This window comes from Nyctereutes procyonoides, unplaced genomic scaffold (genome assembly GCF_905146905.1).
Source record: "Nyctereutes procyonoides isolate TBG_1078 unplaced genomic scaffold, NYPRO_anot_genome, whole genome shotgun sequence".
Taxonomy (NCBI): Eukaryota; Metazoa; Chordata; class Mammalia; order Carnivora; family Canidae; genus Nyctereutes; species Nyctereutes procyonoides.
The window spans coordinates 55,017,602-55,161,780 of record NW_026575051.1 but is presented as its reverse complement, the minus strand read 5'-3'; the positions used below and the strand labels follow the sequence as shown (position 1 = coordinate 55,161,780).

At 36.9% G+C, this 144,179-nt stretch overlaps 2 protein-coding genes across 2 annotated transcripts; both read right to left on the bottom strand.

Annotated features, from left to right (window-relative positions):
* Positions 1-49,722: 49,722 nt before the first annotated feature.
* On the bottom strand, positions 49,723-94,683 carry FHL5 (four and a half LIM domains 5). The gene is made up of 6 exons (XM_055330411.1): positions 94,526-94,683; positions 63,319-63,489; positions 62,306-62,480; positions 61,184-61,353; positions 56,506-56,692; positions 49,723-51,986 (listed from the first exon to the last, which is right to left on the bottom strand). Exons 2-6 carry the CDS (start codon positions 63,475-63,477, stop codon positions 51,823-51,825), a joined length of 855 nt encoding a protein of 284 aa, XP_055186386.1. The 5' UTR covers positions 63,478-63,489; positions 94,526-94,683; the 3' UTR covers positions 49,723-51,822.
* A 5,034-nt stretch (positions 94,684-99,717) lies between these two features.
* UFL1 (UFM1 specific ligase 1) lies at positions 99,718-132,377 on the bottom strand. Its single transcript, XM_055330621.1, has 19 exons — positions 132,224-132,377; positions 130,527-130,672; positions 129,442-129,470; positions 128,674-128,771; positions 128,042-128,156; positions 125,948-126,078; positions 119,572-119,630; positions 117,373-117,519; positions 115,606-115,781; positions 114,334-114,513; positions 112,477-112,597; positions 109,912-110,028; positions 106,754-106,871; positions 105,234-105,397; positions 105,023-105,153; positions 103,351-103,431; positions 102,979-103,064; positions 102,258-102,438; positions 99,718-101,658 (listed from the first exon to the last, which is right to left on the bottom strand). The coding sequence occupies exons 1-19, from the start codon at positions 132,298-132,300 to the stop codon at positions 101,440-101,442; spliced, it is 2,376 nt and encodes a 791-aa protein (XP_055186596.1). The 5' UTR covers positions 132,301-132,377; the 3' UTR covers positions 99,718-101,439.
* Between the last annotated feature and the right edge of the window lie 11,802 nt (positions 132,378-144,179).

Sequence of the window (144,179 nt, the reverse complement as noted above, 5' to 3'; positions counted from 1 at the left end):
GATAAATGACTACAAAACCTATTTTTGTGTAGCTGAAGGCAGAGAGGAGTGTACCTTCATAGTCATGTCAGCGCCCCTCCATTTCATTAGGGCCAGAGAGGTGAGCATCTGTTGGCCCTGGCAGCTTAAAACTCCACAATCATTTTTAGTGGGAGAAAGCTGGGAAAGGCAGGCTTGGTAAAATGCCAGCCACTCTTGCTTGCTCAATTGATATTAATTAATCCTCCTGGCAGCATTTTGACAACAGACCTTGACTTGTGTGACCTTTCATGCTGGATCGAATTATTCTCTGGTTTTCCCTTTCCTCAGCCAAGCCCTTCAGAACCTTCTTGGGCTTTTGGCAGAGTTCCATCAGCACTACCGTTTCCTGAGAAGTCTGAAGCTGGCACCTTAAATGTGTTATTGCTAAATAAGTAGAATGTGAGACATTACATATCCAATTTTGGTGATGGAAGATACCCAAATGATCGTTGTAAATATACAAAAATTCCCCCTCTGAGCTCTGTGGAGACTCGGGAGGATGGTTTCAGGAAATAGTCTCCTGCCTCCCACCTCCAATCATTCACAAGGCCTGTTATTATTCAGCCCATCCACCTGCCATGACAAGGGGGGGTATTGCTGGCCAAACAACTGCATCTCTCAGAGGATCAACACCATCAATTTAGTGCCTTGAGTTGCATGGACTTTACCTTGGTTTTTAGTCTCCTCTCATTTCTTCTCCTGCTGCTTATGAAGTTTCTTATTATGTGATTTTATTTTGTATTTGAAAGGAAGGCAGCAGGAGTCACAAAGCTGACACTTCTAGTCCTACATGGACTTCTTTCCTCCCTGCCAATGATCATGCCCAGGCCGTAATGGTGGCAGAGGAGGAGCATGTAGAGTTCTAATTATCTTTTGCATGTATTAATGTATTTAATACAACTTAAAAAAAAATCTACTGTCGGGGCACCTGAGTGGCTCAGTGGCTGAGCATCTGCCTTTGGCTCAAGGTGTGATCCTGGGGTCCTGGGATCGAGAGCCACATCGGGTTCCCCGCAGGGAGCCTGCTTCTCCCTTTCCCTATGTCTCTGCCTTTCTCTGTATCTCTCATGAATAAATAAATAAAATCTTAAAAAATATATATACTGTGAAGATAACTCTCTCTTTTTTTTGTATATTTTTTATTGGAGTTTGATTTCCCAACATACAGTATAACACCCAGTGCTCATCCTGTCAAGTGCCCCTCTCAGTGACCGTCACCCAGTCACCCCAACCCCCCACCTCCCCTTCCACTACCACTTGTTCGTTTCCCAGAGTTAGGAGTGTCTCATGTGCTGTCACCCTCTCTAATTTTTCCCACTTGTTTTCTCTCCTTTCCCCTTTATTCCCTTTCATTATTTTTTATATTCTCCTGAATGAATGAAACTATTTAATGTTTGTCCTCCGATTGACTTACTTCACTCAGCATAATACCCTCCAGTTCCATCCACGTCGAAGCACATGCTGGGTATTTGTCATTTCTAATGGCTAATATCCCATTGTATACATAGACCACATCTTCTTTATCCATTCATCTTTCAATGGACACTGAGGCTCCTTCCACAGTTTGGCTATTGTGGACATTGCTGCTATAAACGCCGGGGTGCAGGTGTCCCGGCGTTTCACTGCATCTGTATCTTTGGGGTAAATCCCCAGCAGTGCAATTGCTGGGTCGTAGGGCAGGTCTATTTTTACTCTTTGAGGAACCTCCACGCAGTTTTCCAGAGTGGCTGCACCAGTTCACATTCCCACCAACAGGGCAAGAGGGTTCCCTTTTCTCCACATCCTCTCCAACATTTGTTGTTTCCTGTCTTGTTAATTTTCCCCATTCTCACTGGTGTGAGGTGGTATCTCGTTGTGGTTTTGATTTGTATTTCCCTGATGGCCAGTGATGCGGAGCATTTTCTCATGTGCTTGTTGGCCATGTCTATGTCTTCCTCTGTGAAATTTCTGTTCATGTCTTTTGCCCATTTCATAATTGGATTGTTTGTTTCTTTGGTGTTGAGTTTAATAAGTTCTTTATAGATCTTGGATACTAGCCCTTCATCTGATAGGTCATTTGCAAATATCTTCTCCCATTCTGTAGGTTGTCTTTTAATTTTGTTGACTGTTTCTTTTGCTGTGCAGAAGGTTTTTTTATCTTGATTAAGTCCCAATAGTTCATTTTTGCTTTGTTTCCCTTGCCTTCATGGATGTATCTTGCAAGAAGTTGCTGTGACCAAGATCAAAAAGGGTGTTGCCTGTGTGAAGATAACTCTCAAGAACTTGGTGATAATAGTTATTATTTTGTAGTTCCAGATACTGTTACTATTATTGATGTTAATTCTCTCCTGAAACCACACAGCCCTTGTCTGGTGTGTTGTAATTGTCAGTTTATGTTTCTCTCTCCTCTAACTTCTTTTAGGATTTTTTCCATTGCATCCCAAGCATCTGGACCTATGGCAAGTACAAAGTAAAGTACTCAATAAATATATGCTGAATGAGTGAATGATGTGGTCCTAATGTGAGCTGTGAGACACCAATGATAGAAATGTAGCCAAAAATTTAGACTTCATCTGCTGAAAATTAGTATTTTTTGTAAATGGTTTCACTACCTAAAACCTGATCTTGGTTAGCTCCAACTTATCCTTTAGAGAAACTGAGTTTCTCAGGGAAGACTTCTTTCAGGCTCCTTATCTTTTAAGCTTTGTAAGGGCAGAGACATTGTTGTTTCGTTGTTCTTGTCCAATGTTCTATTCATAGCACTGAGTGGAGAGCCTGACATTTATAAGACAGCAAATATTCAGTGAAAAACTACTCTGTGCTCTGACTGCTCCTTTTTTCTCTACATATAATCTGGTTGTCTAGGCACTTATCATGATTCATTTAGACCACATTGGTGATCTTCCCACTGGGCTTCCCATATCTCTCCCTCTTCACTAGTTTTGGCATTGGGCATAGCTGCCAAAATAATTTTCACCAAGAAATGCTCAGGTTATAAACTTTCTGTCTTTAATTGCTTTCAAATTACTTCTATTTATTAACTTGTAAATAGAGACTTTTGAGTTTCTTTTGAGTGTGATGGAGTTGCTCTCCATCATCTTTTGAAAGCTCATTTCTCCACACAAGTATTTGTACTACTGAGCCATTTTCTGCATTGGCTTTATTTTTATTTATTTTTAAAAAGATTTCATTTATTTATATGAGATAGAACACACAGGTGCAGGGGGAGGGGAGAGGCCGAGGGAGAGGGACAAGCAGGCTCCCTGTTCAGCGAGGTAGCCTGATGTGAGGCTTGATCCCAGGACTCCTGAGATCATGACCTGAGTTGAAGGCAGATGCTTAACCAACTGAGTCACCCAGGTGCCCAGGGTGTATTTAAATTTACATATACTTCTGTCCAGGTATGCCCAGGTTCTTGTCTTTCCTTTAGTCATGAAGGTCCAAGTCTTCAGAGTCATTTTTATATTGCATATCCCACATGCTTTACATGTATGAAAATGACCCAGAAAATGTTTCAGTTCCATAGAAAATGGGCTCAGGATAAAAACAAGTAACATGAGGAAATGAACTACAGGCAGAGACTTGAAATTATTGAATCATCTGAAAGAAATGATAAACTAAGCATATTTAAGCTGATCGTAGAAATAAGTCTTTCCCTGTGAGCAGGGAAAGGGAGAGGAGGAGGAAGCAGAGAGTGGAAGTCCCCACTGTGTCACTGCTGCCTCACTGATTCACTGAGCTAGAGTGGGATGGGGTGAAGGTATGAGTCTTGGAAGTGAGTAGAAGCATCTGGAGGTGGTGGTGGTAGCAGGTAGGAAATAGTGGATAAGGATAAACTCAATAATGTCAGCAGCAGCAGCAGCAGCAGCATTGATTGACGTTTGGAAGTGAGAGAGTCAGAGTCTGGGGAAAATATCCAACTCTATTGGATAGAAATCAGAGGTCTATAGGCCATCTTATTAGAACTTGAATGCCACTCAAAATATGTGCTGATATCTATGGTCCATCTATAATATTTTTTTGCCTTTTTTGAGGCAAATTATAGTTTGTCCCCAAAACAACAACTATTTCTTGAGAATATAAATTGAGGGATTGGGGGGTGACGGAGGTGCCTGAGTGGCTCAGTCAGTCAAGCAAACAACTCTTGATCTCAGCTCAAATCTCAATATCATGGTTGTGAGTTCCAGCCCCATGTTGGCCTCCACACCCAGTATGGAGCCTATTTAAAAAAAAAAAAAAGGATGGGGGAAGTATACCTTGCATTCACTAGGGACTATCAGTGTACTGTTGGCCTATAAATTCAACTACCTATGTTTTTTTTCTTCTCAAAGGAAATTATAAATATTAATTGAATTTATTCATTTTATAATGAATGTAAAATATGGTACAATATTGAATCATGAATAGTTGTGAAAGATTCCATTAAGTAAGATTTGGAACTTATATAGAAAGCCTTTCAGTTGGTAAAAAAATTAATATGAATTTCTGCAAAGACAACAGATTATTGTGGGGAATTTGATAATGCAGTTGCCATGATGAATGTAGAAGAAGTGCTTACATGGATTCTTCCTGTATTTTTGAAGTTTCAGGGAAAATGAAGCCAAATTTCAGTAGATTCATAATACCATCAGAGTATGATCAAAGAGGAAGCAGATAAGCAAAAAAGTCAATTTAATACTGCTTACCTGAAACTTTTAATACAATATACTTTCATTTTTAAAACTATAATGTGTACTAAAAAAACTATAATGTGTACTAGTTTTTTCCCAAATAAATAATGAATTTATGTGTTCCTCACCAATTTATCATTTAGTAAGTGGCAATTACCTAAGAAATAAAAGCTTTTCTCCATTTCTAAGTATGTTTCTTATCAAACTAAATTACCTATTCCATTTTCAAACAACTTTTATTCTAAAAGGTTATAGCTATACATTCCAAAGTATAAACATAGAATTGATCTTTTCTCTTTAAATTTATTATGACTGAAAATACTAATTATTTTTATCCATGATTTCTTTATATTTATTTACCTTTTTATTTAAAAAAAATTAATTCCAGTGCAGTTAACATACAGTGTTATATTAGTTTCAGGGATACAATGTAATGATTCAATAATTTTATACATTACTCAGTGCTCATCTACCATAAATGTACTCTTAATCCCCATGGTCTATTTCACTAACCACCCCCACCACCTCTCCTCTGGTAACCAATCAACCAGTTAGATTTCTATATAGTTAAGGGTCTGTTTTTTGGTTTCTCCCTTTTTCTCCTGTTGCTGTGTTTTGTTTCTCAAATTCCACGAATGAGTGAAATTATACGGTATTTGTCCTTCTCTGACTGACCTATTTCACTTAGCATTATACTCTCTAGCTCTATCCATGTCATTGCAAATGGCAAGATTTCGTTCATTTTTTTTTTTTTGGAGAGAGAGAGAGAAAGAGAGAGAGAGATGGGGGGGGTGGAAAGGGAGAGGAAGAGAGAATCTTTTTTAAAGATTTATTTATTTATTTATTCATGAGAGACACATACACAGAGACACACACACACACACACACACAGAGAGCAGCTGAGACACAGGCAGAGGGAGAAACAGGCTCCATACAGGGAGCTTGATGTGGGACTCAATCCTGGGACTCCAGGATCATGCCCTGGACTGAAGGCAACACTAAATCGCTGAGCCACTGGGGCTGCCCAAGAGAGAGAATCTTAAGCAGGCTCCAGGTCCATCATGAGCCTGGTATGGGGCTTGAACTCATGACCCTGAGATCATGACCTGAGCTGAAATGAAGAGTCAGTTGCTTAACTGACTGAGCCACCCAAGAGTCCCAAGATTTCCTTCTTTTTTATGGCTGAATAATTGTCAGGATCCATTTGTCAATTGATGGACACAGGCCATTTTCATAATTTCCCTATTGCAAATAAAGCTACAATAAACATTGTATGTATCCATTTGAATTAGTGTTTCCATATTCTTTGGGTAAGTACCTGGTATTGGAGTTAAAAAATATATTGTAGTTCTATTTTTAATTTTTGAAGAACCTTCATATTAACTTCCACAGTGGCCATACCAGTTTGCATTTCCACCAATAAGGCACAAAGGCTCCTTTCTCTCCATATCCTTGCCAACACTTGTTTCTTGTGTTTTTGATTTTATCCATTTTGAAAAGTGTGAGGTGCTATTTCATTGTGGTTGTGACTTGCGTTTCCCTGATGATGAGTGATGTTGAGTATCTTTTCATGTGCCCATTGGCCATCTGTATGTCTTCTTTAGGGAAATGTCTTTTCATGTCTTCTACCCATTTTTAATCAAATTATTTTTTTTTTCTGGTATGTGTTGCATTGTTTAAATTCTTTATATATTTGGGATACTAACCATTTATTGGATATGTCATTTGCAAATATCTTCTTCTATCAGTAGGTTGTCTTTTAGTTCTGTTTCCTTTGCTGTGCAGAAGCTTTATATTTTGCTGTAGTCCCAATAGTTTATTTCTGCTTTTGTTTCCTTTGTTTCAGGAGGCATATCTAAAAAAAAAAATGTTGCTATGGATGGTGTCAGAGAAATTATTTCCTGTGCTTTCTACTATTATTTTTATGGTTTCAGGTCTCACATTTAGGTTTTTAATCTAGTTTGAGCCTATATTCGTGTATGGTATAAGAAAGTGGCCTAGTTTTATTCTTTTCTGTGTAGCTGTCCAGTTTTCCCAATACCATTTGTTGAAGAGACTTTTTCCCATTGCACATTTCTTGCTTCTTTTGTTGAGGATTAATTGACCATGTAATCATGGATTTATCTCTGGGTTTTCAATTCTGTTCTATTGATCTGTGCCAGTACCATACTGTTTTGATTACTACAGCTTTGTAGTATATCTTGAAATCTGGGATTATGACACCTCCAATTTTGTTCTTTTTCAAGATTTTTTGGCTATTCAGGGTCTTTTGTGGTTCCATATAAATTTTAGAATTATTTGTTCTAGTTCTGTGAAAAGCACTGTTGGTATTTTGATAGGGATTGCATTAAATCTGTGGATTGCTTTGGGCACTATGAATATTTTAACAATATTTGTTCTTCTAATCCATTAGCAAGGAATATCTTTCCATTTTTTGTGTCATTTTCAATTTCTTTCAGCAATATTTTAAAGTTTTCAGAGTATAGGTCTTTCACTTCTTTGGTTACATATATTTTATTATTGTTGGTGAAATTGTAAATAGGATTGTTTTTCTTAAATTCTCTTTCTGCTACTTCATTCTAGTTTATAGTTGGCTGTAAGTTTTTCATAGGTGGCTAATATAATATAATATAATATAATATAATTTTGTCGAGGATTTTTGCATCTGGTATTTTGTTTGTAGTGTCTTCATCAGAGTAATGCTGGCCTCATATAATCAATTATATATTTGGAATAGTTTAAGAAGAATAGGTATTAACTCTTCTTTAAATGTTTGGCAGAATTCACCTGTGAAGCCATCTGTCTTGGACTTTTGTTTGTTGAGAATGTTTTAATAACTGATTCAATTTCATAGCTGGATATTGGTCTGTTCAAATTTTCTATTTCCTCCTGCTTCAGTTTTGGGAGGTTATATATTTCTAGGAATGTATCCATTTCTTCTAGGTTGTTCAATTTTTTGGAATATAATTTTTCATAACATTCTCTTGCAGCCTTTGTATTTCTGTGGTGTCAACTGTTATTTATCCTCTTTCATTTCTTATTTTGTTTCTTTGAGTCTTCTCTCCCTCTCTTTTTTGATGAGTCTGGCTAATGGTTTATCAATATTGTTGATCTTTTCATAGAATCAGCTCTTAGTTTCATTGATGTGTTCTATTGTTTTTTTTCCAATTTCTATATTTTGTTTATTTTTGTTCTAATCTTTATCATTTCTTTCTTTCTACCGTTTTGAGTTTTGTTTGTTCTTTTTCTAGCTCCTTTAGTTGTAAGGTTAGATTATTTGAGATTTTTCTTGCTTCTTGAGGTAGGCCTATATTGCAATAAATTTCCCTCTTAGAGCAGCTTTTGCTACATTCCAAAGATGTTGGACTGTTGTGTTTTCATTTTGATGTCTCCATGTGTTTTTTAATTTCTTCTTTGACGTTTTGGTTGACCCATTCATTGTTTACTATCATATTATTTAACCTCCATGTATTTGTATTCTTTATATATATGGTTGATTTCTAGTTTCATAGCATTGTGGTAGAAAAAGATGCATGGTATGACTTTGATCTTTTTTGATTTGTTGAGATGTGTTTTGTGGACTATTGTGTGATCTATTCTAGAGAATGTTACATGTGCACTGGAAAAGAATATGCATTCTTCTGTTTTAGGAAGGAATGTTCTGAATATATCTGTTAGGTCTGTCTGGTTCAATATGTTATTCAAAGCCACCACAAGTTTCCTTATTGATTTTTTTAAAAGTTTTTATTCAAATTCCAATTAGTTAACATACATTGTAATATTAGTTTTAGATGTACAACATAGTGATTCATCATTTTCATACAATACCTGGTGCTCATCACAAGTACTCTCCTTAATCCCCATCACCAATTTCACCCGTTTTCTCATTCATCTCCACCCTGGTACCATCAGTTTGCTCTATATAGTTAAGAATCTGTTTCTTTTGCCTCTCCCATAGTTTTCTCCTTTGTTCATTTGTTTTGTTTCTTAAATTCCACATACAAGTGAAACTATATAGTATTTGTCCTTTTCTGATTGACTTATTTTGCTTAGCACAGTACTCTCTATCTCCATCCATGTTGCAAATAGCAAGATTTCATTTTTTATTGCTAATAGTCCTTTGTATATACATACCACATCTTCATTATCCATTCATCAGTTGATTGACACATGGGATGTTTTCATAATTTGGCTATTGTAGATAATGCTATTATAAAAATGGGGGTGCATATATTCCTTTGAATTAGTATTTTGGTGATTTTCTGTTTGAACAATCTATTTATTGATGTAAGTGGCATGTTGAAGTTCCCTACTTTCATGTATTACTATTGATTACTTCCTTTCTGTTTGTTATTAGCTCCTAAATGTAGTTGGGTACTCCCACGTTGGGTACATAAATATTTATAATAGTTGTATCTTCTTGTTGGATTATTCCATTTATTATTATATGGTGTTTTTCTTTGTCTATTGTTGAAGTCCTTGTTTTAAAGTCTATTTTGTCTGATATGAGTATTGCTACCCTGGCTTTCTTTTCACTTCCATTTGCATGAAAAATGCTTTTCTGGCCTTCACTATCAGTCTTCATGTGTCTTTGGGTTTGAAATGAATCTTTTATAGACAGCATACAGATGGGTCTTGCTTTTTTATCCATTCCATTACCCTCTGTTTTTTGATTGGAGTGTTTAGTGCATTGACATTCAAAGTAATCGGTATACACTTATTGCCATTTTGTTGGCTGTTTTGGTAGTTATTTTTTGTTCCTTTCTTTTCTTGCTCTTTCCTTTCGTGATTTGCTGGCTTTCTTTAGTGACATGCTTAGATTCCTTTCTCTTTATTTTTTTGCATTTCTCTTACAGTTTTTTGATTTGTGTTTACTATTCAGGTTGTATACGACATCTTATGCATATAACAGTCTATATTAAATTGATAGTTGCTTACATTTGAACCCATTCTTTATTCCTCTCCCCTCTGTGTTTCAGATATATATATAGTCATATTTTATATCCTATTATTTTGTGAATCCCTTGACTGATTTTTATAGATAGACTTATTTTTACTGCTTTTGTGCTTCCTACTTTTCTTACTTATGGTCTTTTCTTTCCACTCAAAGAGTCCTCATTAATATGTCTTGTAGGACTGGGTTAGTGGTGATGAATTTCTTTAACTTCTGTTTGGCTAGAAAACTCTTTATCTCTCCTTCTATTGTGAACAATAGCCTTACTGGACAGAATATTGTTGGTTGGCAGTTTTTTCTTTTCAAGCATTTTGAATATATCATGCCACTTTCTTCTGGCCTGCAAAATTTCTGCTGAAAAATCAGCTGATAGCCTTGTGGGGTTTCCCATGCGTATAACTGTTTTCTTTTCTCTTGCTGCTTTTAAAATTCTCAATTTATCACTACTTTTTGTCATTTTACTTACTGTAGTGTCTTGGTGTGGACCTCTTTGAGTTGATCTTGGTGAAGGCTCTCTGTGCCTTCTGGATCTGGATCTGTTTCATTCTGCAGATTTGGGAAGGTTTTAGTTATTATTTCTTCAAGTAAATATTCTGCCCCCTTTTCTCTATCTTCTCCTTTTGGGATCCATTTATGTTAATGTTATTATGCTTGATGAAGTCACTGAGTTCCTTATGTCTATTTTCATTTTTTACTATTATTTTTCACTCCTCTTTTCACCTTGATTGCTTTCATTACTTTGTCCTCCACGTCACTGATCAGTTCTTCTGCTTCCTCTAGTCTACCATTTACTTCCTCTAGTGTATTTTTAAATTCAGTTATTGAGCTCTCATCTCTGATTGGTTCTTTTTTACATTTTTTTTCTTTTTGTAGAGGATCTCCATTTTGTAGAGAAGTCCTCCATTCTTTTCTCAAGTTCAATGAGTATGTTTATGACCATACTTTAGATTCTCTAACAGGAATATTACTTGTCTCTATTTCACTTAGGTCTCTTATTGCGATTTTATTTCATTCTTTCATTTGAGACATATTCCTCTGTCTCCTCTTTGTTCTAACTCTCTGTGTATGTTTCTATGTGTTAGGAAAGTCAGCTATGTTTCTTGCTCTTGAGACTAGTGGCCTTATGAAGAAGGCCTTGTTCACTATAACCTACCATTTTGGGGATATCTCCTGTGTGTTTTTGGCACCCTCATGTTGTACCTAAGCTGTGTTTACCTCTAGTCCAGTCATCTACAATGGCTCTCTTTGTCTGTTGTGGGCAGTGTTTAGTCCCTGTGTTGTTAGTGGGCCAGCATGGGGCTGCCTTGGTCTTAAGTTGAATAAGAGTAGGCACTCATCTGAGATGCAGTAGCACTGAACTGCAGTGTTCCTCCTCTGTGTTTCCCTGAGAAGCTTTTGTGGGGAGCGGGGCCTGTAGTCACACCAGATGTCTTCCCCTAGCCCACTGCTGCAGCTGAAGTCAGACTGGTGTATATGGTTATCTTTACTTCTCCCTGGGGGCAGGAATCACTTTGGATGGTGCTGGACCATGTTAGGGCTGCTTGCACCAAAAGTGGCTCCAACCTTATGGCAATACTTTTGATGGGTTCTGGCCAGGGTTATGTCTGAAGGAGAAGGTGGGGGTGAGGAGCATGATGCCCACAAGGTCCATGATGGTCTTCTGCAAGAGGGGACCTGCAGCTGCAAAGCATTGAGGCTGGCATGGTTCTAGGGGTGGATCTGCAGAAGTACTTTGGGGCAAGGCTCATGGTATAAGCAAGGTTTGCATGGGTCCACTCTGGGAGAATAGCTGGAGCTCAGGCTTGACTGAAGGGTGCATATCTTCATGAGAATATGGGAATGGGATGCACTACTAGCAAGTTAGGTAGTGAGTGTTGGCACCTACTGGTTCTTACAGGTAAGTGACTATTCTTGGGGATAGGGAAAGGAATGGTGCCTTCCAGCTCCTTTGTTTTTGGAGAAGTCTCCCTGAGAAACACTGGAATCTCAACTGCATTAAACATAGGCCACCACTGATTCCCAGGTTTAGTTAACCAATGAAACTGTTAGAGCACATTCTGTCTGTACAAGCTAATTAAACCAAATATCTCTAGTAAGGGCACCAATATAAAAGAATTCAGCCTGATAATGTATTATAATTTATCCTTGGTATACAACCTTAAAATCTATTCATATACATATTTCTCAGGATTCTTCAAAATACATTAGCAAAATATTACAATTCTTTGGTATGTAATACTTATTCTTTGGTCATACTTGTATTTGACTCCCTGGAGCAAGTGCAGATTTGACCTTAGTTATGGCTCTAGTCACAAAGGGTGTTGGAGTACATTTTGAGCAGAACGGGCATTGCCTATTAAGGCATCTGTCTCAGGTGTCGTTATTATGGGGTTTACAAGCAAAAGAAGGGTATTCTTACAAGGAACAGCAAGTTCATTCTCCTGGTAAGAAAGGTTGATGACTCAGGTTTAAAGATTCTCAGTGTTGTCTCAGATATTTCCATTCAGTTTCAAGGTCCTATTCCTTACCAAACAGTGCACTAAATTTTGCATAAGAATTTGACAAGGCTTCAGATTAAACTGTTTTTGTAATTTTGCAATCCACGTTTAAAATTTTATATTTAATTTAGTTAATTTTTAATATTAAAATTTTCCAGTTCAAATTACTGGTGTAATCTCTGTCTACTGACCAGATTCTTATTTATACAGAACATGAATTACAGAAATGTTTACTAAAACATTGACTTCAAAATATCAGCATCCAGTTAGAAGATTAAAATTATGGTAGCAATGACAAGAAACAGCATTGACTGTGATGTGAAATAGATTCTCTTAAGCCCATTTAAGTCCTTATATAAATAGAATGACAAGCTCAAGTCACAGTCTGAGGGCCAGAGAGTTACATAGATTCCTAAAAGAATCTTTAGCTTCTCAAAATTATGGGGCAGATATTTCTGGGGGAAAAAAAGTCTCTTTCTCCTGTATTCTCATCTTCTCCCTCTAACACTTGCTATTGGCAGAGCTCATACCAGGTCAGCTGGCAAAGAAGAAAAGTAGCTTGCAGAGTTCAGGTCCAGCATCATAAAGTAGGGAAAAGACAGGTAGGCTTGGCTCCAAGGGGCAATGAGTTATAGGCTTGAGGCAGACCTAAATGTGGCACAAATAAGCAGCTTGAAAATGAAATAAGTAGATCTATTTCTAACTAAAAAAAAAAGTATAAGTTGTTCCGTGATTTATAGGAAAAAAGATAGAAAAGAAATTCATGATTTAACCACTCATTTATAATCATTTTTCTTACATATAAGAATTGTGCCCTTAAAATAGTGATACATATAGATAGCCAGCTTACGGAAGTTAGGAGATGGAAAGAGGTTTTAGCTTTCTAGTCTATCTTCTTGTCTTTGGCATGCCTGTATTACAGAATATTAATATTAGCCCATTGTATTCAAGCCAGGTTTCTTTGTTCTGAAATAACATCCTCACACAAGAGTGGAAAAAGGACCTAATGAGAAGTTAATTCAGTCATCAGTTTTTGCTAATTTTTAGTCACCAGCTTGCTATTTTTTAATGGGAAAATATATTGACTCCTTTGGTTCTTGGTTTCTTTACCTGTGAAATAAAATCTTTGAGATCTGATATTTTTATGACTGCACATGTATGAGAGAATCTCTCAGGATGCCCTCACATTCCACTGGGATTATGGAAGGTATCTGTTAGAACCACATTTCCAGTTACATGTTTTACCACTCAAATGGTATGGAGGTGGAAAAAATTAATTTTCAAATGACCCTGTCACAAGATTTTATTTCTGAGAATATGCTGATACTTAGTATTTGTGAGTTTTATGGTAATAAGCCAAGTTATCATATGTTGGGATTTTTCAGCTGTCGTTTTTAAATGTATGAGAAATGTTACTATAAAGAACCAGAGAGTATTCAAGCTCATTAAAAGACAGAGGCAGCACAATACTAAGTTTCTTTTTTTAGGTTCAAGATTTAACTGTAGCACTTGTGAATTTCTAAGGTTTCAAACTTGACTATTTTCACATCCATATTCATGATGCTGTATCTTATCTGTAAGTGCTACCCACTAGGTTTATTTTAGATGATCTTGTTAACACCCTGACAAGCAGTGAACTTCTCATCCCATGTTTCTGTAGCAGACTCAGAAGTATAGCACAAAAGATTTGGTGTGGTGGGGGAGGGTGAGAAAAAGAAAGAAAAAAAGGGGGAAAAGTTCTATTAATACTCAAATACCAACATGAAAAAAATTTGATGTGGAAAGTGGTCAGAAATGAATGTGAAATATGGGGAGACAAAAATGTATAAAATATTCTAGTGATTGGGGCATAGAATATTCTATTCACTATCTTAAATTAGTTATTTCAGAGCAGAGGAATATTTTCAACTATATCAGAGATGTATTTTTCAAGGATTAAGTACCTTAATTATGGTGCATTTGACTATTTTAAAAGAAAGAAATCTGAGGGGTGCCTGGGTGGCTCAGTTGGTTAAGCTCCAACTCTTGATTTTGGCTCAGTTCATGATCTCAGGGTCCTAAGATCGGGCCCCGTGTAGGCTCTATACTCAGCAGAGAGTCTGCTCTAGATTTTCTCTCTTCCTTTCCCTCTGCCCCTCTCCTGCTCCTTGTGCACGTGTGCTCTCTTTCTCTAAAAAAAGAAAGAAAGAAAGAAAGAAAGAAAGAAAGAAAGAAAGAAAGGGAGATCTGAGATCACTGAAGGATTATTAATCATAGCTTTAGACTCATACTTTAGTTTTGATTAAGTTATTTTCTACTATTTTTGTGAAGAGTAACATTTTAATATAATCATAAATATATAAAATATAAAAATTAGATTTCCATGACCTTTAGGGTAATCTTTTCAGCCACAATAACTCAACAAGAGGGTTTGAGGCAAACCTGCTTCACTTATTAATTTAATTTTTATTTCTGATGCCTAGTCATCTTTTATTTTTTTCTTTCAAAATGTGCAGTCTGGGGTAGATATATGTGTTGGTGTAAGAAGGAGGAAAAAGAAAATCCATTTAAAAAATTGATTATAATCTGTAAAATAATTAGTTTTTTTGCAATTTAATAACTTCAGTAATGTACTTTTTAAGAAGTACACTCAAATGTATCTAATAAAAATGTCAGTTAGGGATTATATCATCAAATTACTCATTACATTGAGGAAATGAGGAGTTTGACTCAGTCTTCCACTTCATATTATGTTTGACAGAATGGATGACATGTGTAAATTGTCTTTCTATGCTCTGTGTGAAGAATACTTAGGCCCTGTTTGGCTGGACAACCTGTAGAGGCATACCCCTGGGCACTTTTGGTTCCATTTTGAGACTTAAATTGTAGAGCTCTTGAAAAGATAAATGAAAACTTGGTGTAGAGACTTCTCTCATCCAAGTACAAACCAGGTGCAACCCTGCTTAGCTTCCCAGATCAGACAAGATTGGGTATGTTCAGGGTGGTATGGCTGTAGACTGTAGAGACTTCTGATTTTAATATTGGTCATTTAAAGCATCCCTTAGTCTTACCAATGTAAAATAAAAATGCCATAAGCACATTACATTCTCCTATTTTCTCTAGGAAGTCAAAAGAATCCCACAGAAATGGAATTTTTATATGGTAGCCTCCAGAGTTCCTTAAGTGACAGTGATATCTGTATCTTAAAACATATCTGTCACTGGCAAAATGAATTAGCATGACTAAAACTCAAATGAATCTTATTTCTATTCCGTCACCACCTTCCGGGTACTTTATTTCCTTTTATTGTTATTGTTTGTTTCATTTTCTGCCTATGACAGTATAAACTTAGTAAGGACAGAATTTATGTATTCTATGTTGTAAAACAATCTGTATTAGATCTAATTAGATTGTTTTACTCTGTTGTCACAGTACTTAGTGCAATGTCTGGTTTATGGTAAATTGTTTAGTAAGTATTTTTTGAATGTGTGTCTGAAGAATAAATAGATGAATAATGCTATGATCTCATTGCTAAAACAATTCACTACTAGAGAGAGAGCAAAGATTTTTATATAAGTGAACTAAAGCCCACAGTAGGAATAATAAAATGATTCATCCTTGACCAAGGGTCAAGGTCTGAGCCAATAATATTCAATGTACTGGGAAATTATAAAGTTTAGCCATTCATTAATCATCCTTTGAAAAGTACTTAAGAAACACGGTTATAAACTGGCTCCTGGAGAAAGCATTAGGGTGGCAGTTTCCATCAGGAGCAGTACCTAACTCCCACCTCCCTCCCTGGTGGTGTTTTGCAATTCACGGGATATATTTTGTTACCGCATTCATGATACTTAGCAGTCAGGAAAACAATAATTCTAGACCTCTTGGAATTTGTAGGACAGTCCTTCACAGAGAAGAATTGTTCCAGGTTCCACAGGATTTCAAAGTATTTTGTAAGACTTTTTTTTGTTTGTTTAAAAATTTTATTTATTCATGAGAGACACAAAGAGAGAGGCAGAGGCATAGGGAGACAGAGAAGCAGGCTCCCATGGGAAGCCTGAGGCGGGACTCCATCCCGAGACCCTGGGACCATGACCTTAGCCAAAGGCAGACACTCAACCACTGAGCCACCCAGGTGCCCTGCAAGACATTTGTGTATCATATTTCATTTGATATAGATACTATTAATTTCAAGATGTACCACTATTTTATGTAATTGAGAAGGAAGAAATGCTTCAGGTGAAACTATGACACAGTGCCTTTACTACAGTTCTGCGTAACACTCACACCAGTCTCAACAGCTCTTGTTCCTTTGAAATTTCCTCTACCTACTCTGAGGGAGCTACAAATTCTCCTGCCATCTGTTGCATTGAATTACATGTGATAAGCAATCCTTGCACAGGTTTCATTAAGAAAAAAATATAAGCCACCAGGTATTCATGGTGCCTTCCTTTCTTAAAGGATTATGCTCTTCCTTCTTAAAGAAGGAAGCAATTAGGTGTTCTTTTGGAAGACAAATATTGAATGGTGGTCATTCTTCCAAAGATGAATATTTTAAAATTTCAAAATAATGCCCCACTGCTCTGTTTCCATGCTTGTGAATAGCTATTTATTTCAATGCTGAATCACAGCATAATCCTTGAAAATGACATTTTCTATAGTAATTAAACTCAAAACAGATAACACAATTCAAGTGACACTAAGCAACTGACATAGTTTGCTGATTTGACTGCCACCTAGTAAAGAGACTGTAAGAAGCCATCGACTGTAAGATGAATTCCCTAATTTCAGAGGTTAAAGTGTAAAGAAACAGTGTACTTAGTGACAACAGGTGAAAGTTTTGTTTTTGTAATTATCTGAGTCCAGAGCCGAACTCTATTTCATTAATTTATTAATGCATGTGTGACCTTCCCAAGAAGGCAAATATTGTGTGAAGCACAAGATTGTACTTTGATTCCTTTGTAATGCCGTGTTGTTCGTCATTTTGCAAATTTGAGTCACTGATGGAAAAGATATTTGTGGTATATGAGTCTCTTACATATTCCCCATAACTGTCTGCATCAGGAACTACTACAATGTAATGCTTCACATAGTTACAAATATCTGACTAATTAGAATTTTGTTCTGTTTAAGGATTTACGTATTGACATAGAGCCTCCTTAACTATGGATGATTTCCTTTTGTTATTCCCTTATACTATAGTTGAAGGCATTTTTAAAAAAGCTTTTAATTTATTTATTTGACAGAGAAAGAGACAGGACAAGAGTGGGGGGTAGGAGAGGTAAGTAGAAAGGGAGAAGCAGACTCCCCACTGAGCAGGGAGCCTCCTCTACTCAGGGCTCTGTCCCAGGGACCTCAAGATCATGACCTGAGCTGAAGGCAGCTGCTTACCTGACTGATTTCTTTTGAACATGGAATGCTGCTTTATTGTATTTAAAGTAATATATAAAAATATAATTTCAAATGATTGGAATGACATTGTGTATTGTGGTCAATAGCATTTATATATTGATAGTGTGATAGAGGTTATATGATATTTGAAATTCACTGACCTTCATACAGACGTAGATTTGGGATGCATGCACATGTTTTTCTAAGGTCTGCAAACTTTTAATCTGCTCTTATTCATATTCTTAGAATTTTCACACATCCTTAATGTGTTAACAAAGCTCAAGGATGTTTTTTTTCTGAAAGAACTCGCCATTTTTACTAAAACAATTATTCCCCAAAGAAGCTGTTCTTAATAGTACATAATAACTGATAGGATACTGATGGTTTTTACCTAGTTCTTCCCGTTTAGAACAAAAACAAAAACTTCCACCAAGCATTCAGACTGTCTCCTAAAGACTGGCTATATTCTTGAAACAGAATTCACTCAAGACATTTCAGACAGCCATTTCCATTTTATTAGACGAAAATTGTAGCCTTCAATCTGAAAATCTTCAGCTTTGAAGTTACTAATTATCTCAACTTTTTGAAGATTGTGAGCTGGAGGAAAGGTTTAATTATCAATGGTCTGATGTGATTTAAATAATCACGAAGATCTCTCAAAATTTGTTCACAATCACATGGCTTCAGGTCTGTGATGTGTGGGATGGCGTAGGCGATGCTGAGAGGCCCCTGCAGGACCCATGTCTCCAGTTCCCTTGTAAGTAAAGTTCACTGTAGAATGATAACTGGACAGCACCAGCACTGTCAAAGGGAGATTTTTGTGGTTTTAAGCACATGCAATGACTCTTTTGTCATTGGTTTGGTTTTGATTGTGTCAGTAACTGCTGGCAGTTGGTTACTTCCTTGGTTTGAATAATCTGAATTCATCACTTTGCATTCTGTCCCTGAGTCTCCACTGAAAAGCTGGTTCTCAGTCTTCTCCTGGTGAAAATCTTAGACTCTCCAGAAAGGTCTCTGGATCCACGGGCATCTGATCTTTACTTTCTTGTAAGACAATTCCTAAGTGTGTGTGTATGCCTTGATAAAGCACAGTAATATCCTCTCAGGATAGGGATATGGCACCTGCACACCGGACACGGATGGTGCTGGCATGTCCTCCCTGAAGCCACAGTGAGAATGTGTTAGGTCTTCCTAGACTGAACCCAGCTGCCTGCAGGGCTCTGGCTCTGTGTCCCAGTAGGAGTGCTCCCAAAGTCAATAGTTCACTCCTGTGCAGCAGGCAACTCCTTAGGCTGCTGGTAAGGCATGGGGCTTATTGATATTTTATGTGTGTGTTTATGTAGGGTGCATTAACTATGGATTTCATTTCAGGGTAGTGAAAGGACTGAATATACTTCTACATGGAGGATTTGGTGTGATAGGATGGAGAGCCACTGAATAGAAATACACTATTTCTGTCCTCAGGTAGCTAGTAGTGTCATGAAGAGGCAGAAATAAACAATTGCAGCAAAGGGGTTGGGGGGGAGAAGTGTTGTGATCCTGACAAGCACACGGTGGTGCTATAAAAGCAAGCAGGAGGACACCTAGCACTGTCAGAGGAAGGGACAGGCATGGCTTCCTAGAGGAGGGGATTGCTGAGTTGCCTTGAAGGAAGAATGGAGTCAGCCAGATGAATGGACGTCTTTCCAGGCAGATGAACAAGCTCTGGAGATGCGAGCCAGCCTAGCACGCATGAAGAAGATCTTTTTTTAAAAAAATTTTTATTTATGATAGGCACACAGTGAGAGAGAGAGAGGCAGAGACACAGGCAGAGGGAGAAGCAGGCTCCATGCACCAGGAGCCCGACGTGGGATTCGATCCCGGGTCTCCAGGATCGCGCCCTGGGCCAAAGGCAGGCGCTAAACCGCTGCGCCACCCAGGGATCCCCATGAAGAAGATCTTCAGAAAGATTGGAAAGTTGAATCCAAAGATTTAGTCATTAGAGTCAACTCTCAACTTCCTTTCACATGCCCCTCCCCATCCCAAACAAAATGTATAAAACCACAGGGTAAAAAAAAGAATGAAGGAGGGGATATTAGTGGATGAAAGTTTGTTACATTTTGTGAAGTAACAGAGTTAGTAAGAGTCAGGATAATGTTTAAAATATTTGAAAATAATGATGGCACAGGGTGCAAGCAACAAAAGAACTGTCAGGTGTAGTGTGGGAGTAGTTTTCTGGGGACCCTCTGCTGAGACTGTTGTGTGCTGCATGATCTCTCTCATGGGCTGCTCTCTTTCTGACCCTTCAGGCTGAGAGGGCTCCCCTGTGCCTTGGCTTGGGTTCCTGTTCTTAAGCAAACAGAGACACAGGGATGGGTTGGTGGTGGTGGCTGGCTGCTTCCCTCCCTGGCCAACGTTTGGTGGTTCCCACTGTGCTCTGCCTGTGACCACCACTTCTGCAGGGTGATCACTCACTCTGGAGCTATGACTGTGCTTAGTTGTGACAATTGTTCCCTTTCCTTGTCTCTTTAGGCCCAGAGGAGTTGAGAGCTTTCTAATCTTGATGATTCAGGGAGCCCGTCCTGTCATTTGCTGATTTCTCTTAACCCTGTCCACATCTATGTCAATGGTGTCTTCATTAAATCCTTCAACCAGTCCATTTCAGGGTACTGTCTGTTTCCTGGGAGAAGGTGTGTGTGTTTGAAGTGGGGGGTTTCCAGGAGAGCTCTGTAGCAACAGGGTACATAGGGGTTTTGAGGTGATGGCTGATGACCAGCAGGTACAAGAGCATTTCTCTTTCAAAAGCTGGCATGACTAAACTCCTGAATTCCAATCGACTATCAGCACTGGACAGAATAAAAATTACATACTCAGTAGAGCAGAAGTTTATTAAGGAGAGGGGAGGGCTCCTTTGACCCCTCAAATGCAGAAATAGTCAAAACTTAGGGATAGTGTGAATGTCAAAATACAGGAAGGAAAGCCCAAAACTGAAAGTGGTGCAAACAAAAGCATTGGTTATATCTCTATATGGAACTGAAACCTCAGCTACTATGTCCCTCCCTGTCTACATTGAATAAGTATTTGGATGTGTAGCTGTTAGACATGAGATTGTGGGTTATTTCTCTGTAGAAGTTGAGCAAGAAATACTTACTATTTAGGGCAAATGCAGGGGTGTTAATTGAAAGTCTTCATCAAAGGCTGACTGATCTCTATTTCCTTGTCCCCATCCAGCCTACATCATGTGTACCTCCAGACAGGATATCGGAAAATTCTTCTCTGGAGAACAGAATGGCTCCAGAGAAAAGTTCTTCACCCATGGAGCTGATCCAACAGGAAGTCAGAGAACTCCTCAGTGAAAATATGGCTCCTACTCAGTCACCCCAAAGTGAAACATGCCAGTTGACGTAGATCTTCCATACACAGAGAGCGGCAATTAGCTTTTTAAACCTTTATCCTTAATGTGTATTAACAACCAAAAGTCTCTAGGCATGAGAATAAAAGCCCCCAAATGAAAGAGAGGCAAAAATAAACATTCAGAAAAAATATCCAGAGGAAACAGAAACAGTGCAGTCGGAATTAACCTGTCCCACATAAAATTTCATGACTCTAATATTTTAAGATGAGCAAAAATATATTACAGCTATTAAAAAGAAATTCAGATTGTCTTTTGGTTTGCTGACTGTTTCCTTTGCTGTGCAGAAGCTTTTTATCTTGATGACATCCCAGTAGTTCATTTTTGCTTTTGTTTCCCCTGCCTTTGGAGATGTGGCTGGCAGGAAGTTGCTGTGGCCAAGGTCAAAAAGGTTGCTGCCTGTGTTGTCCTCCAGGATTTTGATGGATTCCTGTCTCATATTTAGGTCCTTCATCCACTTGGAGTTTATTTTTGTGTGTGGTGTAAGACAATGGTCCAGTTTCATTCTTCTGCATGTGGCTGTCTAATTTTCCCAACATCATTTGTGTTGGGAAAAAACAAGGGACTTGTCTTTTTTCCATTGAATATTCTTTCCATCTTTGTCAAAGATGAGTTGACCATAGAATTGAGGGCCCATTTCTGGGTCCTCTATTTTGTTCCATTGATCTGTGAGTCTGTTTTTTGTGCTAGTACCATACTGTCTTCATGATGACAGCTTTGTAATGGAGCTTGAAATCCAGAATTACGAAGCCACCGGCTTTCGTTTTCTTTTTCAACATTCCTCTGGCTATTTGGGATCTTTTCTGGTTCCATACATATTTTAGGATTATTTGTTCCAGCTATGGAAAAATGTCAGTGGTATTTTAATAGGGATTAAATTGGATGTATAAATTGCTCTGGGTAGCATACATATTTTCACAATACTTGTTCTTCCAATTCATGAGCATGGACTGTCTTTCCATTTCTTAGTGTCTTCCTCAGTTTCTTTTATGAGTGTTCTATAGTTTTAAAATTAAAAAGTAAATAAGTAAAAAGAAATCCAGAATACTACTTTAAAAATCAGTTCAATCCAATAGATTTTTTTAAAAACCGGGTGCCTGTACTGGTATAATAAAAACATTTGTCAGCATGGAAACAGAAAGATGAGTCTGGAAAAGTAGACAGGAGTCTAATCTTGTTTATCATGGTTAGCAGTTTGCAGTTTAATGTGAACAGATTGGTGTTTTGGAGATGACTCCTACGGTAATACGGAGGATAGAGCCAAAGGGGCAAGAATCGGTAGTTATACTAAACAACAAAGAAAGAGGCTTTTGTATGATTAGGTGACATAATGAAGATTAAATCAAGGCTACTGCAGAGAGGCTCAGGTCAAGCAGTTTCAGACAGAGCTAGAACTGACAGCTGTGTTATCAACACCGAGAAGAGAGTGGGGGCAGGGAAGAGGTGGTGCAACAAGTGGTGAGGTCCCTGTTTCTGGATTCCTTCTGTCCCATTCCATCACCCATGTTTGTTTGGGCAAGCTTCTGTGATGGTGCTATGCTCTCTGTTCCTCCTCTGTCAAACGGGTCTAATGATAGTATCTTTCTCACAGGTGTGGTGAACATGACTTGCGAGAGCACTTATGAAAAACGTAGCAAGACACTTAGTGCAGTTTGAAATAGTGGAGTTGGAATAGAACTCTTAATATAATTAATAGAGAAATATTTTTAAAGTTTTCAATGAGAACAGCGACAAAGAGAATGAAATGTTTATGATCTTAGGGTGCGACAAAAGGCATCAATGTCAATTGCTGTTATTACTGTAGTTGATAGAACCATGGAGAGAAGCACAGGAGAAGGCTCAGAGCATGGACTGGGAAGACCTTAAAGTCTCTTCTGGAATGTGAGGTTTGAGGTACTGGCTATTTAAGTGACTTGTCCAGGAAAAGAGGAGGTACAGGAGAGAAGTTGGGCTCATGCAGGAGTCACTGGGATCTAGGTAGAATTTGAAACTATGAGAAAAATTAGTTCTTCATCTAAGAGCAAGGAATGGGGAAGATGGCAAGAATGCCAATATGTAAGGGAAAGGGAGGCTTCAAAGAAATGAAGAATGAGAAAGCAGAGATTTGGTCATAGGATCAGCGGGGAAGAATGGGAAATAATTTCACAGAGTGCTTCGGCATGCTTCAGCATGATGAGGCCATTAGACATGTCCATTGGCTTAGCACCTAAGGTACTGATGCCAACCTTGGTAGCCTGAGGAGCGCAGGAGCCAGAGGGCAGAGAGCAAAGGTGCTGCAAACATGAGAAAAGCAAATGGAGCCCCCAGTTGAGGACTGTCCTTTCTAGAAGCCTGTCTGGGAATGAGAAAACTGGGAGAGATTTGAGAGTGTTTACACATGAAAGTAAGATTTCAAAAAGAGAGATAGAGAAAAGAGGTGAAAGACTGTACATGAGTGAACGGGGTCCCCGAGGATCTGTTCTCTTCTGATTTTTCTATTTTGCCTTCTTAGATAAGCAAGATCTGTAAATCCCAAAAAGATGAAGTATTGTTTCTGGCACTTACTTACATAAGAGCTGCTTTAAAGCCCTCACGGGAGAGTGTGTTTTTCTTGTAATATATCCTTTCTCTGCATGTTCTCTTAAAATAAATAACAACATATGCAAAGGAACAGTGAGAGGGGAATCAATCTGAAATGACATCACATGTCTGGGGATTATTCTCTGTGCCCAAACAGAAATAGCTCTTTTTGACAGCTTTTCCTATTAACATGCCACCTGTAGGAAGAATAGGCAAGTGCTGTGCCCCACAGTCAGAAAACTATTTTCTATTTCAACTTCTCCAAAAAGGTAATTGAGTGATTTCATCTGGCTATAAAGGTGTGTGTGTGTGTGTGTGTGTGTGTGTGTGTGTGTGTGTGTGTGTTTAAGAGAGATTGGGAGTTGAAATAGAACTCTTAATATAATTAATAAAGAAATATTTTTAAAAATTTCAATGAGAACAGCGACAAAGAGAATGAAATGTATATGATCTCAGGGTGTGACAAAAGGCATTTCTGGTAACAGGCAGTAATGCATACAGCCTCTGACAGGCGGCTTCTGCCCTGAGCTCTCTGCTCCTGCAGCTCTGTTTCAGAGCCGCCCTGAACAGGAATAGTGCACCTAGGAGAACAGATTAGCTTTCCTGCATCAGCATCGGATCGACCCAGGAAATGAACTGCTGTCAGAGTAGAGGATGAGCACTGGATGGTTATTTTAAAACTAGTTTGAAGGTTTTCAATGCACATGCTGCTTGACTTGTAAGGAAGAGGTGATTTACATTTATCATTTGGAGAGAGCTGATGAAAGCTTGATGAAAAATTGCCTTCATGATTACCAAACACATGTCCTTGTAATGCAGAAATGCTGTGATTTGTGTTCCTCATGTGAGTTCTGATTTCTTTTTTGCCGGGCAACTGTGCTACATATTTTAAAAGCATTTACAAATTTTAGTGATTACTATTCTATGTCATAAATACTAGTTGCCCCCAATCAGACGATGAATTTGAGACTCAAAGGACTTTCCTACATTTCGAGATTTGGTATGTGAGATTAAAAGCTGTGAGGAGGGAAGGCCAGTCTTCCTAGCAGTGATATTCTGAGGCAAAACAACCAAGAAGCAAAGAAAATTTCCTTATGTAGGGGCACTAGCCATTTGTCTAAAGAGAGTCCTTATGTCTAAGAAAGTTTGGTCTTACCTGAAAAACTCAGCAAAGTTCTGCTATTCTGATTGGTTATTTTCAATCATTTGTTCATATATGTTATATGAATAAGATCTATTATTACTTTTCAGAGCTCCTCATTTTATGGAATTGATATACTCCTCAAAAATTGTGCCTAGTATTTTTTCCTTCATTTTTCCCTTCCTTCCTTCCTTCCTTCCTTCCTTCCTTCCTTCCTTCCTTCCTTCCCTCCCTCCTTCCTTCCTTCCTTCCCTCTCACCCTCTCTCTCTCTCATTCCCCCTGTCCTCCTCCTCCTCTTTCTTCTCAATTTCTAAATGTCTACAGCTCAGTTTGAAGGGGCTCCTGCTGTGAACACTGGGTAAAGAATAGTTTTATGTTATTAAAAAGTATAAATGATTATTTTCCAAATAAGCACACTTGTCTCTAACTAGCTACACAAATGAGGATCTGAATGTTTCAAAACATGGGGTTAAGATATGAACTCCTTATAAATTGAGTACCATGGCACATGGTGGCTGCCTAGAGATGGAGCCTCTCTCCTCCAAGGTGACTGGGCCAACTTGGGCCTAGGATTACTTATAGTCCAGTGGCACACAATCTCATGTCCCCTTTTTGCTGGGGTTATCTATTCCATCAGTGTTTCCATGGTTCCAAATCTTTTATGGAATATTTTTGTAGGTTTCCTCTAGTCTACTAAGAAAGTGTTACTGTGTGCTCCTTTATTTCTTGCTTGTTATTTTTATGTTATTTTAGACTTCTAGCAATGTGAGACAAATAATACAAAGAACCAAGCACACACCCTTACCCAACCACACCACTTGCTTACACTGTGCCCCACTTACTTGCTCTATCATTTTCTGTCACTCTTTCTAGATGTTTATTTGGATTATTTTCTGAAACACTTGAGACTAACTTGTAGACATCATGCCCCATTGTCCAATGACTTTAGTGTGTATTTACTGGAAGCAAAAGATATTCTCTTATGTAACTTACATAACTGCAATTATAAAATCAAAAAAACCAGACACTGATATATATATATCTATTTTATTTTTTTAAGATTTTATTTATTTATTCATGAAAGACATAGAGACAGAGAGAGAGAGGCAGAGACACAGGCAGAGGGAGAAGCAGGCTCCACGCAGGGATCCTGATGTGGGACTTGATCCGGGACTCCAGGATCATGCCCTGGGCTGAATGAAGGCAGCACTAAACCACTGAGCCACCCTGGCTGCCCCTAACTCTGATTTATTATTATTATTATTATTATTATTATTATTATTATTATGCAATCCATGCTCCATATTCAAATTTTATCAACTGTCCTAATGATGCTCTTTATAGTTATTTTTACCCCTAGTCCAAGGTCCAACCCAGGATTTAGTGGTCATGTTTCTTTATTCTGGAACTTTTTCTGTGTCATTCATGATCTTGACATTTTAAAATGGTATAGGCTAGTGATTTTCTAGAATGTCCCTCAGTTTGGGTGTGTTTGATATTAACTCAGGATTAGACATTAGATCATGTATCATTAGTGAGAATACAAAGGAATGATGTTGTATCCTTCTTGGTGCTTCACAGCAGGTAGCACAAGATTCACTTATTCCCGTTGCTAGGGATCCTAACTTTCATCACAGTTTAAGTGCCATCTACCAAGTTTCTTCTCTGCAATTTTTTCTCTTGGTAATTAACAAGCAATTTGAGGGGCATTCATTGATGATTCTTTGAATCAGTTATTACTGTGATGTTGCAAAATGGTGATTTTGTAACTCTTTCTATAGCAAGGAACTTCTTCTCCACCATAATGTATTTATTCACATATTTATTTGCATCGATTTGGATTTGTGGATTTTTATTTTATTCAAAGGGCACAATATTTTATTATCATTATGAGAGGTGATGGATGTGTTAACTAACTTGATGGGGAAACCCCTTCACAATTTACACGTATGTCAAATCATCACATACACTTTAGATATCTTACATTTTATTTGTCAATGATACATCAATAAAGCCAGAAAAATACATTCTCAGAGCATGGATTTTGATACTACTTAATATATACAAAATCAGTTATGAATAATTAATGATTTTAAAGACTGTTAGTTTTGTTTTAATTAGTATGCAACTTCTTAAACAATCTACTAATACTACTGATATTTCCTTAAAAAAAAAACTAGTATATTATGAAGTCCACCACCATCAGTAGCATGGTTTTCTTTTTCAGATTTTGGGTGTTGGTACATTCACATGAGCCAAACCTTCTGTAAGATTTTCCTGCTTTCTCTGCTTGAGCACCCTCTCTTATCCTCAAAGAACAGAGGTTAGGACTGGATCAAAATATATGTTTATAATAAAGAGTTGCTCCTAATTATTATTGATTCATTTCTTCTGTGTAGTTTAATTGAGTAAGCATTATTCGTTTGGGCTGTTAGTAGGTCGGTTTTATTTGGGATATCTTTGGGTCAGTCCCTCTTTTAAAACCCTACATTGTAGTATTTTCAAAATTGGACCTTATTTGCTTGTGTGGAAATCTGTAGACTTAACACCCCAAAGTAGATCTGTGGGCATAAACTTAAGTGTGAACCTATTGATTATCATTGCTTCTTATATTGTCATTGAACAAGGGAGGCATGGAAAGATTTCATTGATTTTGTACCCACAAAACTCTGCACACTGTTTGAAAGCTAAAGAATAAGGAATCTATTAATTGTGAAACTTCCTGGAGGAACATTTCTTGGAGGAAATTAGTTTGGAAGACTTGCAATCTAGATCTGAAGTATGGAAGACATAGCTACAGTGCCTTTTTGACTAGGCCTCTTCTTGGACTTAGGAAAACAGGTGGGGCTATTAGTAGTGAAGGAAGGGCTTTCCTGGGCAGAGACATTGAAATAAGACCAAGGCATCAGTTCAGCAGGTTATTTAGGGCTTGAACTAGTTTTGTATGTAACCCAAATAAGGCATTCTGTTGGTGGGGAAGTATTTTACTTAAGATACTCTAAGTCCTTATTGTGTTCTGTGGTATTTTTGGAAAATAGCCTTGACTCTCCATTAGAGAGAGGTTTCCTTGAGTATGCAAGTATTTTACAAGGTGAAAGCCATACTGATGCAACACTTCACTGGAGGTATGGTCCTAAGTACCAGCTACTTTTAATCATATTTAGATACTTCTCTTGGAAAAGGAGTTTCTGTTTGTGTGCATTTAATTTTAGGGAAATGCTATTTGGTTAACAATGGCCTCAATTTAACCTATCTGAAATGTTGTTGGTGCAGGAAAGAGCAATCTATACTAGGTTCACATTTATTTGCCAGAATCACTGATAAAAAAGTTAAATATCTCTATGCTGCCTAGAGTAGTATATAGAAAATGAGTTCGGATGACCTCTATCTATGTCCAGATGTTACGGCTTCCATTCTTCTCACACCGATTCAAACAGCTTAAAAAGTAAGTCCAATTGCAGAAACGGAGCGGTGCCACTTTCTGTGGGTGCATAATGGCTTTGCCGTTCAGCCTTGCAGAGCTGTCTATGGCTCAGTGATTGCTCATCAGCTCTGCAGCAGAGAGCTTCAGTATGAGGATGATGAATCCTCCCAAATTCAACCATGTACTGCTCACACTCATTTTAATGAGAGGACCTTTGCCTCTTTACTATTGCTGTTACCCTTTTTTCTTACAAGAATGTAAGTATTTACAATCATTTAGTCAGTTAATTCGGGGACTGTTTTTATATTTTAGACTCATTCTTATGACCATTTGATGACTAGTTTCAAGTTAGAAGCAAATGTTGATTGATGATAATATTTATTAAATGTTTGCAAGTACTAACTGCAGCAAAAAAAACGTTTGCAAGCCATGTTTCCTATCATCTAACAGCTCATTATCTAAGATGATAAGATAGTCATATATACACCCTTCTGCCTTACTTATCCATTTATCCAAAGGAGAGTGGCAATTAGTCTGTGAGTGAAACAATACCTTCTTTAGACATTCTTTTTCTTTTTTTTTAAGATTTTATTTATTTATTCATGAGACACAGAGAGAGAGAGAGGCAGAGACACAGGCAGAGGGAGAAACAGGCTCCATGCAGGGAGCCCGAAGTGGGACTCGATCCTGAGTCTCTAGGATCAGGCCCTGGGCTGAAGGTGGTGCTAAACCGCTGAGCCACCTGGGCTGCCCTTTTCTAGACATTCTTAATTAAGTCAGCTCTTTGTTATGTAGAAGGTGTGTGAGAATGTTTTGGGGAGGGGTAATTGATTACAAGTGGGCCCAAGGGAACTTTTTGGATGATCGATATGTCCCCCATTGATTGTGCTCAAGGCTACATGAGTGAAGTTTGTCAAAACATGTCAAACTGCATATTCAAAGTGGATGAATTTTAATGTATTTAAACCATACCTTTCTTCTAGTTTATAAAGCAATCCTACAGGTTAATATAAAGCCTACCTGATAGAATGTTCTTCAAAGTATATGAGCAATCAATTTAGAGAAAAGGAAATACATATACTGATGCTACACTCTGCTCAAAATAAAGGAAAAACACATTAAAATAACATGAAATACTCTTTTGCACCTGTAAGTTTGGAGATGATAATTGATAACAAACACATTGTGTAGAAAAATAGATACTCTCATGCTTACTTGCTTGAAATGTAAACTGGTACATTTCTTTGGAGGGTAGTTTGTGTGCCCAAACTTTAATCTATGCTGGGGATAAGTTAGACTTAAGAAATAAATTTGTAATTTGTTTTTGAATGACACTGTAAGAGGATGAAAAGGAAAGGCTAGACTGGGAGAAAATATTTGCAAACTGCATATCAACAAAAGACTGGTAAGTAAAATATATGAAGAACTCTTAAAACTCAACAGTAAAGAAAATCCAAATATAAAACAAGGCAAAACATGAAACATTTTACTGAAGAGGATATAAAGATGACAAATAAACACATCAAAAATATGTTCAGCATCATTAGCCACCAGGAAAATTCAGATTAAAGCATGATGTTACTGCACACCTTTCAAAATGGCCAAAACAGGGGCACCTGGGTGGCTCAGTGGTTGAGTGTCTGCTTTGGGCTCAGGTTGTGATCCTGGGGTCCTGGGATCAAGTCCCACATCAGACTCCCCACCGGGAGGCTGTTTTTCCCTCTGCCTATGTCTCTGCCTCTCTCTGTGTGTCTCTCATGGGAAAATAAAGCCTTAAAAAAAATATCCCATAAGGTTTAAAAAAAAAAACCAAAAAACCCAAAATGGCCAAAAAAAAAAAAAAAGCTAGTGACAACACTAAATGCTGGTGAGGCTGTGGAGAAACTGGATCACTTATATAGTACTGGAGGGGATGTTACATGGTAGAGCCACTCTGGAAAATAGGTTGATAGTCTCTCATTAAACTTAATATACAATTACCTTGTGATCCCTGAGTTTTACTCCTGGGAATTTATTTCATATGAATACAAACTTAGATACACAGAAAAACCTGTACATGAATTCTTATATTGGTTTTATGTATAATAGGCATACATTAGACATTTCACAGTGAGAATGAAGATACAACCACTCAAAATCTTTGGGATACAGCAAAAGCAGTCCTGAGGAGGAAATACATTGCAATACAAGCATCCATCCAAGAACTGGAAAGAACTCAAATACAAAAGCTAACCTTGCACCTAAAGGAGCTGGAGAAAAAACAGCAAATAGATCCTACACCCAGCAGAAGAGAGTTAATAAAGATTCGAGCAGAACTCAATGAAATAGAGACCAGAAGAACTGTGGAACAGATTAACAAAACCAGGAGTTGGTTCTTTGAAAGAATTAATAAGATAGATAAACCATTAGCCAGCCGTATTAAAAAGAAGAGAGAAAAGACTCAAATTAATAAAATCATGAATGAGAAAGGAGAGATCACCACCAATACCAAGGAAATACAAATGATCTTAAAAACTTATTATGAGCAGCTTTATGCCAATAAATTAGGCAATCTAGAAGAAATGGGCACATTTCTGGAAAACCACAAACTACCAAAACTGGAACAGGAAGAAATAGAAAACCTGAACAGGCCAATAAGCAGGGAGGAAATTGAAGCAATCATCAAAAACCTCCCAAGACACAAGAGTCCAGGGCCAGATGGCTTCTCAGGGGAATTCTATCAAACGTTTAAAGAAGAAGCCATACCTATTCTACTAAAGCTGTTTGGAAAGATAGAAAGAGATGGAGTACTTCCAAACTATGAGGCCAGCATCACCTTAATTCCAAAACCAGACAAAGACCCCACCAAAAAGGAGAATTACAGACCAATATCCCTGATGAACATGGATGCAAAAATTCTCAACAAGATACTAGCCAATAGGATCCAACAACACATTAAGAAGATTATTCACCATGACCAAGTGGGATTTATCCCCAGGATGCAAGGCTGGTTCAACAATCGTAAAGCAATCAATGTGATTGATCATATCAGCAAGAGAAAAACCAAGAACCATATGATCCTCTCAATAGATGCAGAGAAAGCATTTGACAAAATACAGCATCCATTCCTGATCAAAACTCTTCAGAGTGTAGGGATAGAGGGAACATTCTTCAGCATCTTAAAAGCCATCTACGAAAAGTCCACAGCAAATATCTGGGAGCCTTTCCCCTAAGATCAGGAACCAGACAGGGATGTCCACTCTCACCACTGCTATTCAACATAGTACTGGAAGTCCTAGCCTCAGCATTCGGCAACAAAAAGAAATAAAAGGCATTCAAATTGGCAAAGAAGTAGTCAAACTCTCCCTCTTCGCAGATGACATGATACTGTACATTGAAAACCCAAAAGACTCCACCCCAAGATTGCTAGAACTCGTACAGCAATTTGGTAGTGCGGCAGGATACAAAATCAATGCCCAGAAGTCAATGGCATTTCTATACACTAACAATGAGACTGAGGAAAGAGAAATTAAGGAGTCAATCCCATTTACAATTGCACCCAAAAGCATAAGATACCTAGGAATAAACCTAACCAAAGAGGTAAAGGATCTATATCCTAAAAACTATAGAACACTTCTGAAAGAAATGGAGCAAGACACAAAGAGATAGAAAAATATTCCATGCTCATGGATTGGCAGAATAAATATTGTGAAAATGTCAATGTTACCCAGGGCAATTTACACATTTAATGCAATCCCTATCAAAATACCATGGACTTTCTTCAGAGAGTTGGAAAAAATCATCTTAACATTTGTGTGGAATCAGAAAAGACCCCGAATAGCCAGGGGAATATTCAAAAAGAAAACCATATCTGGGGGCATCACAATGCCAGATTTCAGGTTGTACTACAAAGCTGTGGTCATCAGGACAGTGTGGTACTGGCACAAAAACAGACACATAGATCAATGGAACAGAATAGAGAATCCAGAAGTGGACCTTCAACTTTATGGTCAACTAACATTCGACAAAGCAGGAAAGACTATCCACTGGAAGAAAGCCAGTCTCTTCAATAAATGGTGCTGGGAAAACTGGACATCCACATGCAGAAGAATGAAACTGGACCATTCTCTTGCACCATACACAAAGATAAACTCAAAATGGATGAAAGATCTAAATGTGAGACAAGATTCCATCAAAATCCTAGCGGAGAACACAGGCAACACCCTTTTTGAACTTGGCCACAGTAACTTCTTGCAAGATACATCCACGAAGGCAAGAGAAACAAAAGCAAAAATGAACTATTGGGACTTCATCAAGATAAGAAGCTTTTGCACAGCAAAGGATACAGTCAACAAAACTAAAAGACAACCTACAGAATGGGAGAAGATATTTGCAAATAACATATCAGATAAAGGGCTAGTATCCAAGATCTATAAAGAACTTATTTTATTTTAATGACAGTCGCAGAGAGAGAGAGAGAGAGAGAGAGAGAGAGAGAGAGAGAGGCAGAGACACAGGCAGAGGGAGAAGCAGGCTCCATGCACCGGGAGCCCGACGTGGGATTCGATCCCGGGTCTCCAGGATCGCGCCCTGGGCCAAAGGCAGGCACTAAACCGCTGCGCCACCCAGGGATCCCTATAAAAAACTTATTAAACTCAACAGCAAAGAAACAAACAATCCAATCATGAAATGGGCAAAAGACATGAAGAGAAATCTCACAGAGGAAGACATAGACATGGCCAACAAGCACATGAGAAAATGCTCTGCATCACTTGCCATCAGGGAAATACAAATCAAAACCACAATGAGATACCACCTCACACCAGTGAGAATGGGGAAAATTAACAAGGCAGGAAACCACAAATGGTGGAGAGGATGCGGAGAAAAGGGAACCCTCTTACACTGTTGGTGGGAATGTGAACTGGTGCAGCCACTCTGGAAAACTGTGTGGAGGTTCCTCAAAGAGTTAAAAATAGACCTGCCCTACGACCCAGCAATTGCACTGCTGGGGATTTACCCCAAAGATACAGATGCAGTGAAATGCCGGGACACCTGCACCCCGATGTTTCTAGCAGCCATGTCCACAATAGCCAAACTGTGGAAGGAGCCTCGGTGTCCATCGAAAGATGAATGGATAAAGAAGATGTGGTTTAGGGGATCCCTGGGTGGCGCAGCGGTTTGGTGCCTGCCTTTGGCCCAGGGCGCGATCCTGGAGACCCGGGATCGAAACCCACGTCGGGCTCCCGGTGCATGGAGCCTGCTTCTCCCTCTGCCTATGTCTCTGCCTCTCTCTCTCTCTCCCTCTCTCTCTCTCTCTGACTATCATAAATAAATAAAAATTTAAAAAAAATAAGAAGCTGTGGTTTATGTATACAATGGACTATTCCTCAGCCATTAGAAACGACAAATACCCACCATTTGCCTCGACGTGGATGGAACTGGAGGGTATTATGCTGAGTGAAGTAAGTCAATCGGAGAAGGACAAACATTATATGGTCTCATTCATTTGGGGAATATAAAAAATAGTGAAAGGGAATAAAGGGGAAAGGAGAGAAAATGAGTGGGAAATATCAGAGAGGGAGACAGAACATGAAGACTCCTAACTCTGGGAAACGAACTAGGGGTGGGGGAAGGGAGGTGGGCGGGAGGGGGGTGACTGAGCACTGAGGTGGGCACTGGATGGGATGAGCACTGGGTTTTATGCTATATGTTGGCAAATTGAACTCCAATTAAAAAAAAAGAAAGAAAAGAAATTTCTCAGTGAGTGAAAACATGAAGAAACAGGTATGTCTCTACTGTGAAATGGTACTTAGCAAAAAAAAAAAAAAAAGGAAAGAACTAAATATATGCGACAGCCTGAACAATGTCCATCCATTTCATCTACCATTTCACTGACTCAGTTTTTTTACCCTTAAGATTTAATTAAATTAATTAATTAACTTATTTATTTATTTTAGAGAGATAATATGTACACGTAAGCAGAAGCAGGAACCACGGTGAGGGGAGAGGGACAAGCAGACTCTGTGCTGATCATGGAGCCTGACATGGAGCTCCATCTCATGACCCTGAGATCACAACCTGAGTCAAATCAAGAGTCAGTTGCTCAAAAGACTGAGCCACCCAGGCACCCCTCATTGACTCAATTTCATCTCCTGTTATTGCGTGTATGTGTGTATGTGTGTGTTTGGTGGAGGGGGAGTAAGGAAGGAGAAATGGCATATCTTATGCCATTTAGGCATAAGGCATTTAAAGACCCAATTTAGTCTTTGGGTTTCTAGTCATTTCTCAATTTACTTTCTATCCCAAAAGCCCACACATATTAAATAATTATATGTACTATGTAAATACTTTATATGTTAGTTAACTTAATCCTTGTTATAGTGCTATGAAGAAACTGTTATTATTGTCATATCCATTTTAGAGATGAAGAAAATAAAGCTAAGTGAGGTAAACAACTTTCCCAATGTCATCTAGCTAGTAAGGGGCAGAACAAAGATTTAAATGCAGGTGTATGCTCTTTGCTGCTTAGCTTATCCAGCTGAGGAGTTATTACATGAGCTTTGGGAGAACAGAGGTGATGCTTCAATGAACTACATGTAACACATCTCCAGAAGATTTCATGGGGAGAGAGGTGAGAAATGGGTAATATATTGATCAGGTTACAGTAGTCTGTATATGAAGTGCCTGAGTTACCATCAGTGCTTGGGTCATCTTGAAGGAAATGCATCCTTTATAGAACGAATGAAAACCATTTTGTAGAACAATTGAATGTGGGAGAAAGGAACAAAAGGTTTGAGGTTCTGTATTGGGGAGAAAGACATGGTTGTGCCTCTTACCAGGGATAAGTGGTAGTAGAGTTAGCTTGGTTATGAGAGAGAGAGAGAGAGAGAGAGAGAGAGAGAGAGAGAGAGAGAAATGCTTTTATTGCCTGATTCTGCTAGATGTGTCAGAATGCTGTCCAGACAGGTAATGAGGAAGAGGACTGGCTACTTGACAGAAGGGAAAGTAGGTGATGTGAAATTTATCCAGAAATTGTGACTCAGGACAATTAGAATGGCTAAACTTGTTTACATAGTGTACTTGGAAAGAAAGTGACAGTGCCAGAACAAAGATTAAGAAAACAGCTAAAAAAAAATAAAAAAAAGAGAGAGAGAGAGAGAGAGAGAGAAAAGAGAAAACAGACAGCTAGAGAAAAAGAGGAGGGAAGAGAGTTGACCTTGAATCAGTTCAATGATAGATTGATAAATTTGAAATAGGTCTTTGAAAGAAACTATCAGATACATTTTGTGTAACTGTTTAAGATAGGATGGTTCCCTGTGCTGATTTATGTCACTGCATAATTTTCAGTTAATTTTGGGCTGATAGAAACATCACTTTTATGTAGCCTGCTATATCTCACTTCTCCTCATGTTTGGATTTCTGCCACTGAAAGTGTACTCAGGGACCAGAGCCATAACAAAGTGCCAAGTCCCATTTCAACTCTAACATTGGCCATTATGGCCCTTTGGGAACCCCAAAGATAAAGAGTCTTCAATTGTAAACTGTTGCCTTTCCTTTCTGCACTTCTTCACTCTGTAAGGCCAGAATTTGTGCCTGGCTCCCTCAGATAAATGTTGGGTGGTGGCCAGTCCTGACTGAGACAATGGTTTAGAAAAAGCCTCTCATTGATTTCAGGGAATTTTCACACAGCATGGGAGAAATACTCCTTCCTGTGGCCCACACCTCAGAGACTTCATGGACCAAGTAACTGCACACAAGAAAGCTCTGCCTGGGGAGACAGCCTCCGTGTTAATCCTGTGTCTTCAAGAGAGAAAGTCTAAGCCCAAAGAGCTGTTGTCAAGGTCATTTCCTTCTTGAGAGTCCTTCCTCTAAAGTCAGCCTCCCTCCCTTGCACTGTCCAGTTGTAATGAAAGACTCTCTACAGCTTAAAGATTATCACCCAATCCACAGTTTGGGAGATGTACAGTAGGCTTCTGTAGGTTTGTTAAATCACTGTGTTCCAGTATCCAATGCTCCATTTGCTATTGACGCTTAACCCAGAAGAAACTTTTTTTTTTTCCTCAAAGGAAATGGTTCCTGAGGAGCTTACAACTATTTAACAAGAATCAAACATAGCCTAAAGTTTAAACAAAATGGTAGGGGAAAATAAGGTAAACTTTGCAGAACTGAGGACTTTTCTATTCTCCCTGGTTAGAATTTATCTGATAAGATGCTTTCTGAAAATAAAAATTTGGTTCCTCAATGTTGACCTATACCCCTTAGGGCCAGGACATCTAGTAATGAATGAGATCTAGATAAAATGGGTTCTAAAAATGTAATTATTAATTAAATACCACGTAATGATTATGTTCTCTTACAAAGAGCCCTTTTCTTTTAGAGGGTCATCCTAAAATTCTTATAGATAGGGATTTGCTTCAAAATAATCTGTATGTGACATGAAGGGAATAGGTAGAGGTACAGATAAGAGATTGGCAGGGAGTTTGATTTGGGTGACAGGTACATGAATGTTCATTACCTCACTCATTCTACTTTTGCATATTTTTTCCATCATAAAAAGAAAAAAATAATATCATGTAATGGTTCTTGTGAACATAATTATTCTCCTCAAAGATAGATCATCCAAAAGTTCATAGCAACTGTACATTATACTTACTACTTACCTACTTGTCCCCTAGGTCTTCATTTAGCAAGCAATGTTGACAAAAAGTATTAATGACTTTTTGAAGAGAAGCTCCAGGGAATTCAGCTTGATAAGCCAAGTGGAGAAGAATCTATTCCATACCTACCTGTCTTCTAAGAAAGATCTGTCTCCCTCTTGGATCAAGAGACTTACATGTTCAAAGCTAGAAAAAAAAAAAAAAGGAGGTTTTAAAAAAAGAGGATAGAATGTGAACAGAACTCAGTTTTTATTACTCTTTCTGAGCTCTGGAGTCAAAGCCCTGTCAACAGATGTTTATAGGATTTACTTAATTAGAATTTTCTTGAAAATTCCAGTAAGTGCATTTCAAATGCTCTTATTTTGCAAAATACCAGATTACTGAGTTCAATTACAATCTCATCCAGGAAAACAGCACTCCCAAATGTACTGATTTTTTTTTTTTTTTTTTTGAGTTGGCCTTTGCCATAGCACAGTTCCCAGATATATTATGCTTATTTTCCAAACAGGTCAGCAGTTATGGCTTAAATAATGTAGGAGTCATAACTGTTAGAGCATTAACTGTTAGAGAGTACAATTTTAGAAATTGGTAGAAAAATAGAGAGGATATAGTTTATTCATTAATCAACTATTTATGAGGAATTATGATCTGTTATATGCTCAGACTCTAGAACCAGACTGTGTGGTTGCATGTCATTTTTTTTTTCTGCTGGTGTGGCCTTGGGCAAGTTGTGAAACTTTTCTGTCTCACTTTTCCCCAGCTCTGTCATAGTGGACTGATTAAGTTAATATTCATGAAGACTCTAGAACAGTATTAGCTTTTGCACTCATGGAATATGTTGTTAGACATCAATTCTAGAATTTGATGCTGGAAAAAAGATGATAAAGTCTTGTCCTATCCTCTTACTTTATAGGAGGAGGTTTTAAAAAGTACTGATGTCCAGTCTCTATCGTCAGGGATTTGGAGTCTGGGGTAGAGCCCTCAGGTGACTGACTCTACCATGCCACGGGAATGAGAACTGTGGCCTGAAAGTTACAGAAAACCAGCCTTCTGGAGGCTTTTCTTGCTAACTTTAATATCTGACATCCGGATGGAACATTCTATGTGGGATCCCAGTCCTTCTCCCACATGTCTGTGCATCTGTTCGTACTATGTTAAAGCAGAGCAACACAAACATATAATTAGCATGCTCAGACCTAATATTTATTACTGTGAAAACGTCTGATTTTTCCCAGCTTAAAAATAGTTGTTTGCTTTAAAATGCCATATGTGAAAAGGCCAGCATTGCTAGGGGTAGAGGTGAAAGCATTTGCTTAGATCTGAAGCTAAGGAGCTGGGACTAATCCAGTTAAATTGCTTTGGACAGTAACAATTTTCTGCCATCTAGTGGATAATTCAAAGAATAAACCATGTCTTTATTTTAAGACCACATTATCACAAAACTATGATTTCCAGGCCTCCTGCTGCTAGAAGAGAATGTTTTTGTGTTAAGAAAGCAAATAGTTTTCCACAAATTGTGCATCAAGTCTATTTTTACATTTTTATTGATTTGATAATTTTTTTAATGTAAAAAAATTCGTTACATCTCATTACTTCTCTTGATGTTTCTAAAAACAACTGTGGATGCTCATTGGAAGAGAAACTCCAATACAGTTGTTCCCCATAGACACAGTTTTGCTTGCTGTGGTTTCCGTGACCCGGGGGTCAACTGCAATCTGGAGGCAGCTGATCCTCCTTCTGACCTATCCGAAGCTCCATAGTAGCCTAATGCTATGTCATTCACTTCACTTCATCTCAACATGTAGGTATTTTATCACGTCACATCATCACAAGGAGAAGGATGCATGCAGTACAGTAAGATATTTTAAGAGAGGGACCCCATCCACATAACTTTTATTATACACATTGTCACAGTTGTTCTATTATATTATTAGTGTTAACCTCTTCCTTAACCAAATTTATAAATTAAACTTTATTATAGCTATGTGTGTATAGGGAGAAACATAGTATATAGAGAGTTCGGTATTATCTGTGGTTTCAGGCATCCCCTGGAAGTCTTGGATGTATCCTTCCCAGATAAGTGGGGGGAAGGGGGAGAGGCTACTATCTGTTCAATTTGTGAATGTTCAAAGGCAGAAACAAATGTGTTTTGTATTTTGCTCTTTTAAAAAATTCTTTTTTCTCCAATGTTGGAGGAGACAGTAGTTTCCGAGGTTAAAAGTATGGGCTCTAAAGTGAAACCTCCTGATTTAGAGTTGAGGATTTTCCTTGTGCTAACTACGGGAATCTGGAGAACTGAATCTGTTTGTTCCCCAGTTTCCCCATCTGGTAATGATAGCACCTGCCTCATAGGGTTGCTGGAGGGATTAAATCCATGCCGAGCACTTGGTGTTCAATATCATTACTGTTTTTAGCATTGTTATTTGTTTGCATGTGTACCAGTATTTCCTAATTATGAGGAAGAAGTTCAGAATTGGCTTGTGCTTAGACTCAGTTCAATTTAAATAATCAACAAACCTTTATTTAGACTTATTTGATATTCAACATTATGGGTGATACAAAGCTGAATAAGACACTGCCTCATTCTTGAGTCAATGTTCTCATAAACTAAGGGGGGATAATTAACTATAATCCAGAACAAATATAATGAGTACGAGCCCCAAATTATCATAAACAAAGTTTGGAAGAGGAGAAGGATGTTTCCAGTGGGAGAAGTTGACTAATGAACTATCATTTTAAGTAATAGATAAAATTTAATGGAAATTAAATCATGTAAGTGGAGATGGTAGGAAAGACTCCCTAGGTAGGAGAACTATTTTAAGGAAAGGAATCAAGTTGGAAAAAAATCTAGGATTTATTTATTTTGGGAGCAATAGGTAAAAGGATCTGGCTAAACCACAAGACTTCTTCATTCTTATTTGAGCACCACCTCTGCCAGGCTCTGTTATTGATGGTACATATATGCTAGTGAACAGAATATACGAAGACTGCATCCTCAAGGATGTGTATTCCCGTGTGGAAGCAATACTGGGAGAGAAACCTAGGAAGAGTATGGGGCTAGATTTTGGGGGGGATCTAATGGAGAGCCAACCAAGGCTGCTAAGCAAGATGGAGCCATGATCAGCCATGATGTAAGAAATATTTATCTGCTGGAGGAAGTATGTAGGATGGACAAAAGAATGAGGCCATGAAGCCATGGAAACATATTTCAACAGGAGGCATTTTAAAGAGTCTATGCAAGATGTAATGCAGCCTTTGCACCATGGATGTGAAAAGGACAAAAGAGGAAGATATCCAACAGGTGGAAGATTGGCACCTGCAGGGAGTGGGCATGTGGGGAATGCTGTGAAATGATGATTCTAGGTTTGCTGCAGAGAGAGGAAGCATAGTGTGTCCAATGTATTGTTTGCATAGCTGACAGCATAGATTCTGGAGTCAGGCCCGCCTGTATTGGAATGAGTCCAGGCAATCATTTTATCTCTTTAAACCTCAGTGTCCTCATCTGTACAATGGGAGTAACTAAAAATACCACTTTATCAGACTGTTGTGGAAAACAAAGACAGCTACCCGCACATGACTGCAGATATGGTGACACTCCACCCTGGCGTCTGTAATGAGGCGAGCAAAGACGTAACACAGAGTCACCTACACCTGCCTGCCTTTGGCATCAGATGCATTTGAAGGGGAATTTGCTCTCACCTTAAGACTACAATTATTCACAAAGAAAGATAATTAGCTGATAATTTTTCCACAATGATTCCACATGAGAAAACGAACCACAAATCAAAAGATCTTATTTTGCATTTGGGAATCAAAATAGTTGTGAATTTTGATATTACTCTGCTCACCCACTGGGAAAGACCTCATACTAGAATGAGGAAACATACCTTTTACGAGAAAGGTATGGAACATACTGGAAAGGTATGGAATATACTGGAAACATACCTTTTATGAGAGATAAAGAGATATTTCATGAGAAACCCAAGAAAGAGAATTAGACTACAGTTTCAATCTGGGTGGGGTTTTATTTCCCCACATCTCAGGACCCATCTCTGAACATTTGCTGGCTGCAGACCTCTATTATCCCCGTCCTTAGAAGCTAGACACAAAGCTTAATATAGAAGCATCAGGCAGCAGAAATGTGGGCGCTGGTAAAGGACCAGGCAATACGGTTTCAAAAGGGCCTTGATGTTTATTTTCTGGAATTCCACCCAAAGTAATTCTGTGACTAGTTAGAAATCTAAGTCTGGAGAGAATGAATGCACATTAAGAGAGAGAGAGAATACAGGAGAGGTGAAACTGTCAAGAAAAGGAGAAGCTTAATAAGGAGGAACAAGAGCAGTGCTGTATGCCCTGGGAGGACTGGGGCAGCCCATGCATGCTGCTCCGGCATGATAAGAGAATTTAAGATGCCCAAAGCTACACATACTCAGCAAGTCAAAATAAAATCCTCTGCACTTTGGAGAGACACAGAGAATGCATTTTGCCGTTTAAGCAAAGTAAGTGCCATTACATTTCCAACTGTCTGTAAGTACCTGATACAAAGCTTGTTGGACAGATTGACTCCAAAGTTGACAGGCGTGGGGACGCCTGGCTTAACACAAAGCTACACAGTGTATGCAAGATCTACTTTAGAGGTCCTCGAGGAAAACTTAAGATGCAGGCAGTTCTTCTCCGGAACACCTGAAAAGTAAGTGTCTCAAGACACCCGTGTGCGTGCTGGTTGAGGGGCACCCTCTACAGATCAGCAGTCTGTAGACAGAGGAAACAGTGATACCAGCTTGAAAAATCGAAGCAGACCCCTGAAATTGCAATTGCTGATTTTCAATCGAGCTACTTCTTACATGGGCAACTCCATATAACATGATCAAGGAGAGGGGCAGCCCCGGGTGGCTCAGTGGTTTAGTGCTGCCTTCAACCCAGGGCCTGGTCCTGGGGACCCAGGATCGAGTCCCACGTCGGGCTCCCTGCATGGAGCCTGCTTCTCCCTCTGCCTGTGTCTCTGCCTCTCTCTCTCTGTGTGTCTCTCATGAATAAATAAATAAAATCTTAAAAAAAAAAAAAACAGATCAAGGTGAGTAGCAAAAGGGATTTACATATTCAATCATGGTAATTGACAGTCAACACAAGGAGAAATGATAATATTTTCACAACTAGAATTTCATTCAGTAAGTATCTTTTGGTTGTCTATCGAGTGCCAGACCTTTGGCTGAGCACTGGGTATATGAAAGATGATAAATACATGACCTACGGGTGGGCTGGGGGTTGGAAGGAAGGTGAAGGTAACTGATATTTAATAAATTACTAGGTTAAATATGTGCCGGCTAGATTTCAAGCAGTTTGCATGTATTTCATTTAATATTAACAGCAACTTTTTGAAGTTCGTATTATAGATCCCCAATTAAAAATAGGAAAATCCAGGCCCATTGAGTTTAGTAACTTTACTGAATGTCACACACCAAGGAAGAGGCAGAGCTGAGATCTGAATACAGTTTTTCTGGCTCCAAAGACCATCTTCTTTTAGATTGCCTCCCATTCCTAACTTGTAATTTAAATCAAGTTGTTCAAAGTTCTCACAGAATTGTAAAGGTTAAAGAATGATGATTACATTTTTCTAAGGGATATTAAGTTAAGATTTTACATAAGGGGTAACTTTGATTTGGGCTTTAGAAGTTGATTAAAATTTTGACGGGCAGGTGAGAGGAAGGAGACTCCTAGGCACAGAAAAACTAAAAGGAATGGTATTTTTGGGGAAAAAAAGCTTGCAAGGAAGAATTAAAAGGTTGTAGCTTTTCTTGCAGGATTCAGAAGTAAGGCACTGGGGAAAGGAAGAGTCAGGACAGATTAAAAAAAAACAGCTTTGTTGAGATATTTTACATATCATACAATTCACTAATTCCAAATATAGAATTAACTGATTTTTAGTAATTTTATCGAGTGATACAATCACCACCATAGATGCGTTTTAGAATATTTTCATTCTCCTCAATAAAAGTTCCTCATTCCCACATAGAATTAATCCCCATTCTCACTCCCAGTCCCAAAAACCATGAATCTACTCTCTGTCTATAAACGTGCCTTTTCTGGATATTATATGTAGATGGAATCATACAATCTGTGGCCTTTTTTGCCTGGCTTCTTTTCCTTAGCATAATGTTTTCAAGGTTCATCCATGTAGGGGCACTTGTACTCCATTCCTTTTGATAATTGAATGATACTCCAGTCTATGTTTTGCTAATCTGTTCATCATTTGAGTACTTGAGTTGTTCTACTTTTTGGCTATTATAAATAATGATGCTGTGAACATTTGTGTGAACATATGTTTTCATTTCTCTTGGGTAGACACCTAGAAGTAGAATTGCTGGGTTTTATGGTAGCTTTATATTTAACTTTTTGAGAAGCTGCCAAAATATTTTCCAAAGTGGCTGCACCATTTCCCATACTTGCCAGCAATATATGAGGCTTCCTGTTTCTTTACATCTCAACAGCACTTGGTACTGTCTGTCTTATATATCATAGTTGCTCTAATATGGGTGAAGTGGTACCTCGTTGTGGTTTTAATTTGTATTTTTCCTAATGACATACGGTGTTGAGCATCTTTTCATATGATCAAATCAAAACTTATGAAGGCTCTGCTTGGATAATGCATTAATTAAGATGCAGGATGTAAGAAGATAAGTGGAATCTGCAGGAAGGATAATAGAGTCGTGGTGAACTGTCTGCACAGCACTGGGTTGCATTTGTCCAGAAGCCAGCAAAAAATTTGAGACAGTACCTCAGAATTCAAGGCAGGGGATGTAGGTTTGGGATGCAGCTACACAGAAAAGGCAGTTGAAATCAGGAAACTAGGGACACCTGGGTGGCTCAGTGGTTGAGCATCTGCCTTCGGCTCAGGTCATGATCCCAGGGAGGGATCCCACAGGGAGCCTGCTTCTCCCTCTGCCTATGTCTCTGCCTCTCTCTGTGCCTCTCATGAATAAATAAATAAAATGTATTTTTAAAGAACCCTAAAATCAAACAAAATAAATCATAAAAAAAGAAATAGATGAATGGTATACAAAGTTTTAGGAGACATAGGAGAAACTGGTGTCATGGATGCCATGGGAAGAAAAAATATTTTTTGCTAATGTTAACATTTTATTGCACTTTAACAAAAATTATTTATTTATGAGAGACACAGAGAGAGAGGCAGAGGGAGAAGCAGGCTCCATGCAGGGAGCCCGACCTGGGACTCAATCCCGGTCTCCAGGATCACACCCTGGGCTGAAGGTGGCGCTAAACCGCTGAGCCACAGGCTGCCCTTTTATGGCATTTCTTTGCAGACTTTTCTTTCATATATAAATAAATAGCAACATCGGATATCATATCATACATGTTATTTTATAACATTCCATTTCCACTTAACCTTACATCATGAACATTTTTCCATGTCATTAGTCATAAAGTTATATCTTTCTAAAAAGGATTTTATGTATGTATGTATGTATGTATGTATGTATGTATGTATGTATTTAGAGAGTGAGTACGAGGAGGGGAGGGGCTGAGGGAGAAGGACAAGCCGACTCCACACTCAGTGCAGAGCCTAATGTAGGGCTCAATCCTAGGATCCTGAGATCATGACCTGAGCTGAAATCAAGAGTCAGAAGCTTAATAGATTGAGCCACCCAGGCACCCTAAATGTTATGTTTTAATGACTATTTTTAAAGTATTTCATTGCAGTTAGATACCATAATTAATTTTTCCCTTTTATTATATATATATTTGATATATATGTGTACGTCTGTGTGAATATATATATACATATATATATATTTTTTTTTTTCCCTTTTTTGGACCTTTTATTTGGTCCAAATAAATTCCTTTTTATTTGGATTTTTAGGTTGGTTTCTTCTGGGGGGACTGTTTTATTTTATTTTTTATTTTATTATTTTTTGTAAATTTTTTTATTGGTGTTCAATTTGCCAACATATAGAATAATACCCAGTGCTCATCCCATCAAGTGCCCCCCTCAGTGCCTGTCACCCAGTCACCCCCAACCCCCTGCCCACCTCCCCTTCCACCACCCCTAGTTCGTTTCCCAGAGTTAGGAGTCTCATGTTCTATCTCCTTTTCTGATATTTCCCACTCATTTTCTCTCCTTTTCCCCTTTATTCCTTCACTATTTTTTTATATTCCCCAAATGAATGAGACCATATAATGTCTGTCCTTCTCTGATTGACTTATTTCACTCAGCATAATACCCTCCAGTTCCATCCACGTTGAAGCAAATGGTGGGTATTTGTCATTTCTAATGGCTGAGTAATATTCCATCGTATACAGAGACCACATCTCCTTTATCCATTCATCTTTCGATGGATGTTTTAACGTAAATAATAAACATTCTAGCCTAACAATATTTGTGTGGCTCTTCAATGACTTGGTCAAAACTTATGAAAACGACTTAAAGGTTCTCTTTACATGCATTGCCAAATTCTCTTCCAGAAGTATTTTTCTCTCCCCATCAATGTATGGAAGTAATGAGCATCTGCTGACTGCTTTTGAACATTTGTGTGTTTTTTTAAGGTTTTGAAATTATTGTATTTTTAAAGATAAAATTTGTATATTTTTAAGATTCACACCATGATCATTTGTCATACATCTACATAGTATGACAAATCATTACAATCAGATTTTGAAAAAAACAGGGGGACACCAACAATAGCAGATACCTCACAACAGCAGAGAATGCTGAAGAAGAAATGAATATTGGCTTCAGCAACTACATATCCATTGGTGGCACCTGAGAGAGTACTTCTTGCTTGGAGACAGATACTGTTTTGTAGTTCCCAAGTACAAATGGTTTTTGCAATTTTTTTGGTTACAATAAATAAAAATAAATAAAATAAATTTTATTGCAATTTATTTTGATTCCTGTGAATGCCTTGTAGTTTTGGAAATTTTTTTTATATCAGGAAAATTTCTAAAAAATTTAATTTTCCATTTTTTCAGGGATGTCAGTTTTTATTGCCACTCTTTTTTCTTCATTTCTCCTTTATCCATACTCCCTCTACAACATCTCATACTTCATTTCCTATTTGAGGGCTTGAATTGAAGTTCTCAGGTAAACAGCTTCATAAGTGATGCTGTAGAGACAAACCAGGGATAGGCTGTCATCTGTATAAAGAATAAGCCTTTGGGATTCAGTGTGTGGGCTTCCATAAATATCAAAGTTGATTTTTGTTTTTGCGTGATGAGAATAGCATTTAATGTCACCGTTTGAGTCATTGAATGGATGTCTGTTGAGCTCATTACTGTTTCTCGTTCAGAGAACCCTTTATGGACATCCACTCCATAAATTTATTACCATTCGTGGGAAAATATTTGACCCAAATACTCTCTGCTCCTCTGTGACATGGATCATAATTCTATCACAGTGAGCTGTTTCCTTTTCAACCGCAGAGATATACAATCCAGTCATTCCAGATACACATAAATGCTGTTATTTCTTTTATATAGACTCAAACTTGAGCATGGATCTCTTGTTTCTTTTCCCTCCTTTCTGGTTCCCAGTTTGAGAAATATCTCTCCCACCTTCATGTTCAACAAGGTAGCTGGTCCTAAAGCTAGTCATTCAGGAAAATCCAGAATGGTCAGAATTCTGAAAAAGAACTTCTCTAATTCTCTTTGGATGGTGCATATTTAGTATGATGTAGGAAGCCAAGTCTCAGTGGATTTCTATTTTCTCTGGGTGGTTTAAGTGAAGATCCTTGCTCCTTGGTGTCCCTTTGTTATGTTGGCATAAAAAATCCAGACATAGTAATTTCTGAGAAGTTGTAAGGTCAAATCTATTTTATGACATCTTTTCCCAAGTTTTGATAGATCTTCTTTATCTCTCCCTCAAAAGGGTTCCTTAAAATTTCCCAATCGTTTCTTTATAGTTACTCCCAGGTAACTCTTAAAATGTTTCTGGTTGAATAATAAAGATCTAAATGTCTGATGCTTCTCGGGGAAGAGGTTCAGGATAAAAGTAATATCCTAGCAATTATTTCTAGTCATATTCTGACTCTTGTTGAAGAAACCCAAGAAATTCCAAGGCATAGGGTTTTTTTGAGTGCCTGTTTAAATTCATTATATTTTAAGGCCATGTGATTTTACCAAGTGTTTGGTAAGAGATGTTTTTCCAAATATTTCTTTGTAGGACACATCTGGATATTAAATGAACTCATAATCTTTAACATAACTCTGAAGAGAACCTAACTAATGCATATAGTGTGAATTAGCTAGTTTCTTAAGACTTGTGTTACAGACACACAGTTTGCTTAAGATAAAATAAGAGCTTAAAACCACTTTGTTCTTTTTTTGAGGTATAATTGACATATAACCTCATATTAGTTTCAGGTTTATAGCATAATGATTCAGTATTTATATATATTGCAAAATGATCACCCACAAGTCACCATACTAGTTACAGTATTTTTCTTGTGATAACACTTTTAAGATCTACTCTTGGCAACTTTCAAATATGCAATGCAGTTTTATTAACGGTAGTCACCATACTACACATGACATCCCCACGACTTATTTATTTTATAACTGGAAGTTTGTACCTTGTAGCCCCATTCACCAATTTTACCCTCTCCCACTCCCCACCTCTGGCAACCACCAATCTCTTTTCTGTACCTAAGAGCTTTATTATTTTTTCTTCTCCAAATTTTTATTTAAATTCCAGTTGCTTAACATACAATGTAATTTAGTTTCATGTATAGGATTTAGTGATTCATCACTTACATACAACAGCCAGTGCTCATCACAAATGGCCTCCTTAATCCCTATCACCTATTTAACCCAACCCCCTGCCTACCTCCCCTGCAGTAAACCTCAGTTTGTTCTCTGTAGTTGAGTGTTTCTTGGTTTGCTTCCCCCCACCCGCCATGTTCATTTGTTTTGTTTCTTAAATTCTACATAAGTGAAATCATATGGTGTTTGTCTTCCTCTGACTTATTTCACTTAGCATTAGCATTATTCTCTCTAGCTCCATCCATGTCTTTTTGCAAATGGCAAGATTTCATTCTTTTTATGGCCAAGTCGTATTCCATCATGTATATAAACTATATCTTTTTTATCCACTCATCAGTTTATAGTTTGGCTTTGTAGATGATACTGCTATAAACATTGGGGTGCATGTATCTCTTTGAATCAGTATTCTTGTGTCCTTTGTGTATCCATGAAATTTAAAACCACTAAGAATCCCAGCAATTCCTCCAATATGGAAATAATAAGAAATTAGCTAAAGACTATCTCAGTGAAAATAGGATAGTCAAATTAAAGTGGGCCTTTTCTAATAGAATATTTTTAGAATCACAGGAATGATAATTAGAAATAAAATAATTCCCAGTTTAGAATATTTAAAAATTTGGTCACTGTAAGAAAGATCACAGATGTGTTTTTCCTAGTTTAACAGGAGAGGCACTAGTATCTGAGTCAGACAGAATTCAGTTATGCTATTTTTCTAAAGACTTTATTTATTTATTCATGAGAGGCAGAGAGAGAGGAGAGACATAGGCAGAGGGAGAAGCGGGCTCCTCGAGAGGAGTCCAAAGTGGGACTTGATCCCCCATAAATCTCTAAAAAAATTTTGAGGAATTTGTAATATGCAAATCAATTCAGCATAAGAAATTTCTGAAAGTGACAATTAGTAAAATAAGTAAAAACTGCATTAATATTATCTATAAATGTATTTGAGAATAATTTATGTGCTCGGTTAAATATATCTAAGACATACTATAACAATCATTTTCTTATTTAAAATATAAATTATCAGTACCCCAAGTAGATTACAAAATACCTTTCTCCTTAAATTTAAAAGTGGTATGACTAAAATCAGACATATGTTTTTCGGTTGATTTTTAATTTGTGGTTCTGTATTTCACAACAATTTTTAACCAACACCATTTGTGACAATGTTATACATTTTCACAATGGTTGGCCAATCTTTCATTCCGATGAACAACTTAATGTTTCTTGTTTTTTTCTCAATTTTTTAAATAGTTATAGTGACTGTGTAAGTTTTGAATCCATGATGGGACCCTGTCATACTTGGCTTAACCAATGAACCTGGATTGTTCTAATATAACATGTTTGTGATCTTGTTAAGGGAAAATTGAAGCCTTGGGCACTCTACCTGTTATTATGGAAACAGAAATTCTTTTCTACATTTTTCTTTGTCATATTTAATACTAACATGATAACATAAAATACATTGATTTGTTACGTGTATTCTCATCTCTTGGCTTGCATTACCCATTGCTTCTTCTCTCTTTTCTGTAGCCACTCACCAAATGTGCTACTGCGTTAAGAGATGTAGCCTTTGAAATCTTGCCCTTTTCAGTTCTAGGCCATACAGAATCATTAGCATAATGCTCCTCAAGCACTGTCACCATGCTTTTCCCCTTTACTTAAGAGCAGTTAGTAACTTTCTAGTGCCTGTTGTATCAAATATAAAGCTTTTATCCTAAGAGTTAATATTCTGTCTTCATCTGACCTTTTTCTCTTTTAGCTATCTCATTTCTTCTTGCTCTTTGGCACAGTCTCTCTGATACTTCCAAGCCATCTGGTTGTTATTTGCACACAGGATTGGCTTCTAACTGCTTCTCTGCCTGTGCAGATGTCACTCCCTGAATCACTGGGTGCCCACTGCTTCCTGAGGCAGTCTAGTCCATCTTTGGATAGGTCAGAGAGCTTTTCTCTTTACTGACCCAAAACCAATTATAGTACACAGTGTAAGATTTTTACTTTCATCTTTGTATGTATGGCAGTCTAATGAGATCTTCTTTCTTAACTGTTTTGTGTATGCATCTTACGTCCACAGTGACACTGTTGATCAGCTATACGGAAGAGCTTTCTATCTGGCAATGTCGCATTTCCATACCCTGATCTACCCTCCCACCACCCCAGAACCACAACAGTCTGAATTCTAATTCTATGAACAGTACATGTTTAATACATATCTGATAACTAAACTATTTTCTAAATATGGAATTATTTACATGTGAAAATATATATACTTAAGTATACATATCAAAGCATAACAGAATCTCTATCCCAGAAATGATTCTATGAATTTTAACAAAACAGATAGAATGCAAGCCTGATCATGTGCCTACTCACTCCCCACATGAGGGAAAATGCTTACACAGTACTAATTGTTTCAGAAAACATTATATTTTGCATGTTTTTCTATAATTGGTTAACTGAGACAATGTTACATTTTGTATATTTATCCAGACCTAGAAGGGCTTGGTTTTCTAAATATATGTTCTAGATCATGGAACAGTTGGTGTATTTAGTTCTATATGTGCAGTTTCAAACAATGCAGCAAAAATATTGATAGCTTTACCTACTTTTTATACTGTGAATGCGAGAAGTTATCTTGGTATTGTTACTGAAAAAAAAAAAAGACAATTATCTTTCAAAGAGCCTTTGTAGCCTGACCTCTTATTAGCAGCTCTAAATTGTTAACATTCTCAAACGTCCTTGCATTTTGAACTATTTCAAAAATTGTTTCCGTAACAATTTTAATTGCATCTTCTGTGATACTATTTTAGTTATTGTAATCAGCTACATCATATAATTAAATTTCAATCAGAACCTTTAATGCTATGTGGTGATCTGAGAGTAGTCACTTATGAAAATGTTATGTTTGTGTGGGTTTCTTCTCCTGACCTTCCTCTACCCCAGCTAAGTGACACTATATAACAAGGACGACAATTGACCATGGAGAAAAGAGACTGCTTTCCATTTGTCCTTCATTATGTGGAAAATATTGCCCAGGAACAGCTTGGTATAGCCATCATCAGTTGACGTCTGGTAGAAAGCTATGCATATATGGTGATAGAATTTTCACTAAGGCTGTTACTTCTCTTGTGACCAATAAACACTGAATTATTTATAGAATGGCTGCTTAAGGTTGGGAATGTACCTCTGGGCCATGGAGGCAATTGGAACTCTTGGGACATGGTTGGCATGGGGTGCAGTGGATGGCACAGGTATGAACACACAGTGGGGAGGGCTCATCTATAGCCCACATTGCTCTATTGTACTGCTTTGCAGGTCCTGAATTATCAGCAGTGAATTATTCTTTTTTAGTTCTTATTATTACTAGTTTGTGAAAGCCCACTTTTATGTCTTCCCATTAATCATCTATGTAATTTTAGAAGGCAAATTCATGAAGCTCAGAGCTAATTATGCATTCTATTATGCTTTTAGATATCTGGATGAAAGTCATGTTCCAACGCTCAATCCCTTCCCTAAAACTCATTTCCACAAGTGATGACTTAATGATCTATTTACTTTAAAGGTTTGCCTTTGGGGACAATGATTATCCTGGTTAGCTCATTTGAAAGAATAGACTTCTCTTTCATGGAATCTGTAAGTATTTAGAAAAATCATTGAGCGCTTTGAAAATGCACTTGATACAACATGTGTTGAAACCTGTGCTTTGACTATCTCTAGATAGAGAGGACCCCTTTATACCCATGCAGAGTATGAGAGCCATGATGTCCAAATTCTCATTTCCATTTGTTAAACATGGAACCAACCAGCTGTGGAAGCAGTGCGGATGAGGGCAAATTGCAGGTTTCTTTTGCAACTCCAAAGGCAGTATGTGTGAATAAAAGAATGATAAAATGATAGAATTCTCAAATAGGGTGATTACTAATCAGTTTTCCCTGACCAGTTTTGTTCTTCTACCACAAATAGCTAGTCTATCTCATTATATATAACTACCTAGCTAGGAATGCAAACTAGCTTCACATGTGACTGTCATTTAGTCGCTTACTTTCCTTTTCTTCTGTGCAGTTTTGAAAAACATCAGTCTTTGGTAATAACATCCATGACTTCTAGGTATAGGTTATATGTTTGATTAGACTAAAGCGATATTTTCCTATGTTTTTAACAGCAGAGTGCAGTATTTTGCAAGGAGAGATGCCTTGTGAGTTAGGATACACTCAATTCTTTTACACTGTGCTTTTTCTGAGCTCTTATGATACAGTTGAATCAGAATGTGTGCAAAAATCCTTCTGCTATAAACTCTACATTAGTATTTGCTAAAACTTATTTCAGAAACACTACTTCAAGCAAGTTCTGGATTTAGTGAGAACAAAACCAGAGTGGATTTCAGGTGAGGAAAGATCGTCTTCCTCTAGATGTCGGTGTCCAATCCAGAACCACACTTGCGGCAGAAGATTTCCTTGTTCTGGGTCAGGAAGCCTTCCCCCACCAAGGAGACTGAGCACTTCCCACAGTTAAAGCATTCGCTGTGCCACTGGCGGTCTTGAAAGCAGATAAACTTGGCACCTCTGAGACCTGTAAAGGAATTGGGGGCAAAGAATATTCTTCCAAATGAATAGATTAAGCATTCTATCAGGTACTCTTCTAGGAACTGTTGATAACAGCAGTGAGCAAGACTACACAGAGGCAAGGAACCTAAGAAGGAATGTGGCCTCCCATGTTCCTGTGTCCAACTGGGAATGTCACCAGAGGAAGTTCCTCCGATGAGATCCAGCCTGATTCCCAAATTTTTCCATAACCTACAAAAGTAGGTAAGAATCTAAATATACAAACAGATAAAAATTGCCTAAGGCAGATGAAGAAGTACAGTATAATGCTGTGGGCAGAGGGCATAGATTTCAGTCAGGGATATCTAAGTATGAATATCTTCTTTCTCTTTTTGTAACCGTTTTCCTACAAGCAAAATTAAGATACAATAAAATAAATGTATACTTCTTAGCCTGCTGTCTGATGTTTTAATGACTTTGAGTTCTCTTTCCTCTATTTCTGTTTAGTTTTACTTAAGATAAAGTTCTCTGGTCATACTATGGTTTGGGACACAATTTCCAAACACTCCAATAGAAAATTTCATTCTGACCATTATGTAGCTAGCCTAACATGATGACCTTATTACCTTGCCCAAAGACAACCTCAGCCTAGACTTGCAACAAAGACCTGTGAATCTGATCATTCTGGCCACTGAGGCCATGCTATCCAGTAACTAGTCTCTGCCAAGTGCCTTGTCAGCCTCTACCACTTCCTCTTGGGCTTCACTTGAGCCATAACATTTTGAAGAAAGGTAGTAGAATTTGAGTCTTCAGTGAGAGTCTCTTTCTCTATTCCTAATATGCATCCAGGCTATGGTTTAAGAAATTGATTTTGAGGACTTGAACTATGTTAGCCCTACTCTGTGAGTAATGAGCAAACCATGGGAAATTCGTGGCATGATGATCACTTAGAAAGAGCTTGGCAAATAAAGACCCAAGGCATCCCATCCCTACACCTTTTCTCCTTTTCAACTCCTCAAAACCACATATAATTCTCAAATACTCCATTTGAGGAAGCAAAAAAGGTGAATAAGTATTATTTTCGATAAATTCTCCATAAATATGATAATGAACATTTATTTCCATTCTAGAAATGTTATTTGTCTTTACATATAAATGTTATTTGTCTTTACATATAATTTACTGGTTTATAGATAAATGTACGTCAAATTTCTTTACTTCCTTTGATTAAATGTATAGCTTGCTTATTTGTGATGCTATCATCATTACTTGCTAATAAATCAATAATGAACCAGTTAATTCCCTGAATGTTATTCAAAACATTAATAAGCCAACTGCAAGAATCATGTTCTATATATGCATGAATTACCTCTGTTCATAAAACTAATTATTACACCTCTTGCATTTTGATGCTCATGAGTTTTTCTTAATTTTATTAGTATGCCTGTAAAAGTGGTAAATATAAAAATATTTTCTAGAATTTTACAAAGAAGAGAGAAAAAGAAGCACCTGGTAGTAGGAATTTTAAAAAGACAGAGTCAACATGTGAGATGTTTATAAATCATTTCAATTTTGGATACATTTATTCCCTCAGGTCATGAGGGTCATTTGCATTAAGAAAGTCCCCTGGGAAACCCATCTTGGGCACCTGTTTTGTTTGGCTTCATTTATCACTGAGAATTTAGTAGAATAAGAGCTAGCATTTGTTGCGCATTTGAAAGGGAGTCAGTCACTATTCTAAGCCACGTACTGCTTTACATAGTTCTCACCTCACCTTCATGAGTAGATATTATCATCAACTCTACTTTGCAGACAAAAATTGATGAATAGAGAGATTCAATCACTTGCCCAAATCAGCCAGCTGGCTGATCTGGGATTCAATCCTAGGCCATCTGGCTTCAAAACCTATGCTCTTAACTTTCCCAAGTTCAGTCTGAATTTATCTTTTGTAAAGACCATGACCAGAAAAATTAGCATTCCTTTCTGAAGAAAGAACATTTGAAATTTCTTTTACGCAAAATAAACAAATGGCAGGAGCTAAGTAAGATGTTAGCTGTTCAACTCCTCATTTGCAAGTAAGGCAAAGGAGGACCTCAGTGGTAAGTTTTTCACCCATGGTCACACAGTAATCTGGGACAGAGGCGAGACCAAGGTCTTTACTCCTGAGTCTAGAGCACTTCCCACTACGTCAAGCTGCTTCATCTATCCCAGAAAGTTTGAAAGGCTAATCCTATCTTAGAGGAGAAAAAAATTGTTATACCTTGAGTTTGTTCAAATGAATCAAATTTATTCTGATGGGATTTAAAAAATTCAAACCTGAGACTCATGGGTAGATTTAGTTAATATAAAAAAGTATTTTGAAAACACCCTAACATAGTTTTTAAAGTGACACATTGTTTGCATGAATGTGCAACTTTCGAAAGATAAACATATAGCAGCATAAGAATTCCCTATGGTACATTAATTCAAAGAGCTTGATTTTAAAGAAATACTATTGCAAAGCATATATATAAAGAATCAAATGAAAAAAACCCATCAAAGTGAGTTGGAAGTTTTTGCAGCCATTTTAATCTTAGGTGTCTCTCCTCAGAGCCAAGAGGTTATGATAATTATTTAAAAAACTGATTTTTCTAAATTAAATACATAATCCTGTATTTGGATTATTTTTGGGTCAAGTCAGTGGTTCTTGATCATATTTATGTTACATGCAGGACAATGAGTTTTTTTCTGTCTGAACCTGAAAGGAGCTGGGCTCAGTGATTGACATGAAACAACCCAACAGAAAAGTGTCCCTTAGATACATGAATCTGTGATGGATCAGAATTGAAACTCCTCAAATCCAGGGCTCACATGGGCTCTTTGCAGGTCAGTATTAGTCCCCTGAGTACCCAGGAAGTTTTTAAACCCATTTTGAGTTGTTGAATTTTCTCATTTCTTCATGAAAGCACTTTTTTTTTTCTTTTCTGGCTAGTTCAAGAAAAATGTTCTAGAATAAACCAACTGCATGCCTTGGGCTGTAATTGCAGATTTACCAAGGAGATTTTTTGAGCTCCCAGTACTGATACATTTCTAGAAGTCCCATTTTCTAAGTAAAACTGGTAGACAGCAGTTTATTCTCTTGATCGTAGGAGCTGTCAGATGTGTAGAAGCAGGGGAGTAGAGTGGTTAAGAGCCCAAGCTTTTGAGCCCGATAGTATGGGACTGCCAACGGAATCCAGTGCAAGGGCTGGGAAGGTAACAGAGATGAGGGATGGAGACAAGCTGTGGGGTACAGAGAACTGGGGCAGCCGCTGAGCCAATGACAGAAATCCAGCTGGGGAACGTGGGGACAGTCTGATCACCCCGGCAGGCTCTTCATTTGCTTTTGGCTGCAGAGATGGGTTATAACACTAGTTTATTCCAAACATATGCAGGCCAAACAAAACACACCTGCCCACCAGCTGTAGCCCTGGACCAGGTCAGATGCTGAAAAACATGGTGTCCTGTGCAGACAAATGGGACCTTGTCTGTTTGGGTAACAATCTCCCTCCCCTTGCAGATCAGTGGAAAACTGCTAAGCTGGCTTTGCAGTGAAACTCTTTTCTTTCTTTGAAGATGTAAGAAGATTCAACTTTTATTTTGTGATATATTTGAAGATGGAGGAGGAGGAAAAGGATAAAATAATCTTTAATTCTGTGTTACATAAACTGAACTATAAGAAATGAAATATGGTTCAAGAATCCTAGGAATAGGGAATAGAAGTACAGTTCTGCTGCATTATTAAGTAGGTGACTATAAATTGCCTAAAAGAATAGCTGCTGGGTTTTTCAGGTCATGCCAACTTCACTTTTTTTTTTAACTATAGGATTAGCACTTTGGAAGTATCTCTGAGGAAAATTTAATGCATCATTTTACCTTGAAAATCTTTTTAACATGAATCAATTTACCCATTTGTGATATTTTCAAATCACGTCACATGTATTTTGTTCCTTCAGCAGAATGCTATCTTGTTTTATTTCATCTATTCATAATTAAAATGTATTGCAAGTGGATAGAGAGAAAAGAGAATGACACACTTGTTGGAAGCATCTTAAAATTAAGTCTAATTAATTCCTGACCTCGGCTAGCCTAATTATTATAGCTTCAGATTTTTGTACAATATTTGCATTTAACTGAAACCTTTTCTATTTTAGGGCCCTTTGCCCTTGTTTGGAATTAAGCAGGATTTTTATTTATAGGTACTTTTCTCTCACTTAAATCTTTAAATGTCGGGCCTCTTCGTGAAGTTCTTCTCTGATCTCTCAGCTCATCCTATTCTCTTTCTCTGAAATACTACTTTACTTAAGTCATTACTGTTAGATTTAGTATTATTTACCCTCTACAGAACATGGCTCTCCTAATTATGCTCTCCTTGAGGGGTCTAATATTTATATTCATGTGTGGGTCCTCTTGTGCGAGGATCTCAAAATATTATCTTTTTTTTTTTACTTTCCTTCCCAAATTAACTATATAGCATCTACATGCCATAACTGTCCCGTCATAGGACCATATTAAACTAAAGAACTCACCAGTGATGGGTTTGGTGCAGGCTGCACACTTTTTGGCATAAAGGTGGTTGTAGCAGTCCAAACAGAATGGATAATCATCTCTGGACATAAACTCCTCTTCACACAGCTCTTTCCTACAGCCACTGCACAGAAAACACTCTTTATGCCATGGCTGGTCACGAAACGTTATCCCACCTGAAGTTATCACCTGCCAAAAGATCACAAAAAGGCAGTGACCATGACTATTGCGATTCAAACCTGTCGTGATCCTCTTCTGTGTCCACAAGTGGTACTTTGGACATCCTTGTGTCAGGATCTCCTTTCCCTGTGAGTTTTTGGAATCAATATGAGAAGCAAAAGGCTATAGGGATTAAAGGGAACTAGCAAGAAATATCCTAATTTTTTTCCTACAGTGAAATAGAAAAGATCAGGGCCATAATGGACTCAGGAAAATGAAAAAGAAGCTGACCCTTGATTCCTTTTCTCCTCTTTCTCTAACTTTCTTCTTGGGCTTCAAAGATCTGCCATGAGCACTAAGATCTTTTCTATATCAGGTTCTTATTTCCATGTCTAACGTTCAGACATGCTGAAAAAAACCACTTTCCCCTGAAAGCTGTATTCCAGCCATAGCAGGCCTGAATGGAATTGGTAAGCACCAACATCCACCAATAATGACTAATATTTCTGAAGTGAGCTTTCAGTCCTCAGCGCTGTGCTAAAAGGGATGACCTCTTGTTTTGTTCTTAACATCTGACACAGCCAGGACGATTATCTTTTCCCCTTAAAGAGATGCAGAACCAAGTGTTAGAGTGGTCAGGTCACTTGCCAGGTGACACAGAACGAGCATGCAAACCTACACAGTCTGACTCCGTAGCCTGTGTGCTTAGCCAGGAAAACTATAATACTGAGGCGCAGTTACTTTTCACTAACAAACAGCTGCTAAGTCCTTGTTGAATGAACAAACATCAAGAAGAGAAACGTCGGTAGAGCAATTCCAGTATTGTGTCTAGCACAAATGGGGTGCCCTGGCAACTGTGTGAGTTTTCAGCTTTAGAACTAAGCAATAAGCACAGCTTGCATGTTGAACCTTAATGGTTAATGTGTGATATGCTGGGGTTTTGTCAGAGATGCTTATTATTCCTCCATTACATATTTTTTTTTTCTAAACCAGTTTAATCCATGGGTTGTACTTTTTAAAAAAGCTGATGCATCTTTATTTAGAATCAGAGGGTAAAGGATGCCTGGGTGGCTCAGTGGTTGAGCATCTGCCTTTGGCTCAGGTCGTGATCCTGGGATTGAGTCCTGCATCAGGATCCTCATGGAGAGCCCTGCTTCTCCCTCTGCCTATGTCTCTGCCTCTCTCTCTATGTGTCTCTCATGAATAAATTAATTAAAAATCTTAAAAAATAATCAGAGGAATAAATATTGGACACCTATTCTTGGGTAGCCATTCTTAAATCATAGTATCTTTCGAACCCATGGCTGTTGAGCTCCTGGAGTAGCTGTGTCATCTGGAATGTGTTGATATACTACCTGAGGTGATTCCTGTAATCTCTGTATTAACTGGATATAGAAAATGTAGAGCCTTTTCTAAGCCATCTTATTGCTGAAGAGTTAAAAAAAATGTTGTCTATGATACATGCTTTTGAAGAGATTATTCTAAAGATATTTTTGAATCTTACAACAAATATCTTAAAAATTAAAGATATTTGATAGAAAAGTTATTTTTCCTAAAGGAAAAAAATGTATACTATTCTAAATAAGTAAATGGGAACCATAATGGTGTATGTGAACTAAAGCAATTTAAAATACCCCCTACTGATTTCAAATGCCTCACTGCAGGCACAGCAGAATTCCAGATTCCTTTGATTTGTTTGGTCAAATTATTAGCAGGCAATGCTTAAAAGATTCCAAACTTGAAAAATGTATTCACAGCAAAATAAAACTTGATATATATACCAAAGACTGTTTAATTAGGGAGAAAAAAAACTCTGGAACATTAAAAATAGTTTGCTTATGATTATGTTCCTTCTGAAGAGGCACGCAGGCTAGGATGAAGTCAAATATCTAGACATGGTTTTTGCCATTGGTTGATTCCAGGATTTGGATCAAGTTTCTTCTATGGCAAAGTGGAGGCAGTATTGGTTTTGTGCTTAGTAGACCATAGCTGATGAATCAGAGAACACTCTATTTGAACTTCGAGGAGGTGGACTTCAGAGCACTTGTAGTTTGGGAATACTTGTTTTTGGTAGAAAGTAGGTTTTATTTATTGGTTGATATTTATTTATTTATTTATTTATTTATTTATTTATTTATTTATTTGGGAGGGTGGCAAGAGGGAGGGGGAGAGAATCCCAAGCAGGCTCCATGCCCTGGAGCACAATGTGGGGTTTGATCTCAGGGCCCTGAGATCATGACCTGAGTCAGAATCAAGAGTTGGACCTTTAACTAGCTGAGCCACCCAGGCATCCTAGAAAAGAAGTTATAGTTTCACAAAATAAAAATGTTTGAAAAAAGTTCTAAGGGTCTGGTTGTCCAATTTTTTTTTTTTTTTGCCTATTTTGTTTGTTTTATTTGGTCTTTGGTTTGAGTCGAAACATTGTTTTTCTTCGTCTTGGATCATTTGGATCAGAACATTTATATCCAGCTTTCCTTAAATGACTTGTGGTTTTAAAAATTAAATAGAAAATAATCTGGCATGTTGTGATCTGTCTACTACCCAATATAAATATTTCACAAAGTTTTGATGACTACAAATCATCCTAAATATAGGACAGGGTCCTATAACTTGGGAAATGCCAGTGCTTTGGCTTCAAATAGTGCTTAGCATGGATGTACTAGAGAAATTCCCCTTCTCAAATCTTTATAGCATTGACAGAAACTTTATATTGTATGCCCAATAAATGATTGTAAAATAATTCCAATGTCTTGTTAATATTTTACCTTATCTTTAAGAGACACAATCTGAACATGGCCAACTTGGTTGTCCCACAAAACAGTGAGATAAATCTACCACTTTATTTCCAGCATCTGTTTCTAAAATGTATGTCATCATGCATGGGTGGCTCAGTCAGTTGAGCATCTGACTCTTGATTTCAGCTCAGGTCATGTTCTCAGGATTGTGGGATTGAACCCCCTGTGATATAGCTCCATGTTGGGTGTGGAGCCTGCTTAAGATTGTCTCTTTCCCTCTACCTCTCCCCACCACCATCCCCCCACCCCCCACCCCCGTGTGTGCTTTCTCTCTCTTTCTCAAAAAAATCAATCACATGTCATTAATGCTGGCAATTCTTCTGAGTTTCTTTTTAAAAGATATTTTATTTATTTATTCATGAGAGACACACAGAGAAAGGGAGAGACATAGGCGAAGGGAGAAGCAGGCTACCTGCAGGGAGCCTAATGTGGAACTCGATCCCAGGATCTCAGGATCATGCCCTGAGTGGAAGGCAGACACTCAATCACTGAGACACCCAGGTGTCCCTTTTTTTGAGTTTCATATATTGCAGGGTCATAGGATCTGAGGGTTGCTTGAATTCATTTCCTAAGTCAGTGTTTCTGGTTGAATAATGGAAGTCTCTGGGTATAAGATGGTTTTATATCAATAAAATAAAATAAAACCATCAATTGATGGTTACTATCAATTGTAATTTCAGCCATCATTATAGTATGATCTAATCATTATGACTGGAGTTTTATTGATGCCTCTGCAAATGCAGTCCTAGTATTTTCAATACAAGTAGAAAATTGCTGTGCACATGCACTCCCATAGAAAGTGGGAGCGAGATGTCTAGCTGTCCAGATGCAATTATACAAATGGTCTTGAGATCTGCCAAGGCAGCCCATAGATCAAAAATGTTTAGACACGACTGCTTTCCCATCACAATTTATAGTGTTATTTTAAACTGTATGATGCCTCATGGGTCAAGGATTTTTTTCAAGCACATCAATATATATTTTATGAAATACAGACAGGTTTTTATCAAGGTTATAGAGATGAGGGACTTTTTCACATAAAAGCTTAAAGGCTAAAAAAGAATTGGACAAAGTTTACTTGAAAGCATGATGTTTTTCTTATTGGAAGATATGTTTTGAATGGGTATCCAAGTCAAAAGGTCCTAAATGATGCTTTGGAACTGGAACCAAACCACCTGCTGCCCTTAGTTCTCTTTCTAATGAATTTCCCTAATGATCTTGCCACTCTCTTGATCTACCTATTTACTCTTTAGAAATGTAAAAGCTTCAAGCCAAGAAGACATTTGTGCTGCTGGGATATAATGTGAGAAGTTAAATATCCTGTTAGAATTGGCTCCCTTAGTGACTCTGTGAGACAAATTAATATTTCTCTGAAACTAAATGGATCAAAAACTCTTTTCTAAGAAATATCTTGTATTCACCAAGAGATATGTACCCTTTGCCAGAATACATGAAATCTTATGTAATAGCAGTGACCACAACTGGAATATCTTGAGCTTTTGGAATATTACATTCATGTTCCGGGTGGAGTTTTATGATGATAACAATAGGTGACCATCTTCATTGTGACATGTAGTGTGCTTCTAGACATGTTGGAACTCAAAACTAACATGAATGTCTAAAGACAGACATGACATGATGGTATTAGTTCATTCTGAGTATATAGTGAAGTTAAAAAGCAATGGTCTGGAAGGTTCCACAAGCTTTATCCTTTTTAGATAATTACCTTCTTACAAAAGCTGCAGTAGTGCGCAAACTCCTTCTCAAAACATGGCACACAATAATTGCCACTCTCTTTCGAAATCAAAGGTTTAGTTCCTATTGGCTGTCGGCAATGCTCACACACAAAGCAGGTTTCATGCCAGTAGTTTCCCTTAAATTCCATTTTGCGGGAACCTGTCCCCCCCCAGATAAGAACCTGTTAGTACAAATGAAGTATCATTTTACTTATTTTAAGTAAAGATGTGTCAAATTACTTAAAAAATATATTTTTAACATTAAGATGATAAACTTAATTGCCTTTACAGAAAAATAGTGTTTTGTTGGCTTCTAAGACATTTATCTGAAAAAAAGAAAGCCATGATGATGGTGAATCGCTCTTTTACTGAAAACTGTGCTGTGTAAGCTACAATTTGAGATTTGAAAGTACAACTAGTGGAGACTCTGAAGGGCTGTGTGTGGTTTAGATAGATTGGGCCATAATTATCAGTACTGGGATATTAGGACTGCCTGAGGCATAAACTCTTGAGATTGATGTTGTGTAGTTATGGCCTTCTAGAAACCCTTTGAATTCTTAATAAGAAAATGAGAGAGAATCGTGTTTTATGCTGCTGTCCATAGGGATTTAGAAGAGAATCAAAATAGAGAAAGTGCTTGCCTGGAAGTATAATGATATACATGAATCCTTGTCTTGCCTAAAAGGAATAAAGATGAGGGGCCCTCAAATCATTTTTTGTGCTGTTACAAAATGATGGTTGGCCCCATTCTCCTATGATGGATTATGCTTCCTGATGCCATTGTTTATGCCTAGGACAGGGTGTTTAATGCAGTGTTAGTATTATTGGTTTAGATTTTATATTTATTCTATGGCTCAGATTGTGGTTGAAAATGTCTCTATAAATTGACTTCATGAAAATACATAGAACACTGTAATTTACCTATACAGAATAATTACCCAGAAAGAATAATCCTTTTATTTCTAAAATACACAAAATGAAATAAAGAGATAGCAAGACAGATGTCTTTCTCGGAAGTAGGGTTTTCCTAGCTACTATACTCTTCCTGTGCTTTGGTGTAATTCAAAGTGTTGCAGTTTCAGTTAGAGACTGGAACTCCCTTGGGATCTTACCAGGCATGATGGTCTTCTTGCAGTGGAAGCACTTGGAGGAGCACTCATTAGAATAGCACTCCGAGCACAGCAGGCGCTCATCCTTGGCAGCAAAAGGCTTTTCCACCAAAGAGTGATTGCATTTGGCGCAGTTGAAGCATCCTTCATGCCAGTGTCGGCCTTTGTAACAAAGATCCTTTGAGACAGAAAATATGAGTTAATTAAATGTGCTAGTGACAAAATAGGCCATTTTATCAAACAAAACTGAACACTCCTTGGACTCTGGTGTCAGTAGTGTGTGTGTGTGTGTGTGTGTGTTAGTAGCTTGAGGGAAAGTTGTCATTGATACTATTACCCATGGAGAGGATACTCTCTGGGGCAGTTAAGAGCTAGAGCCTTGGGGCCTCCTTAGTTGGCCACTAAAGACAGATGAAAAATAAACTCTTTCCTGTTTCTTCAAATTACTTCTTGCTTCCTCTTATAAACTATAAGAGGGGTTTTTTTTCCCATGGGAGTGATTTTTATTTTTAGGTTGTAATATCCTATCCTTGTTTAAGATTACACAAAATCTCAACACAACAAGACAAAGACAAAAAAGAAAAAGAAAAAAGTACAGTTATGTGCATTGTGGGAGGAATGGGCTGGATGAAGGCACAGTGCACTTAGTGGAGATGAGCCTAATCTGAAGCCAGAAAATATAGGCTTTTGAATCTCTACCCTTCCAATTATTTATACATTTACATTTATACATATACATGCTCATGTCATTCCAGAGATAAGCCAACATTTTAGCTGTGTGACTTTGGGCAAATAATGTAACCTCTTTAATCTTTAGCATCTTAAAAAATCATTGTGAGGATTAAAGTATTTGTTATATTTTGGAGTGCTAAACACAGTACCTGGATACAAATGGTAACTGAAAGATGCTTATATCTAGTAGGAGAGCAATTCAGTATTAACAGTCAATATTGAAGAAAATGAGGCATTCCAAAGCATTTGTCTGTTTGCATGCAGTAAATTGAAGAAAGACCTACCTTGGAATCTGACTCGATTGGTTCTTTGCACTCCTCACAATAGTTAGAAAAGATACGATCGTAACATGAAACACAATATAGATTGTCATTCTTTAGTACATACTTCTTCCCAAGAAGTGATGCTGTGCAGTACTGACAATCAAATCGAGCAGTTGTCATTGTGGTTCAGTCCTGTGAATAAGAAAATGATTCATGTACATGAAAGCAAATTTTTTTTGTAAGATAAATTATGAAGGAGTCAAGCACTTGAATGAATTTATATCTTAAGCAAAAAAAAAAAAAAAAAAAACCACCAAATTAGGAAAATATGCTGTAGTCATGGTGACATTCAGGGTGATTTAGGAAAGGCTATTCTCCCATTTTGGCAGTTCCTGTGTGTTTTGCTAACAAAATACATTAAGCCAGCAGCCAGATTGTGAAAAACATCTTGTATTCATCATTCACTGATGTGAACTTCAATGAAGATGTGGTATGTGTTGAAAGAGGATGGTTTCACCTCAAGGATATAAATATGAACTGTTGATAGGTCTTTCACTAACTGTCATCACTTACTAACTTGCTGGAGAGTTCTGGAGGCAGAGTTCCTTGGAAATCACAGCAGTCTGAGGTGGAAGTTAATAATCAAGTACATTGTAATCTTTTAGGCTATTCTTTTATTTCTCAGATCTTTACTGGGCATCTAATGAGGGTTTGGCCCATTAGTCCCAAGATCTTCCTGTAGTATATACTCTCTTTTGGGACATTGTCTTTACTTGTGGCTTCAATCTCCCCAAATATGCTGTGGACTCCCAAATCTGTGGCTAAAGCTATCCTTGCCTCCTGGGCATCTCCATTTAGATGGCCCACACTAAACTGGCCAAATAAAACTCCTTAGCAGGTAGGATTTAGTCCACGTTGCTGTTGAGCAATTGCCCAGATATGGAAGTGCGTGGAAACCATCAGTGGTAGAAAAGAGCTCTGTGCTGCTTTGGGCTTTGGGATTAAACTAAAATGTATATAGTATGGTTAATAGCAGGAGTATCCTGCTGAATGAAAAGCTGATAAGAAACAGAAAGCCAAGGCAAAGATAAGAAAACCATTAAAAAACAGAACATATGGATTTTAAAAGGTTTAATTAGGCATTGAACGTTGAGTTTTTCATTGTCATCAAAAGCACTGTCACTTATTTTCTTGGAAAATGAGATTTGTTATCTCTGGGTTTACTGGGATATATCAGGAACTATGAATATTTTCTAATTCTTTACCTCAGGATTTTTTTTTAATTTTATCAAAATCAAAAAATCAAGTAGTTATTGTAATGCTTTTTACAGCATTTTTAATGCTAGTTTTTATTTAGTACATTCAAATTGTATTCCCATACATTTTTGTCTTCCTTTATTTTTTTAAAGATTTATTTATTTATTTATTCATGAGAGACACAGAGAGAAAGAGGCAGAGACATAGGCAGAGGGAGAAGCAGGCTCCACGCAGGGAGCCCAATGTGGGACTCCATCTCGGGACTCCAGTATCACACCCTGGGCTGAAGGCGGTGCTGAACCACTGAACCACCCAGGGATCCCTATTTTAATGATGTTTCCAGCAGACTGTCTTGCTGACTATATATTGTCATTAATTCTGTATGTAGCAGTTTTGCTATATTGTTCTTCACTAACAGAGAAAAGCCTGGAGATTTGGAACATGTGGGGTTTTTTCCCAGGAAAGATGAAAATTCATAGTAGAAAGTTCCCAATGGAACATGCCAAAATTATCTGCAAGGAACATTGAATTCCCTATTTGATTAATTCCACAGAAATGTCCCTTTCAAGTGAATACAAGCACAATCAAAGAGTTATTGAGGGCTTGGAAACAGGAGGAAAATAGATCTGTTTCCCTTGGAAGATTTTAAAATGTGAGTTTTGTTTACATTTACAGTGATCATGCATTTGTCTCTTAATAGTGAAATAAGGTACATACACCTTTAACTTTCATCACTTAGTATAGAAAATGCCATTTTCATTATTAGAACTTCTTTGGTGTTAGATGTATATAATAGCATCCTACTTCCATTTTGTGAGGCTTTTAGTAACCTATAAAATGAAGATGCAATTGAAGAGATTACAAAACTGGTAGTATTTCAGCACTTTAAATACAACATTACAATACCTATATCTCCTTTGGTGGTCAGGTCAGGAATCTAAATATCTAAAATCTGAATATCTGAATAAATATTTATCTTATAAATATATAACTATTGATACCAAAATATATATCAATAAATAGAAATACTTGTCTAAATATTTATTTATTTATTTATTTATTTATTTATTTATTTATTTATTTATTATTTGGACTTTTAACACAAGCAGTTCTAATTAAGGTAGGGGCAGGCAGGAGAAACAAAAGAATTTCTCTAATCAGATCATTTTTTACCTAACCTTATTCTTTTTTTTAATAAATTTATTTTTTATTGGTGTTCAATTTACCAACATACAGAATAACACCCAGTGCTCATCCTGTCAGGTGCCCCCCTCAGTGCCCATCACCCATTCACCCCCACCCCCGTCCTCCTCCCCTTCCACCACCCCTAGTTCGTTTCCCAGAGTTAGGAGTCTCTCATGTTCTGTGTCCCTTTCTGATATTTCCCACACATTTCTTCTCCCTTCCCCTATATTCCCTTTCACTATTATTTATATTCCCCAAATGAATGAGAACATATAATGTTTGTCCTTCTCTGATTGACTTACTTCACTCAGCATAATACCCTCCAGTTCCATCCACGTTGAAGCAAATGGTGGGTATTTGTCATTTCTAATGGCTGAGTAATATTCCATTGTATACATAAACCACATCTTCTTTATCCATTCATCTTTTGATGGACACCGAGGCTCCTTCCACAGTTTGGCTATTGTGGACATGGCTGCTAGAAACATCGGGGTGCAGGTGTCCCGGCGTTTCATTGCATTTGTATATTTGGGGTAAATCCCCAGCAGTGCAATTGCTGGGTCGTAGGGCAGGTCTATTTTTAACTCTTTGAGGAACCTCCACACAGTTTTCCAGAGTGGCTGCCCCAGTTCACATTCCCACCAACAGTGTAAGAGGGTTCCCTTTTTTCTGCATCCTCTCCAACATTTGTTGTTTCCTGCCTTGTTAATTTTCCCCATTCTCACTGGTGTGAGGTGGTATCTCATTGTGGTTATTTGTATTTCCCTGATGGCAAGTGATGCAGAGCATTTTCTCATGTGCATGTTGGCCATGTCTATGTCTTCCTCTGTGAGATTTTTGTTCATGTCTTTTGCCCATTTCATGATTGGATTGTTTGTTTCTTTGGTGTTGAGTTTAATAAGTTCTTTATAGATCTTGGAAACTAGCCCTTTATCTGATAGGTCATTTGCAAATATCTTCTCCCATTCTGTAGGTTGTCTTTTAGTTTTGTTGACTGTATCCTTTGCTGTGCAAAAGCTTCTTATCTTGATGAAGTCCCAATAGTTCATTTTTGCTTTTGTTTCTTTTGCCTTCGTGGATGTATCTTGCAAGAAGTTACTGTGGCTGAGTTCAAAAAGGGTATTGCCTGTGTTCTCCTCTAGGATTTTGATGGAAACTTGTCTCACATTAAGATCTTTCATCCATTTTGAGTTTATCTTTGTGTACGGTGCAAGAGAATGGTCCAGTTTCATTCTTCTGCATGTGGATGTCCAGTTTTCCCAGCACCATTTATTGAAGAGACTGTCTTTCTTCCAGTGGATCGTCTTTCCTGCTTTGTCGAATATTAGTTGACCATAAAGTTGAAGGTCCACTTCTGGATTCTCTATTCTGTTCCATTGATCTATGTGTCTGTTTTTGTGCCAGTACCACACTGTCTTGATGACCACAGCTTTGTAGTACAACCTGAAATCTGGCATTGTGATGCCCCCAGCTATGGTTTTATTTTTGAAAATTCCCCTGGCTATTCGGGGTCTTTTCTGATTCCACACAAATCCTTATTCTTTTCTAAACATCATTCTGTCCTTTTTCCTTTTATTTATCCCTGACATTAATATTTTTAAATACACTGGGAATAGCTTGTGTCCTAGAGCAGACCAAATGGCTTGCTTTTAGTCATTCCCTAACAGGTAAAGCTGTAAGAAAGAGGATGAGGACCATGTGATTCTTGTCTCAGGAGCCTGCCTCTCAGGGTTAATTTGGCAAAGATACTGGGAAAATTTTTCTTTCAAAGATTTAAAATCCTTGAGCAAAGCTGATCTATCATTATGAACCATAAGAAATCTTAATATTGGGCAGCCCCGGTGGCGCAGCGGTTTGGCGCCGCCTGCAGCCTGGGGTGTGATCCTGGAGACTCGAGATCGAGTCCCACATCGGGCTCCCTGCGTGGAGCCTGCTTCTCTCTCTGCCTGTGTCTCTGTGTCTCTGCCTCTCTCTGTGTGTGTCTATGAATAAATAAATAAAATCTAAAAAAAAAAGAAATCTTAATATTAACAATGTAACCCAGTTGGAGAGCATTTAACTTTTTTAGGTATGAACTCAGAAATGCTAATAATATCAATATCAAGTAGACATTTTTGTCAAACTTATTTCAAAGGGATTATAGATATCAATTAACTAGATTCTAGTCAAACTTCTTGTAAAATCGTTCTGTAATTATACAACAGGTTAAGTACAGAATTTTGATCATTGCATTTTAGAAGACTGCTTTAGAGATATATATATCAAAGAGCTGACATATTTAAAACTAACTAAATACCTCAGAAATCCAATGTCATGACTGGACTTGGCTTTCACTTTCCAGTTCCCTACTTTATTTTAGATTTCTACCTAAAAGGATATAGTTCGTTGGCAATAGTTTTTCCATAGCTGAGAATGCTGTTTCTTAGATGTTATTTTTTAAACCAGGAATAATTTTGCATCATTATATTTTATGGTGAATTATTGATTAGAAGGCTAATGCTATGAGGAATATATCCACTTATATTTTTACTATGCTGAGCAGAATTAATAGATTCACAAGACATGTACTTGAGAGAATGTCAAACAGGAGAGGCACAGAGACTTGATGCCCGGTATCTTTAATATGCTTTTGTTTGCAAGGTATCATACATCATTCATTTATTCATGCAGTCAATAAACATATAAGTATTTTTTTTTATTTGCAAAGTAATCTGCCAGAAGTTGTGAAGGACATAAAATAGAGTTGATTCCAATCCTATCCTCAGAGAACTTATAATCTATAACTAAGCAAAAATTAGGAAGTGATGAGGGGAAATGAAAGATTGTAAGAATTTAGAGCAGTGGTTCTAAACACAGAGTGCACATTAGAGTTTAAAAATTTCCAAAGTGCAGGCAGTCTGGGTGGCTCAGCGGTTTAGTGCTGCCTTCAGCCCAGGGCGTGATCCTGGAGACCCGGGATCGAGTCCCATGTCAGGCTCCCTGCATGGAGCCTGCTTCTCCCTCTGCCTGAGTCTCTGCCCCCCTCTCTCTCTGTGTCTCTCATGAATAAATAAATAAAATCTTTTTTAAAAATGTCCAATGTGCACCCCTACCCCAAACCGATCAAATGAGGATTTCGGGAGGTGAAGAATGAGAAAAGTATTTTTCAGTTCCCAGGTGGTTCTAATGCCCAGTAAGATTTGTCCAATGGTGGTGAAAACCACCAATTTAGAGGAGGCAGAAGAATTATTACTTTTATCTAGGAAAAATCCAAGAACAACTTGGAGAAGGTGGAGTTGAATGAATCATGCAATAGATATTATGGGTTGGCTCTTTCAACCTTGGCTTTACCCTCCTCACTGGAGAGACTGGGAAGCTAAAAATATTTCCTGGCTCTTCTTCAGCTAGTGTTCAGGAGGCAAATTTGGCTCTGCTAACTCAAACCATGTGTGTAAACTGGAAGATGGGAGGGAAATGGAGGATATGTGCCTGTTGCTGTTGATGCTGGCAGACTGTGTCAGATATGTGAGTGGCTTCTACTATTTTGAAATGCCTGGACTCAGGTTGTCCAGGGTTCAGTGACTAGAATTTTGGCTGTGAGAGACAGTTGTAATGGTATCAGCAGCAGCTGCAGCTGACCTCTGGATTACAGAGCAGAATGGAGGTAGAGGTGGGCAACGAGCAGCCTCTCCCACCCTTGGTATTTCATAATAAAAATACTACCATATTTTGTATCTAGTGTTCCTGTTTCCTGAGTGCCAAGTATTGTATTAACCACTTTATGTGGATCATCTCCTTTAGTTCTCACTTGACTCTCTAGGAAGGGGTCTATTTTTATTATCCCCATGAATAACATTATCCCCTTAATGAAGAAACCAAAGGTTAGTGAGGCCAAGAGCACCTAGCTGGTAAAAATGGGAGACCTAGAATTCAAATCTACGCTTGTCAGGAACTAAAGTGTAGAATCTTAGCCTGTGCAAACCTGTCTTTCCCTGGAGATGTGGGGAAGGACATTTAAGATAGAGCAACAGAATTAGGGTAGACATTCCTACTCTATCCTCTAATAGGTGAGGCAGGCTCGGGAAGTGGCAAGTAATTTATTCAAAATGGCTTGCAGGGCACAAGAGCCAGATATTGAAGGACAAATTGTAAAGGTAGAGTGGGCAAAAATCATCAATGGTTTAAGTTTAAAGCTAGAGTTGAACTTTTTTTTTTCTATAGAAAAGAAAATAACCACTGATGAGGGTGGGGGGAGGGGAAGAGGGGGAGAGAATCCCAAGCAAGGTCCTTGACCAGAGCAGAGTCTGACATGGGGCTCAATCCCAGGACCCTGAGATCATGACCTGAGCTAAATCAGGAATTGGACACTTAACTAACTGAACCACCCAGGTGCCCCAGGAGAATTCTTATTGAAGAAATAATGGCCAGTCTTCCAAAACTGACAGATTACATCATGTTACAAATATTTTTTAAAGAGATTTTATTTATTTATTCATGAGACACACACACACACACACACACACACACTCAGAGGCAGAGACACAGGCAGAGGGAGAAGCAGGCTCCATGCTGGGAGCCCAATGTGGGACTCGATCCTGGGACTCTAGGATCAGGCCCTGAGCCGAAGGCGGCACTAAACCATTGAGCCACCTGGGCTGCCCTCATGTTACAAATTTAAAAAACAAAACAGAGCAAAAACTACAAACCTCAACTAGACTAAAAACACACACACTGAGGCATCTCAGAGTAAAACTACAAACCAAAGGCAAATAATATCTAAAATATAGGATTAAAAATATTACTTTCATTGTAACAACACATTAAGAAGCTACCTACTTCTCAATAGAAAAAATGGAAGCTAGGCAATGGGAAGATAGGTAAAATTACTGAAAGCAATTAGAAGCCCACTTATAGACTCTAGACTTATCTGCCTATACTCAGATAAAATGGTTTTGGATAATGAAGGTGAAAAAAAAAAGACATTTTTCAGACAATCAGAAACTGAATATATCCACAGTGAACCCATATTAAAATAAATGCCAAAGACCATTTTTCAGGCAAAAAAGCATTGATCTCAGATTGAAGCTCAGAGATGAAGAAAGCAGTGAAAAGCAACAAAAGTTATAAATATGTAGGTATATTTAAATAAATATTGACTATATGGAACAACTTTAAAGAATTAGAAAATTTGGATAAAGTGGAAAACTTCTAAGATAAATAAAACATTAAAAGTAATATAAGAATATAAAATTTCAACTAGTTGGTAACTATCAGAGAAACTGAATTTGTTATTAAAAGCCTATGCACACAGTAAAATGCAAGCCCAAATGGCTTCACCATTGAATTTTACCAAGCCTTAAGAAATGGCACCACTCCTAATAAAACTATGCCAAATATTATAAACAAGAAATATGTTAATTTTGAACCCATTAAAACTCTGATACCAAAATCTGAAAACATTAATGAAAAGAATTTATAGGTCAATTACACTTATAATAAATAATAAATTTTGCAGACATACAATATTTCCTCAAATGACTAATTGGTCCTAGTGATATTGAAAATATTAATCATATGATAAATTGCTTTTATCCCAAGAATGCAATTTTGGTTTAAAATTAAAAAGAGGGCAGCCCGGGACGGGGGGTGTGGGTGGGGGGTTGCTCAGTGGTTTAGCGCTGCCTTCAGCCCAGGACATGATCCTGGAGACCCAGGATTGGGTCCCCTATTGGGCTCCCTGCATGGAGCCTGCTTCTCCCTCTGCCTGTGTCTCTGCCTCTCTCTCTCTCTCTCTCTGTGTCATGAATAAATAAATACAATCTTTAAAAAAATTAAAGTGAAAAGAGAATCACTCTATTTCACCACATTTACCGAGAGAGAGAGAGAGAGAGAGAGAGAGAGAGAGAAAGTCTTAGAATTATCTTAGCAGATTTAGAAAAGGCCTTTTCAATTCATTTAAAAAAGTTTTTTTGAAGGGTTTTATTTATTCATTTGAGAGAGAGATAGAGAATGAGCAAGAGGGGAGAGGGAGAGGGAGAGGCAGACTCGAGCCCAACTCGGGGGCTTGATCCTACGATTCTGGGATCATGACCTGAACCAAAGGCAGACGCTTAAAACAACTGAGCTACCCAGGTGCTCCGACTTCAATTCATAATAAAAAACTTAGTAAATTAAGAACAAAAGGAATTTCCTCAATGTAATTTAAAAAATATAGCAAACATATTTATCTAATGGTGAATGCTGATAGCTTTTACTCTGAGATCAGAAACAGGAAAAGAATGCTTGTGATCACCACTTTTATTTAGCTTTATGTGAGAGGTATTGGTCTGTGCACTAAGATGAGAAAATGAAAAATATCAGAATTGAAAGGGAACAAATAGACTGTCATTATTTACCAATGACTGATTTTGTGTGAGGAAAATCCAAATGATTCTATAATAGACAAACAAAAAAAAAAAACAAAATTTGTAAGTGAGTTAACAGAGTTGCTGGATAAAGCATCTATATACGAAAATCAAATTCTTATAACAACAAACAGAAAATGAAGTTTTAAAAATATGTCATTTATGGTACCATTAAAAACTCCTCAAATACCTTGTAATAAATCTAATAAGCATATATTAGACTGCTACATAGAACATTTTGAAGGACTATAAAGAAAACCCAATAAATCAGTGGAAAGAAAAGATAGGCCATCTTCATAGACTTGGAAATGCACTATTGTGAAGGTGCTATTGCTTTTCTATCCCTTTTGGAATACCAGAAAATGTCTTCATTTGCTTGTAATAGGGAAAATTTTCTTTTTTAAAAAATATTTTATTTATTTATTCATGAGAGACACAGAGTGAAAGGCAGAGACATAGGCAGAGGGAGGAGGACCCTGGGATCACAGCCGGAGCCAAAGGCAGATGCTCAACTACTGAGCCACCCAGGGACCCTAGAAAAAATTTCTTAGACAAAGTAGCCACATAGGGAAAATTTAATAAATTGGATTATATTAAAATTAAGACCACTATTTAAGAAATATTCAAGATAAGAGAGTGAAAATAAGAACCACAGAATCAGAGAAGGTATTGCAACTCATGAATCAACAAAGGAGTCATATCCAGAACACAAAGAAATTCTACAAATCAATAAGGAAAAAATGGACAATCCAATAAAGGAGCAAAAGACTTGAATAGATACACAAAAGAGGATGTCTAAACACTAACAAAAATGAGATTGTGCTCAATCTTATTATCACTGAAAGAGGGTTTAGCAAGTTTCTTGATACAAAACCAATATGCAAAAATCAACACAATCCCTATGTGCCAGAAATACAATGTTAAAAAAAACCATGTTTGGGGCACCTGGCTGCCTCAGTGATTGAGCCTCTGCCTTTGACTCAGGTTGTGATCCTAGGGTCTTGGGATCGAACCCCACATGGGCCTCCCTGCAGGCCTGCTTCTCCCTCTGCCTATGTCTCTGCCTTTCTCTCCATGTCTCTCGTGAATAAATAAATGAAATTTAAAATAATATATCATGTTTGAAAGCAATAAAAATAATACTTGTATTAAATGTAGCACCATATATCTAAATTTTATGATTGTGAGAAGACTTGTCATATGAAATCTAAAAGCTTAAAGTTGTTAAGGAAATGTAGTTTAGGGGATCCTTGGGTGGCTCAGTGGTTTAGCGCCTGCCTTCTGCCCAGGACGTAATCCTGGAGTCCCGGGATCGAGTCCTGCACTGGGCTTCCTGCGTGGAACCTAATTCTCCCTCTGCCTGTGTCTGCCTCTCTCTCTTTCTGTGTCTCTCACGAATAAATAAATAAAATCTAAAAAAAAAAAAAAAAAGGAAATGTAGTTTAGAACTAGATAAACCAAGACCAAGTGGGACAGAATGGAGAACCAATCAGTTATGAAACAAATCAGAACCAAATCAGGTCAGATAAATATGATAGATTTATTTTTTATATACTTATATTTAAAAATAGTGATATATTTGACATACAAATAATATTTCAGTTTAGTGACTGTAAAAAAATTACTCAATGAATGATCCTAGAATAATTGGTTACAAAAAATTGAGTTGGATTCCTACCTTACACTATACTCAAAAGAACTCCATTATCAATATGAAAAGCAAAACTTATAAATATAGGATTAAATTTCTATGATCTCAAGTTAGTGAATGTTTTTTAAAAGATGCAAAAACACAAACTATGAATGAGCAGATTGACAATTTGAAAACAATATTGGTCATTGAAAGATGCTATTAAAAGAGAACCACAAAATAACAGGTTAACAGATGATATTTGCCACACATATAAATGACCAAGGATTAGAATACAGAATATATAAAACACTCCAATGAATCAATAAGAATTAAAAAATAAGGGATGCCTGGGTGGCTCAGCAGTTGAGCATCTGCCTTAGGCTCAGGGCGTGATCCCGGGGTCTGGGATTGAGTCCCACATCGGGCTCCCTGTGGGGAGCCTGCTTCTCCCTCTGCTTATGTCTCTACCTCTCTCTCTGTGTTTCTCATGAATAAATAAATAAAATATTTTAAAAAAGGACATAAAAATAAGCTAATGGAAAAATGGGCAAAAGATAGAAGCAAGCATAAGTATTTACCCAAAGTATACAAAAATGCTGATTCAAAGGAGTACATGCTCCCCAATGTTTATAGTAGCATTATTAACAATAGCCAAATTATGGAAAGAGCCCAAATGTCTATTGATTGATGAATGGATAAAGAAGATGTGGTATAAATACCACATAGTAACATGGAATATTACTCAGCCACCAAATAGTGAAATCTTACCATTTGCAACATGGATGGAACTAGGCAGTATATTATGCCAAGCAAAATAAATCAGTCAGAGGAAGGCAAACACTGTATGATTTCACTCATATGTAGAACTTAGGAAATGAAACAGATGAACATAGGGGAACAAAAAAGGAGAGGCAAACCATAAAACAGACTCAATTATAGAGAACAAACTGAGGGTTGCTATAAGGGTGGTGGGTGGGAGATGGGTTAAATGGGAGATGGGCATTAAGGAGGGCACTTGTCTTTGAGCACTGGGTATTATGTGTAAGTGAAGAATCACTAAATTCTACTCCTGAAGCTAGTATTACTATATGTTAACTAATTACAATTTAAATAAAACTCAAAACTCAAAAAATCCACACAAATACATAGGAAATGTTTGATTTCTTAGACCAAATTGCTTTTATACTTTGCATATATATATATTCTTTCCTATATGTGAAATGCTTATTTTTTTTAAGGGTTTCAAAACATGAGGTGATAAAAAAGCAAGGTAATATGTATTAAATTATCCTTTCTTATGTTTGTCAAAAGAGAAATAATCTACATGAGTGTAGCAATATCTAGAGAGAGCTTTGCCTGCTAATGGTGGTCAGGGAAGTTGTTCAAACAGGGAGGGTCTGGGATGCATATGGACTGAATCAAAATGAACCTGAGGGGGACCATTTTAGATGCAAGAGAGGGGGGAATAGAATACACAGATTTTGTATTCTTTCTCTCTCTTTCTCTCTCACAGTACCATGGAAGTGTGCAAAGCAAAAACATGGTTACAATATGCATGAGCTTTGTGCATGAATATTGTGCAAATCAAGGACAACCTGTATGTATCTTATTACTCTCCTGTCATGGATTACAAGTTTCAAAAGTGAGAGGGATTTTCCTTTCTGTGGTGGAGTTGAAATGTACAAAGATATAATTTGAGCCTCTGGTTTCCAACAATGTCTTTATTGTCAGCATATTTTTGAGGAATTTTATTTACTTGAGGTAGTTGAATTACCACCTATTTTTTATTCTAAATATAAACCAAGTACAACTTACACTGTGTTTTGATAACAGCTTTTTGTTCCCCATGGAGGCAGGTAATATATAAAATCATCACATTGATTATAATTCTTAAAATAGAGGATATACAATAAATGGTATTTAAGATTACTTTTGTCTCTAATACAGGATTTGTAAATTTTGCTAAATAGATGCAAATAATGCAGTAACTACTACTTTGGCACATATGTAAGAGTCCACTGTTCTTTAATTCAGCGTTTACTAGAATTTCTGGCTTAATTTCCATCTGATTATTCAAAGGACCTTCGCTCAGTCTATATAAATCCATCTATGGTCCTGTGAGAGTGCTGCATGAGTATTTCAATTGCCCATACAGGCTTTCATTGAATCAGTACAGTGGATTTGTTTCTGCTTTTCTTTAGGGAAGAACTTGGGGAGAAATTAAATCTAAGTGGTGTAAGGAATATTAAAATCCTTTTGGGAAGTGTTAGTAGTACCAAATGTTTAAGTCTTTGAAATTTGTGAGTGATATACCAAACTTCACCAGAAACAGAAACTGGATGAAGAATCTGAATTCCAACTCTACTTAACTGAATTTACCTGTGATTTTCCCACTTAGGATTTTAATTTGAATCGTTGCTGGGATGGCCAGTCAGGAGCATTTTGGAGACCTCACTGAACAAAGTCTATTTCTCTATGCTCTATGGTTACAGAAAGCATCTGTAGTGCATAGTTCTATAATCACCTAGTCTCCTGAGGCAAGTGTTTCCATCATTCTCCTCTCCTCCTCCCTGCCCACATCCCCTACATGTTTACTGGGTACCACTTCAGAAGCATCCCTTAGATCTTAGCTTAGGACCTCTTCATATCTCTGATGGGTGGTAGTGGTTTACATTGACCTGAAGAGATTATTAATGATTTCTTCCTCTCTTGAGTAGAACCAAGCACATTTCTATTGCGTGACTTTTGTCCTCTGATGATAAGCTCAATTTCCCATAGGGAGTTCTAGAATATCCTCTACATGCTCAAGAAGAACCTTTTTCAGACTCCTCTGATCATCTCCCCTCACTGGAAAAAACCTCCAACAGCTCAGTTTTGATTATAAAATGAAATCTAAACTCCATTTGTTAGCATAGAGACCCTTTACTACCTTGCTACCTTCTTCCTTCTTTCCAGCCCTTTCCAGACCCAGCACTGCCCACCACACCCACACCCCACCTATGCATTAGCCACTTCTAGCGACTCTTTATTCTTCAAATACACTACATCCTTTTATGCTGTTGAGGCTCCACTGTGGCTTTTCTTCTATGTCTAATACCTCCCTCTTTTGTCACACTGACCTTGTCTGCCTGATGCTTCTCCTCATCCATCAAGGTCCAGTCAAAAATTCTCCTCTCTGTAGTTTTCTCATATCCCTCAGGAAAAAGCTGTTGCTCTCATTAATTCATACAAATGTCTATTTTTCTTTTGCCACATTTTGTGATGGTATTTTTGTCTCACGTGTGTGTCTCTCTCACTTGCAAGCTACTCAAAGAGTAAGGATTTGCTTATTTCATTTGTGTACCTCAGATCTAAGCATGGCAGGACCTCACAACATGGTTTATGACTGAAAAAGAAAATGATTGGAAAATGTTTTGGTCTCTAAGGGCTTGGGGTCCAAGACAAGTACTGATGAAAACATATACGCCAAGAGAATTCTATAAACAGAATAAAAGATAAAGTCTCAAGTAGGAAAAGAGTTTAAGAATTTTTATGCTATATGTCTACTTGAGTAGTGAATTCATTTATATCTCTTATATATGTGGCAAATATGTCAAAGGACTGGAAATGAAGGTGAGGGAACAGAAGGTAAAACCCTAGAGCCTGTCTGTGGCAAGGAGAGTTCTTTCACTTTCCCTGAGAGGGCAGCTGAAGAAGACAGCTGGATGGCTCTTCCATTACCAGCCGAGGAAGATATCAAAGAAACAGCAGAAATAGAAGGTTGATCTGTTGATATTATTAAAGTGTTTTTCTCTAAACTAGGGGCACTAATATGCTTCTATTTTGTTTGTTTTGTTTTTTAAAAAAATTATTTATTTGAGAGAGAGAATGCACAGGAGAGGAGGGGCAGAAGGAGAGGGAGAGAGAGAATCCTGAAACAGACTCCCTGCTGAATGTGGAGCCTGATGTGGGGCTTGATCCCAGGATCCTGAGATCATGACCTTAGCCGAAATCAAGAGTTAGCCACTTAGCCAACTGAGCCACCCAGGTGCCCCTATTAGCAGTTTTTGAGTTGTTGGATCAGATACTTCAATTGTCTGTTGAAGTTACACTGGCTTTTTCGAGTCTGCGCACATAACGTTTTGAGACAAACCATGTCTTTACCAAGATTACCAAGGTCTTTGTCTTCTGACATCTCTGATGTTAGTTGAAATGTTGTTTGAGTGACTGAATTTGACAAAGTCTGGGGGAGTTAAATGAGATATATGAAAAAGTAGATCTTCCAAAGTCTGTGTAAACTAGGCCAGATGGGATAAGTGTATGTTCTACAGCAGAATAAATCAAAATGCACATATTTTAAAAACATGAAGGAGTTAGGATAACTGGAAAGAAGTTCTACTTTTAGGTTTTTCTTTCTTTTCCTGATTCTGAGGGCTGAGTTCAGCAGACCTGCATGTACTTTCTTACCTGTTTTTGCTTGTAAGCCAAGACATAACATATTGAGAAGAACTAGGTTAAAAATCAGAAATTATAGATTGTTGCACTGGTTGCTTTTGCACTAGCATGTAACTTATCCACTGTTGTGGAAACCATTTAGCCTTCTGGCCCTTATATTCCTTAACTATAAATGAGAACAACAATAGCTGCTTAGGATCCCACCCAAGAATCGAGTGAGATGAAGAATGGGAAAGTCATGGGTAAGTTAGCTGTAGGTGTACTTGACTTGATGGAAAATGTGCAATTATAATTGTAGTTCCCATTTTGAAGAAGGAGGCTATTTTCTTCCCCCCTCAAACACTACTTTTTAAAAACTCAACAAACAATTTTAAAAATAACTTAAGCCATAACTTCAGGCCATCAATCAAAAATAACCTAAAAGAAGCATCATAGAATTGTGGTGGAATGTTTGATATTAGTCTCTAGGGACATATTTGCAAGCCCAGTTTGTTGGAAGCTGAATGTCTTGTGTGGAGAGGTCAAATACGAATTCTCTTGAGAGTTGATGAACTACTCTCCCATGAAACAAAACAGCTGACAGAGCTTTCCATCTGTTTAATTTGTCCTATGGATACTAACAAAGAAGAGAAAGTGCTTTGATGGTTTTCTTGGGGGGATTACATTCAGAATCATTTAATTAAGTCAGCTATTACTGAAATAGTAAAATATATCATGGTAACATATAACTATATTTTATCAAACATTATATTCTTTAAAAATAAGAGAAGTAGAGCTCTTATGAAATATATAAGTTTAATGCTATCCTTGATTTTTTTTTTTTCCCCTCACTGGGATATAAGAAAAATTTCAAGGGCAGCCCGGGTGGCTCAGTGGTTTAGCGCCGCCTTCAGTCCAGGGTGTGATCCTGGAGACCCGGGATCGAGTCCCACATTGGGCTCCCTGTGTGGAGCCTGCTTTTCCCTCTGCCTGTGTTTCTGTGCCCCCCCCCCGTGTGTGTGTGTCTCTCATGAATAAATAAATAAAGATCTTTAAATAAAAAGAAAGAAAAATTTCGAGACCAAAAGAAACCATTCCTTTTACAGTGAAACTATATTATCTAAACCTCTTTCTATTCAGATCCCAGTTTTCTGGTTTTAAATTCATCATCAAGTTTGCTTCTACAATTTTGATCACAAAGGAACCACAGGCACTTCAGTAGGTATAAGTTGAGTTTCTCTTCTACTTCCTGCAAAATTGCTGTTATTTCGGTAAAAGGTGTTCTGGAAGAGCACATCCAGTTCCCAGGTGGACTTAGGGTCTCCTCAAAGTCTGGTTGAGATTCTGATTAAGTGCAGGGTTTGGTAAACAAAGGGACAGCACTAAAAGAGACAGTTTATCTAAAAGTATTTAGCATAGGGTCAGCACATGGTAGGGTAGGGTGAATGCTTCTTATATATGAATCCCCCGAATCAACCCCATTTCCTACAGATGGAGTCTATGAGGACACTGCGGATCTAATATCAATATTAGAAAGTATTTCCCCTGCCTCCTCTATACTTTTTGGAAAATTCAACAAATTCTCTATGGAATTCCTCAAGGGTAGTAATTGTATCAGTTTGTTTTGTTGGTCTTCCTTTCATCTGAAGATTACCTTCATCATACTCATTAAGTACTATCAATATGTAAACACTAATAGCTGTTTTCTGAGCACTGAGGAGGGACCTCCATTGATTCATCTATTTAACACTGTTTCTATCTGCTTCCCCTTGCATCTAATGACAAATACAAACTCATTTAGCAAGAAGCGTGATCTGCCATTGTAAAAACTAAGTCTACTGAGGAAGGACTGAATCTGGAGCCTTGACCATGTCTAGACGTAACACACACCAATCAATGGAATCACCCCTATAGGACCAAGTGTTTGAGTGTACGAGATCACATGAAAAATTTGCTATGGTCTGGGGAATTACTTCATCAGAGAGGAAATACAATGTCTTTTGTACTTTTTTCTTTCCATTTTTGAGTTCAATATCATGTGTTATAAAGAGATTGTGAATTGATCATTGTAAAGCCAAGATGGCTATTTTATTTTCCCAATGTTTTAAAATAGCCTCTAATTTCCCTCCATAATTAGTGATGAGAAAGCTCAATCCTTGCTCAATTAATTCACCTTAAGAGGATGACAAACATGTTCAATTTAAACAATGGCTTGAGAGCAGGTTACCTTAATAACCATGGTTCTAAGCACTGTGCTGAGTGCTCTAATCATCACAGGACCGTCAATTCATCTGAACCTATAAAATCTTAAAATAACTAAAAGTACATACTCCTTATAGGTGAATGAAGCAAAAAAAAAAATACTTTCTGTGATTTTCTTTAAAACAAATATTTTTTAAAATCAAGAAATAAACCATTTGTATTCTGATAAAACAGTATTAGAAATTATCCAAGAAAATGAAGAGTGTTCTTTATTTGGAAGGTAGCCAATATAAAATGAGATATGTATTTTTTATCTAACAGAGCCTATAAGATAGTTTTTAAAATCCGTGACTTACTTAAATGACAACTCCAGTTAAACTTTTGGCCATTTAACTAAGACCAATAATTAAGATTTCACAATCACATAATTCTTTCCTGAGAATAAGTCAAGTCTAACCATACAGTATATTGGCTTTCACATATCCTGGCATTAATGTGCATTATAGCTTCTGTTGGTTTATGATCTTCAAATTCATAAAACGCAATGCTGAAAGATGAGCTCCTTTTTGGACCTTCTGAAATAAGGACAGCCTGTCAACAAGTTCTATATTTCATCTCAGACTTAAAGCTGAAGACACTTCTGAATTTTAAGGTATACAAAGGCACATTTATAAATTGTATTATGAATGTTTAATGAATGCCTTATGTGTTTCTCTTAGATATTGTTTACATTCTACCTTGTATTATAAATGTTCTGGAGGTTTGTTGTATTTCTTATAGTCATAATGTCACTGAGAGCAACCACTGTGTCTTACTCATTTCTGCACTCCATTTGAAGCCTAGGAGTACCCCATACTTACTGGGTCAACTTCAAAAATGTCTTGGATAAAATTGATGGTAATTATTAAAGGATTTCTATTTTATTGAAGTAATGATGGCTCAAGAGCAGCTACAGCACCTCCAGCCTTAGAATTTTCTGCTGGGGGCATCATATGATTCCCCAGTGACTTGAAACACTCTTCAGGCATCTTTTCCTTGATTCCTGGAGCAGAGGCGCCGGATACCCTTTCTTTTCCTCTGAACTGATAGGTCAAATCAAAGGATAACAAGGATCCTATCTCTTTGCAAGCCTATCAGCAGTTTTGCAGATGACTGTAAGCATGGAGTAGGTATTTGCTCTTTCTTTGGATCTTTTTATTCTGTTTTCAAAATTAATAGGTCCTGTAGCTTTTTTATTCCAATGGAGCGTATTGAGGGCTGGAGAGAGGAGGGCTGGACCTTTGATGGGAGGAGCTCATGGACCTGGGAGGATACAATCCCAAGCACTTCCATGAAGCCCAGCAGCCTGTTACTAAGGGCGGGTGATAAGGCATATGCGCTCCTTGTCATATGCATGACATTTCTAATCTATCGCCAAATTCTTTAATTATTTAATTTTAAAAAGTTAAAGTTATTTGAGAGGGAGCAAGAGTGAGAGAGAGACACAGAGAGAGAGGAGCAGATTCCCTGCTGACCAGAGAGCCAGACTCAGGGCTCAATCCCAGGACCCCGAGATCATGACCTGAGCTGAAGGTAGACCCTTAACTGATTGAGCCCCCCAGGTGTCCCTATCATCAAATTCTTAACTTTCAGTTGGGTTTTTGGGACGGGTACCAGTAACATTTTATAAAACCAGTTATCAGCAGCCTGTTTGGCATTTTGGCAACACCTAAATATATATAGTAAAAAAAAATGGCATTTTTATTCTGCCTTGCAGAAATAGAATATTGTAAATGATATTCATAAACGGTGCTTTGGAGCAAATGAGATAACATATACTGAAATACCTTACAAAAAAAAAAAAGAAATACCTTACAAACAATGATGAATTATGCAAGTATAAACATTGCTGAGGAGGAAAGTATATAGAGATTAGAGTAACTGTAGATGGAAAATGACAAAATTTTAAGAACATCTACAATTTGTTATCCTAATAATGTAATATATAGTATTGATCAAAACCAATCTTGGCTTCTTATCAACTGACATTTCACTTAAAAAATACTTAGAGTCCGGGGGCCTGGGTGACTCAGTTGGCTAAGCATCCAACTCTTGATTTCAGCTCAGATCATGATCTCAGGGTCATGAGATCCAGCCCCAGGTCCTCTGGCTCAGCGCTGGCTGGGCGTGGAGTTTGCTGAGGGTTCTCTCTCCCTCTGCCTCAACCCCTGGGCTCATGCACTTTCTCTTAAAAAGAACAAACTTAGAGTCATTCTTGAAGAATCCATAAGACCCAGTGTGATGAATAGACAGGGAAGGTGGGGAGGTTCACTTTTTGCTCTGTATAGCCTTTTGTACCTTTTGTATTTCGTTCCAATACATTCATGGCCTATTTTAAAAATTAAATAAAATCTTAACAGAAATATAAAGACTAAATTTATTTCACTGTCTTGTCCCTGATCATAGACTATAAGAACTAGAAGAGATAGATCAGTTTCTTTTTTTTTAATTTTTTATTATTTATTATTTTTTTTAAATTTATGATAGTCACACACAGAGAGAGAGAGAGGCAGAGACATAGGGAGAGGGAGAAGCAGGCTCCATGCACCGGGAGCCTGACGTGGGATTCGATCCCGGGTCTCCAGGATCGCGCCCTGGGCCAAAGGCAGGCGCTAAACCGCTGCGCCACCCAGGGATCCCGAGATAAATCAGTTTCAACTCATTTTACAGATATGGAAACTAAACACTGAAGATGGTATTCATAGTTACTTTCCAGAAAGATTAGGAAAAATGGAATATATCTTCTAAATAAAATTTTGTAAGCACCCACACTGCTAATCAAAATGAATTTTAAAAATCTCATACACTACTTTATTTACCATGTTTGTCATTTGCATGCATTTTAGCAAGCTTCTTTTTAGACTTGATTACGACTTTGTAATGAGTGACCTATAAAGGACCAGGTGGTTAAACAAACATGAAAGATTTTAAGATCGGCGAAAACTGGATACCAGTTTCATGGCACACTTTAAGAAGCTTACATTTACCACCATTTTGGTAATTTTTTACAATTTGTTTCTCAGTTCTGCTTTGTGAGACCTTGTTTTTCAAGGAGAAACAATTCACTTTCACCCTCCAGTAAATTAGTTGCACAATCTCGTCTATAATAGTATACTTTAAAAAAAATTGACCATCAGTTGCACAATCTCATCTATAATAGTATACTTAAAAAAAAAAATTGACCATCAGAACGAGGAGGGTGAAGAGGGAGAGCCCAGGAGAGAATTCTGGGAAACTCAGTAAAAGGAATCCCTATGGGTACAGTAAGATATTCAGAGATAAGGCCTCTTACTGCTGCAGTCATTTTGATATTTTTGCTTCTCTATAATATAAAAGCATACTTCTGATCCAATCACATTTTTACAGAACCACTAAATCTAGGAGCTGGGAGGGATGTTTTGAAATTCCCCAGTTTGTTCTCCTCATCTAATAAGTGAGAAAAACTGAAGTTCAGGAAGGCAAACTGACTGTTTTTTAAAGCTGACAAAGTAGTTAGTGGAAGAGCCTCCACCAGAGTTCAGATTTCCAGCTCTAATGGAAGCCGTTTGTTGTTGTTTTCATACATAGATAGACACAGAGCTTGTATGGAGTGACAGCTTTGGCTCCTGCTGTGATTTTTCCCAAAGAAAAAGAAACAAAAGCTCTCCTCATTTGTATCTGGCACTCTAGGGTTGAATTACTGACCAGGTAACAACCTCACAAGCATAAACAGAGAGGTGCATCCAGTAGCTCAAGCCAAGCTGCCTCTAGCTGTACAAAAGAAACCAATTCTCCTCAAAAGCAAGTACATGTCCCCTCCAACATTCAAGGCAATTCAATTTCAATTTAGCTTTTGTTTATTATAGTTATTATTGGTTTACTCTGGAGTTGGGAAAAAAAATCCAAAACCACATTTGGTTTCATTTTCTGCATCCTCACCTAAAAAAAAAAAAAAAAAAGGAAAGAAAAAAGAAAAGAAAGTAATGTGTGTGCACGTGTGGCTTGTATGTTTGTGAATATGTGTTTGTATGTGTGGCTTGTATGTTTACGTGTATATGAATATGTGTGGCTATGTGTGCTGTGTGGTATGTGTGTGTGTGTGTGTGGGGGGGGGTGTTTGGGTTGGGGATATGGGGCCGGTGGTGGAAGTTGATGTTAACTAGTTTTTCCAGTGTTTCTGCCTGAAGCAAAATAATCTTCTTCCTACAACAATGTGATTTAAAAAGATACAAGGCAGTACTATATCCTGTGCTTTGGTGATAACACTAATCAATAATTTCAAACTACTCTCTTGACAGTTTAAAATTTATTGGTGATGGAGGGGGTGACAGTGATATTTAAAACCAGCTTTAATTTAATTTTTATCTGTTTCAGTCTTAGAGATTTAGACAAAGTGGGTTCTTGGCATCTGTCAAAGGAAAATGACCACAGTCCAAGTGCTCACTGGCTCACTCAGCAACCATGGTTTACACCTACATGGTGTGTTGATCTCAGGTTGCTCGTGCTAATTTTGTAGGGAAAGTAAATGAGAAAATCTGTTATCATTCCCTTGGAAACCAAATGTTCACAGTAGTGACTGACAAACATTGGTTAAGATTTAGCATTATTTTCATTTTCACCTGAAGCATTACTCAGTGTATGAATTTTTAAGGCACACCAGTGTGTCACACACGCAGAAGCAGAGGCCTCTCCTGCCTTGTTCAGGGCTGTGTCCCTGGCACCTGAAACAGAGCTTGGCTCAAATATGTGTTGAATGAATGCAGGAAGAAAGATGTAAGATAGTTTGGCCACAGAATCTTAAAAGGTTTAGAGCCAAAGAGCCATTCTCCTCCCGTTTTATAAATTAAGGCCAACCCGGAGGCTTTAAATGCCTGGGGTTTGAATCACACTACTTCCTGTGACCTTCATAATCCAAGCTCGTTAGCATAGCATTCCAGACCTTTCATAATCTGGCTCTTCCATTTTTAAACTCAACAATATCCAACAGCCATGGCCCCAACTCTGAGCCATCCATGATGCTTGGCTCTCCGTACTTCTCACAAACAGTTCACCTTAGCTCTAGTTAATCATCTGTCTTTCCCGCTCAACAGTGAACTTCAGGCAGGACAGATGCTCTGTTCCCACCAGATTCCCGGTGTCTAGCATATTACCAGCATATGCTGAGTATTCAGTAAATATTGCAGATGGAAGAATGAGGGCAGAAAGTAGAGATGAAATGTGGAAATACTTGGACAAATGCATGGGGTGCTCTGGAAGTTTCAGGAAATTTCTAGAAAACTTCCAAGTAAACCTTCTAGAGCTGTGTCTCGAAGGTTGAATAAGGCAGGTCTCTCTAGTAGAAGGTGGGGAAAGGTTCCTAAGCAGTGGGGAGTCCACACGGCTGTGGAGGTGGTGCAGTAGCATGCTGAGGGGTATGAATGACAAGCTGGGGAGCAACAATGAGAGTGGCTTCAAGGACCATACCTGGAGAGCAGCATTTCGACCATAGCTGAACAAAAAAAAAAAAAAAAAAAAAAAAAAAGTCACTTTGAAACTAAATATTTTTACATGTCAGAGCTTTGAAAACTCAACATACATTGCTACAAATATTTTTGGCCTACTGTTTTCCTCTTGGTCAACTGAAGATCACACTTTGTAAAAGCAGGTCTATGATATCACTGCTAACTAAAAATCTCTTACTTGGCATTGAGGCAATTCACATTGATGGACTTAAATTTATAAGAAACCAGGAATGCTTTTTTGAATTCAAAATCATGAGAGAAAAAAAAATCCTATAAGAACTCTCATTTCTTTAGGTTTCTATACTCGTTTAAAGGAATTTCTCTTTTGAAATTATGGGAATAAAACATCCCTCCCCTGGATCTCGGATTCTATTACACTTGAGCGACTTAACTGATAACTGGGCAAAGGGTGTCCTCTCGAGGGTAAAACTACTCTCTCCCCATCACTGTGGTGGAAATTGCCAGTGCGCAGGTGGCAACTGCCCCCCGCCCTGGAGGGAGCCCACTGCCCTGTTCAAGCCCAGGGAAGGAGCCCACGTTCTCTTCCCACCCTGGGCTGGGAGGGGCCGGTCTTGGAAGAAACCTTGTTTTCCAATTCAGCTTTAATAATAATAAAACTGATAATGAGTTGATTCACACAGGACACGTGTGTCTACTTCGCAATCGTTTTAGAACTCTAAAAGTAGAGACACATGATTAAATGGAACTTTCAGATCCACACGTATGTCACAATAAAAGTGGTTTTATTCCTCAGTCTGTTAAACTGTGTTGTATGCATACACGGGGAAAGGAGAGGAGAGAGGTAATATATATATACACCAGCTTTTATTAATTATTTTATTAATTAATTAATTATGGCATTTAAAAATTAGGATTTTCTGGGGACGCCTGAGTGTCTGCCTTGTGCTCAGGTCATGATCCAGCCCAGAGACTGTTTCTTCCTCTCCCTCTGCCCTTCCCCCCTGCTCATGTTCTCTCTCTCTCTCTCTCTCTCTCTCTCAAATAAATGAATAAAATCTTTTTTTTTTAATTAGGATTTTCTGATTATGTTAGCTTTGTAGTTTAAAACTTAAAAACAAAATGAAGGAATGCATAGCATTCTTTCTAAGCTCTTGGCTCCGTCAAAAACCAAACAGAATACATATTCTAATTGCCTTAATCAGAATAACTGTTAATTCTTAGTTTAAGTGTGTTTGGGAATTTAACTTAACTATTTTCTCTTTAAGTTATAATTTATAAGGTTTTTGGATTTCAAGTAGCAGTTTCCCAGGTGCAATTTGGATAATGGCATACATTTATTTCTATTAATCAATTTTTTTTTCAGATCACCTGGGGTTTAATTGAATAACATCATAAGTGAAGTATCAATATGTGTTTTAATAATGATTTATGGTTGGAGTGCCTCGGTGGCTTAGTCGGTTAAGCAGCTGCTTTTGGCTCTGGTCATGATCCAGGATCCTAGGATGGAGCTCCCACATCAGACTCCCTGCTCAGTGGAGTCTGCTTCTCCCTATCCCTCTGTCCCACCCTCATGCTCTTGCACTCTCTGTCTCTTTCTCAAATAAATGAATAAAGCCTTTAAAAAAAATGATTATGGTTTACAAAGTGCTTTCATGTATATTATCTGAAACAGTGATTTTTCAACATTCTAGTTTAAGAATTTATTTAGCATCTAATAAAAGCTATTTACCTCTTCTTAAGAATGTATATATATGCTTGTGAACACAGAAGCTTCTCAAACCTGGTGAAGCCAGGGTTCTTGAAACCAGGCTTCAGATTTGAGGTTGCTAACTCTAGCCCAAGGACCAAAATCTAGCCATTGCCTGTGTTTGTACGGCCTGAGACTTAAACACAGCTTTTTACATTTTTAAATGATGAAAAAAAAAAAAAAAGGCCCAAAGGAAGAATACAATGTTTTGACATGTTAAATGATATGAAATTTAAATTTCAGTGTCTATAAATGAAGTTTTATTGGAACATGGCCACACTCTTCCATTTATGGCTCTTTTTTTTAAATTTTATTTTTATTTTAAGTAATTTCTATATTTACTGTCTAGCCCTTTACAAAAAATGTTTACTGATCCCTGATACAAAGTTTCAAAGTATATTTTTTGTTTTTTAGTTATATTTTGTTGACTGCATGCTTAAGTTTAGGATTTGAAAAGGATTTCTACAAGCTGCTTAAACGAATATAAAATTATTAACTGACTTTTAAAATAATACTAGAAATTATTAATATGGTACTTGGAAAAGTAATGACATGGCAAAATGGTGCTGATGTTGATTTTAGTAAAAAAGAAAAAAAGTATGCAGTGAATAATAAGTGTGATCTCAACCACATAAATATTATTAAAGAGTAGAAAACAAGTTTAGAAAAAATTATGCTCAAATGTTAGGCCTCTTGATTGAAGTTATGGATTTTTAAAAAACATTTTCACTGTTCATTACTTTATAAAAATTGTACAATGTGTCACTTTAATAATAAGGAAAAATAAAATATTGAACAAACTTAAGAGTACAGTTATTTAATTAAAAAAACTCTCACAGATTAGAATCTTCAGTGACAGTATAACTATAAAAATGTTCAAGAGAATGGATTAATAGAGTGAATGTAATTATAAGACCAGAAATCATTTTGAAAAATCAAATCTTATTTCATTTAGGTAGTATGACAAGTTAGTGTCAGATTCTTTTATTGTTTTCTGGATGCAAATTATACTCATGAATCTGAGAAAGAAATGTTGATCTTTATGTTAAGACACAGTTTTCCACAAGATCGAAGCATTGTTCTATACTGAGAGGCATTTGGTCAAAATTTATGATAGACCATTTCTTGTTCATAGGAGACTCAGGAACTGGCCATCAACTTAATGTAGAGATTCATGCTCTAAAGAAAACTGAACAATTTGATCAGTTTTTCTTTAGGTGCTATACTGGCTTGGTCTACTTGATGAATGAATGAATGAATATATGAATGAATGAATGACCTCATGTAGGACTTTCTGGGTCTGAAAAAAAAGTTTGATATCTCGATCTGGACAACTATTAATACTCTTTTCAAACATTAGGAGTTACATGACCATGTTAATTAAATTGTCTTATGAACAGCTATAAAGAATCATTAAAGAGAACAGAGTTAAGCTGGAAGACAGGAACCCCGAAGCCCATTCCCCACCATCTTCAGTGTTATAATTGTGATTAAACTGCAAAGAGACTCAGAGAATATATTCTTTAACATGAAGGGAGAATCTGATACATCAAAGTAATCTACTGAAAAATAAAGTAAGGATCCATTTGGTGAGTACTGCTCTGGCAAAGTGAATTAGCAAAGGAGTATCTCAAATCTTTGCTAGTAGCCACGGAAGTATTACAGAAGAATTTGAGAATAAAAATAAAAAATGACTTTTACTGTAATACGAAATTCTACAAAATGGGTGCTTTTATTTCATCTTTAAGGCAGGGAGGCAAACTCATTTGTCTGAGTTCATAGGGCACTCCACATGAATGGTCCACATGGACCAGACTTCAAAGCCTTGACTCTCTTCTCTGTATCACACTATGGCCATTTCATTGACTTTTTAACCTTGTTTATTTATTCTGTGAATTTGAAACTTTTCCCTCCCTTTCCAGTGTGTTAACAGTCGAACCCAGAAGAGATTTTGGAGGGTTACATCCAATATTTCCCTTTTTAAATTTATATTTTTTTAAGATTTTATTTATTTATTTATTTATTCATGAGAGACATACAGAGAGAGAGAGAGAGAGAGAGAGGTAGAGACACAGGCAGAGGGAGAAGCAGGCTCCACACAGGGAGCACAATGTGGAACTCAATCCCCGGTCTTCAGGATCACACCCTGGGCTGAAGGCGGTGCTAAACCGCTGAGCCACCCCGGCTGCCCTATTTCCCGTTTTTAAAACCAGATCTTAAAGCTTTCTGATCCTTGTCTCCATTTCTCATTTTACAGGTCTTTGGAAATGTATCTATAAAATGCATTCATTCCTTATCGATCCCTGCAACCTACAAAAGAGTGTGTGAGATACTACAAAGTCAGCAATAATTGCCACAGTCCTTTAGTCTACAGACACAGATAGTCTTTTAGGAGATGTAGATAAAGTAGATTATAATATGAGACCAGAGGGCACACCAGTAATGTGAGAATACGCAAAAGTGGTACATAATGTGGACTTGGGTGGAGGGTAGTCTATAAATACTTCCTGAAGGATGCAGCACCTGAACTGTGAGATCTAAAAGATGAGGGTGACTGAGTTGAGTTAGGTCTGTGTGCAGAGGGCTCTGCCAAAATATGCCTATAGAAGCTTGACAGAAAAGAGGCATTTTCCCTATTCTTAATTTGCTGAAGATCATTTGGTATGAGTGAGCAGTAGTTTGTGTGAGCGTGTGTGTGCACACATGCACATCAGTGCCATAGTAAAAATTGGTTTGGAGAAGAATGGAGAGGCAATGTTAATACTCTGTACCAGGCAATGTTGCAAGTAGTTTTTATATGAGGTGTTTATTCCTCATAACAAACCTAGGAAAAAGGTATAGCATCATAATCTCCACTTTATATACAAGGAAAAAGAGACATACAGAGCCTACGTGACTTCTTCAAGTTCCCAGAACTAGTGAGTGACACAGGTGGGACTTGAACTCCAGCCAGTGTGACATGAGAAGCATGGTCCTTGGATAAATATTATCAGCTTCACCAGGAAGCTGGTTAGAAATGTAAATACTCAGGCATCAACCCAGACCTACAGAACCAGAATCTGCATTTTAACAAAGACCAGGTCCTATCTGAGCTCCTTAACCTCTGAAGAGATCTATTTTAATCCCCTATGCTGTTGTTTCTCCTTAACCTTGAGAAGGAATCTGGACATTATCTTAAGGCCAATAGGGAGTCAAGGGAAAGTGTGAAGTGAGAGGTTGGCAAAATTACATGTGTGTTTAGCCCTATTGTTGTAGGTCAATCGTTCTGGCTTCAGAAAGGAGAATGAAGTAGAAGAGGACAATTCTGGGGCAAGGAGACCAGTGAAAGGGCTACTGTTCACCAAGTGAAGGAAGATGGCAGCCTGAAATCAGACGGTGGTAGTGACAGGAGAAGTGTAGGAGAATGCCCAACGCAGCCTTGCCAGAACTTGGAAGATGCTTTGGGTCTCCAAAGATATCTAAGTTGTGGGAGGGTAGGAGTTAGTTCCCCCAAGTTTCTGGCTTGAGCAACTGATTTCATCATGGTGTCATTTACTATATAAGAGTCTACTGGAGGGAAGTAAGGTAGGGGGTAGGAGAGGAAAATGATGAATTTAGTTTTAGATTAAATCATGAGATTTGAGACTTTGGGGCAGCTAAGTAGAGCTGTTTAGCCAGGTCCTAAAAGTGCACTGGAAACCATAAAAAATGGCAGAGAAACCATGTAACTTAATTGAGCAAGTTGGAAGGGGTCTTAGGGCAAGTCCTGGTTGTCCCTGATGTTCCTCCCTCCTCCTCCATTTTGCTCACTGGAATCCAAGCCTCCTCTGGGTAGTTGTAGTTCTGTATCCAGCGGACAATAGCTCAGAGAAAATATCTCAGATCTAGATTTTGGATTCATTAGCCTATAGAACAGATGATAACTGAGGCAATGGGACTGTCCAGAAAGAGAAAAGGAGTCCAGGATACAGAAGAGGAGAAGGGGAATCTGCACAATAGACCGAGAAGGGTGGTCTTGGTAGGAGAGAACCAAGAGTTTGGGATCATGGAAGCTCTGTGTCGAGAGTGTCTCAAGGTGTGGAAAGTGGGTTAAATTGATTTGAGACACTGAATAGATAACGGGAAATGTCTGCTGGATATAGCGATATGCTAGTGATTGATAAGCTCCATGAGAGCTGGGGAAAACTGGTGAGGATGAAGCAGACTGCAATAGACTGAGAAGTGGGACTCAAGAAGAGGTAGAGATTAATAGAGTGTAGACAACCCTTCAGGAGATTGATCTATGAAGCTGAGGGAGAGAACTGGAGGAGCTCAGTAATGAAGCAGAGGCGTTTTAAGACAGGAAATGTGAGCATGTTTAAGTGCTGATGGAAGGAGCCAATAAAGAAGGGAAGGTTAAAGACTGTGAGCCCTGAAGAGAGGGTGTGAGGTAACAGGTACCTGTTTAGATCTTTCCTTTTATGTTCCAGTAGGCAGGTATGGAGATTGGGAGGATGATCAGAGAAACAGGAAGACCTCTCTGCAGCTATCTATTCCACAGTCTGGGGTCTTCAGTGGGTTAATCCTATCACCCTTCCATCCTAAGCCTTGCTGTCTACAAAAGGAATTGTTCTACTACTTGAAGACTCCACTTTTATTTCCATGACACACAGTATGGCCATGAATGAACTAAGCACCTGCTTTAAAAATTAACCCTTAATCTAAAATCCTCGCCTTAGCCTTACCTGTCTTTGGATGAGGACAGTTTAGAGAGACAGTTGAGGTGTATTTCCACCTTAACCTTTTTAAAGATTTGGTGAACCCCCACACTGGCACCAAGGTATGCCTGAAGCTGAGGTTTCTGGCTTCACAGAAAACAGTGGTTCATAATCAGGACCCCAGAGAATACTTGAGGGCAGATTTCAGGAGTCTATCAACCCCACAAATGTCATTAAAAAATCTATTTGCAATAGGCATTTTTGTTGTTTTGTTTTGTCATATTCTTAAGGGCATCTGTAGTCTGTGGAGATAGATAAATGCTCAAACTGATCATTTCCAGGGGATCAAAAGGTAACCAAGAAAAATGATGACAGAGAGGAAAAAGACAATTACAAGAACACGGAAATACATGTTAGTTTAACTGACATCTGACTCAGAACTTTCCATGTGAACCCAAGTATCTGGTTTTCAATTCTAAAGAATCATATTTCCTAGATTGAAAACATAAGAAACAAATCAGGGATCCCTGGGTGGCGCAGCGGTTTGGCGCCTGCCTTTGGCCCAGGGCGCGATCCTGGAGACCCGGGATCGAATCCCACGTCGGGCTCCCGGTGCATGGAGCCTGCTTCTCCCTCTGCCTGTGTCTCTGCCTCTCTCTCTCTCACTGTGTGCCTATCATAAATAAATAAAATAAAATAAAAAAAAATTAAAAAAAAAAAATTTAAAAAAAAAAAAAAAAAAAAAAAAAAAGAAACAAATCAAAGTTCTTCCAATGTGTTCTAGAAGAACATTTATTTTCAATATTACAGTAGAAAGTGACGAGGCTTGCCTAAGGAACCCAAATTAATCCACCTTTTTTCAAAACGTTGTTGGCAAGTATAATAAAAATGAGAGGTAAACTTGTCAGTGAGGTGATGTGACATTAAAATGCAAATGTGCTGCTCTTAGGTAGGGAGGACAGGCTCAGAATTGGCAACTAATGATAACATGTGGAAATAAATAGAGCAAGTGTGGAAAACAGACATCGGAGTTTACCTTCCCCATCAAACAATTTGGATCATGGCTGCAGGCATATATCATAACAAATATGTTACGAAATACCTTGTTTGACACATGTTCGCAGTATTTGTGTTAAATATTAATCTATAGCCTTCACTAATGAAAATGCTAGCATTTATACAGGATGATATTGTGGATGTGAAATGACAGCTAAAATGACTTGAGGGTTTTCTTACGTTTTATTTATAAGGGTTACACATTTTACTAATGATGTTTTTTTAGTTTCCACATTTTTGAACCTCAAACTGACAGCTGAGGAGTTGCATTCACTTTTCAAATGGCTGGCAGACAGTAAAGAGGGCCTGACTAAAAACTGGTGAGGGAGAAAGTGTAAACATGTGGGATGCGTGTTTTTGCTGAAGTTACACTGTTCGCTTCAAGAAGCAATGCTTTTGGGATACCTGGGCGGCTCAGCAGTTGAGCGTCTGCCTTTGGCTCAGGTCGTGATCCCGGGTCCTGGGATCGAGTCCCCCTGAGGGAGCCTGCTTCTCCCTCTGCCTATGTCTGCCTCTCTCTGTGTGCCTCTCATGAATAATTAAAAAAAAAAAAAAGCAATGCTTTCGATTCCTATAACACATTATGTATTTGTGTTGGTCAGACACACAGATATTTATTTCACTGCAGTCTTCGAAAACCTCATAGTAGGTACGGTCTTTAAGCCTGCATCTGGAAAGTAGGTGGATTTTTCTTGACGATAGCAGGATTCTCACTAACTCACTTAAAAACTGTAAGTGATTTCGAATGTACTCTGGATATATAGACTCAGCCATAAAATAACTGCAGTAATAAAGTTAGTCATTTAAATAAATTAAGCCAAATAAGTCCCCAGAATCCTGCCACCCCCTTTTTTGGCAACAAAGGTATACCCCCATGTATAAAGACCATTTTCACAACATAGGAGGCAACTCTAAAGAGTTATCTGACCACTATGCGGCCTCCGCATACATATATTATTGAAATGAGAAATCTGAAAAGCTCAGCTTATAAAATTTGACAACTGCTGGCTCAACTGACTTTTGAAAAGTTTCTGAAAAACTTTGACATACGCACTTACTTGCCAAGGAAACATTTTCTCATAAGCAGTCACTAGAAAGTCTATAAGGATGTCTCATACTTAAAAAATAAAATTAAAGCCGAAATACCATCTAAAGAAACACAAAGGAAACATTACAGAAAAGAAAACAAAACTTACTTTTTCTTGAGGCTGCTTTTTCCTGTGATTTAAAGAGTATGAAAGAAGAATATGCGATGATTATTTTTTTTTTCCTCCAGCACATTTAAATGTCAACTCCAAAAGGAACAGAATGGACCACCAGAACTATCTGAGGGTGCCTCCCAATTGCAGCCTTTTCAGCTTTGCAGAAGGAAATAGGAGGGTGAGTGGGTTTCCTCCAAGTCTTGTGATATGCACATAGCTGACTCCTACTGGGCTGAAAAAGCACTCCTTGTCAATTTTTACTTTGAGTTGTAACAAATTCTCTGCAGGATATCCTTAAAGGGAAATCCTGCCAAAATTAGTATTTGGAGTATCTGGATAAGCTCCAAAAAGTTTAAAATACAAAGTGCATATACAGACAACTCATATACATGCTCAAATTTCCACTACCTAGGCTAAATTAAGGGCATATTTAAATTTTTAAAAAATTTCAAAAAGATGCTGTATTTTCTTTTTCCTTGATTTAAAAAAATTTTTTTGTTTTGTTTTCTGGTAACTCTCTGAACCTATCTTTTAGGTTAGAAATGGTTGCAGTAGAGTTTTCCAGTTGAACCATCTGGAAAGAGAGGAGACCCCATGTTCTTACCTGCAGAATTTCTGGTAGCTTGAGAGAGAAGCCCTGGGTTGTGGCCCCTATCACTGCCTTCATGGGAAGTTTGGGAACTTTGAGCCTTGGATTTGACTAGAATAACTCCAGGTATTTACCTGCTTCCTGAACCTGCACTGTGGACTCACCGTTGCCTGCTTCTGCCTATTGCCCTATGAGCTGGCAACAATTGTTACGTCACGGCATGGCTGTGTGACTTCATTTAAGCAGAGACTTGGTCTTGTGAAATCTTCAATTAAAAAAATAAAAAGTGGATAGAGATTTCGAGAGTTGGATCTAAAGAAATGTTTGAATCCTGAACTAATCCAGAATACGTTGGTCAATTTGATCCATAAAGCAAATGACGTTGGCTCCTGGACTCTACTTGAGGCTGTCTCTTCGTTTTGTAAGATGAGGTGAGAGAAGAAATGTTCTGCCTTAAATTCATTTATTCCCAGACAAAAGCTGTTCTTATTCAAAGTGCTAATGGGAGTATATACTAATATTTTATGAGATCGAACTCAGGTATATACAATAAAAAATACCTTGAGTTAGGGAAATGCAAAACCGGTTGACTGTGTGCATTGCTCTTCACCTGAATTTGATGATTAAGATATGAAAATAAAAAAAAAAACTGGTGAGCAGCAACCACAGATTGATGCAGTGAAAGGACACAAGTATGTTCAACTAGTAATAGATTCTGATCCTCATGATACTATTGCAGGCATTATTTTTATCCTTTCATAGGTGAGGAAGTGGAGTCCTGGAGATATAAAATTGCATATGTTCCCATCTAATTATGGGGCCATTGCCCTCGTTTACGCCTGTGCTCCCTAAGAGGGTGATCTACATTCACTGATAAAACTTCTAATCCTCCTGTTTCCTCCTCAGACAGTTCCAGAGGTCTTCTACCTGGACCACTTCACCAAAAACTTCATGATTAAGTTCATCAAAAGGTCTTAATCGGCACTCTCAAGGGCACTGTCATTAAGCTTACCTGAAATTTCTCATTTCTGGACACGTCTGTTTCTTCTTTGAAATTTGCCCTTGGTTCACTAAGTTGCACTGATTTCCTCCTTGCACTCACCATCCCGAGCCTCCTCTCCCTTTATTCATCTCACCCTTCCCCAGAGCTTCCTCCACAGTTGAGTGTGCCTCTCTGTGCACTGACCATTGCGTTCCTTAAGGGGACCATTAGTAATGATAGGACTCCCACACCTGTACTCTCAATCGTTATCACTAAGATCCCAGACCTATATCCTGTTGTCTGTTGGCCTTTGTCTTCAGGTCCTCAGGCACCTCAAACTGGAAAGTCCCTAACAAACCACCTTCTTCACCCCACTCTAAAAACCTGCTGGTCTGCTGGAGTTCCTCTCTCAGGGTATGACAGAGTCATCCAAGCCATCATCTTAGACTGTCCTGACTCATTCTCCACCAACCTCATTCATCCCCATCCTCAACTTCTGCTGGTGCTACTTCGTTAGATCTCCCTCAAATTTGTCATTGTCCCTGCATTCTGGTCCTCATATTTCTCACTTGGATTACTTTATCAGTCCTAAAATGATTGGTATCTGCCTCAGTTTGGTCCCCTTCTGTCATTTTGTTACATGACACTGTAAAACAATATTTTAAAATACCAGTTTATCAAATTTATAATTTGATACATGCTTCTTGCAGAAAACCTGTAATAAGAATTGAAAAATAAAGAAAACTTAAAATGACTTGCAATCTAAGAGACAGTCACAACCCAAATCTTAGCCCAAATCTCTTTAGAGTATTTTGTATGCACGCATAGAACTATACAACGAAATGTTTGTGTAAATGTATTTATGCAAATGTTTATACAGTATATTTAATTAGAAAACCAAGACCACATTAGATATAGTTCTGCATCCTCTTTCACTTAATATACTGTGAATGACTTCCCAAATCTAACATTTTTAAAGTGGTTGTGAATAAAGGCTACAATATAATGAAACACATGAAATATATTCTGGAATAGTCATCTTCTGTTTCCTTCAACATCAAAACTAACCCTGAGCGTTTATAATGTATGAATCACAAGGACTTAGATTTCCGCAAGAAAGGGGGAAGGAGAAAAATACACAACACTCATTTTGAGCTAATTTCCATTGATTAGATATTAAACTACTATGTATTCTTACTTACCATGTGTCCTGCCTTCAAGCAATTATCCAATCTCCAAGTCTATGTAACAGAGTGAAGTTAAAGGTACATTTTAGGTGAATAGACAGGCATAGTAGGAAAGCAATTTGATCAAGTGCTTTTTCTTCACGCTGAATGTCAAGAAACATGAAAGAAAACCCTTGGGACCTTTGTCTTAGCTTGGCTAGGCAGAGCAAGGGTTTTTTCTTTGGTGGACTGACCTCTGAATAAGCAAGAGTATTTCAGAGCCAAGAAGACCACCTCCCTTCTGTGCAAGACAGGTTGTCCATGCTCCTCTTCGATTACAGGCTGGGAAAAAAGATTTCCTCACATTAAGTTCACATTTTACCCATCAGACAGGAGAGAGACTGATTTCACAAATATTTTAAAGTTTTTGGTAAGTTGTCAAACTAACTTTGGGAATGGGTGGTTTTTCTAAATGACAAATCTAATTCCCTTCTTTTCCTGGTTAACGTAATTGTGAAAACGCTCCCCTTGTTTTCAGGAAAACTAACATTTTTCTTAGCGTACATATGAATTTCAGGATCTCTCTTGTCTCTTAGCTTCATCTTATACTACTTCCCCAGACCGTTTTTCATATTTCTCATACTTAGGGTTTCCCAAATGTCTATTTCATATTAGTTCATGTCTTAGCACTTCCAGATCTCTTCTCTCCCAGAAACACCTGCCTGCTCTCCATTCCCCTATTTTCGGGAGGCTAGTCCTACTTTTCTTTCAGGACTCAGTTCAGGTCATCTCTAGCCAGTTTAGTTCCCTCCCTGCTGTGCAAGACAGTTGACTTTCATTTCTTCCCCCACAGCAATCCCTGCTTACTTCTCTCAGAACCTTATTAGTTGTTGATCCTTGCCATCTCCTTGAAAACAAGGTGTAGGGGCAGCCCAGGTGGCTCAGCGGTTTAGTGCTGCCTTTGGCCCAGGTCATGATCCTGGAGACCTGAGATCGAGTCCCATGTCGGGGTCCCTGCATGGAGCCTGCTTCTCCCTTTGCCTCTCTTTCTATGTGTGTCTCTCATGAATGAATAAATAAAATCTTAAAAAAAAAAAAAAAAGAAAACAAGGTGTATTTTTTATGATTTACATTTATACTTTAGTACTTAGCAGTCAGACAGGATCCAGGAGATTGCTGAGCCAAGGATTTAAATTCACCAGGTCTCCCCTTTCTTTCATCACACCACAACATAATCCCTTCCTTCCTGGTTTTTAAACATGTGCCAAGGTTAAGTCCTACTACTAATCGCTGAAGAGAAATAGAGGTACAAATAGAGGCAAGGCTGGTAAAATAAAACACAACACTGAGAACTTATAAAAATTTAATACGTTTATAGTAATTATTCTTGTTTGGTGATGTAGATGGAATAAACATGGTTTTTGAAAGCTTGAAAGTCAAGTTTTCTTTTTTCTTTTTTTTGATGGTTTGGGATAAGTCTCTCTTGGTTTCTATTTATTTTTTGCTTAGTGCAGTCTTCAAGATAGAACAACTTGTGTGAATCCTTTGGCCATTTTATCTATTTTTTAAATTTTTTTAAATTTATTTATGATATCCTTTGGCCATTTTAATGGCCACTTTAATAGTGGCCCCAGATTTTCATGGAAAACGTACATCCCAGAGTTTACCTATGTGTGTTTCTTTCATCTCCCATATACACTAGAGTAAAGGCTTCACCGGTATTTGTCAAAGAAAGCAAATCTTCCTTTTGTCCCCACCCTCTACCCAACTCACAGGTTAGTTCTTGATAGGAAAAAGAAAAAACAAAATCCCATGTGGCCCTGGGTCAAGTAGCATTTCTGGGGAAGGAACTGTTTCTTCCCAATCTGTAGGCTGCACTAGCACTGTTGCACTTTGACCTCATCCTTGGTACTTTATGGTCTGACTAAAACATATTCTCTAAAAGGTTCAAGATGGTTCTATATTCAGGGTAAGCAACTTCTACACTTATTCCGATTCAATATCAATGTCTTTTCTGAAAATTCACTGTAATTTTGATAAGATATGCCACAGTTCACTGAATCCTTCTGAAGGCCAGAAGTGGATTTCCCTGGACTCTTCAGAAACACATGGTCTGGAGATGGAACACATTATTCAATGATCTCTATAGTATCTCCAACAGTAGAAAGTAGCAGATAGCTGCACATTTCCTGAAATCCAGCTAACTGAAAATGATTTACTAAGGTGAAATGGTTCATGAAAGACAAATGCTCAAGAGATGAGATACTGAGGACTATGGAACTATTTTTGTGTAAGAAAAATAAAATAAAATCTTTGAAAAATGTTCAGTATAAGAATTTTAAAATGTAAATATGTTACATATATGCACAATGCATTCTAGTAATTAAAATAATGGAAGCTTCAAAGTACTACAAAATTTAATAGAAACAGGCAACTTTATTTTTAATAACATTCTTAAATCTGCCCAAGATCATAATAACCATTTAAGAATTTTCATTTTATTGAAATTAGAATTTTACATACAAAATCAGCTATATAACTTCATCTTCAAAAACGATAAAAACCGTTCTTATTTACTATGGAAAATATGAACCATTTTGATAAATAAAAAAAATTAATGTGAACAAGAGAGAATGGTTTTCTTTTCATTTGCTTGTCTCTCATATTTTTACTCCTACAAATTAAGAAAGTCAGGAAGATTTTATTTGCTTCGTTGTCTATGATCTAGTGTGACACAAATGTGGATTACTTTGGTATCTGCTGAAACATAGAGGATAAGGTTTTTAAAAGACTGAAAAAAACATGAGGCTCGTTGTTCAATATTTTGAAAGTTGAATAAAAACTAACGAGTTTGTGGTCGCAGAGAATTTGTCATTTTTCTTCCTTTGCCCATATGAAAATACATTAATAGAAAATTATCAATGGAAAAAATTTTTAAATTTATGTTATATTTCTATCAAGTTTAATAATAATGCTTAGTTAACAATTATATCAGTTTCTTTCATTCAGTATTAATACTTCATCTGGAATTAGAGGTAGATTGATACTGGTATTCAAACATTTTGAAACAAGAGTTTTAAATGATGTATAAGGAATTACATAAAATAGTACTTTTTGTACTTGAGATTTAACTTACTATTATATTCAAAATATTTTTTTTGATATATAGTAAATTGTTGCTTAAAACTCATTTGCTTGAAATTATTACTCCAAGGAACTGTTACTTTTAACTACTAATAGTCTTCAGATATAAGAAATCTATTGTCTCATAAGGATTTTCATTTTTTGGGGAAAAAATATTCCAATGACTTCAATGCACCTAGAGATCCTACCACAACAAAGAATTAGATGCCAGAGTGACTAGTGATATAAAATATAACATTTAGAAATGCAAATTGGGTTAAAGAAAAATACTTGTATCACATTTTTAGTTATTCTAATGTTAAAATGTGACTTATACCTCTTAAGAAGTAACTTTTATCATTCCTCTCACTAGCTAGCATCTTGTGTTAGAATAGACCACAACAGTGTGTGAGCCCCTCTGGTATTCTGCACCTGCAAAGACAGTCCCTCAAACTGCCAACCACATAAAAGTCCACTCTTGTCAGGGAGATGGGAGGCTCTCTGCCAGAGCAAGAGTATAGTAATACATTTTTTCTTTTTTCTCAAATTTCTGTATTTTAGGTTTGAAGCACTCTTTTAATTTTAAAATCCACGATTTTTATTTCTGACACCAAAGGGTTTTCTTTCCTTTTTTAAAAAAACATGACCACATTTTAAGGTTCTACCTAATATATATATAAATAATGTCACTTGAAATCTAACAACACAACGAATGAGTCCTTTTCTAGACATGACAGATATCAGAAAATTTATTCTTCATTCAGCATCCGAAAATAAAATAAACCTGAAATGGTAATTTTTAGAATTATAATGTGAAAAAGAAATCTTCCATGGTTGAACCCAATTTACAAAACTTTCACATTTTTATAAGATTTACACTAAATACAACACTACTATTTAAACTGAATTATGTGTGTGTGTGTGTGTGTGTGTAGGGGAGTGGTGACTGGGGAGAACCGAGGATTGTGAAGTGAGTATTTTTTGGTAACCAGTCACCTTAAACTTTGGAAAAAATGATTATTATTATGACAAAAGTAAATTATGATCATTATTCTTCTGTCACAGATGATTTCCTGGATTTGAGAACAAGGTCTTTAATGGATGAAGAAAGTTCTTGAAGCTCTTTACGAGTAGCATTGCTGATATCTTCTTGTTCTTTGTCTAATTCATCACTTATAGGATCATCTCCCTGTCCAGTCTTCTTATTCTGACTAACTAAATGCTTTACAACTAAACCTTGATACTTTACCAAAAGAGCATGCTGATCCTGTGGAAAGATAAAGGAGAAGAAACTTTAACAAACATCATTTAATTTTCTGTGGAACAAGTGGATTTGTTCACCAATACACAAAGAAAGTTTTCATTTTTACAAATCACTGGCCATGTAAGTAGAAAGCTAAATCCAGCAAGGTCCTTTGCTGGCAAGTGGTTTACAGGTTAGGGATGATAAAACATGAAAACAGATCATTTAAATGTAAACTGACTTAGCTAGGTTCTATCACCAGAGATTAAGTCAAAATGATTATGGAAGCTCAAAGAGCCAAATTATTTTTGGCTGAGAAATCTCTAAAAGAACTTGTGCAGGGTAAGACTTTTTGAACTGGTCCTTGAAGGACAGGTTACATCTGCATAAGTTGCAATGAAAGACTTCTTTTTTTTACCATAGATCTTATAGAATCCCAAAAGATTCCTAAGCTATGCTAAGTTTTTAAAATCAATCTTCTGATTCACTGTTCACATTCTTGGAACAGGAAATCACATTAATATGTTTTGTGTCTTATTGTTCATAATGATTCATATCTACCCGTTCAAAATATTCAGAATCTGAAAGCTTTAAAAGTTTCAAGTGCATGCAAAATGTAATACCTCTGGAATTTTACTATTAAGAAAAGCAATGATCTGTGGGACACATCTTCCAGGTGCATGGAGCATGCTGTGGGTTGAGAACTGAAACAGAAGGACTGCTGTGAGGTGCAGAATAAGAGCAGGGTCTTCTGTGACTTTTAGCTGCTCAACCAGTGCTTGTCGATGCTGGAACAGTATCTGCCTAAACAAAAATAAAATCACAAAAACACATTCTCATATTTTAACAAGCTCTCACCAATTTTAGTTCTTCCCTTCTGTATTCATTTTTAGCTTCTCTAGTTTAATTATCTAGCTCCATGAACATCTTAAGGGACATTTTAAATATGAAATATAGACACACTTAACCCTAAATGGTGTGGATGAACTAATATGCTAGAAAATGATAGGAGAAAACTATATAGCAGGGATCTTCAAAGTGTACTTTTTATTTTGAGTTACTGGGGATCAAACAGAAGTGCACTGATGTAAGTAAGATGTCCTGTGAAGAAGGTCTCAAAGCTAGTAGAAAGTTCCCAGGCTTGATCAACTATGGCATTAGGGGACCTTGCTACTTTATCAACATGGGCCAGAGGGGGACATCTACGCATTGAATTTGAATATGCTTGAAGTTTGTAGCCATTTGGATACAAGAGTTCTCTGTGCAAGATTCAGATAGTCAAATTCCACCTTCATGTCACACATCTAAGAATGTATTAATCATATAAGATTAATTCAATGTTACCTTTCCCTTTTTTTGTCTCCCCTTTTCACCATAATATCACAAGCTTCTGCTGCAGAATCCAGACAAGAAAGAAAGTCTTCTATGCTCTGAAATAGTATTTAATGCCACGATTTACTTTTATTAATAGGCTGCCTAAAGAAATATAGTCATTTAATAATGTTTTATAATTTTACACCCTAAATACAATTTTTAAAGAGGTCATTTTGTCATTAAACTTGAAATTGTGATTTAGGACTAAAGAGGATAAAATGTTCCCAGCCTGTTCACCCCTTATCTCTCAAAGAGATTTAGTTTACATTTATCCTGATAAAAATCTACTCAAAGACCACAAATTCTAGCCCGATTATCTAAACAGAATCAAACTTTACTTACCTTTTCATTCAGAGAGCTATGGAGTTTTGTGAGAGCTACTTTGGTTTCTTCTGATAATTTACTTAAAATTTTTTTTCTTACCTGTAAGGGGAAAAAATTCTTTTGGGATTATGACTTTGACATGTTGTAGACATAAGATTAAACAAAAGAAAACAAAGTATATTTATTATTATAATAGGACACTGAATGGAACTTATCTTTGTTTTTGAATTTTAGCTTTCAAACTAGGAACAAAAATATCTTAAAAACATTCTACAATCTGAGAGCTAGCTGATAGCCCCTCAGACAACCAGGCTAGATAAAGCCCTACTAGCCCCTTTCTGGCCCAGCAGTGTTAAGAAGATGGGGTGGCAGTGGAGGGAATGGGGATAGACAAAACCATTCATCCTGTGGGAAAAAGAGAATTTGGGGTAAGAGGCTACTCTCTCTTTTCCATTGGGGTGGGAAGAGTGTTTCTCCCTAATGCCAGATGAGGGGGTTCCTACTCCTAAGTTTAAGAATGCCTATAATAAACTAGAGAACTTGCTTCATGGATGGCTGCTTTTTATACTATATGGTGTGTGGAATCTTTTCAGCACCCCTCTCCACATAGATGTGCCTCATGAAATTTGGTGGCATTCTTCACGAGAGTCTGATGGCCCTATCAAGTGTGAAATTTCTAGTGGAGGACTAGTGGAATGGTTTGGCTAGTGGGCCCTGAACATTACAGCGAGTCTTGGAAGTCCGGGGAAACCTACTGACTCACTGTCACATGCCACACCGGTTCTTCTGTAGGCCCTGAAGGGCATGGGACAGGACCCCATGTATTTCCCACAGCAGAGATTGGTACAGAGGCAGGTTACATGGAATTATCCAGGCAGTTGGGAGATTTACTGCTCAAGGTGAAGAAGGGAAGGGGGATAGTATTTTGCTAGGGCAGAAGAGAAAAAAATAAATGTATCTCTGTTTGGAGGTTTAAGGGGAGGTTCTTGCTATGAGGGGAAGCCACATGCTGAAAAACAGACCCCAAAACAACCTACACCGCCTATGTGGCAACAGACACATCATGAGGTCACACAGCATTGGGCCTAGATCATAAGTAGTGATATGCAGTCATTCCTATAAAACACTTCTGCCTCCTTCATTTTTCCTAAATCTCCAGCTTTAAGTGGAACTATAGGGATAGAGAAGAGAAGGAGGAGGAGTGTTAGGGACAGAACACATAACTGGGAGCCACAGCTCTACCTCACATTTTGAAAAAGGAAGAAATGAACTTTGAATTTAGTTTGAGATTAGCATTTTAACAAGTAAACTACAATTCATCTAAATATTGAAATGAGATGGGGTTATTACATTAAAATGATTGTAAAGTTATGAAATCTGGCCAGAACATGGTCAAGGGATCAGCAACTCAGCAGGAAAAGGGGATGTAACATGACAATGATTAGGAAAAAATAAAAATGTTGATTCCAAAGTAATTAAGCATCATTATTTTCAACAGACTGGTTATATTACCAATTTAAACTAAAAATCTGATATTAAGATTTTAATATCTTAAGAAGATATTTTTCTTCTTAAAAACCCTTTCCTATATTTTATACTTTCCTTTAGACTACTTCCAATGTGAGAAAATAAAATATGCTTTAGTTTCAAAACATAATACATCAAGAATGCAAGAAAATCACTATCATACTTCACTTGTAATAGCTGCAGGATCGTCTACTGCCATCATTAAATCCGAAGCTAAGAAGTTGAAAATGAGGTTAGTGATATCAGTACACACTGTCTTCAGCAAGTGCTTTGTAAGCGCAGCCTGTGTATCATCTGGAAAATAAAGGTGCTTTATTAAAATGAATGTCCAAGAACAACTATGAAAATCAATGAAAAAATAGTATTAAGTATACCTGTAAAGAACTTCACCCCTTTTTCAAACAGCCGTATATTATTGTACAGGTTTGAAACCTCTTCTTGCAAGTCCTTGATTGTGCGCTTTCTACCGGTTCCAGAGGCAGAAGTTGAAGACATGAACACTGAACGTACCACCTCGAGATAAGCTTTGTTAAGAGGTCTGTGCACAAGATAAATATATTTAGTGTAGTAAAACACACTGCGTTTATACATATAAGAAATTTTGCTTCTATGGAAATAAGCCTTAAGAAAAGACCTCTATACTTTTTAAACAAATAAGATGAATTTGGAGAATAACTCACAAGAATTTGTCTTCAATCCTAGGATTTATAACTTAAATGCATTATTTTTCTCAATTTTAAAGTACTCAAAATTATTGCACTAAAGACAGTAAGAACAGCAGTAACAGAAGTTTAATTCAAATTCAATTCAAAGTAGTTTTTAGAAGTTAGTTTGGAGAACAGACTATAAATCTGTTCCCCATCCTTAGGAATATTCCAATAAATTTTCAATTTCTGAAGTACTATAAAAGATATTAAAAACTTTTTAAAAAACCTTTCATGCTCAACAACTTCAGAATAGATTGTTTTAAGTAATGGTAAATGGTTAGTAGTAACTATTCTACTTTTCAAATGTGAAAAATATGATTATGTACTGTATACATGCCCCAAAAATATTCAGTGAAATGAAAAACATCTCACTACAAAAGCTGTTTCTAAATTCAAAGTCAGATGCACTGGGTTCATGGATTACATTTATAGATGCTTACACACTGGAACTAACTTGAGGGAAAATCATGTTAGTTAGTAATGGTCAAGTTATTCACAATTTCTTTTACTTCTTCTTCTTCTTCTTTTTTTTTTTAAAGATTTTATTTTTTTGAGAGAGAGGGAGAATGTGAGAGAGAGATCACAAGCGGTGGGGAGAGGCAGAGGGAGAAGCAGACTCCTCACTGATCCCAGGGCCCTGAGATCATGACCTGAGCTGAAGGCAGACACTCAACCAACTGAGCCACCCAGGCGAGCCATAATTTTTTACTTCTGTATAATAATAATAAATTTAGCTTGGCTCAATTGCGAGCTACTGCTGTCTAAATTTATTCTTTGAAGGCAGTTTGTTACATTATTTCTCCCTAAAAGTGCACTGTTTACTCTCTGTCAAATCTAGATAGAAACTCGTCTTTTCTTTCTTTTTAGCTGTTACCTTTCATGCTACGTCAGTGAGCATCCAGTGATGGGTGGTAGTGTTTTTCTCCTAACCAGGACTGCAACAGCAGTGATGGAGGATGCCTTTACACTCTCACCTTTTATTTCCCACACTGCCTCGCCCAAAGCACTTACATGTTTGTTGAAGCGAACAGCCTTTATAGGCAAACAAAAGCTGGAATTTGGTGGCTACATTAAATTCTAAGCTTTGAAGAGATCTGAAATTCTGTACTTCTATAATCTTTGTGAAAATTTTAGTTAATAACATTGAATTTCTATTATAAAACAGAAAAATACTTTTTTATACTTACTTTATTAAGAACTCAGCAAGTTCAGAAATACATTCCTCCGGGGCATCTTGTATGTGTTTTCTTAAAAAGTCTTCAATCTCATCCTGGAGCATGAAAGTGATCTCTGGCTTCTTCTTTCCTATAGTAGAAATGAGCAATGGGAAAAACAATGAAAACATGAAGCAACCTAAAAGCAAAGGAGGTTCATTAACATATTTACTAAGGTAGTAATTCATTCACAGCTTGCCATAAAGACTCTGATATTGCCAGTGGCAGATAGCAATAAGCAATGAAAACAATTTTTAAAATAAGATATATAGAGGTATTTCTTTTGAGTAATAACTTTCTAACTTTATTTAATGACTATTTATTGAGGTAATCAAAAAATAATAAAGATGAATTAAACTTCTGTTTAATCATCCCTAACTTGGATGATGCAAATAAGTGGCAAATCAAAACAATCAGCTGGACGGAAAAAAAATCTTTTAAGGAAAAGATAACTTCTCTTTGTTGAACAATGTATACCGAGCAGAATTTCCTTCTTTATGAAAAAATGATTAGTTAGTAAAAATCAAATTATCCTTATAATTTACGGATCTTCAGAAAAAGTCTCTAATCATGGTAAAGTACATCTCCTGTAGAATTAAGCTAAAAATTGTCTCTTGGGAAAGGCACAGATGAAAAAAAAAAAAAAAACCTCATAATTTCACACTTATAATTTATTTTTCTTCTTACAAAAATAATTCCATGCCGGGGACAATTTGTATGCAGCTACTGTAATGGAAATAATTGTTAAGTGTGGAAATGTCATGCCTTCTCACCAACTTGGATAAGCATGGGTTGCAGACAAAGAAAGCTAACAATATTTCCATTATTAATATGGTACAAATATAAGTGATTATTTCCAGCTAAATTTGGTTTTTGCAAAACCTTACAAATAAAAACTAATGAAATAAAAAATAGCTCAAAAATCAATCTTCACTATGTGTCAAGATCTAAGCAGCTGACATTACAGCTTTAGAACAGATACTTAAGAAGAGATACACTATCCTTTCTTTTTGAGAGCTGCTATCCATTCCTGATCTTTCACATCACATAGTTTCTGCTTTCTCTGTTTACTTCCTGCATGTGTTTTACAAGTTATTAAATTATATTTCCATATAATTTAATCGTTCACACTGAGCTGATGCTGTATTTTAGCTGAGAACCTAATTATATCCCCCATTTCAGAGATTACAACACAACTCCTTTTCAAAAGCACTGAAATTATATTTTTTTAGGTAGAATGGTTTTACTATCTTTATAGCTCCTCTCCATAATTTGTGCACAAAAGAAGTATCATATGCCTCATTTAATGATTTCTTAAGGCTACAGATATTAGAGAAATATTTTATTAAATGCCCCTTCTCTCCCACCCCTAGTACATCTGGAGAATAGAGAAAGTCATTAATCAATGAAAAATTAAAACCGACACAGGACAGTCTTAATACTATTTAAAATAAGAACAGGGTCAGTAGTTTCTATGAAGATAGTTTTAATTAATTAATATTGTTTTATGCATGTTGAGAAGAGTAGCTATTTTTTACCTATCTTAGAATACTTTAAAAATCAATCTTCAGCAATTCTGCTATCACTAGTAGTAGCACATTAATAGCTGAAGCCATGGCACCTGATATCTACACCTCCCAGCTCTAGCACATATATAATGACATCTGTGGAAGGGGGAAAAAAATTCAAATTATCATTTCAAGTTTTCTTTTATTAGGGAAAAGGTAGAGGGAAGAATCATAGTTTCATTAAGTAAGTTTATTTAAAACACAAACATAAAAGAATCATAATTTTGCTTAGAAAACCTAACATGTCTCTTGCTAACTTAACAGTACCAAACACTAACAAGTCTCCAAAAAGGAAGATGCATATACTTAATTTTCCCCCTTACATAGATGCAACCAATTACGTTACCCTAAAACTTAAACATGCATAAAACAAATGTTTCCTACTTAGTCAGAAATTCACTTTTTACAAAATATTGTAATTTGTTTTGTATGGCAGTGGGAAATCATAAAAATGACTATGCAAGTTGAAACTGTGCAAAGTGTTAATAAACAATGGGAAAATTTAGGATTGTTCTGTGATCTTTTAAAAATGTCTGTGAAAACGCTGAAAACTCTTACTGTTGGTTATAAATGTAAAGGGAAATAAAAAAGAAAACTAATAATAGTTTAAGTAAACTATATAATTCAGCTCATCAGAAACACTGGGCAACAAAGTATTTTATTTCTTTGTAAAAAACTTATCAAAAACAGTCTGACTAGTGCTTGACTTCTTCTCATCCTGTAACTTACAACACAGGGCAAGTATCTTTTCTATGCCTTGGTAAGTTGTCATACTCCTTTTTTAACTTGGAACAGTTCACAGCATTTTATCCCTTGCCCTTCCAATGTTGTGAAACATCTCTGAGAATTCTTTAATATGAAGTTTCTGCCAACTTCACATCCTCTGAGACATTTTCATCCTTTCGGTCACAACCACTTTCCCAGCTGACGTCAGTAAGTGCATTTACCCAGTTCCTTGGGCTGCGTACCTAGTCTCTTGAACAGTGGCAATGGCAACATTCCCACAGACAGCTAGTTCTTCTCTAACACCATTTATTTGTGATCCATATTTTGTTTCCAGTGTTATCACTTTTCATTTCTTTGCTGCATTTTCATCTTTGGTGCCCAATTTCCCTTTGATTATCCATTTTGTAAAATGTCATATGGATTCATTGATGGGAGGCAAGGAGGTAACATGACTACATGGTTTGTTGTCTGTGCATAAAGCGAAGAAGGGACACACAGTGATCAATCACTGACAAACTCTGAAGTATGTGATGCGACTGTCATGGCTCAATGATGCACGTGTATTATTTATGTGCTGATCAATGGATGGAGGAGCCAGCAGCAATGTCTGCACTTTATGCAATTACTCACAGTTACTCCACCCTAGTAATTAAAATACGAACCGTGTTGTTGGAAGGCAGGTGTCATCAACTCAACTATGGTAAATGAATTTGTGACCACTGAAACTGGGCAAAGAAAGGACTTCTTGTATAAGCTATATATCTAACTCTATGCATCTTAAGAAAATGTTTACAAAATCACACACATACAAAGGAAGAGTAAAACAAAGCTACACACCAGTGTGAGATGACTCATCATCACTATCCTCTTCTTTTCTTCCTTTCTTCTTGATTTTTTTCATTTTGTACTCTCTAGCATTGCCACCACCACCTCCTCTCACACTTCCACTGCCCTCTGGTGGAAAGTGATATTCATTAGTATTACCTAACTAAACAACCATTTTTAGAAAATGGTGACACTATATTGTCATATTTAACTTTACAGCAAAATAATAAAAGCCAAATAAGTTTTAGCTGCTACTTAAGGTTGGAGGTTTTTTTTTAAATTACAACAGAATTTCTGTAATTCAGTCAATAAAAAATTAATAAAATGTTAAATCTCTTGAATTTGAGCAACTCAGATAGCTTACCTGATCTAAATGCAGTCTCTTCTTCCTTCTGTAAGGATACCTCTTTTCTGTAACTCTCACCTTTTCTTGGCCAAATCCATTCCTTTACCACTTTTTCTACCTTCTCCAAAAGAAATGTGCCCTCCTTTGCTCATCTCTGTTATCACAGCCTCATTAATATCCCCTATTATAGTACTTCACAAGTTTAATTATCCCCAGTTTTGTCTTTTTGGTTGAAAGATAATTATTCATGTTTACAGGGGACATCCTGAGTCTCCCACCATCCAGAGAGACAATGAAATTCTTGAGAACAGGGAGCATGTCTCACTAATGTTTGTATCCTTAGGATTAAAGCAATGCTTGACACCTTAACATGTGCTCAATAAATGCTGCCCATGAATGTTAGATTGGATGAGTAGAAAAATACAGTTATCGATCACCTGTTAGCTAAATAAAGACTTAAAAAATACAAATTATGAGACAAACTAAAACACTAAGTAATGATATTGAGATATTTCTCTGCTACTACATATTTAACATTTAAAGTATCTACTAAACAAAACAGAATAGTTATCTAATAATGGGATTGAAACACTGAAAAATATTAAAATTATATTTCTTCATAAAAGATTCATTTGTCAATAAAGTAAAATAACATACAGATCTTTTTCTAGATTCTAAGTACAATTCCTTTAAGTTTCCTCATGTCCTATAATTATAAGTTATATGAATTTATTTCCTTTGCTGTAATGAAAGAAAAATACAATTTTCAAAAGCACAAATCTAAGGTGAGTGTTCCTTTTTTTTTTTTTTTTTTTTAATGATAGTCACACAGAGAGAGAGAGAGGCAGAGACACAGGCAGAGGGAGAAGCAGGCTTCATGCACCGGGAGCCTGACGTGGGGATTCGATCCTGGGTCGCCAGGATCGCGCCCTGGGCCAAAGGCACGCGCTAAACCGCTGCGCCACCCAGGGATCCCTGAGTGTGCTTTTTACATTTGGCAATAAATTTCTTATAGGGAAGACTTTTCTATTTGACATTATTCCATGCACTATACATAAACTATTGCAATATGATAGTACTATCATTGAGATGATGACCAGATGACTCTGAATTTTTAGAAGGAAATAAAACAGACTAGCTATTCTGACATAAGTGCAACCAACTGATTAAGGTGAATTTATATCTTCAAATAATATGATAAGATATGCATGGCAGTGAATACTATTATGATTTATTGGAGTATAATTTTCCCAGAAAAATACAGAGAAATTTCAAAGTATCAAAATTGAAAGATTTTGTAGAAAAAGGTTTTTAAAGAGTAAAGAAACAATCTCAAAGAAACAGGAGCAATTTCCCACAACAAATAAAAATGAAGTTTTTATAATGATCTTTAATATAGCTGTATTAATGAAACATGTTGAATATCTAATTTCTTTAACACCGATATAGAATAAACTTGCTTCTACTATAAAAAGTATGGAAAACATATGTTGATTTTCAAGTGCAAGTTACTAGTATACCAGTACTACCTGGAATAATTTCCAGTGACTCTTCATTAAAAAAAAAAAAAAAAAAAAAGAAAAAGAAAAAGGGAAAGACCTTGGGAAATTCATTTATTCAATAAATATTTTATTTATAGAGCATCTCTATATAATACACCAACAAGTGCCCAAAGGACTATAGAAACAATAAACAAAATGGACAAGGTTTCCAAACAATAAAACACATGACACTGATAAAAGCAATACAAAAAAACTATACGATAATATGATGGAGAGTGACCATGTCTATTCCAGGTGGTCAATAAAGCCTATCTGAGGAACTGACATTCAAAGTTGAGCTCTGAATGACAAGAAGAAATTTGTAACCTGAAGTTCGAGAGAGAACATTCAGGTAGGAGTGACTAGTGCAAAGGCTTTTAGATAAACACAAACTTGCCAAATTTGAGAATTAAAAAAAAATTAAAAGGCTACCTGGCTAGAACATAGATGGTGAGGGAGCAAACAATGGGAGATGGGCCAGTCATGAAATGAATTTGGTTCTCACAAAATAAAAAAGAAGAAGTAATCACTAATATTTCCATTTTCATAAACAAAATTTATCAGAAAGATATGGTTAATATTAGCAGTTAAAGATGAATCAAACTTCAAAGGGCCTAATAAATGCAGAGTTCACTGCAACAAGTAAAAAACCTCATCTTTCAATCTTCTTTGTTAATAATAATTTATTACCTGTTGCTTTTCTCCTTCGTTCATCTTTTTTATCTTTTTTACTTGTATTAATGCTTTCTAAAATGGAGACTTGTTTCAGATCTTCTTCAGTGATTAAATGAACAGGATTATTTTTCATTTCCTGAAATAAAACATACTTTTCTTGGTAAGCAAAAATATTTGGCATTACAGAAAGCATAAATAGAAGTTATTTACATACTCAATTATTATTACTCATTCTGATTGTTCTTGTTTGATCTCATGCTAAGAACTACAGAGCCTGATTCAACAGGTGCCAGTCTGAGACTATTTCTCCTTGCCAAAGATCAGTCTCTTCTCTTGCTGTTCTTGGCTTTTTGAATATGTGATCAGATAATGAAAAATCCTATCTGGTCTGTGAAAAACTGATCATATATCAGATGCAATCTTCTGCTGATTTGGCTTTTTTTACCTCTGCTTAATAGGTGATCCTTGCTCTTTTTCTTTTTGAGGCTCCCAAATCCAGTGCCACTTGGATACCGGAGATTACTAGAAAGATTAACAAAATCTCCATCCTCCACCCTAACAGAACAACCATGTATGATGAGTTGCATACTTAATCATATGAAGTGTTTTTATTTCCTCTGGACTTAATCTTGATCTCAGCCTTTAAAAAATTTGTGTTAAGAATAATGAACTATTTACATGTTCAGAAACTGTTTTTTCATCATAGAACAGGGTTCTAAATCTGTAGTGACAAAAGTACATTTTTATGTTAAAAATGGTATTTCCTTTTTGGTTTCCTGAAGAAAAAAGTTAGAATGTTGACAGTTCAAACAATAAAATCATATTTTTTTCCTGAAGTTATTTTTGTAGTTGGAGGGAGGAGAGCAAAGAAAGAAAAATTGATGACCATGTTTTTATTTTAGTGTAAATAAATAAAAATAATGTAGCCATTTAAGGACTTGGGAGATATTATGTGCTAGACATTTTGTACATATCCCTCCTGTATTTAAATTTATATTTTAGAAAGGAGGCATCATCATTCTTTCTTTGAAGATGCAGAAATTGGAGGTCTATTTGTCCAAAGTCGAAGACAGTAAACAAGTTGAGACTGGCAGGTTTACTGTTATCAATCCTATGTACTTTTACTCGTCTCTGATGCTTAGCAGGCAAGATGTAGAAAATTGTCTTTCTTTTTAAAAACTATTAAAGAGCTTTAGACTAGAGATGAATACAAATTATTTATATAAGCTCTCATAGATTTATTAACAGTCTAAGATAAATGGACTTGTTCTCCCTATCCGTGAGCAGGCTTTTTAAGTAGATGGGGCTGTTAACTAGAATCATGATTTGAATAGACATTAAAGCAGACCCCGCAGGACCTCTGCTTCTAAACAGTTTGACAGCACTTGCTCTGAGGGGCTAATCAATTTTTGATAGTAACAATTTTTCCCCTCAGTAAGTTATCCCATTTGTGCATCCCAAATAGGTAAAATTAGTAAGGCTCTACTAGATTTAGTAAATATATAGTGTAGCGATTGATAGATGTACTGTGTATTCATACACAGAATCCACAGACAGCACTTCTGTGGATTTTAATGTTGGATCAATACCCTTAGGTGACTTAATTATGAAGTGTATGGTTTCATTTATATGATTTTCATTTATAAAATTGGCTCCCTAAATTCTAACTTATATATCCTGATGGGAATGAAGAGGGGAAAAACAAATTGAGGAGGAGAAATAAAAAGGAATGATGTATTAAAGGGAAATGATGCATGAAACACAATGCTCATTTCTGGGTATATGCTGCTTACTCCATTTTTCAAAAGACGTCAGATCACTCTAACATGAAAATCCTGTTAAGATTAGTGGGGGAAAGGCAATCTGGCATACCTTTTCAGCTTTCTGGTGCATCAGTTCACTGAAGAGTTCAATACAGTTATTTATGAATTTTTCACTGACTACGACTGTGTCGCTAAAGACTACAGCCGATGCCTGTTTGCTGAATGCTCTCATCACCTGTTGAAGCAACATCCCAGCATCTTTGACTGATAACGAACTGGGTAACAGAGGCTAGAATCAGAAACAAAATGAAAACAAATATAAATATAATATCATACAGATAAACCTTGATAACCTACTAAATTATTCTGCTTTCATGATCACTTGAGCTCTGTAGTCATATACTCTACTTAGTCTCCCTAACATCTCTGCTCTTATGCCTAACAGGCATCTCAAATTTCACATGTCCAGAACAACAGCCGCCTACCCCCCAACACCTATCTCCCATCCACCCTTCGCCATTGTTCCCCCATTTCAATTAATGGTACTGTTCTCCACGCAGTTGATCAAGCCCCAAACCTACATGTCACACTCAGTTCCTTTCATAAACCCATGGGTAATCCACCATCAACTCCTGACAAATTTACCTCAAAACCAGATTTCTTCGTAGCTCTTTGACCTATCTGAAGTCATTATTTTCATGAACTATCTCTCCCGTAGGAAACTTGTGTGAGCACCACATTCCTAGCAAGTAAAATGGTTCCTGGCACACAGATGGTACTTAAATTTGTAGAATGAATAAATGAACACCTAAATCTGGAGTCTCTGGAAATTTGTTTATCTGAAGCAAGTTAATTTTTTGCTTTATGAAGAGAGTCTGGGTCTTGACTAGTAGATAATGGATTGGCCTCTTGTTCCTTTCTCTTCACCGGCACTTATCTTTTTGGCATAATAAAGGCAGGTCATACTGAATATTGAACCAAAACACTATCAGGGCTGAAGCAGCTCATATTAATGAATGGATAAGGAGTACACAACTGCTAAAAATGCCTGATGCCAGTAAAGTTATAAATGTCTGGATAAAATTGTGAGAAATCTCATCGATTTATGTATGGCAAGACTGATATGAGTGTTATATTATTTGCTTGAGATTTATAAAATTCTGGATGTTGACTATCCATATATAAAAGATCATTCTACCTCAAAAGCTATAAATTCTTTAAGCATAATTATGATTGTTTTTGCTATAACACTGACTGCTAGAATTTGGCTACGAAGCCAAGATTACCTTTATGTATCCTAACACTTAAAATAAATACATACTAGTGAGTATCAGTTCTCATTGGTTTAAAGCAAAATTAACAAGAAAAAGATAAAACATACTGCAATATCAACCCATGTTCCAGAGCTGATAGCTTCCTCTACTGATGCTTCCACCTGATCCACAAGTCCTTGACCAACACAAGCTGCTTTCAAAAACAAGAGTTGTGTTGTCTTATATCTTTTCTTTATATAACTCACAGCATCTGGGATTCCAAGTCTGGACAAAGCATCAAATTCTAGAAATATATCACAAATAGAAATGGAATGAAATACATTGGAACAGAATTGTCAATCATTTACTTCTTTTAGAAATCTTAGAAAAAATAATTTCTGCCAACACCTATTCTTTGTGAATGCATCTTTCTTTCCTTTCTTTTTTCTTTTCTTCTCTTCTCTCTCCTCTCTCTTCTCTTCTTTCTCTTCTTCTCCTCCCTCCCTCCCTCCCTCCCCCTCCCCCTCTCTCTCTTTCTTTCTTTCAGAATAAGGCATAGAAATATACCATAGCCTATTCCTTGGTTAGGCAGCTACCTTCCCAGATTTTTATTACTAAACATAGCTGTAGAAAAATTAGTTCAGGGCAGCCTCGTTGGCTCAGCGGTTTAGCGCTGCCTTCAGCCCAGGGTGTGATCCTGGAGTCCTGGGATCGAGTCCCACATCAGGCTCCCTGTATGGAGCCTGCTTCTGCCTCTGCCTGTGTCTCTGCCTCTCTCTCTCTCTCTGTCTTTCCTCTCTCTCTCTCCCCTCTATCTCTCTCATGAATAAATAAAACCTTTAAAAATAAATAAACAAACAAAAATTGGAACTTATTTTGCTTACTATAGCTAATTAAAGGTATCAGACAACTTAGGACAAATTGTTTTACTGTTAGTCTAATTTAAACTAGTAAGAGACGCAGCATATAAACAAAACTAAAAACAGAAAAAATACTTAAATTTATAGCCATTAAAGTTACTGGAGATATCTACTGTCCTCTCTGTACCCAAATAAGCATATTTAAGAAAATTAATTATAACGAAGTTCTAATCCAAATCCATGGTTGAAGAAACTGAAAAGTACATTAAAGAAAACTAAGGAAACATAAGGGCAGAGCCCAGTATTCTAGCATAGAATTAAATTGTTTGAACATTAGTGTTTTATAGGTTTATTTATTGAGAAAGCAACTGATCTCTTACGTGATTTGACTTGGGTTATGAATGTGATCAAACTTACATATACATAAGTAATATATAAGTATTATATATATGTATATATATATATATTTGTTAATTGTATTAATGGCTAAATTTAGTCAATCTACTTTATCCAAATGACAGAACCTCAGAAACAGAAGTCAGAATAGCTTCAGGGTTTCTGAAGAAGTGGATGATTTTGTGACTGTACAACACAAATCCATGCTCTAAATTAATATCAAAGTTATCAAGTCATCAATTATTACATGAAGAACTTTACACTGTAAAGCTGACAGCTAATAAAGTATTTCCAAGACTATGTAATGAATAATTGGGCAACTTATAAAACATAATAAATATAATTACTTTTCATGAATTAATATATACTTGAAGTTGTAATAGTATCATATCACTGGAAGGCTGGTAACAATACCAGCTTTTGGCTTTTCTATAACAACTGTTCTAAAAACTATGAAATTAAACTCAGTTCCAAAACCAACAAAACCCTGCAATTTGGTTACCTTTACACTCAGAGAGAACCATTAAAATCTGCTGGCAACGGTAAAGTATATGTATACGCCTTGGACTAATACAATACTTTCTAAGAATGTGTGTAGTATTAGAAGTTTTAATTTTAAAGACAAAAAGAAATAGTTACCTAGATAGCCATTCTGTCTGAAAAAGGAATCCACCCAAGTACTCTGTGTTCTGGAGTAAATGTCAGGGACAAATACTGCTTTATCCTGTCTCCCACCAACCACAGTGCCTCGTAAACGTCCACTATTAACAAGTTCTTCAAGCACAGCTTAAAACAAAACCAAACAAATACAAATAAATCAGAGCCGGTGTAAATGTCAAGAAGTAAAATACTTTCACAATTTAGTTATTCTTACCCTTTAAAAAAGCAATTTAAAGTTTAAATTGCATAAATGAAGACATTGTATTTCAGACAAAACTTTCCTGCCATGTATGAGAATACTCAGGTCATAAATTTAGGAAATTTTGGCAACTAGATAAAGGTGCTGAACTTGTAACTCAAACTAGTTAATATTAACACTGATTTTTTAGTTTGAATACTTTTGGGAAAAAATGCCATTATTTATCTTATGATATGTTTCAAAGTGGATAATTAAACACTTTGAGAATAGATAGTACCCAAGTACTAGTGTTACCAAGTTCAATTTTCTCTTATTTAGAAAACCAGACACCTGGACCACATTACAATCAACTATGTGAAATAAAGCCATTAAAATTTTTATAAGCTATTATATTTCTACTGTTTAAATTGCAACACATGTAACAGAAGTATAATACTGTGGTTAAGAGGATGAATCTGGAACTAGACACCCTTTAAGTCCAAACCTCAACTCTGTTACTTCCTCACTGACAAAAACTGGGTAAGTCATGTTACTTATGCCTCCATTTTCTTAGCCATGAAATAGCGATAATAGTAACCGTCCCAAAGAATTGTTGTATTCAAGTTAAGTGCTTGGAATAGTACCTGGCATATAATAAGCACTTAGTAAATGTCAACTAAATATCACCACCACCACCACCACCACCACTACCATCATTATCATCAAAAGACTGATACCAGTATGAGAAATGAACAGTACTGCCTTTAGCATAAAATATATGCTTTTTATTTAAACCACAACATTTAACTAAACATTTTAGTGATTAAATATAAACCCCCCCTGAAAAAGACAAAGCATATAGGAAGGAGTTATTTCTAAGCGACTCAGAAAGCAGTCAAAAGATGCCTGGCAAAGAAATGTTTATGAAAATCAGCCTTTTTCAGAAATAAAAATTAGTTTACATGCGAGTTTCTGGATTTTGGTGCTGAATAAACTATGATACATTAGAAAAGTCTAGATTTTTCAACAGACTGCAACAATAATTTTAAATTTTGTGACTGTACAACACAAATCCATGCTCTAAATTAAGATCAAAGTTATCAAGTCATCAATTATTACTTGAAGAACTTTACACGATAATGAAATCCTACCAATCTCCAAGTAATAGATTCCAATATGCTACATTTTTAATTTTAAATGTCTTAAACAAAAAATTTAAATTTAACTCCATATTCTAAAAAATATAGTGAATTAAAACCAACTTTCGGTTTTATAAATGAATTTCTTTTCCAGTCTTCATTTTAATTCTATTTGCACAGGTATCTAAGCCAAAAGATTTAAGTCATTTAAAAAAAAATTATTCCAGCAAGACTTTAAAAAACCCCTCAAAACCTGATTAAGAGCTTCACAAACACATACCTAATGTAGGTAATGAACCAAGACTATTTTGAAGATAATTACAATGCTGTCTGAATGCTAAAAAAAATATCTTGACTGGTATTATCCTCTTTGTAAAAACTTATTTTTTTATGTCTTAAAATATTTATTTATTTAGTGAGTAAGTAAGCTCTATGCCCAATGTGGGGCTTGAACTTATGACCTTGAGATCAAGAGTTGCATGCTCCACTGACTGAGTCTGGCTGGCATCTCTAAAAATTTTTTAGACAGACACTATTTACATTCATGTTAGAAAACATAACAAAAATCTAAGAAAAAAAGTGAAGATTATTCTTAATCCTAAAATTGTATATGCATAACAGTATTTTATACACACACACAATTTTTTAAATTCTACTCCTCTGAGGGTAGCCAACACTAAATGTTTGGTGGATATAACAGATATATACATGAAGATTGGTATAGAGAACTTTTCAACTAAAACAACTTTAGTTATGTAAATTTTAAGATTAAAAGAAGTCAAAACATGAAAAATTAGTAAGCTTTATAGTAACAGTCTATCAGCAGCTAATTAAGTGACATATAATTTAAAGCAAACTCACAGTAAAGTAGCTGCTCTTGAAATCCATATTTTGAAATGAGAGAATTCACTGCTGTAGGCCTTTATGGAAAGAAACAAAAAGATCTTCTTACTTATTCTAGAGTTAAACTTATTTATGAATTAAAAAACAATAGTTTACTGAATTTCAGGGGAATTGATTTATATTCACAATCCAGGATCAATTCACTTTTTCACCAAATTTTTACCTCAGATTTAGTAATATCTAAATCTTTTTTTTTTTTTTTAATGTTTGTTTTTCTTCATTCAAGTCTCTCTGGGAGGCTCTTTCTCCACCTGAGAATAGCCAAGTGAATCTTATCTAATTCTATTTGAAGAGAAGTAAAATCATATATGTAGTAAAAGAAATCTGGCATGATATACTCTTAAGATTAGGTGGGTGACTGGGAGGGGTCCACTTAAAATGCTTTTTGCTTATCACTATTTTCTGTAATGTTTCTTTACAAAACAAAACAGTTTTAATGGGGTACAACTTACATATCATAAATCCAACCAACTTTAAGTATACAATGCAATCATCTTAATAAATTTATAAAGTTGAGGAACCATCACTATCTCTAAGATCTTGAATCTTAGAATGTTTCTACCATCCAAAAAATTCTTCACAGATGTTTGGAGTTAATTCCTGCTTCTACCCCTACTCCTAGAGAACCACGGATCTACTTTCTAGCTCTATAAATTTGCCCTTCTAGAAATTTCATATAAATGGCATCAAAATGTAGTCCGTCTGGTTTCTTTCACTTAGCATCATTTTGAGGTTCATGCATGATGAAGCATGAATCAGTATTCACTCCTTTATATTGTTGGGTAGCATTTTACTGTACAAAGATCCCACATTTTGTTTATCTGCCCATTAGTTGTTGGACATATGGATTGTTTCCAGTTTGGAGCTATTGTGAATAATGCTGCTACAAACATTTGTGTTCATGTCTTTTGGTGGACATTGTGGACATCTCTCTTCATTTCTTTTAGGGAGATCCCTGTGAATGCTTTTCTTTTATAATAATTATCTTTTTTTTTTAAAGTAAGAGAAATTAAAAGGAAAATGACATAGACTTTCTTTTTCTGACTATATATTTTCCCCTATTCATTATAAGCCAATTATGCCTGTTTTCTGGTTTGAGTTTAGTCTATGTTTTTATTTTAATGCATATAACTAAGGGACTTTTAAGTTATTCCAAATACTAAATTCTCTGTTGCTGATTATTTAAGATGTTATGAATTCTTTCTATGACAAACTTGGGAGAAGCAGAAACATTTGTCTTGAATATGAATTGATATTTAAAACCCCTATGTTTGGGAATTTTGACTAAATTATCATTTTTACCAAATTCTTACGTAGATTATTTTTTTATTAAATTGGTTTATCCTACTTTTTCAGCTAAATTATCTAGAGTCCCAAACCAATCAGGTCCAGTTAGATGCTTGGTGAAGTTTGCTCTCCTCTGTTTATTACAACCTTCCTATGTTTTTTTTTTTTTTTTCCCTGTCCCCTTCTACCTGAACACATCCCTACAAAAATGTAGAGGGCTCCTTGAAGGACTTTATCTTAAAATTTCTGCACGTGTAACTTATTGTGGGTGTTTAGCAAACGTTTAATTGAATTGCACAAAATACCTAGTTTTTGTACAATAAAACTTAGTTGTTGAATTTTTATTTCAATTTAGAATACAATGTAGTTTAGTATACCTATATATCTCACCATTCTATCTCCTGTTCTTCTTTTGGCTACCTATAACAATAATATATACACTTTTAAAATCAGAGATACAAGTGTTTTCTCTAAAGTTAGACCAGAAAAGTGGGGGGTGGGGAGTTCCTTACATATAAGTGATAAATATGATGACATGGTACATTAAATGGAACTATCTGGAAGCCATATAGCTTAGCAATATCTTCTGAGGCTCAGAATTTGTTCTGCCTTCATGCTTTGATAATACCTCTGCACAGAGAAACTCAGGGCTACTGTGAGTCAGAAAAAATATTATTTGCCAAACCTGATGAGAACTACACTCACCACAATTAGTCAAAGAAAAAAGATAAATATCTGTCAATAGGAAAATATACTCTTAGCTTTTATTTTTTGATCAAGTAATAAATGCACACAGTACAAAAAAGGTACAAAACGGAATCCCCTTTCATTATCAGTTACCCCATTCTCCCAGAAACAACTACTCTTAATCAGTTTCTTGTGTTAGGAGGGTGCAAGCTGTCAGAGCCTATGTCGGGAAAGAAGGGCATCCACACAGGGAAGAGAGAGCTGCAACAGCAATGGGAAATCAGTTACGTAAAGGGGAATCATTCAAAAAAGTAAATTTAGCTGACCCTTGAACAACGTGGATTTGTTTTGTTTTTAAAGATTTTATTTATTTATTCACGAGAGACACAGAGAGAGAGAGAGGCAGAGACAGGCAGAGGGAGAAGCAGGTTCCCTGCAGGGAGCCCAATGCAGGACTTGATCCCAGGACTCCAGGATCATCCCCTGAGCCAAAGGCAAATGCTCAACTGCTGAACCACCCAGGCATCCTGAACAATGCGGATTTGAACTGCATGGGTCCACTTTACATGTAGAATTATTATTTTTTAAATATTTATTTATGAATTTGAGAGAGAAAGAGAGTAAGAACACAGGAGCACAGGGTGGAGGGGCAGAGGGAGAAAAGGTCCAAGCATACTCGTGCTGAGCACAGAGACTGACATGGAGCTTGATCTCAGAACCCTGAGATCACAAAATGAGCCAAAACCAAGAGCTGGATGCTTAACTAACTGTGCCACTCAGGCACCACTATATGTGGATTAAAATATATATATATATAAAACATATATATTTTTTATATTTATATATAAAAATATATATATAAAAAACATATATATATATGTATGGCAGCACTATAAATGTATTTTCTTTTTCTTATGATATTATTTTTTAAAAGATTTTATTTATTTATTTGAGAGAGAAAGCAAGCACCAGTGGGAGAGATGGGTAGAGGGAGAGGCAAAAGCAGACTTCCCCTAAGCAGGGAGCCCAACTTGGCACTTGATCCCAGGACCCTGGACCCAAGCTGACGGCAGACACTTAAAGGACTGAGCCACCTAGGCACCCCATCTTTCTTATGATATTCTTAATATTTTATTTTCTCTAGCTTACTTTATTGTAAGAATATAGTATATAATATATAAAAGATGTGTTACTCGACTATTTGTCATTGGTAAGGCTTTTGATAAACAGCAGGCTGTTAAGTTTTGGCGGAGTCAAAAATTATTCACAGATTTTCAACTTTGGTGTGGGGGTTGGTGCCCCTCACCTCTGTGTTGTTCAAGAGTCAACTGTATATTAAGGATGATAGGAACTAGGTTTCTCAGGGTCCAAAAAGGGAGTTGCAAATATGAAAACGAGAAAACTAGGACAAAACTAATAGGCGGCTTGGAAGGGAACTGGAATTTTCAGTGTGAACTCATGGTTTTTGATAAGCATAAAAATACAAAAATATAGATATATAGAGGGTTGTATACACATGTTTACATGTATCCCTTAGCTTATCTGCTAAGAGGACTTGGGAACAATGATGACCAGACAGCAATAAGCAATTTAGTGCCCAGAACTTGGGTTCTAAATAGTACACTCTACTAAAAAGAACCAGGGTTTCTTGGGGAAATGGCTGATTCCAGGTTTGAGACAAGAAAAGTATGAACGGAACCTACGACTTCTTGTTGTACTAGAAAGGAGTGCTCCAAGAATGATGCGGATATATTAAAAGGACACAGGAAAGAGACTGATGGGTGGCCCAATAGCTAAATTAGAGCCAATTAAAAAAGATCTAAATAATGATAATAATAGATTTCAATTCCATGAATAAGATAGGGAGCCATGAGTCATAGTGATTTAAATAAACTGAAAGTTTGATTAAAAAAGCACAGTAACTTACAAGATCTCAAATTGCCCTCCACACAAATACTTAATTATAAAGGAAAAACAAGTAGCTTTATGACAAGCCTAACAGATACCTCCTTATTAAGAAGTTATAATGCACACTATCAGTAACTAGAAAAATCTAAACTGTATACCACCTGCTAGGACTCAATGACAAGAACACAAAACTACTTTGGTTACATTCCTGTCAAAGATGCATAACCTGAACATCAGCATGAAAAAATAGCAGGCAAGCAAAATCGAACATCTTATAAAATAACTGGCCTGTGGTAGGTATTCAAAAGTGTCAAGGTTATGAAAGTAAAAAAAAAAAAAAAAAAACCAAGCAAGCATTCCAGATTGAAGGTGACTAAGGAGACATGCCAATTAAATGCAATATATGATTCTGAACTGGGTCCTTTATAGTAAAATACATTATTGGAAAACTGGTAAAACATGAATGAGATCTAAGGACTAGATGGGAGGAATGTATCAATGTCAATATTTGATGTTTGAATTATAGTTATGTGATTATATAGGACAATGCCCTTGTTGGTAGGACACAAACTGATGTATTTGCGGTGATGGATATTATGTTAGGAACTTCCTCTCAAATGGACAGGAAAAAAAGATTCTTCTGCAATTTTTCTGAATTGTGAGATGTTTAAAAAAAAAAAAGGAAAAAAGAAAACAGTTGCACTAAATTGCAAGCTTTCTCTTCTAACCTAGTCTTTTGGACCAGTGCCTTGTGTGTATTAGGTGCTCAAGAAGTGCTTTTGATTTGTTGAATGACCAAAAGAAATCACTGTGGCTATCTTATAAAAAATGTCCTGGAAGGTAATAAGAGTAGAAGAAGGGAGACTGGTTAGAAAGCTACTAAAATAGTCCAGTTAAAAAATGGACTGATCTGGGGGGAATGGTGATGCCACACAAGTAAAGATAACAAATATTTAGAATACAGAATTCAAAAAGCCTTTGTTTTCTAAAAAAGGGGGTACTGAGAGAAAGGATGATGTAAAGGATGACTCCCAGGTCTGTGGCAAAACCAAATGGATTAATACCATTTACTGGTAAAATGGAAACACAAGTGGAAAAATCAATTCAACTAGGGTAGAGTGGGGTAGCTCAGGGATAGTGAGCTATTTTAAATATGGTGAATTAGAGGGATTTGTAAAACATTTCAATAGAGATGCTGTGTGGGTAATGAGTCTGAAATTCAAAAGAAAAGTCAAGTCACCTAGGAAGACAGTGACAAATGAAGAAGAAAAGATGACCTGAAACAAAACAAAACTTTAAAGACTAGGGAAAGGAGGAAAAGCCAAAAAAAGGTGACTTATAAGATATAACCAAAGGAAGTAAGAGGAAGGCAGTAAAATGTGATGTTAAAAAAAAAAAAGAAAGAAAGAAAAAAAAACATTTCAAGAAGGAAGACATAACTGGAGTTAAATGCTACTGCCAAGTCATGTAAAACATGTTAGAAAGATTTCATGATTTGACATTGCTTTGTAAGTTGGTAGAAGCCAGACAGGTGAGTTGAGAAGTGACAGAAGGTCTGAAAACTGAGACAGTAAATGTAGATATCAACTCCTGAGAAGGTTTATTTTAGGAAAGGGACAAACAAGGTGATAGAGTAGAATATGGGGTTGAGAGAGGTTTGATTGTTTTAAAATGGGAGAAATCTGGACTCAAAAACCACTGAGATAAAGTTAATGACCCAGGAGAGAGGGGATACCTGAGAATGTAGGTTTTCTTAATACTGTATTGGAGAGTCACTCAGGCTCCAAATATTTCAGAAACTCTTACTTTAGAAAAGTTAAAGTGATTTTGATATTAACATTGTTAGTCATGAGAATTGTAGGATGTCATTTAGTGGAAAGGGCTCTAAAATCATCTAGCCTAACCTGAGGCTCAAAGGAGTTAGGAGACTGACTTATCTGCTGCAGCTCATACGGTTACTTTGTGATAGAGCTGGGACCCGAGGACTTGTCTTTAGACTGCAAGCTCCTTCCATGACCCCAGGATGACTTGATATACTGACCTGGGTATTCTGCAGACCTGCATCTGGGGTCATGAGGGTGATTAACATAGGCAGTGAAGGATATGTGGGCTGGGGAGTGTCTGGCTACATTCTAGGGCTCTGGAATCCCGAACCCCGGTCACAGAACTCTATCTCCAAGAACCGAGGGGAGGGTCCTGAAGGAGAAGAAAGAGGAAAGAAAGAAAAGAAAGAAAAGAAAGAAAAGAAAAGAAAAGAAAAGGAAAGAAAGAAAAGAAAGAAGGAGAAAGAAAGAGAAAGAAAGAAAGAAGAAAGAAAGAAAGAAAGAGAAAGAAAAAGAAAGAAGAAAGAAAAGAAAGCTGATAGAAAAAAAAAACAAACTGTAATCAAAGAAATGTAAAAATATACATATTTTAAAGCAGGCTTTAAAAACAAAAACAAAACCATGCTCACCGGGTAATGGCACTGAACAGTCCCCGGATGCGGGCTTTATGTCGGGCTACGAAGGCTTCCGTGAATATTACTCCTCTGTTATCAAGATCGATGTGTCCATTAATGATTCTACCTAGTCGCTGAGTTAGTGCCTGGGGGTAAAGGTGCAAGTTTTTATTAATATGAAAGAACAGAATTATACATAATACAATTGTATAGGTTTTTTTTTTTTTTAAAGATTTTATTTATTTACTAATGAGACACAGAGAGAGAGGCAGAGACACAGGCAGAGGGAGAAGCAGGCTCCATGCAGGGAGCCCGATGTGGGACTTGATCCCAGGACCCCAGGATTACGCCTTGGGCCGAAGGCGGCGCTAAACTGCTGCGCCACCCAGGGAACCCTAATTGTATAGTTTTAATGAAGTCACGCTGCACACTGATGTTGTATTATCATTATGATTGAGAGACTTCAACAAGTACAGCAAATTCATAAGATATATAAGACTTAGTATCTAGGAAACTTCACCATCTCAGAATAGAACCAAGAATTGAATGAGTCAAATAGCTGGTATGTTAAAAGGCTTTGCTACTCGCAAAGTAGCTATTTCTAAGAAGGGCTATTTCTAATGGAAAATAAAAGTGACCGATTAACCAATTTTCTAGATACAGGCAGCCTGAAACATACAGGCAGCCAAGACATGTATGTGGGTCTTGAAGAAGACTCTGCTTGGAGCTTCAAACACTGAGTGAAATAAATGTTATTCCAAGATTCTGAAACCTAGGGAAACATGAGACCTAAAAAGTTATCTTCTCTGATGCAAATATTAACAAGTGTACCTGGGCCCAGAGATCTATACTCGCAGACAACAAACAGGATTTCCTAGTAATCCCAAGGGAGTGTTTCTCCACAGCTACAGTATGACTGCGGTCAGGTATATCTGAAATAAGTCTGGGTATATATCACATCCCAAGAGGAGTTAAAACTACTCAGGGCAGCCCCCTGGCTGATACTTTTCTGGTACAGAAACATGCATTTCAAACAACTTCTTTTTTTTTTTTTTTTAATTTTTATTTATTTATGATAGTCACAGAGAGAGAGAGAGAGGCAGAGACACAAGCAGAGGGAGAAGCAGGCTCCATGCACTGGGAGCCCGATGTGGGATTCGATCCCAGGTCTCCAGGATCGCGCCCTCGGCCAAAGGCAGGCGCCAAACCTCTGCGCCACCCAGGGATCCCTCAAACAACTTCTTAATGACGTTTCAGAATACTGCCTGTGATATTCAGAAAAACTAGAACTGAAAAATTTTAAGAAAACATACACATTTCCAAAATGTATCAACAGCACAGTTTTATAAAAAAAATCTTTTGGGTCTGTACTGATACTTTTAAAAAGTGTTTTAAAAACATATTCTTTGACCTGTGATTAACATATATTTGCTCACTTAAAATAGAACTTAGTCTCCTTAAATGCTATGTAAAATAGGTCTATATTCAAATGGTCTTTTAGATGCAATTATAGGAAATCACTCTCTCAAAATGGATGAGTAAATATGCCTGTATTATAAATTAATCTCATGTAATTATGGTTTGATAAATTTTTTAAGCTGGATTTTCATAAAGTGATATATACCTAAGAAGAGATTTGGCTTTTCTCTTATTTATTCCAGTAAATACAAAACAAAATCATCACTTATTGAGTACCTCCACTTTGCCAGACATCTCACTAGATATACCATCAATATAACCTTACTGGAGTCTATGAAAAAGACAATCATTTCCATTTTAAAGATACGTAAATTGACACAAAAAAAGAGTTGAAATAAATTTCCTAATATTGAATAAGTAGTGGCATAAATGTATTCAGATCAAAGTCTGTTTTACTCCAAAGCACATGCACTTTCCACTATACAAAACAGATGTCTATAATTCTAGAATGTCAAACTATTTTAAGAACAAAGAAGTAATCATTTCTAAATGGTCTCATAAGAGCCATCAATATATAGGAAGTATCCCCAAACACTTGCAAAACATTAATTTATGATAAGAAAGTCTAGTTTTTTTCTTTCAACTAAAATTCTTTACCTGAAAAGACATTATACTATTAAGAAAAAATACCTGTGTCAGAAAGTTTCCAGGAAGATCATAGGTTTTACATAGCTCTGATATGGTGACCTGACCACTTTCTTGCAATTTATCATTAACCTCTTCTGCTAACCGATCCAAATAGTTCCTAATAGTTTAAAAAAAAAAATTAGGAATAATGCTTTTCCTCTTTTAAGTACAATAACATATGCCCACAAAAGAATGAATAGGGTATCTTTAGGTAAACATGATTTATGACTCATATTCTGAAAATTATTTTTTTCTTATAAATGTAACTAAATGGAAGGTCAACCAAATGACAAATGCTGGCATTTTTTAAACAATGTAAATTGTGCAATCACTTTTCATTAATTTTTTGGAAGAAATTTGTTTTCAGAGTTAAGATCAGATATAAAGACTGTAAAAATTACATTTTGTGCTGCTTTAAGATAATAGAAAAAAAAATCAAAGTTTTTATTATTTCCAAGTACTCCATACAATTAAGCACTTACTTTTTAAGTACAATGATCTTAACAATGAAAATCAGCATTGTGAGAGTTCTAAATAAAATGCCAAACTGGTCACAATTGTTTTAAATTTAAACACTATTAAAAAAAAAAAGAGAAAAAGAAACACAAAAAAGTGCTCTTATATGCCGTACTTACTCATCTATCAGTTGTCCCAACACTAGCTGAACATGTTTTTCTGATTTTACAATGTCACCAATTCTACTTTCAATATGAGTCAGATCCACATTTATTACCTAGAAAATAAATAAAATTCGATAAGTCGTAAGTTCATATCGTCTCTTCTTAAGTTTAAAGTTACATATTAGAGATATCTTTTTAAAAACTTACTTTCTCTTAAATGAATTTCAAATCAATTGGAAGTATTGTGAAAAGTCTCATCAGACAAATAAAAATTTAGAATCTTATTAACTTTCATTTCTGAACAACTACATTTTCACTTGCTAGGAAAGCTTGCATTAAGAAGCTATAGTTTCATACAATAGGCACCTTTTAGAAAGATTTTCTAGCTTCTTAAAACATAGTGTATCTTGCTGATGACCTGCATGCTTATATTTTCTAAAAATATCTTCTACTTTAAAAAATATTTTTCTATTCCTTCCATAAACTAAAAGCACATAAACGTCAAAGTTATTTTTCTCTCCAAATTACATAAACCCAGTAATTACATATAATGACAACAATGGGTTTATTTGGTAAAGAATAAGCAAATAACTGAGAAAGAAGAACTTATTAAATCAATTCAACATATCGGAACTTATTAAATTGATTAAAAGTATTAGTGAGGACTATGAAACTATTTCTTCACCAACATTATACAAAATAGGATACCAGTATTAGTGAATACTTTAGTCATAGTATCAAAAAATTGAGAAAGGAAAAAAAATTTATAAATTTAAAATTTACCTGTTGCAGATCAACAATGTTTACTCGACCTTTAAAAAAAAGACATTTATTGATTTTATATTTACGTGTAAGACACACAAGCCAAAAAATACATTTCAATAGATATTTATCTGGACAGTGGAAGTCCTCCTTCTACAGAGGAATAAAGCCACAATAATTAATGTTTTCAAATACAAACCATTAGCTAAATAATAAATAAGTCTTTACGGCTGGAGGCATAGGCAATAATTTATTTTTGAAGTTTCATTTGTCACATAGGCTAATAACAAATGAATACACAAGTTGCCCAGACCTACGGATTTAAGATTTATCTCCCTTCGCAATTTATCTGTGACCAAAGAGATACAACTAAATTCAGATGAACTTTTAAAAGTTTTTGGAACAAGTAGATTTCCACCTATTGGCAACAGAAAATCTGTCAAGTATTCTAAATTATAGCTAATATTTGATTAGCTAACCATGCAGGAAGATGAACCAACACCAAGGGTATATTTGATAACATCTAATGAGTTGTTTTCATAGTTGCTTCTATTTTAACCAAATAGTGCTCAAAGTTGCTCAGTAGTTTGTTCAAATTTTAAAAAGACAAAGAAAAACAAAAACTTTATGTGCTTCTAATAGCGTTTCCTACAATATAATAGGTATAGCACTATATTGTTTCCTAATTCGCAAATACTGAAAGGTAAGTTTTTAAAAGAGTGTGGTAGTATTGCTCTATATTTTAACAATCTGTAATCTTTTAAAATCTCTGTTCTCCTTTCATAATTACCACCTGATAATAGATAGCTTACCCTCCCAAGTCATCCAATAAATTCATGAATTATGGATAGAAGCAGTTGATTAATTCACATACAGAACACATGACTCATAATAATAAAAGATGCTATTTTGTAAGGTGACAGTATTTGACTTCATTTAAATTATATGATCTTCTTTACCGGAAGCTATTAAAAATATTGAGGCTGATTTTTATATTAATAATTGGGAAGGATGTCTTCTATCCTCCAAATAATTTATTATTTATGTTTTAAGGGTTTCCCCCCCACCTTCAAATAACCAGAGGAAAAAAATAAGGAATTACTCACCACCTCGGACATGTAACTCATCTCTCATTTCTTTACTAATCTGAGCTGGTGTAATATATTCCTTCCCATCAAGTGTGTGAACTACTTCTAGCTGTTTTTGAGCAATCAATTTATTCACAATCTCAATGCAGTTCCGCTCTGACAGCCTGAGAGAGACAAGAAGTTTTATTATTTATTTTTTAATAAATTTATTTTTTATTGGTGTTCAATTTGCCAACATACAGAATAACACCCAGTGCTCATCCCGTCAAGTGCCCCCCCCAGTGCCCGTCACCCAGTCACCCCCACCCCCCGTCTTCCTCCCCTTCCACCACCCCTAGTTCGTTTCCCAGAGTTAGGAGTCTTTCATGTTCGAGACAAGAAGTTTTAAAATGCACTTGATATATTTGTGCTTAACAAAATTAACAATGTATGAAAAAAAAATTTTTTTTTTAAAAAAAGCCTGGGTGAAGAGGCACTACACTCTGTATTACAAAATCTGTATCTTTTATTAGTAAGCCATACAGATTCAGTAAGTCTAAAAAAAAAAAAAAAACAACTCTTGGGGGGTAAGCAGGTTGACATAAACTTCAATCGTGTACCTAATTGGCAGAAACCATCCTATTACAGAATTTCAAGTTTGCTCTCTCCTCTGCGCCTGCTTCTACTCTTCAAATCTAATTAGAAAGGCAAGGACATAGAATTTAGGTAGAAAAAGGTCTGCCCTTTTACCTCAGTTTGCATTATAAATTCAGTTAAAAAAAAAACAAAACGAAAATCCAAAAAACCAAAAACACCCCCAAAACCAAACAAAGCACACTTTTCTTTTAAACTAAGCGTGTAATTGCTTCACTTCTACTACCATTCGCCCGTAGGTAGGCAGGAGACACGGCCTAGGAAAACCAGGACTGCAACTGTTATCCCAGCACTTCAGGATCTGCCCTGGTTCGCTCTCAGTGCTACAAAAATACAGTATTAAGGGATTAAGGTCTTCAAGCCCCAGAAGGCACAAAAACATCAAAAGGTGAGAGATAGTCAACGGATTCCAAAAAAAAAAAAAAAAAAAAAAAGGGGTGTGTGTGTGTGGTGTGATTCTGTTAATATTGTATATGTGTTCTGTAATATTAAAAAGCAGAGCTTTTAACCCCTAAGGTTGATGGCGCTGCGAGAAATGTCAGTGTTCCAGGAGTCCTTACAAAAAAAAAAAAAAAAAAAATGACAGATGGGACCAGGGGCCCGGCCTAGCACTGCTCTTCCGGGGGACAATAAATAAACAAATAAATAAATAAATAAAAGGCAAGATGTTGCAAGAGTCAACACAGCACTTGCTAAGCACTGTGTGTTGGCGTCAGAATGTCCTGGGAGTGTCGAACAGGCGAGGGTGCCACAGGGAGGGACTCGACGGGTGGCTCAGGAGGCGAGGGGCCCTCGTGGGCCCGGGACGGCGCGCAGGCACCAGCTCGGCCGTCGGGAGGGCGGGGCGCGCCGGCCTCGGGGTGGGGGTGGGGGTGGGTTCCGGGGCGTAGAAGCTTTCGGGCTTTTCCGCCAAGAACTGTGCTTGGAACCGCCGCCCTCCAGGCTCGGGAGGAAGGAGCAGGCAAGACGCGGTGACACAGGGTGGGTGGGGAGGTGCGGGGTCCAGAGCCAGGCACCCCCCGGCCTCAGCTCTCATGTGGCTGCCCAGGGGCTACTCAGCAACGGAGAGGGAGGGTCGGCACCTCTGAGTGGCCTCGGCGAACTGCGCCCGCTGGAAGTCAGCTGCCAACCGCCTGATCTCCTCCCAGGCGTCCGCCATCACGGCCGAGCCGCCGAAGAACCGCCGACACGTCAGCCCAGACGCGGCGGGAGCCGAGGCGGAACGGGCCGCGCGGAGGGACAAGAGACTCCTCCCCCGACGCAGAGGCCGAACGCGCGCGCCCCGCGCCGGAGGGGCGTGTCGGAAGAGCCGCGGCCCCGCCCACCCCGCGTGGGCGGGGCTTTGCGGGAGGGCAGGTGGCGAGGTTCTCGCCCCGAGAGTGGGAGGCGGGACGCGGCAGGTCAGCAAAGGGCTACTTTAGGCCTTCTTGTATTCTAACTCCTGTTTCAGGGGCGTGATGATTAAGTTAACCACTTTTCCTTTTCTTCTGCCCTTCATTTGTGTTTTGGAGAGGGAGCGGGGGGGGGGGGGTGCCAGCAATTAGTATTCTCTCCTCTTCCCTGGCTATTAGCAAGAGCAGTCCATTGGGTATCGTGGGCACAGAGCAGTTGTACCTTTTGGGAGACAGTAATGAAGGTAGGTACGCTAATTTTTTTTTTTTTTTTTTTTTTTTTTTTGCAGAAGAGGTGACTAATTTGATTACTATGAAGGCTGGGAATTGCGCTCATGTCCTTCTAGATTTAGAATGTTATTCTTATCTATTTCTCTTGTGCGGGAGATTGACTCCATCAAACAATGAAGAAACAGAATCATACGATAATACGAATGAAATGGAGGAGGCAAAGGGCACGTTTATTTTGCTTGCCCCTGCATTGATACTAGGAAAAGTTAAGTATTTACTCTGGAGTAAATTTCACATCCTCTTTCACTTTTATACATAACTATTCACTTTAAAAGGAAAAAAAAATTCATTCCTTTTAACCGCATGTGCAATAGAGTTGGTGAAGGGGAGTTGTTTCAGTTCTTTTCCAATCTCAGTATCTTATTCAGGGTGACTCAGATCCAAAGCCACAAAGGTCCTCGTGTGGTAAAGTTCCCAGCTTTATTTAAAATGCAGAGAACACAGTCACAAAAACATGTTACTAACACCAAACAGTCGCATAGTCTGGCAATGTGATTGCCAACCAAGAGGTAGAACACCAAAAGTCACGAAGGTAACTTGGAGGAGGGTAGGGGGTGTTGTTCCAAAGGGCATCAAGCTTCAGAACAACCAGAAACATTCATTCGTGTAACAAAGACTTGTCGAAGGTCTATCAAATACCCTGGAGTACATTGGTTGGTAAGGCAGACATGATCATGCCGTAAACAACTTATAAATCTAATAAAGCAGTTTTTTTTAAAAGTACTTAGTATATACTATAAAAAGTATAGCAATAGGGAGAGTATAGTGTGCCATGTAACTACTTGGCAGACAGACTTCTTCCTTATCATACAAGACCCTGGCAGCCTGGCTTCTACTCTTTGGCAGCATTAGCTACTGTCCACCACATGTGGAGTAATGGGCTAGACACACCAAGCCCTTTCAGGACTTCATATCTTTCTGGAATGCTTGTTCCATACATCACTGCACCATGCTCCCATTTATTTATTTTTCTATGATGACCCAGATTAAATAAAACTCTTCAGTGAAACCTTTTAAAAATTCCTGCAGTTATTCCATGTGCAGTGTCCCCATAATTCTTTATTCAAGCGTCTCTAACAACAAGCGAAACTATATTGCAATTTTTACTTACTATACCTCTAGTCTGAGCTCTTCGATGCTCCCTAGCATTAGTATGATAACTGGTTCATAGTGCCTGGCATATTTCATGTATATTAAGTGAATAAGTCAGTGGAAATACTTTGGTGCAGCGTTTTACTTTGGTATAATAATAACATTTACATTTATTCTTAAAGGCAATAATTCCTAAAAAAGGATAATTCATGATTGTGTTTTCTAGTGATGAGACTAAAATGATAGCCACTAGCAAGATGAAGCTATTAGATTTTAATTAATTAAAATTATATAAAATTATACAACAGCTAACAAGTGGAATTTGAGATTGAAAACACAATGTAGTTTATATTAGCACCCCCCCCAAAATGAAATAGGCATAAACTTAGCAAAATACATGGAGATGTATGTGAGATAAACTATAAACTTTGATGAATGAAAGCAAAGAAAAACTATATAAGTGGAAAGGCATTCCATGTTCATGGATAGGAAAACAAAAAAAAATCTTATATTATCAAGATGTCAGTTCTCCTTAACTTGATCTATGATTCAATGCAATCCCAATCAAAATCTCAAAAAATTATTTAGTGGATATCAACAGACTTATCATGAAGTTTATACACAGAGGCAAAAAAAAAAAAAAAAACAGAATAGCCAATACAATATCGAAGGAAAATGAAGTTGGGGTACTGACACTACCTGATTTAAAACTTACCATGAAGCTACCCTAATCAAAATAATGTATTGGTGAAAGAATAGATAAATACATCATTGGAAAAGAATAGAGGTTCCCAAATAGACCCACAGATATATAGTCAACTAATCTTTGACAAAGGAACAAAGGCAATGCAATGGAGAAAAGATAACCTGTTCAACAAATGTTGCTAGAATAGTTGGACATTCATACACACACACAAATGAATCTAGATGCACAACTTACAGCCTTCATAAAAATTACATTTGGATCACAGATTTAAATGTAAAATGCAACTCGAAAGCCCATAGAAGATAACTAGAAAATTTAGATGACTTTAGGTATATCAGTGACTTTCTAGATACATTATCAAAGGCGCAACACATGAAAGCAAGACTTGATAAGCTGGACTTGATTAAAATTAAAAACTGCTCTGCAAAGATGTACATAAGTCAAGAAAACAGAAGACAAGACACAAACTGGGAGAAAATATTTGCAAAAGATATATCTGATGAAGGGCTTATCAAAATATATGCAGAAGTCTTAAAACTCAACAGTAAGAAAGCAAAGAACTCAATTAAAAGATAGGCCAAAGACCTTAACAGACACCTTGCCAAAGAAGGTATACAGATAGCAAAACAACGTATAAAAAGATGCTCTGCATCATGTCATCAAAGAAATGCAAACTGAAATGAGATATCACTACACAGCTAGCAAAATGACCAAAATCCAGAATACTGATGAGGATGTGAAGCAAAACGAACTCTCATTTGTTGCTAGTGGGAATGCAAAAAGGTACAGCCACTTTGGAAGACAGTTTGGTGCCTTCTTAAAAAACTAAAAATACTCGTACTGTGCAAATCAGCAATTGCACCCCTTAGTATTCACCCAAAGGAGTTGAAAACTTATGTGCACACAAAAACCTACACACATATATTTAAGGCATCTTTATTCATAATTGCCAAAACTTGGAAGCAGCTAAGAGTTCCTTCGGTAGGTGAATGGGTAAATGAACTGTGATATACCCAGACAATGGAATGTTATTCAGCACTAAAATGAAATGAGCGGTCAAGTCCTGGAAAGACATGGAGGAACCTTAAATGAATATTACTAAATGAAAGAAGCCACCTGAAAGGGCTATATGCTGTATGATTCTAACTATATGACATTATGGAAAAGGCAAAATTATGGAGATGGTAAAAAGACCAGTGTTTGCCGGAGGTTGGGAAAGGTGGAGGGACAAATATGCACAGCAATGAGGATTTTGAGGGCAGAGAAAATACTCTATATGATATTATAATCATGGACATGTGTTATTATACATATGTCTACACTAATATGATGTAGGACACCAAGAGTGAGCTTTAATATAAACAGTGAACTTTGAGTGATTATGATGTGTTAATATAAGTTCATCAATTGTAACAAATGTTCCTCTCTGGTGGGGGACTTCGATAATGGAGAGGGTATATGTGTGTGGGAGCAGGGATTATATGGGAAATCTCCATACCTTCCTTTCAATTTTTCTATTAACCTAAAACTATTATTTAAAAAATTATCTTTAAAATATTTAATAAAGTTTAAAAGCTAGTTGTTCAGTCATAATAGCCACCTTTCAAATGTGCAATAGCCATATGTGGCTCCTGGCTATCTTATGGGACAGTATAGAAAGCCATTTTCACTTGTACCAGTTGCATTGGACAACTCTGGTTTAGACCTTTGATAAAGGCACATGTTTGTTCACTGAGATCGTGTGACTCAAAACAAGGATCTGCACCTAGAAACCATATACCTTAATTGCAGTAACAGTTGTTTTGAAGAGGGAGTAAGAATGTGAATGGGAACTATTTCAGTGTTGGCTAACATTGTGATACAGAGTTGAGGAGCTTTAAGTAACCTAATGTATGAATAGAATAGTAAACAGTACAAGTGGCCGCTGAATAAGAGATAAGAGATTCCTTTTAAGAACAAGCTTTATGTAGACTTCAAAAGCAGAGCTTCAGTTCTATAAAAAAAAAACAACAAACACTTTCTAACAGCTTGTCTAAGTCAAATGTTGACATGTATATTATGTGGGAAAGACTCAGGGTCTTTTCAACTATACTAGGTACATGATTGTGACACCATCCTCAGATTCATTTTAAATTCAAAGACTAATAAAATATTCTAACATTTGTAATATGGATTGATGGCTTCTTTGATGATATAAGATGTGATATTCTGAAGTTCCTGCAAGATAAAATTTTCTGCTAATAAAACTTGAAGCATTTCCCCCCTACTTTACTAGAAAATGATAAAGTTTGAAGTACTTTCTTTAACTTAACCCAGGAAAATAAACCCAAACAACTGCAAAATGTGTACTGTCAAACAAGTCATTGCAGAGAAATTACAAAGACATGCGTTAAGTCACTGTTATTATCTTATTTTAGTTAGGGACTTAACAATTACCTTAATACCACCATCAAACATGGCAGTAAAATCTTATACATAGAAAACATCAATGCATTATATGGTTTCATTCATTCGGAGAATATAAAAAATAGTGAAAGAGATTAAAGGGGAAAGGAGAGAAATTGAGTGGGAAATATCAGAGAGGGAGACAGAACATGAGAGACTCCTAACTCTGGGAAATGAACAGGGGGTAGTGGAAGGGGAGGTGGGAGGGACAATGGGATGACTGGGTGACAGGCACTGAGGGGGGCACTTGATGGGATGAGCACTGGGTATTATACTATATGTTGGCAAATCGAACTCCAATGACAAAATATACAAGAAAGAAAGCATCAATGCCTTAGGAAACCAATATGATTTTTGGGTGGAAGAAAAGCAAAAAGGTCAGAAAAAAGGTGAATTGAAGAACCAGGAATAAAGGTAGCAAGAAGGTATAGGGGATGGAATAGTTAACAATATCTCTACAGAGTAAAAAAGAATGAAAATAAATGGAAGCCTATTGGCTAGTAGAGTAAAAAGGTTATGACTTTTAAGAGATTTTTTTTTTCCTACTCTGGTAGCAATAGAAGTCAGATTGTAAGATACCTATGAGCAAATGTAAATAATGAGAGCAAGAACAAAGAGAGACCTGATCAGGTCTTGAATGAATACAAGATAAGTCAGTGAAAAGAGAGATTATGATGATGTTGAAGAGGTAGGCAGCAATCACTCAGGGATCACAGAATCACAGCATATTAGGGCAGGAAAGGCTCTTCAGATCATTCATGCTAATATCTACCCACATAAATAATTTCTCCACAAGGCCCTGGCAATTTATATACTTTTTGCTTGACCACTTCAAGTGATGAAGTATTCCCTTTTTTATTGCAAAGTAGGTTAGTCCACTTTGGGACAGATCTAACAGAAATTCCTTCCTTATACTAAAGCAGGATCTGTTTCTTTGTAGCTTCCATATTCTTTCCTTGGGTCCACAGAGTGACTCTAATATATTTTTTCCCAGGACAGCCCTCCAGATATTCAACATGTCCTTCCTGTTTTTGTTCTCTAAGTTAAACGTCTCAGACCCTTCAATTATATCTCCTGGCAGAATTTCTGGACCTCTAGATATCCTGGCCACCCTCTCTTATTGAACTCTAGTTTGCCAGTATCAGCTGTAGAAAGTGATGCCCAGAAGAATATAGTATTTTACAAGTAGTCTGGCTAGAGCAGATAACAGTGAGATTAATTTCCCTAGATATTATATTTCTTAATTGGACTCAGCTTAAATAGAGCTGGGGATGAACTGTATCTAACTGGTTTTTATCTAAATTGTTATCAAACTAGGTTTAGCCAACTCTACCTGAAAAAATTAATTTCACCTTGTTAGCTTTGACCCATTCATTCATTCATTATTTTAACAAATAGTATTTGAGGTCTACCATATGCCAGGCTTTGTGGTATGCCTTGAGGATACCAAGAAGCACAAACTGTTTTAACCAATTGAGATTATTTCAAAAATCAAATGTCATTCAACATTGTTATTTCTGCCATCCTTTATCATCTATAAATTTTAAGATATAATTAAGTTTTTAAGTTAATTACAAAATTGATTAAGAGAGAAACAAGGATATATACTGTGATAAACTGATGACACTGGTGTGTTAGGATCCTAGATTCAAAAAAATTTAGAGCTAGAAGGAACTTTAGAGATATCTAAAAGTCTGATTCATTTATTTTATAAAGTAGAGTTAGCATGTACTTTTGAGTGTGATTGTCTTAAATACAGATTTCTCTTTTTGTTTAAGGGGAAAGTCATGGAATGCCAGCTTGTTTATGGAATTCCAGATTCAAATTTATCAGTCTTATAAGGAGCAAATTTTTCAAGACTTATTCTCAAAGAACTCATGCTATTTTATAATAATCACCATTTTCTTTATCAAAATCCTACAAAGCCATCTATTTAAGAACTTATTTCAGAATTTTTTTGCTTGCCCATATTTTTCATTTTCTTCTCATTCCAAAATGAGGTCTAAAATTCTGTTTTGATATTTGTAGGTTTTGTTGGGGGGTGAGGGAGCAAGTTTCTGTTCATTGTGACCTTTCATCTTTATCAGTAAAGCAATAACTGTTATCCCTCTGGTTCACATCACTTTATCATTGGTACATAATCCTTTATAGTGCGACCTGTGGAGTCAAATGCATGTAAATACTTTATAAAGTTATCTTTATATTTACTCACCCCCTTACTCCTCACTACTGTTGTGACTGTATTGTCAGGGTTTCATTTTAGAGCCATATTTTTGTGAAAATTGTTCTGCAGATACATATATTTATTCCACACACACTAAGTATTCTTTTGTTTCCCAGGGAACAAATTCCATATTAGTCTTTTCTGGTTTTGTTCTCTCTACCCCATCACCAATTTCTTCACAATTCCGTATTTAGAGTCAGACTTATTAGCTCCAGGCATCACTTGTTTTCCTATGTATACTTTTCTACAGTGTAACTGCCAAGCAAAATGACAAAAAGGCAAATTTGCAAAGGAACAAGTTAGTGTTATTGTCATTGGTTGGGTATAGTTCTCAAAGGAGCTGAAATTTCTTCTATTTTATCAACAAAATGTGGTGTAAAGGAATATATTGGCAGTGTGTATCACCGCTAAGGCAGCGGTATGTAGAATGCTATGTGAATTTAATAGTCATAAGGACACATTCTAAAAGAATACGTAGTATCTGTGTTTCCTGCCAAACAAGGAAAAAGTCACACTGGCTCAACTCTCCAGGAATGACTTGTATGTTTCTTCTTCTTCTTGGTATGTTGCACCATTTTCACCCACTTTGCCCACTGCTAACATCTCACCTTTGGCAACTGACTGATCTGTATTTATGACTGATCTCTGTATCTATGAGTTTGTTTTATTTTAGATCCCACATATAAGTGAAATCAAATAGGATTTATCTTTATCTGTCTGGTATCTTTCTTCTTTATCTCTTACTCCTTCTCCTGTCTTGGTTTTCTCCTCCTCCTCTTCTTCTCCCATGTGTTATTTAATAATTACACCAACAAGATGATATGTTATAAAAAGATTGAGGACTTGTAGCAGATGCCACATTATAGCAGCAGCAGGAACAACATCTGAGAAGTTGTTAAGAGCCACAGCTGGCATCGCTAATATTTACCTTTTTAGATTCCATTCTGAGGAGATTGTTTCTGAGAGTAAGTTCTGGTCAAGCTCCTAAAAGAGCCAAAATCAAGGGTAGTTGGCATCTCTCCAAGTTCATGTGCAAGGTAAAAATGTCTTCAGATATATAGATGCACAGTCTATAGTATTACAAATCTTTAAGGCAATTCTTATATGCTCTTAAATTAATTTGTGTCTTTGAATCTTTGAATCAGTATTCATATTTTAAGCAGATTGTGTTTGTATATGAGAGAGATACTATTGCTGACACTTGCTATTCATCATAGTAACTACATTCTAGTGTAATTTTGACACAGATTAAACACTTAATGTCTTGCTTACATCTGTTTGACCATAGCAATTCCTATTGATTTCTTTTTGTCAGCAAATACACGGCGCATAAGCTCACACTCTTCCTTTTCGTACTCAGGATAGACCACTAATCAATTATGGCATTTGTCTTGCTAAGCCTGGAAATTCCTGAAAATCCTTCTCAAACAATGTTCCAGCCAACTGCTAACGTTATATCAAAGTTGGCACTTGCTATGAAATATACTCCTCATTCTAGAGCAAGGCCATATCTCTGAGAAATATCCCAATGTAAAAAGACCTCTGGGCGGTGGCATCAGAACTATAAGGATCACCTATGGAGTATGTCAGATGCCTTTCTGAGTGGGGAATTACACCAGGAGAATCAGATACAGAACCCAATTTCTTAGGAGCCAGGAGAGAAGATAATTCTGGTTTGGACTTAGAGTAAAGGTAGGATGGAAACAAAAAGAGAAAACATATTTTGGGGCTCTATCTATAAATCTATAAATTGTCTATGTGGCCACCACTCGGATTCCTCTTATTTTACTAAGTGTTTTTTTTTTCCACAATGGTGTTTAGTTGTGATATTGTAGATGTTCCCTGGGGCTAATGATCCAGAGTAGTGAAAGGGAACACCTTTGTTTTTAGTTTTGTTTAACCATAACATAGAGGAAGGAGCTTCTTAAAAGAGGGAGTTCATTCTTTTCCTAGTGGCTCTCACTGTTTGGTCTCAGGAAACTTTTATGGTCTTAAACACTCTGAGGATCTCTCAAAGACCTTTTGTACATGGGTTATATCTATTAATATTTACTGTGTTAAAATTAAAACTGAAATAAAATAGTTATTGAAATGACTACAGTAAAATGTTAACATAAATAATATATATATTTTTGTAAAATTGATCTGTAGAACAAAAAATTTAGTGAGAGGAGTGGCATTGTTTTATGTTTTTCCAAATCTCTTTAACATTTGGCTTGTTAAAAGAAAATTCAGAGAACTTTATTTGAAATGAATATTTTATTGAGCAAGCAACAAATTATTTGTAGGCAGGGAGACATCAAAACTAAAAGTGGTGGAAGCATGGCTTTCAGTGGTTACAACTCAGTTTATAAAGCATAAATAAGGAAGTGCCTTGTTTTCTGTTGTGATTTGTTACTAGAAATTACATACCCTTTAGGGTAGTAGCATTCTATTTGCTGATTTGCTTGCCTGTCTGCTTACTTGATTGACTAGGAAGCTATAAAGTCATGCTGATATGAAGAAAGGATAAGTTTTATTTAAGGTCAGAGTCAGCATTTCTGGAAATCAGGACAATTTTAAACTTGATTACATGACTATAAATGTTTGGTGTTTGGGTATATTCAGACTGTGCCCTTCATTTTGAGGCTTAATGGAAGCTTCTTAATTCAATTTGTTATATATCACATATCATGTAGTCTCTGGAAAACTTCACTGTATACTCGTGAAAAAGACAAATAATGACTTAATGCCATTTTGAAAATAGTTTTGACCTCACAGACCCCCTGAAAGATTTTAGGGACATCAGAGATTCCTGACTGACCCTTTCAGAATTGATGCTTCAACCCTTTCTGTGATAAATGCTGACCTGAAGTAGAATGAATGTATAAAGTCTCTTGCTAGGGCTGTCCTTGGCATTTCATCATTTAAAAGTATTGGGCCTGAGGAAATGACATAATCAACTGAGATAATTCATTCAACTCAATGTTTATTAAAGATATTTTCATAACTTTTACAATATTTATATTCATAATTTAGAGAAAGTATACCCCCAAATACAAGTAAACATAGAAAGTCAAGATCTGGGGAAAAATAATGCAGGTATTCAGGTATCCATATAGCTCTATAAAGCTGGCTCATTCATTGATTTAATACGTATTTACTGAACACCTATACTGAGCATAGGGGATGCATGAATGACCTTCATTTGTTGTTGCCTTCATTTGAGCTTACATTCTAGTATGACTTGTACCCCAAATATGGCTTTTGGCCAAACAAAAACAAAAACCAATCAAACAAATAGGCCAATTATAAGATGATCATTGGCCAGAGAGTGAAGAACGATCTTCAGGGGGAGCAAAGATTTTTGGAGATTTACTAAATAGTTTTCCTACAGTGAATGTCACAGTGGACTTTGTGAAGCTATTTATTATAGCCTCCATGATTGGAAGCTGAGAAAATGAGAACAAAATGGAGCTGAGAATACCACAGAAACTGCTTTCTGTGAAACAAATATTATCATCCGTTTGTTGTCCGTCTTATAAGATGGTGGCTCTAAACTGAAATTACTTTTCTTTTTTATATCCGCATTTTCATAGTATAAACCTTTACTGGTCCATTAGAACTGTAGTACTGCCTACCAAAAATTAGTCCCAAGTTTCCACCTTATAGCAAGAGGGCCAAGAAATGTGGAGAAACACAGGCTATTTGATGGGAAGTAAATGTCTGATACAGCTGGTACATTGAGGGAGTATTTCTTTAGATGGAAGGTTTTTTGTTTTTATTTTTTCCAGAATGAGAAAGAATGGTCTGTGTTATGGAGTGAATTGTGTTTCCCCCAAATTTATTTGTGAGAGTCGTAATCCCAGCACCTCAGAAGGGGACTGTTTTTGGAGATAGGGACTTTAAAGAGGTTATTAGGGTACAATGGGGTCATTAAGGTTGGCCTTAATTCAATATGACTGGAGTCCTTATAAAGAAGGAGATTAGGACGGGAATGTATGGAGGGAAGATCATGTTGGGAGAGAGGGAAGAAAGCCATCTACAAGCCAAGGAGAGAGACCTCAATAACCAAGCCTGCCCCACCTTGATCTCAGATGAGAGAAAGGGAGGAGGCAGCAGAAGGGTGGGAATCAGGGAGAAAATCCCAGAAATGGCAGAAAAATATGAGATAAAATCACAAATGTAGGGTGTGTGGTCACTTAAAAAGAATAGCATCAAAAGATATCCATGTCAATTCCCTGGAAACAATAAATATTCCTTTGTTTTATTTAATTTTTAAAAGATTTATTTATTTTAGAGAGAGAGAGAGAGAGAGAGAGAGAGAGAAAACATGCACCCACACATGTAGGGAGGGGCAGAGGGGGAGAATCTCAAGCAGACCCTCCAGTGAGCTCTGAGATCAGATCATGACCTTGAGATCTTGACTGAGCCAAAACCAAAAGTCAGAGTCTTAAGCCACTGAGCCACCCAGGCACCCCTGTGAATATTACTTTATATAACAAAAGGTATGATAAAGTTAAGTCTCTTAAGAGGAAAAATTTATCTTGGATTACCTGACTGGGCCCTGACCAGAATCATGTACATCCTTATGTAAGAGAAAGGCATATAGAAAGGGAGAAGGTAATGTGATGTAGTCTCAAGCTGAAGAATGCCTGTAGCCACTGGAAGCTGGATGAGGAAAAGAACAAATATATTTCTGGTGTTTTAAGTCACCAAGTTTCTGGTAATTTCTTATAGCAGCCACAGAAAACTAATAAAAATGGATTAAGCTTGGATATCACAAGGGAAATTTCTTCCTTTTCGACATGAAGTACAAAAGTAGTGTTGGTTTATACATTAATTATCTTGGAGGTGGTAAAGTAGTTGAAGTAATTAAGACTACCCATTTTGTAAGTAATACTGCCTCA

Bases quoted from the DNA above. Each gene is read 5' to 3' on its own strand.
- FHL5 (XM_055330411.1), bottom strand. From the start codon at position 63,477: ATGACAACTGCTCGATTTGATTGTCAGTACTGCACAGCATCACTTCTT. The intron at 62,481-63,318 runs GTAGGTCTTTCT...TCTGTCTCAAAG, and splicing joins CAATCGAGTCAGATTCCAAG to GATCTTTGTTACAAAGGCCG. The intron at 56,693-61,183 runs GTAATTATCTAA...ATCTTTTGGCAG, and splicing joins ACTGCAGCTTTTGTAAGAAG to GTGATAACTTCAGGTGGGAT.
- UFL1 (XM_055330621.1), bottom strand. From the start codon at position 132,300: ATGGCGGACGCCTGGGAGGAGATCAGGCGGTTGGCAGCTGACTTCCAG. The intron at 110,029-112,476 runs GTAATAAATTAT...ACTTTCCACCAG, and splicing joins ACGAAGGAGAAAAGCAACAG to AGGGCAGTGGAAGTGTGAGA. The intron at 105,398-106,753 runs GTAAGTATAAAA...TCTTGTGCACAG, and splicing joins CTTGCTGAGTTCTTAATAAA to ACCTCTTAACAAAGCTTATC.